A 144,179-nucleotide genomic window follows, 5' to 3' on the forward strand; every position below is an offset into this window, starting at 1 on the left:
CTTTCTTTTAAAAATACTGTTATTTAGCAAGGATGAATTAAAAGTGACAGTAAAGACATTAGTAATATATTTAAATTTTAAACAAAAGTTATTTTTAAAGTTTCTATTTCTCCTAAAAAAAAAAAACTCATTAAGCAGCACAACTGTTTTCAACATTGATAATAAATGTTTCTGGAGCATCAAATCTGTATAGGATCATGTGACACTGAAGACTGGAGTAATGATACTTATGTTCAAATAGAAAACAAAATAAAAATGTATTTAAAATTTCAAAAACAAATTCTACTGTATTTATGAAGTAGATATGTTTCCATTAATTAAATTAATTATAGGCCTATATGGTTTTTTTTTTTTTTTTATAAAAAAATTGTATACAGTATATGGCATCTTATAAAATATTTGCGGTCACATTCAAGAGGCCCAGCAAATCACAATTTGTCACGTATTGTGTAAAAATCAAAATCCATTATAACTTCTTGTAACCCCTCCACATGACATCACTCACCCCACAATGCTTTGAGGAACAGATGCCATGAATGGAGGGATGAGGAACCGATGGGCTCTGTGTTCCTGCCAGCGGCTCATGCAGCACTACTGCTAATAAATCTTTGCTGTTATGGAAAATCACAATCTCACAGCCAAGAACTTCTTATATCAGCAATCCACAGGCATGTTTGTGAAGGTTATTTCTGCTCTCACAGTACAGCACAGTTGTGTGTCAAGACTCATGGAAACATTGAGCAAAGCATCATATAAAATGACAGCTTGATAAGGCTGTTACATTTCTGAGCGTCACTCACTTATGGTATTATGCATTGAGGCTGTTTATGATGTCGAGAAAATACTTCTAATACGATTATAAACAATTAGTAAAGAGCTAAATAAAAATCTTTACAGGATTATGAAGATGATCATTTACAACTGGGAGATTTGGCATTAGTGTTTAAATGTACAAAAATGCAACTTCATAATTACAAATGTATCAAACGTGTATTTAAAATAAATTACTGTTCTTAAATATTTCATTAAATGTTAATAAATAAATAAATATAAATATATATATATATATATATATATATATATATATATATATATATTTTTTTTTTTTTTTTTTTTTTTTAAAGAAAAAACTGGAGTAGAAATTTAATCGTAAAGTTAATATAACTATAAAAACTTTACATTTACATTTAGTCATTTAGCAGATGCTTTTATCCAAAGCGACTTACAATTGAGGACAATGGAAGCAATCCAAATCAACAAAAGCGCAATGATATCCAAGTGCTATAACAAGTCTCAGTTAGCTTAACATAGTACACATAGCAAGTTTTTTTTTTTTTATTATATAAAAGACAGAATAGAAAAAGAATAGAGCAAGCTAGTGTTAGAGGCCTTTTTGCTTTTGTTAATTGTATAATAAATAAAAAGAAAACAAATAGATAGAATACATAAAGATTAGAAAAGCCAGTTATTTTTATTTTATTTTTTTGTTAAGAATAGAATTAGAATAGAGAGAGCTAGAGTTAGAGGGTCAAATAAAGATGGAAGAGATGTGTTTTTAGCCGATTCTTGAAGATGGCTAAGGACTCAGCTGCTGGGACTGAGTTAGGCAGGTCATTCCACGAGGAGGGGACATTTAATTTAAAATTCTGTGAAAGTGATTTTGTGCCTCTTTGGGATGGCACAATAAAGCGATGTTCACTTATAAACGTAAGCTTCTAGAGGGTACATAAGTCTAAAGTAATTAATTTATTTAAAGGGGTGCAGAGCCAGTGGTGGTTTTGTAGGCAAACATTAATGCCTTGAATTTTATGCGAGCAGCTATTGGTAGCCAGTGCAAATTGATAAACAGAGGTGTGACGTGCATTCTTTTTGTCTCATTAAAAATTAATCTTGCTATTGCGTTCTGGATTCATTGTAAAGGTTTGATAGAACTGGCTAGAAGACCTGCCAAGAGAGCATTGCAATAATCTTCTTAATGTTGAATAAAGCAAATCTGCAGGACCAGGCAGTTTTAGCAATGTGGTCTGAGAAAGTCAGCTGATCATCAATCATAACTCCAAGGTTTCTGGCTGTTTTTGAAGGAGTTATGGTTGATGTGCCTGACTGGATGGTGAAATTGTGATGAAACTATGGGTTTGCTGGGACCACAAGCAGTTCTGTCTTGGCAAAGTTGAGTTGAAGGTGATGGTCCTTCATCCAGCAAGAAATGTCTGTTAGACAAACTGAGATGCGAGCAGCTATTGTCAGATCATCAGGATGGAATGAGAGGTAGAGTTGAGTGTCATCAGCATAGCAGTGATATGAAAAGTCATGTTTCTGAATGACAGAACCTATAGTGATGTCATGTAGACAGAGAAGAGAAGCGGTCCAAGAACTGAGCCCTGAGGCACCCCAGTAGTTAGATGTTGCGACTTAGATACCTTACCTCTCCAAGATACCTCGAAGGACCTATCTGAGAGGTAAGACTCAAACCACTGGAGTGCGATTCCTGAGATGCCATTTGCCAATAGGGTTGACAGTAGGATCTGGTGGTTAACCGTGTCAAAAGCAGCGGACAGATCCAGCAAGATATTGAAGTATTGAAGATTTGGAATCCGCTCTTGCAAGTCTTAGGGCTTCAACAACTGAGAGCAAGGCAGTCTCGGTTGAATGTCCACTTCTGAAACCAGACTGGTTGCTGTCGAGGAGGTTGTTCTGTGTGAGAAAGGCAGAGACTTGTTTGAACACAACTCGTTCGAGTGTTTTAGAAATGAAAGGAAGAAGGGAAATCGGTCTGTAGTTCTCTAAAAGAGATGGGTTAAGGGTGGGTTTCTTAAGTATTGGGGTTATACGAGCCTGTTTAAATGCTGAGAGAAAAACACCAGTGTGAAGGGATGTGTTAATGATGTGAGTGAGTGCAAGTACAACTGCAGGAGAAATGGCTTGAAGGAGATGAGATGAGATGGAATAGGATCAAGTGGACAAGTAGTAGGATGATTAGAAAGGATGAGTTTGGAGACTTCTGCCTCAGAGAGCGAAGAGAAGGATGTGAACGAGTGTATGTTTGCTGGTAAGATGTTCTTGACAGATTGTGGTGTGGAAAATTGTGCACTGGTGGTTTTAATTTTATTAATGAAGAGCGTGGCAAAGTCATCAGCTGTTAGAGTTGATGAAGGAGGGGGAGGAGAAGGACAAAGAAGCGAGGAAAATGTTTTAAAGAGCATGCGAGAGTTAGACGAATTGTTAATTTTGTTATGATAACAAAATAACTTTGAGTGTAATTTAAGTATTTGTATAGAAATCAATTAATTTGAACCTTAAAGTAATGTGATACCAACTGACTCTCATGTCTATATTTTAAAGCATTAGTTGAGATTTTTTTCCCCTTGAGAAATTTTGCAATGTACTGAACCTGATATATATCCTAAATAATCGATATTGAATCAAATTAGAATCAAATCACAAGCTTGTGAATTGAAATTGAATCGAACCATGAAAATTGTCAATACCTAGCCTTATATTTTAGTGTATCATAAATGCTTGCCAGTATAGGCCTACATTCAAATTTCATGGACCCAATTATGAAATTACATATAAAGATACTTTATCCTACTTAGGTGGTTCAAAAAAAGCACTTTTTAAGCTAAACTAATTGCATTTAATATAAATCCGAACTATAATACATTCTCATTTAATTGCTAATTTATATATACTGTATATACAGTGTGTTTGTGTGTATTATATATGCAAGTGTGCAAAAACCTAAGTATATTCTTACATATTAAGCATATCACTTTATTAATTACTCTTTTTAAAAGTATGCTGAAGTGCATTTCATTTTTTACCAGGGCAGTGTTATTCCCTGTCATGCTTTCCAGCAGTAACATGCAAATGAGGCCCAATGCTCCACTTTGTGAAAGTAAAAAAGTTTAAAAAATGTAATTTAAAAAATATAAAAATTTTAGACCTGATACAAAATTGAGATGCATTGTCCACAACCAAGATCTCAGAACTTGCCCGCAAACCGATGAATTTGCTACAGTTTTGGGAGCATGTTTGTGTTGTCACCTGAATAACTTTAGCAAACCAGCTGCTAGAATGATACATTATACAAGGTCAAAACAACATCAACAAAAGAACAAAATGTCCACCCATGATTTAATTGTGGGGAACAGTAGCGTCACAGCACAGGCATGTTTAATCTTTTTAAACAGGCTGTGTTAAAAAAGCTCTTCGTGGAACTGTAGTGAATGTTAAATAAATCCTGGATAATCCTCATTTGCATTTCGTAATGTTCTATTTGAGATTCCGGCCCCTAAAGACACACGGTTAGTTCTCTTCAAAAGAAACATGTTCTGTTTACACAAACCACTTACAAACGAGTCCCTCAGGGAAAAGCAGATGACATGTTAACTTCCCCGGCCACAGGAAGACGTCACCATAATACAGTAACACTAGTACTACTAGTTATAGAACACAGCAGCTGTTAGTGTGTTTAAATCAGGGCATGTGAGAGCAGATGCCAAATGTAATCAGACATATTTGCAATTAGAAGGAGAATTCCTGATGAAGCAAGGAGAGCTAACTCTTGTGCTGTGAATCAAACTATAGGTGTTACAGAAAAATACAGTTTAACAAACAGCACCAGAGCATGTCTCCACTGACACCGTTTCACCTCCAGCTCTTCTGAGATTTACTGAAACTGTCACCTTTAAATTTCAAAAGTGTACAAAAGAGTCAAAACAATCAATTACTTTAATATGAAATAATTCAAAAAATGCAGATTGCAGAATGGTTTGATTTTTAAAATACTGTATATACAAAAAGAGAAAAGGTTCTTGTAAAATTGTATAAAACTATAATTCCTTTTAAAATAAGTAAAAAAAAAAAATTAATACACATGCTCATGAGAAGGCCCAAATAAAATATACTGTGTATTTATTTATTTATTTTTTGCCAAAATAGCACCTACTGTATGTTTTCACTTTTGGTGACTCTGAGAGCATCATCTTTACATTTTTTCAGTACTATTATGGAGCATTAAAGAAACTAGTGGTTACAGATTAATTAATTAATTATTATTATTTATTTATTTTTGCATAATTAAATATATATTTTACATGCTAACATTTGCCTTATTATTGATCCAGAAAATTAATAGAAACTAAATGGACAGTTGAACATATATCTGTCCATATATACATTGTGTATTAAAGGAATAGTTCGCCCCAAAATTAAAATTTGCTGAAAATGTACTCTCATGCCATCCAAGATGTAGATGAGTTTGTTTCTTCATGGGAACAGATCTGGAGAAAATTAGCATTACATAACTTGCTCACCAATGGATCCTCTGCAGTGAATGGGTGTCGTCAGAATGAGAGTCCAAACAGCTGATAAAAACATCACAATAATCCACACAACTCCAGTCCAGAAACAAAGAAACCAATCCATCAAGATGTTTTTAACTTCAAACGGCTGCTTCCAGCTAAAATACAAGTCCTTTATCCATAATATTGCTTTTTCCAGTGAAAAAGTCATCTCGTCTGAATCAGGAGAGAAATATGCACAAATCAAGCACTGTTTACAAAAAAAACAATGTTTGAAGTTAAAAACGTCTTGATGGATTTGTTTCTTATAAACACAAATCTTTTCACTTCAGAAGACATTAATTGATGGATTGGAGCCGAGTGGATTACTTGTGGATTCTGATGGCACCCATTCACTGCAGAGGATTCATTGGTGAAATTAAGTAATTACATTTTTTCCAGATCTGTACCAACCAAACTCACGTTGGAATTTTTTAGCAAATTTTAGTTGTTGGGTGAACCAACTGAACTATGGCATCCTGATTGTGTAAACATCGTGTTACCTGGTCATGAAAACTTTAAAAGCATTGATCTTGTAAATTTTTAAAAGATATTACCAAATCAAATGAACACGATAGCGATAGCCTATTACATTTTAATTTCAAGGTTTTCTGCTGAGTTCATGTGGGCCTGCTCACGAGCTTTAACAGACTGAAAACAAATAAAGCAAAACAGAAGCAAACAGATCAAAACTACACATCAGAACTTAAAGAATGACAAAGTTTGACTGGTTTGTCGGCACAAAAATTAGCTCTTTTTATCCAGTCATATGCTGTTGGGAAGATAATTAAAGATTTTGTTATTCCAAATCAGTTTTGCGTATGTTTTCCTTCTTTTATACATCTTGAGAGAAATCTTGAGAGCTAGCATCATTAAACAGCATTTGTTTATCCATACTATCTTCCCATTGTTCTACTGATATAAGAACATACAATCTTATATTAACTTAAAAGAACAATTTGGTCACGTGGCTGCTTCATTACTCTAGTTGAGTGTGAACTTCTACCTCTGTGGTTAAAAATACCGCATCTGCATTTGCAACTAGACCTTCATCCACGTCTACATCTACATGTGCTTGTGTGCCTGTCGTCCCTGCATTTTCATTGGTTCCAGCCTCGACAGGTATGACATCATCATAGTCCTCCTGTTTCTCTATCTCCACTTCATAGGTGTCCTGATCTGATGAAAACACAAAGGAAAAGGTCAGCACCATTTCCATAAAGGCACACACACACAGTGAGGTGTATATTTGAGTTATGTACCAAGAATGTTCTCGGGTCTCTTGGGAAGGACAGGGAGGTTGAGGTCATCATCATGGAGGGTCTGAGGAGAGATTCCATTGGCTTGTCCATCAATATCATCATATTCTGTCCCAGAAGAACCTCTCTTTCTATCATCTTCATCCTCCTCTCCTGTTTGAGAAACCAAACATAATTTATTCTTACATAAGTAGATTTATATGAATTTATTCATACACTCAAAAAAATGCTGGGTTAAATATAACCCAGCACTGGGTAAAATATGGATGAACCCAGTGATTGGGTTGTTTAGACCCAACAGTTGGGTTACTGCCCAGACGGTTGGGTTAAACATTTAACCCAATTGTTGGTTCAAAACAACCCAGCATGTGTTCCGTCCAATATTTACCCAGAGTGTACATTATATATTCATTTGTACTTTTTTTTTCTTGTAGAGTCTGAATGTGCCCTTTAAATTTAGTCAATGTCACTAATACTTATTTAACATGATATTTTAGTTGATCAAGCATAAAAAAGATCTTATCTTATAGTTTACTTTGTATAGTATTAGTGTAGTTTATTTATTTAGATGGACAAATGTGTAGGCAGGCAGGCGACAAACTAAAATGAACAGACTAAGTAAAAGATTGATTGATTGACATACATTGTGTTGAAATGAATGAAACTGACAATTAAAAATGACCTGCTATTATAAGCCTGATATTTGAAACTCTCACCTGACTTGTCCATGAGAGAATCCACATGCTCGTAGTCATCATCATCTAAAAACGATGCCTTTCCTTCAGACAAATCTGAAGAAATATATTTGCTTCAGTAAATATTTAATAATTAAAATACGAATAATTAAAAGAGTGAATGCCTTTGCTTTAAAACATTATTTACATATACATACATATAATCAATATATAGTTTATTGATTTTTATACATCTTCCTACATCCATCCATCTACAGTATCTATGTGTGTGTGTGAATGATTTTGTCTTTTGTCTTATTAGATACAAAATTAAAATAAATAAATAAATATTAATAATAACAACAATGACATTTTGCAATTAGGGAAGGCATTAGCTTATGTCTCGATATTCACAATGATCAAAGTAATAATTAAATTATACAATATACCTCTGTCCTCTGTATCCATCTTATCCATTTCATTCACATCAGGGTTCACGTATTTGCCATTTTTATTTCTGTAATGTCTTACTGTAAATACAGAAACTGGTAAAAAAGTACTGTATGCTTTCTATTAATTCTACTGGTTATTGTTTGATGTGCAGTGAGACAAGCAGTGGGAAACACTGCCACCAACAGTTTAAAAAGATGAAGGCCCTTCAAATATCACTGTTTAACTTCATGCAAAAATAATGCTTATCTGCAAATCAGAACAATGTCTTTCTGCTTGGTGCAAGTAATACTCACAGGCTAAAAGTAGGCGTTTCCGTTTTGTCCACATTAAAAACAAAATCAGCAACCCCAGCACGCCTCCTAACAGACCCAATATCAGACCCAATGAAGAATTACGTTGTTTTGGAGTATAACCTGCAGTTTTAATAAAACAGTTTCGCATGTTAGAATGTTTATTAACCTTTATTCCAGTAAACTCACAGCTATTTAACTTCAAGCAATAAAGCAAGCAGCGGGAAAACAAATCCCAAAACAATAAAATGATTTTCCAATACTAAAGTGTATGGCATCTGTGTTTTTTACCTTCACATTTGATTTCAGCAGGTCTGCATTCATCTTTTTGGAGATGCTGCACACACTGAGAAATGCTCTGGTGCATTTCTGGACAAATAATATTCAGCTTTATGTGCATGGCTATTTCCTGTTCATCCAGCAGTTGACTATTTTCGCATTTGAGCACATCACAAACCTTCTTAGCATCAGCTTTAGTCAGTTCTCCACAGACATATTCCCATTTCCCTTTATACCTGATCCCAAGCTTCCCACCACACTTCTCAGTGGTGCGGAATTCAACACCATCTGCAATACAAATGTAAGTTGAAAAAAAAAAAAAGCACAACTTAGATCTATTGTGTACATTTCACTAATCACTTATAGTTTAAAGTTTAAAAGCTTGCACATATCTGCAAAAAGTGAAGTAATACACAAGCATATTCCCTGGGGTGGGGGTGGGGGGATATGCTTGGGGTACTGTTTTGACAGTATTTTTGATAAAATAAAATACTCATTTTTTAGCCACAGTAACAGTCCTAATACAGCCCAGTATTATGTGTATGACTCACTTTGACAGTCCACAGAGAGGATGTTCTCACAGCTTTCAATTTTAGAGCCACACTGCCACACCGATGTCTCCATGCCTGAGCAGCTGAAATGCCAACAATTTTTTTTACCTGTTTTAGTGCTCAAGCCTCGGATGGCTTTACCACAGCCAAGGCTGTGACATAACTCTTGGGACATGTGATCATGCCACTGAGATGCACAAACATGATTCTTATCTATGAGCACCTCGCCTGTGCAATTGTCTGACAGCGTAATGGCTGGAGGTATACCTGAAGAGGAGTGAAATCAGACAATCAGATTCAGACATTTCTGTTCTGTAAGTCAAGGACTGCCCTTTGCACAATAAAAATTTAATTTAAGAACTGATTCCTGTTCATTTTAGTTCTTTGGCATGCCTACAGGATCTTGAATTGGAATGAGTGAACAGTAAATAAATAAAAATCTTGTTTCAGTCTGTTTTGAACACTTTGGGGTAAATTGGAGCACTCTGGGGAAATTCACGTTTTCTTCTATAATAGTTTATAATAATTTGTATTGTTTAATAAGTTATAGTTCCATAAATAAATGAATAAAAGTGTTTCTCCACCAGTGTCCATAAAAGTTAAAACTAGTTAAATTGAATATATATGTATGCATCTACTTGTGTCAGCAACACATGGGGAACACTCAGGTAAGTGGTAAATAACAGGCTTTATTAACAGAGGGTCAAGACGGATGGAGATGGTAAGTAAAACAGTTCAGTAATGGAACTTAGCTGAGGGAGTAACCAGAGTCTTATCTTTGTCTTTCAGATGGAGCAATAGGATCGTAGGAATCCTATTGTACAAAAGTACAACTGCACTGTGCTCACATTTAGCCTATGTGCATTAAATCACAAATAAAAAATTACATAGGCTATCATCTTGCGCCATATATTGTGATCTCGAATTGAAGAATATTTCAGTATACATGCATGCACAGTTTTGCAGCTTTAATCGCAATTTTGGTAATTTCATGACTTAACTGACGATGTATGCTTGTATAGTTTCGTGTGCGGGTTATTTATGATGAAGTTATATAGAGTGTGCGCTTCATTCGTGTACAGTTGAAGAGCATGCACTGTGAGCAGTAAAACCTCTGACAGAACAGGAAAGTTTGTTTTACTGACATAACATCTCATCAGACCGCAGTTCACCGTTGTTCTACTGAAGCTCATTTGGCACCTGTACCTGATGGCCATGTAAACATAGTCACAGAGTGCTAAGTGCTGGATTATAAAGGCCCACTGATGACAGGCAGGTGCAGTGATTGACGAACTGTGAGCAGGTGTGAACCAGGAGGGAGTCTGGGAAATGTAGTGTGCAGAGGTGACTGTGACAGGCATACAGATGCTGGTGAACTGGTAACAATTTGGATTGATAGTGAACACCAAGGCCACATCAACTATTGAGGTAAAGCGGAGAATTGCAATGGAAAAAGTCAACGAAGTCACTGGACAAGGTTTTTAAATAAGGACATCTCCCTGTCAATCAAGATTCGGCTTACGTAGTTTGATCTTTTACATAGTCACCTACGTTGGACGTTAAGGAAACAGGACAATCGAAAGATCAATGCATTTGAAATGTGGTGCTGGAGACTAATTTTATCAGTCCCATGGACCGCAAGAAGGACAAACAAATCAGTCTTAGAACATATCAAGCCTGAAATATCACTCGAATTTCAGATTACACAATTACAACTCGCTTACTTTGGTAACATCATATAAAAAGCATCAATCACTGGAAAAGGACATCATGCTTGGCCAGACACAGGGAACAAGGAAACGATGAAGGACAGCAACTTGATGGCTCGATACAATCACAGCAATGTCAACACGGACACTAGCTGAGATCAACCAACTTGAACAAGATCTATCTTCTAATACAGTGGTTTTCAAACTTGTTCCTGGGGGCCCACAGCTCTGCACATTTTGCATGTCTCCCTAATTTACACACCTGATTCAGATCACCAGCTCATTAGGAAAGAGCTCCATGAACTCAAATGAGTGTGTCAGATAAGGGAGACATGCAAAATGTGGAGAGCAGTAGTCCCGAGGAACAGGATTGAAAGCCACTGTTCTAATAGATCATTTATCCATCAAGTCTATCAATTTTGATATTCTGTTTTCATTTTAATTTGTTGTATTTTTGTCCTTTTTATTTGCGGTTTTAAAAAAAATAGCTAAAATAAAATATATATACACAGTATATATGCATAGATGTATTCATTAATTTATAACTGAACTGGGATTTAAAAGGCATTGTCAAACTGTCAGTTTTACTCAAATGTAAATTTAAAAATAAATTTTACTGGTCTAGAATGTATCATTGATGCTAAGAAAACACTCATCTCAACAATTAACAGATTATAACTGAGATTATAACCTACGGTCACACTGGATGTTTAACTGCTGAAGCTGGATGGGCTGATCTTGGCTCTCGCATTCCCACATGCTCTTTTTGCCTGAGCAATTATAGGTCTTATTCCACCACTCGGTAGTCTCTATGGGTATGTCTAGTGTGGAGTGTGATGTGTAGTTTCCACACTGTAGGTACTCGCACAGCTTTTGTCCTTCCTCTCGGCCCCATCCCTGCCCTCTGACAAGCTGTGGTGTTTTTCCTTCTTTACTCAGACCATATACTGGACCACTGCATTTACCTTCCATTTTATAGAGGAGCAAGCGTTCCCAATCTATTACATGAAAGGCAGAAATATCAAAGATCTTGTTTTGCATGTGCAGGAGCAAAGATCAAATGTCAGAGAAGAAACTATATCCTTGACCTAGTGAGACATGTCTGCACTTTTTTTTTTTTTTGAGTAAGAAGTATCATAAGTGATAATTACCTGTGCATTTCAAATACATTACAGTACATGAGCTTTTCAATGAAGCCTCACTGAGGTCACATTTGGAAACAGAGTTAGCTCGATTCAGACATTTAATACTTGATAGTCCTTGGATTTGGGACTGGTCATGAAAAGGCAAACTAAGATGATCAGTTCCCTGCAGATTGCCTCCACAATTCAGTTCCCTGCAGATCGTATTTTTAAGATCTTCATTTTTACTGTCTTGGCAGACAGGTGTCCATTGCCCTTTGTAAAACAATGACACTTTTCCAGCGCATTTGTCTCTCGGATCCTCCAGTCTAGCTTTGATGCTGTCTACGAAGAGTGTATCAAATAAATTGTTATTAAATGACGGTTTACATTGTGCTTAAAGGAAAGCTTCATCCAAAAATTAAAAATTGCTGAGAATTTAATCATCCTCAGGCCGTCCAAACTGTAGAGTTTGCTTCTTCATGGGAACAGATTTGGAGAAATTTAGCATTTCATCACTTGCTCACCAATGGATCCTCTGCAGTGAATGGGTGCTGTCAGAATGAGAGTCCAAACAGCTGACAATAATCCACAAGTACTCCACACAATTTCAGTGTTTGTCTCTAATGCATAATAACACTTTCTCCAGTGAAAATGTCCTCTCCCATCAAAATCAACAGAAATGTTTTGAACTGTTTTTGCTTGACAAGTGTTTAATCTGTGCATATTTCTCTGCTAATTCAGACAAGACAACTTTTTCACTGGAGAAAGCAATATTATAGGACAAATGACTCATATTTTAGCCATAGGCAATGGTTTGAATTTAAAAACATCTTAATGATGATTTGTTTCTCACAAACATGCAGCTTTTCACTTCACCAGATGTTAATTGATGGGCTGGAGTTCTGTAGATTATTGTGACGTTTTATCAGCTGATTGGTCTCTCATTCTGACTGCAACCATTCACTGCAGAGGATCCATTGGTGAGGAAGTGATGTAATGCTAAAATTCTCCAAAATTGTTCCCATGAAAAAAACTCATCTACATCTTAGATGGCATGAGGGTGAGTACATTTTCAGCAAATGTTCATTTTTGAGTGAACAATTCCTTTAAGAACCATTTTATTCCTGGGTTAGTCAACATTTCACACTTAACATTTGCCACACTGTTTAGTTTCAGGCGTCTAAGAGAAACTGTTGAATGTGTGTTGATGGCAAAATTTGGGTCCAAAATGTCTATTTAAGACAAACTGGAGGAATTCTTTTTGTTTTAATTTAAAATCAGGATTACTTACAAACCCAGGCTAAATTATGTGTAAAACAAGAAACAAAATAACACATTTTAAGCCTTAACAATTTTTAAGAGTGACAAGCCCAAAGTTCTGATGAATAAAGCAGGAGTTAACAAACTTTTGGTCATGAATAAAGCAACGGTATACATTACCTGTGCATATCACTTGGGCTGCAGTGTTGCAGTCGGAGTCTTTGTTGTGAATAAACCTGCACATACTCATATTTCGCATGTTTTCTGAGCAGTACACACTATAGAAGCTCACAGATAGATAATTTTTCTTAAGTGTTAACTGGCCCTGAAATGGTTCTCCGCAGCCCAGGTTCTCACAGATCATTTTGGAGTCTTCATTTGATCTCCAAGTGTCCGTGCAAATCCCGCCGCACTTGTCATCTATGCAGACTTCCACCATTCCCCAGCATTTTTCTGCAAGCGGGTTTCGAAGCGCCACACTCACTGATCCTACAAGTGGCATCAGAAAGAATACATGTGTAAGCCGCTTAAAATTAACCTAAAGCAGAGTTAAGAGGTTTTTAGCTTTATCTAATATTTTAACTGCATATCATTATTGTCCAATGTCCAAGCAGATGGCAGTAGTGGCGCTGCAGAGAGGTGAAGCCAATATAGTTTTTCAGTAACGAGAAGAGGAAAAAAACTTAACCGAACGGTAGTGAGCTGAGCTCTACACGAGGAAAGAACCACACGGAGTTAAATTTAAAACATAAGGTTTAGAGCTATTTTGCTAGTTTCTATTTAGAAATAATCTTTTATACGGTATCACTAGGGAAGAGGTGTTTTAGTACTGACAAGGATTTGTGCATTTTTCTGCTTGCCAAGTGTTCACCATGTGTGTTGCAAGCATGACTCAGGTTTTCTAAGTATTGCTTTTGCAAGATACTGTTTTCTTGGTGATACTATGATCTTGATATCTCAATATCTTGATGCGTATTTTTTGAGTAAAAAAAACAATTGGAGAGCAACTTGAGTCATATGAATCTGAGACGCTATGAGGTTACGATGTAATTAACTAGTAAAAGAGTTTACGTGCAGCGACTGAGAGAATGTTACCTGTTCAAATTATAAACTGCTGTACAATTATGAATATGGTTTTTTGAGTAATATTGTTTCCAGATCTGGTGAAGGAATTTGAAATGATTTTGATAAGGCAAGGCAAGTTTATTTATATAGCACATTTCATACACAGTAGTAATTGAAAGTGACTGTAAAAACTATTTAAACTGTTCGGGCACTGTTAGACCCCGGGAGAAGGCGATTAGTCACCAGAAGAGACGGACGGCAGTGCGTAAGTGTTTTAATACTTGTTCTTAGTTCTGTTGTTTAAATTAATTACTTGCTGCTAGGAAAGAATAGTTCGTTTCCTACCCATTTCTATTCTGCTTTTTCGTTGTGGTTTATATTTTTGATTGCACTTACTGGTCATTATAATAACTGCCCCTTTAGCTTAAACTCCTTTGCTGCACTTAAGTGCGAAGTGTTAGTTTCGATTTGAGCCATTGCCCTGCGATTGGCTGGTGGTTGTGCTAATTAAAAGCGGCCACAGCTTTTTTTCACTCTAGACTGTGTATTTGTTTGAGGTCTGTGCGCTGACGCGGAAGCGTCTGCGGAAGCGTTCAGCCGTCGTGTTCAGCCTCCTCGTGTGAAGACCGAGGAGTGTAAAGACCTGCGACTTTTTCCTGCGCGACTTTAACCGAGCTACACACTTAAGTATCTTTTTTTCCTTCCTCACACACTCTGCTTTCCTATCCTCTTTCCTTCTACCTCTATCATGTGTCTCCAAAACATTCCGGTTCTCTCTCAGCCACGCTCTAACATCACTCGCAGACGGCAACGTAATCCTGCTAACCTACGCCCTATCTCTACATCTTCCACTACACCTCTGGCTTTCTCTGTGGGTCTCTGGAATTGTCAGTCAGCCGTCAACAAAGCTGACTTCATTTCTGCCTTTTCTTTAAAATCCACTCTCAGCATCTTGGGCTTGACTGAGACCTGGATTCGTCCAGAAGACTCAGCAACCCCAGCTGCTCTCTCTACTAATTTCTCTTTCTCTCACACTTCGCGTCAAGTTGGCCGGGGTGGGGGTACTGGCCTGCTCGTTTCAAACAATTGGAAATACTCAACCCACTCTACCCTATGCAATTACAACTCATTTGAATGTCATGCCATTACTGTATCAGCTCTGATAAAACTCCAGATTGTGGTAATCTACCTTCCCCCTGGACAAATTCTAGCCACCTTCCTAGAGGAGCTGGACTGGTTGTTGTCCTCTTTCGTGGAGGATGGCACTCCACTCTTAGTCTTTGGTGATTTCAACATTCACCTAGACAAGCCTTATGCTACAGACTTCCACTCACTCGTAGCTTCATTTGATCTCAATCGCCTTACCACTACTAGCACGCACAAATCAGGCAACCAACTTGATTTAATTTACACACGCAATTGTACTGCAGATAACATTCTGGTACAACCGCTACATATCTCGGACCATTTCTTCATTACATTTACACTACATTCTGCTACCCGTGTGCCACCAACCCCCCCTACTGGTTACTTTTTCACTTTCTCCTTCCCATCTCTCCTCTGTAGTATCCTCCTCTCTTCCATCACCCACCCATTTCTCATCTCTGGATGTAAACGCAGCTACTGAAACTTTATGCTCTACCTTAACTTCTTGTCTAGACGACATTTGTCCTCTCTCCTCTAGGTCAGCTGCCCCTTCTAACCCCTGGTTATCTGATGTTCTTCGTGAACATCAGACTAAACTCAGAGCGGCAGAGAGAAAATGGCGCAAATCAAACAACCCGTTGGACCAGAGTAGGTATCAGTCTCTGCTCTCATCTTTCTCTGCTGATGTCCTCACTGCCAAATCCTCAGATTTCCACAACAAGATCAACAGTCCTCCAGACATGCGTAATCTCTTCAGAACATTTAATTCTCTCCTCTGTCCCCCTCCACCACCTCCCACCACTTCTATTACAGCTGATGACTTTGCAACTTTTTTTACAGACAAAACTAGATCGATCAGTGATCAGTTCTCACCTCCACGCACACAGGACCCCCAACCAACCACATCCACTGCTAGAACTCCCATCTTCTCCTTCTGTCCCCTGACGGAGGCTGAAGTATCCAAACTTCTCCTCTCCAACCATCCTACAACATGTCCTCTTGACCCAATCCCCTCACACCTTCTGCAAGCAATCTCTCCCACGCTCTTACTGGCACTCACACACATCATCAACACATCCCTCCTCACAGGCATCTTCCCCACTGCGTTCAAGCAGGCTCGGGTAACCCCACTGCTCAAAAAACCTACATTAAACACTTCTCTTATAGAAAACTATAGACCGGTCTCTCTCCTTCCATTCATCGCGAAAACACTTGAACATGTTGTCTTCAACCAGGTCTCATTTTTTCTTTCACAGAACAACAAACTGGACGCTAAACAGTCAGGTTTCAGGAGTGGCCATTCAACTGAGACTGCGCTTCTCTCGGTCACTGAAGCCCTGCGAATTTCAAAAGCCCATTCCAAATCATCAGTCCTCATTCTGCTGGATCTATCTGCCGCGTTTGACACTGTCAATCATCAGATACTCCTCTCCACTCTCTCATCACTGGGCATCGCTGGAATTCCACTCCGCTGGTTTGAATCCTATCTCACTGGTAGGTCTTTCAGGGTGGCCTGGGGAGGGGAGGTATCCAAAGCACATACACTACATCACTGGGTCCCATCATACAGGCACATGGATTCTCCTACCACTGCTATGCTGATGACACACAGCTCTATCTCTCCTTTCAACCAGATGATCCAACGGTAGCTGCAAGGATCTCAGGTTGCCTGGCGGACATCTCGGCATGGATGAAAGAACATCACCTTCAGCTCAACCTGGCAAAGACTGAGCTTCTTGTCTTTCCCGCCGCTCCAACTCTACAGCATTACATCACGATCCAGTTAGGTTCATCAACAATTACCCCATCAACTTCGGTCTTGGTGTAATCTTTGATGACCAGCTGACCTTCAAAGACCACATTGCAAAGACTGCTCGATCTTGCAGGTTTGCACTACACAACATCAGAAAGATCAGGCCCTTTCTGATGGAGCATGCTGCACAACTTCTTGTCCAGGCCCTTGTCATTTCTAGGCTGGACTACTGCAATGCTCTTCTGACTGGACTTCCATCAAACACAGTCAAACCTCTACAAATGATTCAGAATGTGGCAGCACGACTGGTCTTCAAGGAACCCAAAAGAGCCCATGTTACACCTCTCTTTATCTCATTGCATTGGCTATCTCATCTTTATCTCTTTATCTCATCCCTGTTGCTTGTGCACCTTTTCCTACCCAAATTCTTCCTTCCAGTCAACTTTGCATTTAATATGCTTTGATACAGCACTCTGTAAACAGCCACACCTTTCAGTAATGACCTTCTGTGACTTACCCTCTTTGTGGAGGGTGTCAATGTTCGTCTTCTGGATCATTGCCAAGTCAGCAGTCTTCCCCATTATTGTGGTTTCAAAGAACAAGAGATACCCAGAATTTATACTGTAGGGATGGTCATTTATTCAAACTCAAATGTAAATGTTCTAATATTTTGAGATACTGATTTTTGACTTTCATGAGCTGTAAGCTCTAATCATCAAAATTAAAAGAAATAAACATTTGAAATATATCAGTCTGTGTGTAATGAATGAATATAATATACAAGTTTCACTTTTTGAATGGAATTAGTGAAATAAATCAACTTTTTGATGATATTCTAATTATATGACCAGCACCTGTATATAAAAATTTATTTAAAATGAATTTAAAACACTTAAGAATAGAAAATGATTATACATAAAATACAGTGCAATTTGTTTGGACGTAGCACAGTGCTCATTCAACAAATGCTCAGCTAAACAGATGAGTTTTGAGTCTGGATTTAAATGTGGCTAATGTTTTAGCACATCTGATCTCATCTGGAAGCTGGTTCCAACTGCGGGCGGCATAATAGCTAAAAGCGAGCTCCCCTTGTTTTGTGTGAACCCTTGGTATTTCTAACCGACTCGATCTTAATGATCTGAGTGGTCTGTTAGGTTTATATTCGGTGAGCATATCTGCAATGTATTTAGGTCCTAGGCCATGAGGACCTGAGGACTGGTGTGATATGCTCAGATTTTCTGGTTCTAGTCAGAATCCTGGTAGCAGCGTTCTGGATGAGCTGCAGCTGTCTAATGGTCTTCTTTGGAAGGCCGGTGAGGAGACCATTACAATAATCCACCCTGCTGGTGATAAAGGCATGAACAAGTTTCTCCAAGTCTTGACTGGAAACAAAACATCTAATTCTAATTTGTGTTTTTGAGATGATAGTATGCTGATTTAGTTACTGCTTTGATATGACTACTAAAACTAAGGTCTGTCTCCAGAATCACCCCAAGATTTTTGACTTGATTTTTAGTTGTTTGACCCCTAGAGTCAAGGTATGCATTCACCTTGAGAACTATGGAATGATTTTCCGCACTATTTTCAAAAGCAATTGCAAATTGTATTTTCAATTGCGTTTTCCCCATGTGGGCGCATAAACTGTGACATAATCCAAATGCAATTGCAAATCTTGCATTACTGTTTGCATTTTCGCGAACGCACAGTGACTTCCACATTTCAAATGAAAAGGCAAAGTCAATTTGCAATTGTATTTCCCATGTCTTACGAGTTATGAGCCTGTCATATTTAAATAGCAATATTAATGACCACATTTGGTTTTTCACTTTCTCTGCGTCGCACAAATACCCAAATGCAGCGATTATCCCCTGCTAACAGCGGGAGCCAAAACGGTACGCACAATAGGTCAATATTCACTATTAACGAAATGCTTTACACCCGTCTCAACATCTCTCACTCCGATTGACACAAATGAGTAAACAGACAGTGCAATTCTACACTTATGGTTTCCTACAAATGTAGAAAATACAAAGGATTAGGCTACAACATCACTGAACTAAATTATACCCATATGCAAATCACATTTCTTATTAATATATATTTATTAACAATAAAGATTAAAAATAAGAAAGATGCACATTACAAATACGTCGTTGTAAATGTGACCCTGGATCACAAAACCAGTCTTAAGTCACTGAGGTATATTTCTAGCAATAGCCAAAAATACATTGTATGGTTCAAAATTATTGATTTTTATTTTATGCCAAAAATCATTAGGACATTAAGTAGGGATCATGTTCCACGAAGATATTTTGTAAATTTCCTACTGTAAATACATCAAAACCTTTGTATCTCTGCCAAATATTGTCCTATCCTAACAAACCATAAATCAATGATGTATAAATCTCAATTTTTAAAAAAAATTGACCCTTATGACTGGTTTTGTGGTACAGGGTCACAAATGAAAAACTGTGGTGAGTCGTGCAGCAGTAATAACATAACAAAAACATAAAATTTCAAGCAAAATGATCATATTTATTCAAGCATTTAACATTTATAAGTTTTATTAAATGTCAGTTCTGTCAGGACCACTATTGTCAAAAGATAGTTCCCCTATCAAAAGCTACTCTCAATGCTGCGCTGAAAGCGCTATGGGAAAACATTCTTTGTTCGACCGGTTGTGAAGCACGTGTGTCAAACACGCCAAGAATTGGCCTAAATAACCTCGGTTGGTGACGTCATGATCACATGCACCTGCGAGGTTATAAATAGACGTGACACGGAAACATCCTCAGGTTTCTTTGTCTTCAAGGACCGCATTGTGTGTGTGCGTGTGTTGTGTGAGAGAAAGGAAAAGAGAAGAAAAAAAAAAAAAAAAAGGATATATAATATATAAGATATATATATTAGTAAGATGGCAGAGTCTGTTAAGAGATGCGTGCCTCCGTGTCAGAGGCTCATCTTGGAGGACGATCCTCACAGATTCTGTTTTGAGTGTTTGGGGAAGAGCACGCTGCCCTCGGGCTCGAGGGAGAATGCGAGCACTGCAATGTTCTGCCTATCAAAGTGCTTCGCGCGCGGCTCGCTTTTTTCAAAGACGAGCGAGCCGCCGCTCCCTCTGGAAAATCCTGGGGGTCTCGTGTTGATCTGGCTGAGGCGCGTGAGACGGGTCCGCCCCTTTCTCTCGCGCTCTCGCCGGATCACGAGGTCCTCGCATCCGCTTCTGAAGCGGCGGCGCTTCTTCTGAACGGGCCGAGTTCTTCATCTCATGCTTCTGTGGAGATGGAGAGTGCCACCTCAGAGCGCTCCTCTCGCGATGATAAAGCGTATGAGGAGTTACTCGAGGTGGTAACTCGAGCAGTCGATCGTTTACAACTAGACTGGCCACAGGAGCACGAGACCCCCAAGCGCTCAAAATTAGATGACAGGTTTCTGTCAGGTGGTCGGGGGGAGGGGCCTCAGCGATGGTCTCTCCCCTTCTTTGGCGATCTCCATGATGAGCTAGTTCGGTCATGGAGTAAGCCCTATTCGTCCCGTGTCTTCGTGCCATCGACGTCGATTTATTCGACTATCGTGGATGCAAAGGCACGGGGCTACAGCATGATGCCCCAGGTGGAAGAGATGCTTGCGGGCTATCTCTCCCCTGGGACTTCATCCTCCCTGAAAAAGCCTATGCTCCCCACCAAGCCTTGTAGAATGACATCCTCGCTGGTGGGGAAAGCTTTTCAGGCAGCGGGTCAGGCTGGTGCTGCCCTGCACACCATGGCGGTTCTGCAGGCGTACCAGGCTGACCTGCTCAAAGACTTGAGCACAGGCGGCACCATCGATGAGGAGGCGTTTTCAGGGCTACAGGGTTCAGTTTACATATCGTCCTCAGCGTTTCAACGGCGTGGTCTCCACTTCCGTGAAACCGGAACGAGTGCATTTGTTGACACAGGAGTTGCAAACTCTGCTGGACAAAGGGGCCATAGAACGTGTTCCCCTGCCAGACAGACAGTCAGGCTATTACAGCCGGTATTTTCTTGTTCCCAAGAAAGATGGGGGGTTGCGTCCGATTTTAGATCTTCGCGGGTTGAACCGCTACCTCAGAACATACAAGTTCAAAATGCTGACAATCAAGTCTCACATCCAATCAGAGGATTGGTTTGTGACTATCGATCTAAAGGACGCTTATTTTCATATAGAAATATTGCCACAACACAGGAAGTTCCTGAGGTTCGCTTTCGGGGGCGAAGCCTACCAGTATCGGGTTCTTCCGTTCGGCCTAGCCTTGTCACCTCAAGACTTACACCAAATGCATGGATGCAGCTCTGGCTCCTCTCGACTCCAGGGCATCCGCATTTTAAACTACATAGACGACTGGCTGATTCTGGCTCAGTCTCAGGAGCTAGCGCTTCGACATCGGGATGTCGTCCTAGCACATCTCGAATCTCTGGGGTTGAGACTCAACGCCAAGAAAAGTGTTCTCTCTCCTGCTCAGAGGACAACGTATTTGGGGGTCGTATGGGATTCGATCACGATGCGGGCACAGCTGTCTCCTGCACACGTCGAATCCATTCTAAACGCCCTAAAGAACATCAAGCTAGGCCAAAAGATTACTGTTCATTACCTTCAGAGGGTTCTAGGTCTCATGGCAGCTACATCCACGGTGATACCCTTGGGTCTCCTGCACATGAGATCGTTTCAGTTGTGGCTCAGAGCCAGGGGATTTCATCCAAGGGCCAATCCCCAGAGGCAAATAAGGGTTACGCGCCAGGGCTTCGCACTTTCTATGTGGTTCAGACCCGGTTTCTGACTTTGGGTCCCACTCTAGGTCCGTGCTGTCGTCGCAAGATGCTAACGACAGACGCATCCCTCACGGGCTGGGGAGCGGTCTTAGATGGCCGTCCAGCCCAAGGGATCTGGAGAGGTCATCTTCTCGAATGGCACATCAATTGCCTCGAAATGAAGGCTGTATTTCTGGCCCTGAAATACTTCCTCCAGCAGTTAAGAGGCTACCATGTCCTAGTGCGGGTGGACAACACGGCGGTAGTCTCTTACATAAATCGTCAGGGTGGACTGCGGTCGCGCCGCTTGAACGAGCTAGCGCACCAGGTTCTGCTTTGGGCACAGGACAAGTTCCTGTCCCTCAGGGCGATTACATTCCCGGACATATGAATGTGGGAGCAGACTTGCTGTCCAGACAAGCTGTGATACACGGGGAATGGAAACTCCACCCCGAAGTAGTCAGTCAAATCTGGGAAAGATTTTACGAAGCAGAGGTGGACCTCTTTGCTTCACAGGAGACAGCACAATGTCCCCTCTACTTCTCTCTGACTCATCCAGCTCCCCTGGGTCTGGACGCGATGGCCCATGTGTGGCCCAGACTGCGTCTTTACGCATTTCCCCCGGTCGCTCTGCTCCCAGGAGTCCTGGCCAAGGTCCGTCAAGAGGGGTCTCGCCTCTTACTGATAGCGCCCCGTTGGCCGACAAGGATATGGTTCTCAGGTCTAATATCTCTCCTCGACGGCTCGCCGTTGGCGATTCAGTGAGGAGGGACCTTCTCTCTCAGGCACAGGGGACAATATTTCATCCCCGGCCCGAGCTCTGGAACCTTCATGTCTGGCCCCTGAGGGGGACCAACTGAGACATGCTGGCCTTCCAGCCGATGTAATAGAGACTATTCTGAGCGCTAGGGCTCCCTCCACTAGAAGAACTTATGCCAGTAAATGGCGTTTTCGAAAGTTGGTGTACGACACACCATGCAGACCCAGCTCACTGCCAGATTGTTTCAGTACTGGAGTTTCTGCAAGAGAAACTGTCCTCAGGAACATGTCCTAATACTCTCAGAACTTACGTGGCCGCCATCTCGGCTTGCCATGCTCTGATTGATGGGGTTTCGTTGGGGAAACACCCTCTAGTTGCCCGCTTCATTCGAGGAGCTAAGCGGTTGAGGCCGCCCGCTAGAGCGACAGTTCCTTCATGGGACCTAGCTATAGTGCTTGAGGGCTTAGTGGACACCCCTTTCGAACCACTAGAGTCAGCGCCTGTCAGGCTTCTGACCCTAAAGATGGTTTTTCTAACAGCTATTACTTCTCTGAAGAGAATTGGGGATTTGCAGGCTCTGTCAGTCTCGTCATCCTGCCTAGATTTTGCCCCTGGGCTGGTCAAAGCTATTTTGCATCCTCACCCTAGTTATCTTCCGAAGGTTCCATTCTCGACCATAAATCCGGTCGTTCTCGAAGCCTTCTGCCCTCCGCCGTTCACGACACCGGAGCAGGAGAAACTTCACTTACTGTGTCCAGTACGTGCTCTCCAGATTTACGTCCACCGCACTAGCCAGTGGCGTAAGTCGGAGCAGCTTTTCGTATGTTTTGGAGGCCGCAACCGGGCGGCTGCCACTTGACAGACTATGTCACATTGGGTGAGGATGCTATTGCCCTAGCCTATGAGGCGTGGTCAAGCTTCGCCTCTAGGTGTAAGGGCCCATTCAACCAGGGGGATTGCATCTTCAATGGCTTTGGCAAGAGGTGTCCCCTTGCAGCAAGTTTGTGATGCGGCAGGTTGGTCCTCTCCGCACACATTTGTTAGATTCTATAGTTTGGATGTTCATGTTACTCCGGGCTCGCATGTCCTTGAGTCGACATCCCAGAGTCGTGTCTGAGACCTCTTTCATGTTTGTGCCCACACACTACACAACGTTGGGGTCCAGACACTTCCAGTGCGGCGTGGGTATTCTCATTCCCATAGCGCTTTCAGCACAGCATCGAGAGTAGCTTTTGATAGGGGAACGTCCCGGGTTACTTGACTGTAACCCTGTTCCCCAGCGGAACGAGATGCTGCGCCTCAATGCCGCACTGTAGTCGTGCCTGGACGTCCTTTCAGACAAAGGTATAACCTGAGGATGTTTCCGTGTCACGTCTATTTATAACCTCGCAGGTGCATGTGATCATGACGTCACCAACCGAGTTTATTTAGGCCAATTCTTGGCGTGTTTGACACACGTGCTTCACAACCGGTCGAACAAAGAATGTTTTCCCATAGCGCTTTCAGCGCAGCATCTCGTTCCCGCTTTTTCGGGGAACAGGGTTACAGTCAAGTAACCCGGGACGATACTTAGCATAAAGTTTTGGTTTGGCGGTATGGTTCTGTTCTGTGCAAAAACTCCCTGCCCATCCATGCAGCATGTCATGAATGAGCAGGGAGAGCAACAATAATAACCTCCCTAGGGTAAACGGAACAGAACAAAGCAGATATCATTAATGTACTTAATGATATTTAAGTGTATTTAAGAGTATTTAAGTCTGATTCAGCAAGGAATATCAGAAAGACAAGTCCTGACTGTGCAAAAGGAGGAGTTGGGGATGGAGGAGGGTGATTTGCTCCTGAGCAAGCGGAAAAAGCTGCTGATTGATACGGAATAGAGCTTACATAGGAATGCTGCGATAGGTGTTGTATTCCAATAGGTAGATATGATCAGCTGAGAATCAGCTGATGCAAGCTTGACTCACGTGACCTGCCAGAACTAACGCTTCATTTCTGTCAGGACCACTATTGTCAAAAGATTGATATTTAGCATAAAGTTTTGGTTTGGCGGTATGGTTCTGTTCTGTGCAAAAACTCCCTGCCCATCCATGCAGCCTGTCATGAATGAGCAGGGAGAGCAACAATAACAGGTTAAATATTAGCTTCTTGCTTTTGCAAATTTACCAAGTACCAGTACTTGCAGTACAACCAATAGCTTAAAGAAACAAGCAGGTCTAGCAACAAACATGATACTGAGCACTAGATAAGCCCTAAAAGCAAGCAAAATCCCAATACCCTAACAGCTTTAAAGCGAAGGCCTTCTGAAATAGCGTAGACTGTGGCAGCATGCCCTTTAAGAAGAAGAGAAGCAGCGAAGGGGTACTCTTCTTTAATCAGCAGCTGAGAAGAGCAGCATGCCCCTTTAATGCAGTACAGCATATGGTCAATACCCGACGTTTAGGCAACAGTATGTTGCCCTTATCCAGATAATCGTTAGCATTAATAACCTTTGGTAGAAAAATCTACATACTGCCCATTAAGTATCAAGCACGTTACAGGTACACTGATTAAAAGCAACAGCATATCAAATAGAAAAAAATAGGATAAGTTTAATGAAACAGAATTCCCAATACTAGATGAGTCTTAAGCAGCAAACCTGTTTCATATCAGACAGCCTTAAACAACATATTAAAAACAAGCCTCGCTGTGGTAAATTTACTGGGTAATGTTACCAGCGTGACAAAATATATCCAATGAGCCTAAAGTAACAGCATGCCTAGCAAACAAACATTTTACTGAACAACTGCCTTAACAAGCCAAAAGCACATCTCGTGTAAAGTGTTGTTGATGCAGTCACATTAGCACGACTTCAGAATGAATTGCGGGCATTGCAAGCAAAGATCTATGTCAATGATATATCGTTATGAGAAGCAGTGCTTGCTCAGGTCACTTCCGAGTCTATCCGCTTATATCAATCGCAGCGAATTCGCGTTCAAGTTCACAACTTGTTGAATCTGGTGAGAACTCTGTGGGAAACGAACCCCTGAAAATTCCTGATTGAAGGCTTTCCCATAGAGATGGAATTCGCCGTCTGATTTGCTCCTGAGCAAGCGGGAAAAGCTGCTGATTGATACGGAATAGAGCTTATATAGGAATGCCGCGATAGGTGTTGTATTATGAGAATCAGCTGATGCAAGCTTGACTCACGTGACCTGCCAGAACTAACGCTTACACTTCATTAATGAACTGCATAAATTATAGCGATCACGAAGGTCCTCTGTCCCAAACGCGTACTGTAAGATTTAGTTGATACAGTATCAACTCCCAGTCAGTAGTTCTATACTGCCACCTGCTGGCGCAGTTGAGTAACTTGGAGAACAAGTTTTGTTATGTTGAATCCGTGAGAAAAATAAGTCATGATAACTACAAAACAACTTTTGTTATGTCGAAATCACGAGAAAACAAGAAGGGGAAAAAAATGCATGGCCGCTTAGAACTTCCGTAGTAATAGAGAGCACATCACCTGCCTCAAGATCTTTTACTGTTTGCACTCAGATTGAGGCACATAAACAAACAGACAGTGCAAATATGCACGTATTTACCTATTTGCCACCTATATCTTATTCCTATCTCATAATAGAGCACCTGCCTCAAGATCTCTCAGGCTGTTTACACTCCAATTGATGCACATAAGAAAACAGAAAATGCTGCTACTCCTGCTCTGCCTGCCCTAGATGAGTCTTCACACAGAACATGCCACAGCCAAAGTAAATTCATAATAAAAATCATGTGCATCAATCGCAGTCTCGGGTGGCTGTACACAGTGAGAGATCTTGAGACTTGCACGACTGGCAAGTTTGATTGGCAAGTTGTTTTTTGTTTGTTTGTTTTTTTCAAAATATTGAGGCAGCTAGAAAGGAATAAAATGTACTGTAATAAGTGTAGAATTGCACTGTCTGTTTACTCATTTGTCAATCGGAGTGAGAGAAGCAGTGAGAGATGTTGAGACAGGTGTAAAGCGTTTCGTTAATCGTGAATGTTGACCTATTGTGTGTACCATTGTGGCTGCCGCTGTTAGCAGGGGATAATCGCTGCATTTGGGGTGAAAAGACAGAATTAGGTATTGTGCCAAGAAGATTGTCTGTTTGTTCACACAGGCACGAACTGATTGACAGCTGTATTTAGCGGAGCCTTCACCGATTACCTCCATTAATCAGAGAGGGGTCTGGCTGCAGACCGTGGGAGAGTGGAGCTCCACTCTCGAACAGGAAATACGTCACCTCAAAAGGATGAATAAACACGATGGAATAGTTTTATCCTATAAAGAGTGCTTTTGGGGTTTTACTTCTCAGATGACCACCCTGACTACTGTAGCTGGGATTACTTTATGGACGATGGAGGTCTTGGTACAGACAAAGAGTGAAGTGTGTAGTGTGTGTGTATGTGCATGTGAATGTGAGCGCGCAATGTGTCTTTACTGTAACAATTACAGTTACTTGCAGTTCATGTGTTTTCAATATAGTGTAAGATGTTTTCTGTTTTTTTTTTTTTTTTTATACTCTAACAATTAAAACTTAAATTGTGGAAATTATTCATTATTTTACTGTGGTTGATTTGTATATGTTGTTATTAAAATACAAATAATGTTTCATTTAATGTTCACTGATAAATATCACAAACATAGTGTTTACTTTCTAAAATGTATGGAATGTTACATTGGTAGTTGACATGTATAGTTAACAAACGAACATGAACAAAAGGCAGAGGCCCTCAAAATGTGTATTTTAAACCTACTGCTATGTTTTAATGTCTGTAGTGCAAATTGCTGGGGGGAAAAAAATAAAAGACAGCGCTGTCGTGTCATAAACCGTAAAAGCTTAGTTAATAATAATAATAATAATAATAATTATTATTATTATTATTATTAACGCCAAGGTAAAAATACCAAAGATAAAAGTACAGAAAATATCAACATTGCTTACAAAGAGGTGACTATGCAAAGCACCATTTATATATGATTATATAGCAATTAATAAATATTACAAAACAAAAGCTTTAACAAAATAAATGAAAAAGATGAAGTTTTAAAAGTTTGTCTGGACCAACATGGCGGCCGCGTCGCTAGTGTAAGTGATTTTCACAGGAAATCTTGCTCGGACCAACATGGCCGACGCATCGCTCGTGGAGGTGACGTATTTCCGCTCTTTTCCCTATGTCTGCAGCCAGACCCTCTTGATTAATCAAAGCGTTCAGCACTGTCCTCTGTGAGTGACGTCACTTCCCAATACAAACACGCCCCCTAGTATAGTCCTGCCCCCTCACAATGATTGACAGCTTTCCGTATAGACGTCAGAAATTCAAATGCAAAAGGAATTGCGATTTCATTTGAGTTTTGGCAGGTTACATGCACGACGCAGAGAAAGTGAAAAACCAAATGTGGTAATTAATATTGCTATTTAAATATGACAGGCTCATAACTTGTAAGACATGGGAAATACAATTGCAAATGGACTTTGCCTTTTCATTTGAAATGTGGCAGTCACTGTGCGTTCGCGGAAGCGAAAATGCAAACGGTAATGCAAGATTTTTGCATTTGGATTATGTCATAATTTATGCGCCCACATGTGGAAAACACAATTCAAAATACAATTTGCAATTGCTTTTGAAAATAGTCCGGAAAATCATTCCATAGAGAACTTCATCTTTGTTTCCAAATGCAATGACTTCAGTTTTCTCCTGGCACATCCAACTGTTAATTTTATCAATGCATTGGCAGAGGGAGTCAATGGGGCTATAGTCATTTGGAGATAAGGCTAAGTAAATCTGGGTATCATCAGCATAGCTGTCATAGGCAATTTGGTTCTTTCTCATTATTTGACTTAAGCCCAATTTATACTTCTGCGTCGGACCTACGCCGTAGCCTCTACGCCGTAAGCTGTGCGTCGGTTTTGATTTACAGTATACTTCTGCGTCGTCGTCCGCGTCGTTAAAACTACAAAAAGGAGACAACAACGGAACAGGAGAAGATGGCATTCTTTCAATCTCCACAAGGACGTGTACCACGGCAGATCAACATTGTTTGTCGCGGACAACTACTGATGTATATAATGCGATGTAATATAATAAATAAGACACTTGTTCTTTGCTTTGTTTTATTTTAAATAAGAGGGTGTAACATTAAACTATATTACAGTGATCATAAACGCACACAAAACTCAAGTACATACGGAGGGAGGAGTTCTAGCAGACCAATCACAGCGCTTGCGTTCCGCGTAGAATTGACGCTCTGTTAGATTTTTGAAGAGGTGCACGTCAGGTACGGCGTAGGCTATGGCGTAGGCCTGTGCATCTCTGTGTAGGCTACGGTGTAGGTTCGACGCAGAAGTATAAATTGGGCTTTTAGTGGGAGCATATACAGGCTAAACAAGAGCGGTGCAAGAATTGAGCCTTGTGGGACTCCGCATGTCATGGACGTCCACTTAGACTTATGCTCTCCTATATTCACATAATAACCTCTCGCTTCTAAGTATGACCTGAACCATTCGAGTACTATCCCAGAAAGCCCGACCCAGTTTTCCAGTCTCTCTAGAAGTATGTTATGATCGACAGTGTCAAACGCAGCACTAAGATCTAGTACCAGCACTGATATTTTGCCAGAATCAGAATTAAAGCAAATATAATTTATTATCTTAATGAGTGCTTTCTCTGTGCTATGATGTACTCGGAAACAGATTGAAAACTGTCCAGGTATCCATTTGAGTTTAAGTAATTGTTCAGCTGATTATAAACTACCTTTGTAGAAGATTTGATATTGGTCTATAGTTGCTCAACATGGTGTTATCAAGATTGCACTTTTTCAGAAGGGCTTAACAACTGCAGATTTCAGGGAGTTTGGAAACGTCCCAGAAAGAAGTGAGGCATTCACCACTTCTTAGAGATGTGCTTCTAAACAGTTAAGCACACTTTTGAAAAAAAGATGTGGGAAGTGTGTCAAGATAGCAGGTTGATGATTTAAGGTGCTGTACTATTTCCTCCAAAATTTTGCTATCAATTGCTTCAAAAACAGACATAGTCACTTCTTTTTGAAATTGCGGTCAAATCTGTGTGACCTCTGCATGACTAGAAGCATGTGCCAATCTCCTTTCTGATATTACTGATCTTCTCAGTAAGGAAGGAAGCAAACTCATTGCATTTGCTGTCGGAGAGTATTTCACTGGGAATCTGACTTGGGGGGTTTGTCAGTCTCTCAACAGTAGCAAAAAGAGTGCGAGTGTTGTTTAAGTTACTGTTTATAAGGTTTGAGAAGAAGGTCTGTCTAGCTGTGGCTAGCTCCACATTGAAAGCATGAAGGCTGTCTTTATAGATGCTATAGTGAATTTCGAGTTTCGTCTTTGGCCACATCCGCGCAGCTTTTCTGCATTGTCTTTTCATACTCTGAACTGCTGTTAATTTTCTCCAAGATGATTTTTGTCTTTTTGCTGACCTTTACTGGAACAATATCATCAATAACATTCTTAACTTTTGAGTTAAATGAATCCAGGAGACGATCAACAGAGTCTGCAGAAATGCTTGGTGTTAAAGATATAGCCTTCATAAATAGCGCACTAGTGTTCTCATTAATGCATCTTCTTCTGACAGAGACAGATCTAGATTCAGTGGTAACAGAAATCAATATATCAAAGAAAATACAGAAGTGATCAGATAGTGTTACATCCTTAATAACAATGGATGAAATGTTCAGACCTCTACTGATGAGTAAATCTAGAGTGTGTCCACAATTGTGTGTGGGTCCATGCACATGCTGAATCAGGTCAAAAGAGTAAATGAATGTTACCCTGTTATGCAGGTTGTTTTTTTTGTATGCATGATTTGATACGGCCATTGGATTCACCGCCATTGGACAGACGGAAGCACGGCGAAAGAGCAGAGTGTGCAAGGAGTCTTTATCAGCAGGAACTGTTCCATTCGATGTGTCTTCATTTCATCTCACAGATAAGCGCTGGAGATCTCATCACACTTTAAAAAACACACTACCCAGGTAGAACATTTTATTTCATTTTTTTTTTTTAGAGCTCTGATTCTATTTTTGAAAGGTTCATTTGATTTTTCTTCTTCCATTTTTTTCCCCTAAATACACTGACACTGATTGGACTAGAAAGACACTGGATTTTACAACTGAAGGAAAAAATATTGGATTTAGATTTCCGATTTGAAAGGACATTCCAACATTGGACATTGGTTCTATACTAAAAGGACATTTACATTTTACATTTAGCAGACGCTTTTATCCAAAGCAACTTACATTGCATTCAAGTTACAGTTTTTACCTGCTCTTGCTTTCCCTGGGAATCAAACCCATGATCCTGGCGTTGCTAGCGCTATGCTCTACTATTTGAGCTACAGGAAAGCTGATTTGAGCTACAGGACATTGATTTCTGAGTTACAAATGGATATTGTGTTTCTAACTAAATACATTGTAATGGAAGAAAAAAGTCATTCTTGGTTTATGGTTTATTGATAAATAAATGCCGGCTAAATAAATATATATATTTTGAGTTAAGTGAATTAAACCTCGTTCAGACTGTCAGCCCAAATCCGATTTTTGTGCAAATCCGATCATATTTAGATAGTCTGAATGGCAACGAACTACATGAAATCCGATTTGTACAAAAACATACTAAACATCTTTGCAGAAACAAGCTTGTGTCATTGCGAAGTGCAAGTCAAGTGGCAAAACACAATATACTGCTAGTACACCGTACTTCTTTGAGTCTTGAAAGTAGGGGAGATGGCAGCACGGAATTAAGCCGCATTCCAGCTTCCTGCGTTTCTGCCGCTGCCTCAAAAGATGAATTAATTAATTAATTAATCCAGCGCAGTGCAACGGCAACAGGTTGTCATGTCATGAGACAACATCTGTATTTTCATACTTTATTGATTGTTTTTAGCATAGGCATAATAGCACAACGGCACTGCCATAGAAACCAACGCACATTCCGTGAAACGAAAGGGTGCTTATGGACACACAAATCAGATATGAACAGTTGCGATACGCTGTGTGGACAGTCAGTTATTCAAATCAGATTCCATCCGGATATGCACAAAATCGGATTTGGGCTGACAGTCTGAACGAGGCTTTAGTGCTTGGATACTTGCATTTCATCACTCCTCCTTGGAAAAACATTCCTAGGCACTTGCACCTAATTATAGCTTCATTGTAGTGCGAAATGCGCAGCACTGTCAAAGCTACACTGTCTTGCAGAGAATAATAACAAGTTTGCAGAAATTGCATACCAAGTTAAAAACAATGAGGTTTTGTGGTGCATGTACTTTACCTAAACATTTGACATTGGCATGTGTGGTGTTTTGCTCATTTTCAAAGGAGTCCAGAGATCCACAATGCATCACCTGGCATAAGTTACTGGCTTTTTGCTTGTTCTCTTCTTTTGGTTCTGCAGGCAGCCAGCTGGTCTCACCATCAAACCGTTCGATGCGCACTCTTCCCTGGCAGGGCACATCACCTTCAAAGAACATAAGTTCTTCCTCTGAAAATGAAAATGAAGGATTTGTGGTTACTGATTGTGCAGAGTAATCGGTGACATCTTAGACATATTTATTTAATAAACAAAAATAAAAATTATTGGGATCTTGCAAAGCATGTTAAAAATGATGTAAATAAAATAAGTGTAGTGTTACAAAAATCAATATTGGTATTATATCACATTACTAATTAATTGGAACAATTAAGAATTTATAAAGAAGTTTCTTATGCTTACCAATGCTGTGTTTATTATAAAAATACAGTAAAACAGTAATATTGTGAAATATTTAATTATTAATAATGGTTCTTATTATTATCAATGTTGAAAACTATTTTTTGTTGTTGTTTTAGTTTCAGTTTTTGCTGCTTTTTGTGATACTTTTTTCAGGACTCTTTGATGAATAGAAAGTAAAATAAACAGCATTTTTAAATCTAAATCTTTTGTAAGATTAACAATGTTTTTATTGTCACGTTTCATCAGTTTGTGTGCTTGATAAATAAAAGCATTCATTTCTTTTTCTTTTTTTTTTGCATTTATTAATTTATTTTTTGAATGGTTAGTATATCACAGTTTCCAGAGGCATTTCCAGAAGTGTTTCCAGATATTAAGCAGCACAACTATTTTAAACATTTAAAATATGAACAAATGTTTCTTGAGCAGCAAATCATCATATTAGAATGATGTCTCAAGGATCCCGTGACACTGAAGACTGGAGTAACGATGCTGAAAATTCAGCTTACTTACTTTTGCAGATGATTTCTATGCTATTCTTCTTTTGAATTAGTGGCCTCAAAGGAGTTTTTCCAAAACACTCATGGAGCTTTGCTGAAGAGCTTTTACAATTGAAATCCCACGAAGATTCCAGTTGCTGCTGTTTTCCTTCGACGAAAAGTTCTCTAGTTATTTGAGTAGGTGCACCACAATTGAGATGTTGACACACCACATCTGAATTTATAGGGCTCTGGTCAGAGCCAATGGACCTCCATGAGCCCCACCATTGCACCTCTACACGTCCAGAACAGTTACCCAGACCATCCCTCAAACGTAGATTCAAGCTGTCTGCCATATAAAGTATAAAAATAAAACATCATATTTCATTGGAATGATATAGATTGTATCAGTTATTGGTGATTTTGGTTGTTTACCTGGATGTTCTGAGTTTGTTATAATTAGTTAAAGCCGTCTTAGTTACCTGAACATTTAACTTTGGTTCCCGTGCATTGTTTTGTTTTTCGTTTGTCATGAATTGCCAGACAATGCCACAGAGACCCCTCATTGCCCTGGCAGACAACGTTACTCAGCAAACCATTATAAATAAGGGAGCCCTTTTGCACGTGAACCACCTCACCACAGCCAAACTCTTGACAAACCACCACACCCTTCTTATGGGACAGAGTCGAATCACTGTAGCACACTCCAAATTCATCGCCATTTACATCAATGGAAATGTCTCCAAAACACTTTGTTGCAAAGTTGCGGAGTTTCACGCTGTCTGTGAACACAGCAAATGTAATTGTTATAATGCCAAATAAACAAACAAATGAAAAAAAGGACAAAATTATAATACATTCTAATAAAATATTTGCAGTTATTAATAAAACTTTTGTAAGACAAGAACAAATAATGAGCAAAAACTTAGAGACTTTATTTATACATATTATATTGTATATTTTTCATTTTTGGCTCATTTCTACCACTGTGTTTTGCACTTGTTGCAAAATAAGAAAATTGGACAAAACAATAATACATATCATTTATAATAATATTAATAATGATTTAAAAATAAAGTTGAGTTGTTGTCTTTACTATCTATATAAAAAATAATAATTCGATTTTGTGTGACATTTATTAAAAGGTTGAATATTCTTTAATAAAGTTTGTTAAATAGACTATTATTAAATTTCAACACACATTAAACATATTAATTTAACTTGAGATGAAACAATGCAATTTATTAACACGCAGCCATTGTACAAAAACTCAGTTTGTATTCATGCAACATTTATTTTTTAATAATTACAAATGTATTAATAAAGGAAATCTATTAATAATGATTAATATTTATATTTATTGCTATAATATTATTCAAAGCAGCATCACCTGAGCACGTCAGTCTGTTAGTTCCATTAGCGTTTGTGAAATTTCCGGTGGAACCACAGTTCAGTTCCGTACAGAGGACTTCAGGACTCATCCCATCTGTCTGCTTAAGATTCCATGAGTTGTTTTCAAAACTGTACTCTTCCACCAACCCAGAGCAAGCATTGCTGCCATCTCGTAGACCTAACCTCTTATAATCTGTGCAATACAAGTATTTCTGTGTAAATGTCCCTTTACCTCTCACTTGACACAAACCTTGGAAATACTGGGAGACTATATAGAAAATGTAAAGCTTTTACAGAAGTATTGCATCACCCAGAAGGGGTTTCATCACCATTTCATTTACTCCACAAAAATGCATTTATGGACTGATATATAATGTTGCTATGGACGAATATTACAATATTAGAATGCTACAACTGACCAATCAGAGCAAAGTACTCCATAGAGCTGTTTAATAATAGTATACACTCACTGCTGCAGACCACACTGGCTCGCTCCTGGCAGTCTGACCTCTCCATACATTGCCAAGTGAAGCTCTCATTGCCAACACAATTAAGCAATACATTATGTTTGCTCAGTTGTCTTTTGAACATTCCAGGCTTGGGGATGTAATGATGATCTCCACAACCAAGCTCCTGACATATCTTGCTTGCTATGCTTTTATCTGGCAACACAAAGACAATTTTGCTAGTATTTTGACAGTGTCAGCTATCACTGTGAATACTGAAGCTCGTCTTAAATAATAATAGTTTACAAATTACATAAAAATGTGAAGAAACTATTATTGAAATCAAAATTATTGATTTTTTATATATATATATATATATATACAAACAATGGGCCTCATTCATGAAACTTGCGTAAATATAAAAAATAGTAAATTGATTTGCGCATAAAACAGACCCTCCAGAAAACTCTTCATAAACTTCAGATTTGATAGTTAAAAATGTGTATGTTAATGAACTCCAATCATTCGTAAATATGGCACTCGTGCATGCTCATTCACAATTAGCATAATCCCCGCTTATGAACTACAGCTACGCAAATTGCAGTGTCATCAGTTTGCCAAAAAGAACACAGAAAGTTTTATGCATCACTTACACGTGGTAGGGAGCAGTACATTTATTTCGTACCAACTTACATTTTGAAAATACAAACATTTTCAAGTTGACTTAACTTAAAAAAATTGAGGAAACCCGTTGCCTTAAAATTATTAAGTATATAATATATATATATATATTTTTTAAAGTTAAGTGAACTTGACAATTCACTTAATTAATTTTTTTAATTATCATTTACTTAAAAATTGTAAGGCAACAGGTTTCCTCTATTTTTTTTTAAGTTAAGTCAACTTATCACTTTTTACAGTGTGAATTCGAAAGTTTACGTCAGAACGGCGTTACAAACAATATACACAAATATTTGTTCTGCTCGAGTTTCAGGAATGAGGCCCAATGTGTGTGTGCGTGTGTGTGTGTGTGCAAGCATATATATATATATATATATATATATATATATATATACACTGTGTGCAGAATTATTAGGCAAGTTGATATTATGGTCATATTTTTTTACCAAGAAAATTTTACCAATTCCAAACCACATCAATCTTAATAACTACTATTGATTTTGTATTTAATCATTTCTAAGTTATATATAATTATCCATGAAGGCTGAAAGTCAAAAACTCCTTATTTCAGGTGTGCTGAATTATTAGGCAGGTTTTCTTTTACAGATAAAATGAGCCAAAAAAGAGATTGAACTCAAAGTAAAAAAAAAAAATAAATAAATAAAATGCCCATGAGAAGGATGCAATACTAATTCAATAATAGAATTAGCAAAGTTAAGGCATGATCATTGAGCAGCTAAATGCTCATTGGGTCAGCAGGGTCAGAAAAAACAGGTGGAGAAGAAAAGACACGTTAACTGCAAAAGAATGAAGAATTAAGGTGAAGAATTAGCTGTGAAACCATCAGGAATCATTTAGTCTCCAGCGCCACCATTTTCCAGAACTGCAACCTTCCTGGAGTCTCCAGAAGTGCAATGTGTCAGGTTCTCAGAGACTTAATATGAATAACATGCTGAAGTGTTGTGAAATACATGAAGACTGATTTTGTATAGGCTTTATGGACAGATAAGTTGAGAGTGACTCTCGAATGACCAGCATCACGTCCTCTTGTACCACTGTTTGAAGAATTTATCTTTCAGAATCTGGCAGTAAGTTTTAGGAGCTTATTTTTATTCCATCTCCTATCCTAAAAAGTTTGTCTTGCAGAGATTGACTAAAATGAGCTCCTAAAACTTACTGGCAGATTCTGGAAGATAAATTCCTGACACATTGCACTTCTGGAGGGTTGCAGTTCTGGAAAATGGTGGCGCTGGAGACTAAATGATTCCTGATGGTTTCACAGCTAATTCTTCACCTTAATTCTTCATTCTTTTGCAGTTAACGTGTCTTTTCTTCTCCACCTGTTTTTTCTGACCCTGCTGACCCAATGAGCATTTAGCTGCTCAATGATCATGCCTTAACTTTGCTAATTCTATTATTGAAATAGTATTGTATCCTTCTCATGGGCATTTTATTTTTTTTATTTTTTTTTTACTTTGAGTTCAATCTCTTTTTTGGCTCATTTTATCTGTAAATGAAAACCTGCCTAATAATTCAGCACACCTGAAATAAGGAGTTTTTGACTTTCAGCCTTCATGGACAATTATATATAACTTAGAAATTATTAAATACAAAATCAATAGTAGTTATTAAGATTGATGTGGTTTGGAATTGGTTTCAGTTAGCCCAGCACAGTACACGTAGCTAGGGTTATTTTTATTTTTATTTATTTATTTTTAAATAGATAGGTAAGTGTTAGTATTAGTTGGTCAGGTGCTGGCGAAAAAGATGCGTCTTTAGATGTTTCTTGAAAATGGATAAAGATTCAGCTGTTCGAATTGTGATTGGGAGGTCATTCCACCAGCTGGGCACAGTCCAGGAAACAAATATATATATATATATATATATAAAAATGTGTGCACATATATATATATATATATATATATATATATATATATACTGGACAATTCACATAATAATATTATAATGTTTTTGACAAATCCTAGGCTTATGGAAGTGCAATATCAGTCCTCTATGAAGTATTGGCATAACTGTCTTTTTTAATGTGTACTGTTTCGGTTTGTATTGTATGTTTCTTGCTAATGGACCTTGAGTCTGGAAATAAAGTTGAATTAATTATTCCACTAAATGACCAGCTGATTAAAAGTCATAGCAAAAATGGCTCAGAAAAGTGTTGCTAGTTCTAGAGTACCATTAATTTTTATTAATTTATTAACACTTGAACACATTATTTCTAATAGAATACCGTATGTAACATTGTAGAAAACATATCACCTTATCAATCTGGATATTTGGCCATTTGTATTAATGTAACATTTAGTAATTAATAATTACAAATTTTACATGAATATATAAATATATATTAATAATCATTAATATTTATATATTTTAAAATATTATTGGGTTTTAAAAAAAGATACACTGCTCAAAATGTAGTCAGAAAAGTTTGGATGCTTGGAAAAAAATTCTGTGAACTTGAGGAAAACCGATCATTTGAAAAGTCATTGTTTTTTTCTGATGCCATAACATTGAGACATTATTTTTCTCATATTTTATATGGTATATAATGACTTTAAAGAATATTCTTGTTTTTGTCCACTTACCCCAGTTATCATTACAGACCCCAATGATGCCGTTGGGTGTTGAGAACTCCACCACACCAGCACATCTATCATGCAGTCCATTCAGATTCAAACCCAGTGTAACGTTTCCTACGGTGAAAAGCTTGGCATCAACAATGTGTATTGATTCACATCTGGACACTAAAGATGACCTTAATACAAATATAAAACGTTATTTTTTCCCACAGTTAAAGGAATATTACCTACCAGAGCACTGAACAGCAACAAAGCTCAAATCACTTCTGCAGTTTGCAATATGTGCTCCAACAACTGGGCATTTCCAAAGGCTCTCTTCTTTAGATGTGCATTCCACTTGATCCTTCCAATATTGTTGGGGCAGAGGTGGATCTCTGTAGAAGGTCCTTTCTATACCAGAGTCTATATGATTCCCACACCCTATTGCTCTACACACAACCTCTCCATTTTCTTTTTTCCACCCGTAATGACACACCAAGCCCCACTGCTCATTACCTCCATGACTGTGGTACACTTCCATTCGGCCTATACAGGGGTTCTTGGATCCACGTAAAGTCACATTGAGACCTGCAAAATAAATTAATTAAATGAAAAACTACATAAAAAATAAATAAAGACAAAAAAACATCCAATGACATACAAAGAGTACAGATGTTATATTTATAAATTAAAAGACATAATATAATATTATGAGGGTCAAGGTGCCTCTTTTAACCTTATATGGTCAGTGGAAAAATGTGGCTCTGCATTCTGAGAACAGATGAGCCACATACTCTGCAGAAACTCTGCTGCGGTCGTTTATCTGCTTGTGGTTTTCAGCTCTGAAACTCTGGCAAGTTGCATGTTTATGCAGATTCTGAGATAAACCCCCTTCACATACGCATGAGTAAGTTAACCACGGGTATAACCGTGCCTTTCCACACAGGGTTATGAAGAACATACGCTTGACACACAAACCACAGCGTGATCTTGGTTTTGGTCTTTTCATGTCTAGAACGTTAATTAAAAATTAATGCACTGATCATCTACATCAGAAAATGGACTCATTACTCATGTAATGCGTTTTAATATGCATAAATATTTATATATTCTTACCATTTTCATTCCACCAGGTAGATTAAACACATCAGTAAATATTATATCATAAAGATGCATTATCATGTACTAATATATATTAATCACTGTAGCTGTTTTCATTCAGAATGAATGCAAATGGCTTTGATTTTGCAGTATTAAATTTGTAAATTTATACGGTAACACTTTACAATAAGGTTCATTAGTTCACATTAGTTAATTACATTAGTTAACATGAACTAGGAATGAACAATACTTCTACAGCATTTATTAATCTTAGTTCATGTTAATTTCAGCATTTACTAATGCATTATTAAAATCACGAGTTGTGCTTGTTAACATTAGTTAATGCACTGTGAACTAACAATGAACAACTCTATTTTTATTAACTAACATTAACAAAGATTAATAAATAGTGTAATAAATGTATTGTTCATATTAGTTCAAATATTAAAGGGATAGTTCACCCAAAAATGAAAATTCTGTCATCATTTACTCACCCTCAAGTAGTTCCAAACCTGTATTAATTTCTTTGTTCTGCTGAACACAAAGGAAGATATTCTGAAGAATGTGGGAAACAGAGCAGTTCTGGGGCACCACTGACTTCCATAGTATTTTTTTTTCCTACTATGGAAGTCAATGGTACCCCAAAACAGGCTGGTTACAAACTTTCTTCAAAATATCTTACTTTGTGTTCGGGCAGAAAAAAGAAATTCATACAGGTTTGGAACTACTTGAGGGTGAGTAAATGATGACAGAATTTTCATTTTTGAGTGAACTATCCCTTTAACTAATGTTAACAAATGACACCTTACTGTAAAGTGCTACCATTTATACTTAGAGGAGACAAGGAAAAAAGAAAAGATGAACGATGTATTTATATGCTATAGTATGTGCATGTATAACCAAAATTAGTTTTATACAGTTTCTTATTTATTTATTAGCAAATGAATTATAAATTAAGATGTAGACATATTTCAAGATACTACAAATAATCAAGTTTTTATTTATTTATTCATTCATTCATTCATTTGTTCATTCATTTCATTCGTTTCTTTTCAAATTGAACGCATTCAAATTGTTCTCAAGTATTTGATAGTAGAAGCACTCTAGTTAGATAATCAAATAGCTAAATAAATAAGTGTGCATGGTCATACACAAAAAATGCACTGAAACTAAATTTTTTAACAGCACCTGAAGTTTATCATAATAAATAATAAAATGATTCAAAATCATTATTTTCGTTACAAAGGTATTGTCAATGCATAGAATTGATAATACTTAAAATTAATAACATACAATAAACATACATAAAATTAATAACGCAAATACACAGACACATTAATAAGGAGAATGAAGTTTTACAGCTAATTCTCTGTATGCAATATACAGCATCAAAGGTGATTCAAATAACTAAAGCATTTTTTCTGATCAGTAAGCACATTTTAATGATGATTTTTGGCACGTTTTACTAGCTATAGATGAATCATTAAAAGAATAAAAGGTATACAGTAAAAGTATAGTGTAGTGTATTTGATTTCCTCCAAATAAAGTTACAATGTTAAAATGTTAAAACAAGGGATAGTTATATTATTGACTAATTGGCCATTTTATCACATTGATTATGCCATAGCTGGTCATATTTATTTATTTATTTATTTATGGTTCCTTTGATACACAAGATGCTGTTTTGAACATCTTAAATCAAGCTGGAGAACATCATCATCATCATCATCATCATCACGTTTTAAATAATATCAGCTTCATCTGCCTTCACATATTAATCTTTCCTCTTTATAATTCATAGGGTTTTTGGGGTTGACAATATAAATTAATTAATGATACATAATGAAAAATGTTGCAATGAATTACAAAATAATGCAAAATATAAGCATTTTCATTAGCTGTCTCAGACTACTTTTGGTCTCACATTAAACACACATATGCCAAATAAATGAATTCCATCTAATGCCCGATTAACAGCAGAATGGAACACAATGCATGCAGAGTAAACAGGGTCAGAATATGGAATTTGTTTTAATTATTAAATACAATTTCACTTGCCTTGAATAGCTGATATTTGCAAATACAGGAGCAGGAACCACATGATTGCAGAGAGGAGGACGGAGGAGAAGGACAGGGCAAACGTTGTAGCTGCTTTTAAGGGCTCTGTGATGTTACATCATTTTTTTTTTCCAACATCCTGTTCACTTTCTTCATCTGAGATCATTCATCCGCATTTCACTTGATAAAAATTAGCTTTGTGTTTAATTTAAGCAATTATTTATTGATAATCTTGTCCTCCAGATTCAAGGTGAGAAACTACAGGCAAAAACAGTTTTTTCATACATCTGTCAATTTGAGACTAGTAAAAAGAAAACATCCAAAATACAGTTTTAAGTGTTTCTTTCATAGCACTTTATCTATTTGCATCTTTGGAATTCAGTTATAATGCATACATACACCAAACATTACAGTTTTATTCCTATTTGTATCCTGGAGATTTCTGCCGAGAGTTTGTTCATATATAATTTGCCTGATTTTATACAACGTTTTATTCCTATAAAAAGAGAGAGAGAGAGAAAATGTATTTTACTTATTTATTATTATTAAAAATATTATTATTTTCCTGGTTTCCAGTATTTTCTGATTTATTGAGTGATAAAAAGAGATATCTAAAATACCCTTTGTAGAAGCATTTGACTCTAATAAGTCAACAAAATCAAACATGAATTTTGAACCTGGCTTCATCCACAATGTTTAGATTTTTGTTATAGAAATGTATACAATTATTAGGACTACATATTTAAAGCCTCATTTGGATACCTAAACATAACATTTCAGAAAACTTTTTGCAATTCTTAATGTAATCAATCAACTGGGGAAGTATATTTATTAGTTACTTTTTTATCCTATTCACCTGAAGTGTCTCGCCTAAAAAATAAATAAATGCATAATTGGCACTGGTTCTCATGTGTACAAGTTTACATACGTGTGGATAATTTTAATCTTTTGGGTGAACTTTTGGGTTAACATAATGAGGCATCCTGTTCACTTGCGCTCGTGCTACAATTGCTGTAGGCTATCTGCGGCTAGAGGTCAGTGTTGCGTAAACATTTCAAGCCCATCACAGGCCATAGGACTCATTCATAGCAAGCGTACGAAACATGAAGAAAACCAGTGATTATTTTGTACTATTTTAGTGTATTTATATTCTTGCAAGCAGTCTTGAGAGAAAAGGAGAAGCAAAAACGCGAGAGAGGAAAGATGTACAGAGAGACTCTGAGATGTGGCTTCTCTCTGTAGATGCTGATCTGTGGGTTGTTCATTAGAGCTTAAGATGAAACGATAATTAATTATCTTAAACGTTTCTCAAAATTTCTCAAAATGTAGAGGAAAAAAGGAAAAGATAATCTTGTGACATAAAACCTAAAGAGATAGTTCACCCCAAATTAAAATTTAGCAGACTCACTCTCATGGTCCAAACATGCACGACGACTTCTTTCTGTGGAAGATGTTTTGAAAAATGTTTTTGCAAATGAACGCTAAACGTTTCTCTTCCCGCCACATTCAGTCTACATGAATCAGGTAAATATAGCATTTTCAATTCAGAAAGGCCACATTTTTTAGTAGTTTACGTCAATAGTATTTTAATATTTCCATCATAGACAGTAATCAAATATTAAATGTTTTGCCACGTTTAACTTACCTAGTTAAAAGCGTCTAGAGAATTCGCGCTCTGCTGCTGAGTCGACTCCAAAAGAGTCGATTCCTCGACTCTGAGTAGCTTGTCGAGTCGACTCCGAAATCGCAGATGTCTTCACTGATTCTCACATCTTTATATAGTGTCTGGCAATTGAGTGCAGTATATCAGCAAAGAATGAACAACATTAAGTGGACTCGTTTGCAGTGCTGTCCGTGAGCGGTGCAGAAGCAGCAGCACGGGCTCATTGTGCACTGATTCGCGGCTGTTTGAAACGGGCCGTGCACGCGTGCGTCGGATAGCTGGAGTTGTTAAAGAAACGACTTTTCCCCATACTTTTATCCTATGTGATGGTTACTTTAGAAATAAATAACAGTCATAGTAAATTTAGTTTGTAATTATACATGCTTCTGTGACAGCTTTGTAGTTTAATCGATGCTTTGCTATGTTATGTTTAATGCAATACAATTTGGATTTCCATGGTTAATCTAGGCTATTTGTGTTCAGTCATTAACCTTAAATCATTAAAAACTAACACAATAAACAAGAATAAACAAATCAATAAGTTTGCATTCGTATACATTTACTCATTTACTAACTGCTTGTTTTCTAAAAGAAAGAAAAAACACTAACACTAGCTTTTTTAATCTTTTTGTATTATATCTATTTGTTTTCTTTTTATTTATTATACAACTAACAAAAACAAAAAAGGCCTCTAACAGCTTGCTCTATTCTTTTTCTATTTGATCTGTTTTCTTTTTATTTAGGCTATTATATAGGCTAATAAAAATACAAAATAATAATAAAAAAAAACGTGTAGGCCTACTGCCTTAAGCTAACAGAGGTTTGTTATAGCACTTGCATATCATTGCTCTTTTGTTGATTTTGATTGCTTCCATTGTCCTCATTTGTAAGTCGCTTTTATCTCTGCTAAATGACTAAGTGTAAATGTATTTTTAATATCAGTGCTGTTTAAGACAATAGCGCCATCCCTTGACCATTATAATGTGACAAATTCATAGCTCATTTAAAGGTAATGTCACCGCTAAATTAGAGTAATTTGGACAGTCACGCTAAATAGAGTCGAAGAGTCGATTCCATCGACTCCTATGGTGGGAGTCGGGAGTCGGAGTCGACTCCGAAAAACCTGGAAACCGAACACCCCTATGCTGCTGTGAACAGTGAACCCCGCCTACTTTGATTTGATTAGTCATCTCAATCATTTTAACGTTGATGAGCGCTGTTAGACCGCTGAGGCAGAGCAACCTAAAAATGTAACTTTTAAACCATTTTGTCATCCTAACAACAAACAGAAAGCTAGCTGTGGTGCAAGAATTTCGAATACTGTCTGTTAGGGACATTACTGGCCATTGACACGATTGGCCATTTCTAATGGACCCTTTTCACATTTACGGGTTTCTCAGAAGCGGAAGTTGTCATAGCTGGGTAAACTTGTACTGTGGTGAATGGGAGACTATTCTCATATATTTGATTCTGCCACTGTTGTACATTCTTTTAGTTAAAAAGACATTATTTTTTTTATTATGATAATACTAAAAATAAACCCTGGAACATACTATTAATTTTTTTCCTTTTATATGGTACATTTTTCATTCACAAACAAAAATTTTGCAAATAGTTACCCATCCTATCTCCTTTTTAAAATTGAATTAAACTCACTTCTAAAATCTCTTCATCTTATAAAGAATAAAAAAACCCTAAGATTCCTGAAATATTATACAGAGGTATTTAAAGAAAATCCTTGTATTTAGATGCTTTCCTTGTGTACGATTGTTTGTATATCTTTGCAATGTCATTGTAATGTCATTCACATCTGATGGTTTTATTTCTTTTCTTTTTTTTTGTAACAATTTTTATTTTATTATTAATGTGTCTGTGTGTGTGTTTTTCATTTATGTTTAATTTATAACTATTGGTCATTATTTCTTTGGATTTGTATGTGATCCCTTGGCTATGTTCTTCTTGTACTGTCTGTTCAAGCATTAATACATTTTTTTAAATAAAATTAAAAATCATTAAAAAAAATTTTTTAAAAGTAAATGTGAGACTACTTAAAATATAATTTTCGCATTCCCATTTGCTCAAATAGCCTAGCAAAAGAAAAAGAAGAAAAAAAAATTATAGTGTTTTTACGACTTAAAAAAAATAGAGAGAGATTGATAGCGCCAGTCAGAGGAGAGAACTAGGCCTATATCAAATTTACCGTCAATTTTCACAGTAACGTTAGCTATGTTTTTCTTCTTTTTGCTACATTGCTTTTTTGGCAATTTGATGCAAAGGCAATAAAATGCAAAGTATTTGTTAATATGTACATACATTTAAAAAAAATAAATTATGAAAATAAAAAAAAAATTCTGATGACCATTGAAATGTATCACTTTTTCCTGCTAGGACTTATTTAATCATTTTGTCCATTTAAATCCTGCCCCTGCAAAGTCACATTCATCTGCCTCAGTGTTTGAGTGTAATGCATACATCTCAAAATCCAATCAGCAACTGATGCAAAGAACCAAGTCCCCACTCTTCATTTTTCTTTTCAAGTAATCCATTACACTCGGATGTACATCACAATACGGAAGAAAAGATCTTTTGATACTTGTTTCAGCACAACTTTTAAGTCAACATAAAAACAGCTTCCATTTCCTAACCACATTTCATTCATTAATTCCCAGAAGCCCCGCCCTACATATTTTTAGCATTCTATTCCTCTCTGAAATGTCACATTTTAGAAGTTAAATGGGTTTTAAATGCAATTTCATGTTGACTTAACAGTAAATCATTGGCTGCAGTGTGGGTAATTACGCTCAGCTAAATTATTATGATTTAATGGAAAATTCTCACATTATGCAAATTGATAGCCAATTACACAGTGCTCCCTCAGGAGAAAACCAGAAAACAATTAGCCATGAGACTTTTAAGTGAACATCTGAACCATCGCGTTGAAGATTAGCACTATAAAATATCAGATGGTGTCCGCAAATCTGAAGAAAACACCATAAAACATTGACATTCAGACATTTTTGGGGCCAATGTTGACACTCAATAATGACACATTTCAAACAAAACAACTGATGCGTATGTTTAGATGTGATTGAGAGCCGACACACACCATGTTTTCTGAGTTCTGTTCACTTTATTTGTGGAATAGACTTTACACCTCTGTGCTTTTGATATCTAACTCTTTAATCTCCTACCGGGAGCCGTTTCATCCAACGCCCCCTGCCGAAAATGAGCAGGTGCCTGACCAATTACTAAATTTACCACTTCACACTGCTTTATGAAGCTGGAGAGAGAGAGAGAAAGAGAGAGAGAGAGAGAGAGAAACAGAAAGAAACAAAACAAACGTAAAAATAACTTAGAAACAATGCTTGTAAACAGAGTAACAAATATATTTTCATCACAGTCAAGTGCAAATTTGCATTCCTCCTTTTTTGCACTAATTTCCATATATAATTGTCTCTTTCACTTCTGTTCTGTAGTAAAAAATAATTACACTATTATTGCCTGTCTCATTGCTGCTTATGATTTTTAAATAAACATTAACAGATGAGCTTTAAAACAAATTAGAGAAATGCTTCACTGGACCGTTACATAGCCGTGTTCGATGCATAAGCTATTGTATAAAAATAGCTAGCTAAGTTTTAAAGGTTACACTTAATTACCAAGCCAAATGAAAAATAAGTTGAAGTGACTCTAATTACTGCAGTAAAACTCGATGACAGTGGTAAACGCCCTCCATTTGCTTTAAAATGCTATAGAAACCTTTCATTTTCCCATGGGAGAAAACACATAAAAATACCTACAACGGTATCCATGCATATCTGTGATCAAATAACACAAGTCCTTCCCAGTCACCCATCACACACACACACACACACACACACACACACACACACACTCACGCACACACTCACACTCACTCATCACCGACCTCAGATTTTTGCAAAGAACATGCCTGAAGGTTTTTTTTTAATGATTATCGTTCTTTTTTTCTAATGTGCACATCTGGTGCAACACGTTTGATCATTAATACTCTGTAAATATCGTCTTTTTTCATCAATGTCAAGAAAGAAAACAGGACAAACGAAACGGAGGTAAAAGAAGTACCATGCAAAAGTATGTGAGAGTAGCATGTTGGCGGCTCCATTCTCTGCCATGGTGTCTACTATACAACAACATGCATGTTTGGGTCAGAAATCTCCTCGTCTTTTTTTGTGGGGTTTTGAAGATGCATGTGATCTAAAGAGGTATGATACAAATATTGATACATATACACCACCTGCTTTATCTCGGCCCTTGTATTTTTCCCTGCAAAGATCTACGGGTTCGATATATCGATGTACTTTGCGATAATTTCCGCCTTTTGTAATCTCTCCTGCAACTGTATTACGCAGTGGACGTATAGGCATAATTCCTGCTTGTTGAAACATTGCATATCTTTAAAAGTAAAAGGCCTTCTGTGCCACTACAACTGCTGATTATTGTAAAATGCGGTTGAGTTCGTCTTTTCAATTTCCCCCAAACGCGCACCGTCAGTCTTGCGTGAATTGTCCGGGGTCACAAAAAGCACATCAGCTCATGCGAGTCCACGTCAAATTGTCGATTTTGGAATGAAGCAGATTCGTTACGAGATGCACTTAGTCTTTTCTGTGGCGTTTGCGATCTTTCCTGGGAGAAGCCCCCATCACTTCCTTTCCGTTGTGCAGCTGGGGGATGCTTGTGTGCTTGTGGCGGTTATAAGGAGGAGATCTTCACTGTCTCATGGGTGAAGGAAGTAGAGCGAGAGTTGCGTAAGATTCCGGGAATGGCAGGAGAGGGCGGCAGACTCTCGTCAGGGGTGTTGGCGGGTGGGGTGGGTATACTGATTATAGCCGCAGTGAAATCCCGATCCTCACAGTTTAGCTTCAGGTCTTCTGTCCGGGCGTTGAGACTGGAGCGGCTGTTTGGATGCACACACACGCATGCACGCACACACGCACGCACGCACGCATGCGCACGCACACACACGCATTCACAGAACACATTCACAAGAAAAAAAGTTAGTTTAGATGAAATATAGATGGGATATATAGTTACAGAAGTTATTGTTCAACCACAAGTTTTGTTGTAGTCATATACATGAAAAGTTTAGAAAAATTACTAAAAAGTAAGCAGTGATATTAGTCTAACAAGCTTGTGTATAATTTTTAAAGTTTTATATAAAAAGTAAAGTTTTAATTTTATCATGTTTTAGAAATCTTAAGAAAAATGTCAAGAAATATTATTATTAATGTCATAAGAAAGGGATTAACTATTTTGTTTAAAACATGAATTCAAAACAAATGTCATATTTATCACTGTATGAATAAATATGGGAATAAAACATTTATTTATAATTATTTAAAATATATAATTATGAATTTGTTACGTATAAATTATTATATATTCAATTATTATGCATTTATATAATTTCCCTCAAATTATATATAAATTATATATAATATATTTTTACTACTTTATAATTGTGTGTGTATTATACATTTTATGAAATAATTACATATTTCAAATTAGAATGACTTCTAATTATAAATGATTAAAATCATAATAATTATTGAATTATTTGTAATTTATTATATAATATTAATTTATATGATATTTTTAATTATATTTACTAATTGCACGTAAAGTAACAATTGTAGGTATACATTATGGCAGTATTAGTAAAAATATATATTTTGTCAAGATAAATAGGAAAAAATGAAATAATGATTTAATTATGAAATAGTAAACAACTAAATTATATATACAATTTTATTTTTATTATTTCATAATCTAAATGATTATATATTTATTCCATAACTATGCATTTAAATAATTCACTATTACATTATATAAAGGATAAATCACTATAAATTATTGTAAGTATAAATTACGCTAGCGTTAGCAAAAACATAATTGTCTGGACTGGTTCATTTCTAAATTCTATGTTCTATTACAGTAATGAAAACTTTTTTTCTAATTGTAATAATGCAAAAAGCCATAATGGCTCTAATAATACCTTTCCTTTTCTTCATGTGAATAAATCATCAGGGTCTGTGTGATGCCGTACCTTTGGGGTCCAGCAGAGGTTTTGTGCACTTGCAGAGTGTCCAGCTCCTGTACGCTGCCCCGGCTGACGGATACGGTGGAGTTGGCGAGGCGGATGGCTTTTCTCTTAGCCCTGCGGGGGCAGCAGGACGTCGACACCCCCTGATGGCTGGAGATGGAAGTGCTGCGGCTGGTGCGATAGCCCACCGACTCAGTCATACACATCTCACTGAATGTCAGCTCGTCTGTGAACTCATGATTCTGTTGGAAATACAGGAGGAAATGCTTCATTTAGGATATTTTGAACAAGAAATGTGTCATAATTTGTGTCCAGTAACAGACTGAGCTGTACTTACTGTTGTCTTTTCCAGACAATGCAGCAGGTGATGGTGTTGGTGCTCAAAGGAAGATCTGTTCTTCAGACACAGAGCACTGTCACTGTCTCGATCCTGAGAGATAAAAACACCACAAGAGTTTATTTAGGACGATCCATAAAAACCATGTCTTTAGATACCTGCAACTTACCTTAAAACATCAATCTAAAGTGGACACAAATCTATTTAAAGAGACCACAACTATTTACAGCCTTCAGAGGATGTTAACATCAGCATGACTTCAGGTTTATTTTTGTTAAAGAACAAAAGTTCACTAAACATTTTGTTCACTGTCATCTCCAATGTAGAATGGCTGGATATGGTATATATAGAGAGAGAGAGAGAGAGAGAGAGAGAGAGAGAGAGAGTGTGTGTGTATAACCTACAGAAATATTGCTATCGATTAATTCCACAAAACAATTTTGTCCTCAGAGCAAAGTTCAACCTTTTGGTTAAAATTTGGCCTTATTATTATGAACTCTTGTTATTGTTATTATGGACTCTTATGGGAATTAGTTATAACTCCCATTGTGGTCAATTTTTACCCAAATAATTAAAATAAATAAAATATAATACTGTATTTTCTATAATAATAATAATAATAATAATAATTTCTGTATAAATATAAATGTCCAAAACATGTTTTATATATATATATATAGAGAGAGAGAGAGAGAGAGAGAGAGAGAGAATACACTATTTTATTTACATACGAAGGCAAGTATTATAATAAGAATTAACAATAAAACGTTGATAAAAAAACGTAAGCGCACACACAAGTGAGCACACTCCCACTCCTATTTGTAAATATTAAGCCGCAAAACGTCTATTTAAATATGACTTCTGTGTGTCTCTGTGTTAATGTATGGCGCAGACGCGCGGGTTTGTTTACTCATACAGAAGACCGCGTGACGCTTGCGGCGATATTAACGTCTGTCGTCTCACTAAATGAGGACGTAAATACATGAACAACATCTCCAGAACTGCTCTGAGAGTCACTTCATGAGCATTCGAGCGTTTCATTTGAGAAAAACTATCCTCACGGCAACCCGTCAAAATAAAAGTTCGGTTTCACTTGAAGACATTGGGCAGAACGTAATAGGCTACTACTACTAAAACTATTAAAACCTTATCTTTAAGGAATAATCATACAATGTCTTCAATGTTATTATCAATATTAAATTCTTGATGACTGCTAGTTGTTTACTACTAGTAGTGAACTTATTCTGATCTACTTGGCAGAATTCAAATGAGCCATTTTAATCTAGATTAATTCCAAGATTACAGTGAGATTAATCTAGATTAAAAAAATTTATCTATGCCCACCACTAATATATATATATATATATATATATATATATATATATATATATATACACACACACAATTATAGTATTATAGTATTCTATTTAAATATGTATATGAACATTTGACAGAAAGCTCTAGTAATATTCTAAGTTTATTTACTGTCTTTTTTATCTGTAAATTGGCAATTTGAAATACAGATATAACTGTAAATTTCCAATCTGAGTGTTTTTTTTTTTAAGTAGATGTCAAACAACCATACAATATCATTGAGAAAAAAGTTGCCATTTTTCTATAACTACAGTAAAAAAAAATACAGACCAAATGTGTACATGAAAGACTGCTAAATATGATCCAAAACAGTCAGCAATGTAGTGAGTAGGCAGTGACCATGTTGTGTGACTTTGGCATGCTGGGAGATTCAAGTTCTGTTCCTGCCAAACTTGTTGCTATGATACATTTCAGAATGTGAGCTGCTGTTCTGTGTACTTTTATCCCATAATTACTGGAAAAACACATTATTTAACTGCTCTGAACACTGCACTGGCTCACTGAGGGTTAAAAGCGTCATTGCCCTCATGTCACCTGTGATTTGACCTTGCTTCACCACACAACTACCTCTCGAGACAGACCGCTGTCCCTGATGCCACGTGCACGTATCCAGTAACCTCTTTAACCTCTGGTTGTAAAACGATCACACTCGAGGATGTCGTGTCCTGAAGAACAAGTCTCTCAAGAAAACATCAGTCCCAGCGTCTCTCTTTTATGCCTCCCGATACCATCTGCCCCCCGAGCTCTTTGTAGCTCAAGTCAAGGTGGTTTATCGCCATTCTGGCCGCCGTCTAGATGCAGCCCATCTCAGGCTTTTAAAGCAGCCGATCTTATCGAGAAAACAGAGGACGGGCCGTTCGGAGTGGCTCTGACAGCCAGGAAGGAGCAAGGACGGCTCTGTCCGCCATGCAGGAAATGCTCCGTCAGCCGAAACCAAGGATGACTGAGGGATTCGGGGCAGATAAGATCACCAATAACTGGACCTAAGCACAATTAGGTTTGTTTTTGCTAAACTAAAAGTCTTAAGTAGATTGGCATGACGTAGGACGTGAGTGGGAGCAAAAAGCAATTCCTCTTCTCAGATGGAAAAACTTAAACGTCTCAATCCTTTTGTGGCCTAACAGAACTGAGACAACCAGGAACATAATACAAAGCATTTCACTCCCATATAATTCAACACGGGAACTACATTTAAAAATGCCCCAAAGCGCAAGTGTGTGAGCAAACAAATTCTACAGAGCTGTTTCAATAAAGGATCCACTACGTTATCTTGACTCGCAACAATGCGATACGTCCTTCGGTGCGGCGCGAAATGAGAAAATTAAAGAACCTCAATTTGTCTTATTCTATTTCCTGTTTGACCGAGGAACCCAAAGTGAATTTCTCTGCCACCCAATCGCAGGTACGCCAGCAATAAATCCCAAATAAATACATTTCAGTCAAATCCACAGGCAGCAATACTCTCTTCCTGAACACTCCATCAGGAGAAGAGATTTGCCTCCCTGCGGAGGAACCTCAGAGGGTATTAAACCATCAATCACTGACAATTCCATTGTTAAAAAAGCGCTGATAGGGACGTCACATTAACGACACAATTTTCTCAGTGGAGACAAGAGATACAGCCATTGGATGACAGAACAACCCGTGATTAGCATCTATGCAGACTGTACCGGTGTAAAAAAAAACAAACAAACCTATGCATCAAAGTGATGCAGGATTCTAAAAGCTCCAAGGTTAGATAAGATCAAAAAATCTAGCAGGTCACTCACTGGCTTTTGTAAATCATAACACAAACTTTTAAAAAAGATGCTTTTAATGATGATGACAATGTAGGAATTTTTCTTGGAGGCTTGTTTGTACATAAGTGGTTGTTTAGTAGTTAAAGCTGCAGTCAGTAACTTTTGGCGCTCTAGCGGTTAATAAACAGAACTGCATGCGTGTTGCAGAAGAACATTGTAGCCGGAGCTACTTCTCTCTGTTTATGTTTATGTGGAATCACGCAGGTACTGGGCTATTCCGCAGCGGTACCTACCCGAACCAGTCTAAATAGTCCGAATATAAACACTTATTAAAGGTGTACCGTAGTGATTCAGGACAAGCCAAAAATACGGTTTGGAAAATGGATTCATGGTGTACTCGCTTATTATATAAATTTGGTATATTTTGAACACAAAAAAGTTACGGACTGCAGCTTTAAAGTCTGATGAGTTACCTAAATACAGGATTAAGTTTAATACTTTTTACTATTTAAAATGTATTACTATTATTATTAAAGAAAATAATATACTATATTTAGTGGTGCTTACTAATGCAAGTACAATTATGATGACTAAAAATACTAAAATAATCATAATAAATTGTAATTATTATTATTATTATTATAGAATAATATACAGCATTATGTTTAGTGGTGATTACTAAGGCAAGTATAATTTACTTAAAACAATTAAACTATTATTATTGTTGTTGTTGTAATTACTACTATATGTAATGTATTAATAATTTTATATAAATTATTGTTATTATTATTAAGCACAACTAAATAAAATACTGTATTTTGCATAAGTTATTTCGATCTATAATTTTATTTTAAATTCCTTTGAACATTTCAGTCAATACATTATTATTATTATTATTATTAAAGAAATTATTGTACTATATTTAGTGGCGCTTACTAATGCAAGTACAATTATGAAAAATACTAAAATAATCATAATAAATTGTACTGTAATTGTATTATTATTATTACAGAATAATATACAGCATTATATTTAGTGGTGATTACTAATGCAAGTATAGTTTATTTCAAATAATTAAATTATTATTATTATTGTTGTTGTTTTGTTGTTATTACTATAATATTATATATGTATTTATTAATAATTTTATCTTAATTATTGTTAATAATAATAATTATTATTATTATTATCATTATTAAGAACAACTAAATAAAATACTGTATTTAGCATGAAGAGTTATTTTGACCTAAAATTTTATTTTAAATTAATTTGAACATTTCAGTCAATACATTATTATTATTATTATTGTTGTTGTTGTCGCTAACCTAAGGCAATACTAAGCTTACTAAGGCAATTATAATTGATCATTTATAAGAGGTAAATTATACATAAATCACATAAACATTTCCTAATGATCTTTCATTAAAGGTCAAGACTCGCAAAGTCTCTTGAGTGCTGAATAACATTGTGCAGAGACAAAAGTAAGACCTAAGTAGAAATTCAAAGCCAGAACAGGCTGAAGAGTTGAAAAAAGCCTTCATCTGGTTTATAAATAGCACTGCAGGCCTGTTAGTAATGGGTTTATAGATCCACGCTGAAAAAAATACCCCCTCACTCGGGGATTGTAAATATTGGATTATTGTGGGTTTCACAACCTGAGAAGATTCCGGAGAACTCTACCTGCCGCATTAGTAAAGACGCGAATTGAATCTCTCTCTCACTTTGAATACAGCTACTTTTCCTGCGTGGTGAAGATGGATTTCAACAGTGGGGAAAGGTGTGTTGATGGAATAGAGCTCTGCTTTAATCCCTGCAGATATGATCTGATAAACTAACAGGCCACGAGTCTGTGGCAGATACGATTTCAAAACCGACACACCACAGCACACTTCAAAAAATCCTGCAAGCTGTAAATCCTGCTTTCAAGAAACAGAAGAACATAAAATAAGTTATCTAGCTTAGTTATCTTACAGCAGTGGTCAACATTCACTTTCATTTTATGGAAAAGAAGTTTGGACAATAAAGTCATACACATTTGGAACAAATTGAGGGAGAGTGACAGAACTTTATTTTTTGGGTGAACTATCCCTTTAAACTTGAAATAAATTGATTATGAATAGGTGTTAAGTAAGTAAAATAGTACTTTTTATGTTAAACTTGTTTTATTTGGTTTTACTTACTAAGGCAACACCATTATTGTGCATACTTGAACAAACCCCAACAAATGCTCATTAAACAAAAAAAAAAAAAAAAAATTCTTAAAGGAATAGTTCACCCAAAAATGAAAATTTGATGTTTATCTGCTTACCCCTAGGGCATCCAAGACGTAGGTGACTTTAATTGTTTCTTCAGTAGAACACAAACGAAGACGACAATACATTGATGACAATACATTGCAGCTCGTGACGATACATTGATGCCCTAAGACACGAAACGACCGGTTTGTGCGAGAAACTGAACAGTATTTATATATTTTTTTACCTCTGATACACCGCAATGTCCAACCATCCTGAGCTCATCCACAACATCCGGCGTGTGACGCGTCAACGGCTCTGGAACATAGAGATATACGTAGATCCTTACGTATCGCGGCTCATAGAAACCGTCGCTAATGAGGAATCTATGTATATATATCTATGTGCCAGAGCAGGTTGACGCGTCACGCACCGGGTGTTGTGACAGTCGGACATTGAGGTTTATCAGAGGTAAAAAATGATATAAATACTGTTCAGGTTTTCTCACAAACCGATCTTTTCTTGTCTTAGGACATCAATGTATCATCACGAGCCGCAAGGTTTAATTTGAATTTGTCTGTACATGTGTTTTTTTTTTCTCCCAAAGATTGTGTGCCCATTGATGGGCATTATATGACTGACAGACTGCAACGGTTTGAGTTAAAAATCTTTGTTTGTGTTCTACTGAAGAAACAAAGTCAACTACATCTTGGATGCCCTGGGGGTAAGCAGATAAACATCAAATTTTCATTTTTGGGTGAACTATCCCTTTAAACCAAGATAAAGATAAGATTTTCTTAAAACAAGAAAAAGTATCTGTGAATGAGGTAAGAAAAGAAGATATTGTTTTCCCTTTGAATTTTGTTTATTCTTCCCCATTTTTTTTTTTTTTTACCCCATTTGCAGATTTTTTTCCTTTTATTTTAAGCATAAATTAACTTAATTTTTCAGAGAACAAAATTGAATATGTTACGTTACTTAAATATATCTTCATTTAAGAATGTTTAAATATTTGTACTGGAAAACAAGATAAAATACTAAGTATGAAAAGACTTTTGCAGTGCTACTACAAAGTTTGCATGAAATGATAAATGATAAAACATAAAATCCCTCTCACTTCCACTAAATGACTCGAGCCAGTAAACAGCCACGTAGAAACCAGCCTAACAACACCCTAGCAACAACCCAGAACACCTTAGCAACCACCCACAACAACTTAGGATCATGCTGTCATGTCTGCATGATCAATCACCCTATTTTCTTCAGAAAGCATAATCATCAGGTTTGCTTTTATTCTTTCTTAGTCTTTAAGTAACTTTGAATTTATGTTAAACAAATGGGAAAATCCATACGCTGTTATTTACACTGTATATCTTCATTTTCTGCCCTTAACCGTGAAGTAGGCTCTATATTCAGAATGTATTACAAGACCAACACGATCAACGATAAGCGCAGTAAACACACCCCGGAGCAAGAGGAACTGCAACGAGTGCAATAATTACATAAAACCACAGAGAGACACAGATATTTAAACAAGTTTGTTTTCCCTGGGATGGCAATTACTGCAGAATAATGATAACCAGGGCTTCCTCATAAAGGCAGTGATTGGAAAAGGGCAAGAGATTGTTTCTATTGGAATAAACATTCTACTTAATAACACTTATTGCAGAGGAGAAAATGCTATTTGAGAATTTTAAGGGGATAGTTCACCCCAAAATGAAAATTCTGCCATCATTTACTCAAACTCACATCATTCTAAACCTGTAAGACTTTTCTTTTGTGGAACATAAAAGAAGACATTTTGAAGAATGTTTCAGTTTTCATTGACTTCCATTGTAAAATACTATGGAATGGGAATTAAATTTGTTTGGTTACCAACATTCTTCAAAATATCATGATTTTTGTTCAGCAGAAGAAAGAAATGCATACAGGAACATAAAAGAAGATATTTTGAAGAATGTTGATGATTAAACTTTTGCGGTTCCTACTTACTTCCATTGTATGGACAAAAAATACAATGGAAGTCAATGGGAACCGAAAATGTTTAGTTATCAGCATTCTTCAAAATATCCTTTTTTGTGTTCAGCAGAATATAGTATTCAGGAGAAGAAAGAAATGCATTCAGGAACCCATAAGAAGACATTTTGAAGAATGTTGAACTAAATAGTTTCCATTCCCACTGACGTGAAAGGGAACCAAAACTGTTTGATGATCAACATTCTTCAAAATATCCCCTTCTGTATTTAGCAGAAGAAAAAAATAAATACGTACATACAGAAATACATACAGATATTCTCAAGAATGCTGGTGACTAAACAGTTTCGGTTGCCATTGACTTTCATTGTATGGACAAAAATACTATGGAAGTCAATGGGAACCAAAACTGTTACCAACATTCTGCAAAATATCTTCTTTTGTGTTCAGCAGAAGAAAATAAATGCATACATGAAGATATTTTGCAGAATGTTGGTAACAGTTTTGATTCACTGCATGGAAGTCAATGGGAACTGAAACGGTTATCCAACTTTCTTCAAAATGAATTCTTTTGTGTTCAGCAGAAGAAAGAAAGTCATAAAGTTCTCTCAATGACAGGAGGGTAGGTAACTGATGACAGAATTTTCATTTTCTCGTAGTGTACCCACATGCTGGAAGGAGAAAGAAAACCCGTTGAAATACTTTGCAAACTGCTGAATCATACAGTGATAAATGACTTTATGAGGTAAAGCGCCAAATAAAACGACCCAGGAAGGAGAATCAGGTCAAAACTACATTTTCCTAGATCTCCAATTCTTATAGGCCTACAGATGGTGTAGTTACGGCATCTACCAGCAGGAGGCTAACCGAACCGTGCTAACCTGAACCTGACCCCTTGAAAAAAAGCCGCCCGGGGGTTTTTACCAAGATGAGCGTCAAGTGAACCGACTCGCCTTAAAGGGTCTTTGTAATTACTGCTGTGCATCCCACCTGTCCGGCATCACCTGCCTTCCATTCCCTGTTGTTAATTGCTATTTCCTCACAGCAAGGACGTGGCACCCAGGGCACGGCCCTCAAACCACGTTTAGCTGACTCTGAATGTCAGCAGCCATATGAAAAAGCTGTTATTACAAGGCACTTGTGGGACTGACGCATTCTCAGAGGCCAAATGACTGACCTTTACACATACTGTAACGCTGTTTGATGAGATCGGAAAGACCGTATGATCGTTAATATCTCAGAAATCTGTTCTGTGCTTAGCAGCACGCTGGCAGCCGAATAATATACTGTACTTTTTACGAGCTGGTGTGCTACACTTTAATGACCCTTCATGTCATGCTGTGAATATGAATACTTTGATGCTGGAGCTGAGATTCTCTTGTTGCTGGGTTCCACTGTGATTTAATGTGTTGTATTAAACTTTTATAGTTTTATGCTTTTAAAAGCTGAGGAATTAGATTTCTGTTGCAGTTCTGAGCTGTGAAAGTTTCGCATTATTAATGGTCAAAGACATTTTGATTAATATTTTAAAGATGGCCGACCTTTGGCAATTTTTAAACAGAATTACCCTCATGCTTTTCCAAATCTGGGGTAACATATATTAATGCTGTCAAACGATTAATCACGATAAATCGCGATTAATCACATCTAAAATAAAAGTTTTTGTTTACATAATATAGGTATGTGTACTGTGTTTATTTAGTATGTATATGTAAATACACACATATTCAGTATATATTTTGAAAATATTTACTTGTATATACATGTATATATTTATATTATTATATTTTATAATATATAAAAATATATTTAATATATAAACATAAAATATTTTTTCTTAAATATATACATGCATGTGTTTGTACTTATATATACATAAATATACACAGTACACACTCATATATTCTGTAAACAAAAACTTTTATTTTGGATGCGATTAATCGCGAATAATCGTTTGACAGCACTAATATATATATATATATATAATATTTTTTATATATCAACGTGAGGGTGTGTAAACAATGATAGTATCTGAAATCTGTGAATTTAGTTTTTTTAAGCAGTTTTGTTGCATTCTGTTTAATTTTTTAATTGTGTCAATGTGACCTCTGGCAAATTTTAAAGAGACTGTTCTCCCAAAAAAAATTTTTAATTTATCCTTTTGTCCCTCCAAACCTATATGACTATGAAAAAGAGAGAGAAAATTTGGAGTGCATCAACACAGGACCCCATTGACTTTCACTGTATGGACAAAAAAAAAACATTTTTCAAAATATCTTCTTTTGTGTTCCACAGAAATTCAGAATTGTCATCTTCGGGTGAATTGGTGAAAATGTATGTATTCAAGACAAAAAAACTTCAACTTGGCCAGTAATGAAAATTAATATACACAAATGCTGTTCTAAACCTGCATGACATTTTTTTGAGTGTAGAACACATACACAAAAAATTTTTTTTGAAGAACTTTGGGTCACACACACACACACACACACACACACACACACAAATCTTCATTCGTGTTCCACAGAAAGAAAGAAAGTCAGGTTTAGATCAACATGAGGGTGAGTAAATAATGACAAAATTATCATCTTCAGGTGAACTATCCCTTAGAGTGTCTATTGAGCAAAATGTACGTATTTAAGATGAAAAACATCACAAGCTTGGCCAGTAATGTGCATGAATTGTTGTGAGATTTTTCATTCTTAAATTTGCTGTCAAGCGAGATGCCCCTGTTAGCCTCTAAACAGAAAAGCATCTTATTATGGAAGATCCAATATCAAACATTTCTGCTGGAGAATCATTGCAGCATCTATTACACTCTATGTAAGCAGACACAATACTAACTGTAGTTGTGAGAACACTTAACGATTCCTTTTCAACAATACGACTTCCCAGAATACACACAAATATTACCATCTGTAGCTCCCTAGACTCATACAGTCAGATGTTTAATGTCTGTGCTAAAAGATTCCCTTTATGCTACAAAACTCTTTGTTTCTTTTAAAGATTTGATGTCAGGCAAACATTGTCAAATCCTTGACTAGTTCTTCTTGGATGTGTTCAGTGAGGCAGCCTGGGAGATTGATACAGACTATATTGTTCTTCAGATCATTTCAATATATAGTTCACAGCAAAAGCAAAGTTCTGTCATCATTTACTCACCCTCATATTGTACCAAATTTGTATGACTTTCTTACAAGGAACATAAAAAGAGACATTCAGAAGAATTGTAACTAGAAATGGGTGCTTGCGAGCTCCCAAAAGGACAAAAAGCACCATAAAAGTAATCAGTAATCCAATGATTTGTGTGCTATACACTGTAAAAAGTGATAAGTTGACTTAACTTAAAAAAATTGAGGAAACCCGTTGCCTTAAAATGATTAAGTAAATAATATATATTTTTTAAAAGTTACGTGACAATTTACTTAACTTAGTTTTTTTATTATAATTTACTTAAAAATTTTAAGGCAATGGGTTTCCTCAATTTTTTTAAGTCAAGTCAACTTATCACTTTTTACAGTGTAATAAAAGTCTTCAAGTTATAGGATAACCTTGTGTTGGGAACAGACTGAAACGTTATTCAATTTTTGTCTGTTTATTTTACAAGCTTGCTTTGATGAAAATAATGCACAACAGATTTTTAATTAATTTTTTATTTTTATTTTAGGGCATGTATATGGTCTAATTATTTAGCAACGATGCATTAAATTAATCAAAAGTGACATTTATAATGTTACAGAAGATTTCAGTTTCAAATAAATGCTCTTTCGAACTTTCCATTCATCAAAAATATCAAGCATCACAACTGTGATCAACATTAATAATAATAATAAATGTTTCTTGAGCTTCAAATCCACATATTAGAATGATTTCTGAAGGATAATGTGACACTGAAGACTGGAGTAATGATGCTGAAAAACCAGGTTGGCATCACAGGAATAAATTAGATTTTAAAATACATTCAAATAGAAAAGAGTTATTTTAAATCGTAATAATATTTTACAATATTGCTGTCATTTTCCTGTATTTTTGATCAAATAAATGCAGCATAAGTGAGCATTTGCAAGCATTAGAGACTTTCAGAAGCATTAAAAAATCTTACCGACCCAAGCTTTTGAATGATAGTGTGCATGAATTCTGCATACACACAAATGAGATTTAAGAAGTTAAATTGACTTAATTTTTACGGGTAGAATGGACTACTTTTACTGTGTTTTTGGCCTCTTTGGAGCATGACAGCTCCTGATCACTGCTGTCATAGCGGTCTGGAGCAACATGGGGGTGAGTACATAACATGTTTTTAGACTACTCATGAAAAAATCTCACCTGAAATCCTACTTCTTCTTTGAATTGTAGGAAGGCATTGGTGGTTCCCTTCTTGGCCAAGCGAATCCTGGCAAGTCGGACTTTCTGTAAAACAGAGGAGAATTTATCTGAATCGATCGTGTCAGCACTTGTTTTACACACAACTGCAGCGACTCAGTACTACTCAGCGAGTAGTAATGATGCCAGTGAGATTGTTTAGTTACATCCAGTGTTGGGCTAGTTACTCAAAGAATGTAATATATTACTCATTACTAGTTATTCCTTTCAAAAGTAGTATTTTTTACTTTAGTTATTACTTTCTGGCAACAGTAATTAGTTACACTAGTTACATTACTTTTTCTTCACGCCCCACAGAAGTTGTAACTGTGTATCTTCCACATAAAAGAAGTTATTACAAACACTCAATAGTGACTGATAGTGACATTCAAGTAGAAGTGTTGTATTAATCTCATTACTTGTCAAGTGTAGCTTGAAGCTAATTGTAATTTCTCCGTTACCCATATACAATTATATTTCATTATGTATTTTATCAAGTCACATAAGTTTGTAAGAAACTGTTTAATTTTCCAAAAAAGGTTTTTAATTATAGTAACATAATGTACCATGTGCTGATCAGAGGGATGTGGGTGGGATGTAATGCCAGAGTAAAGTAAAGCCACAATTTACACAACAGCATTCAGATCATCTTTTTTCTTGACAAAATCAATATAATGCAATATTTCTATCTGCTGAATGTAAGCTTTTCCATATTCCAAGTTTGCCTGCTGCACTGGGGACATCACATGCATGTGCAAGTCCTGAAAATTATGAAAATAAATCTAGGAATTATTGGATTGTTGGATTTTAAATCAGCGGGGTTGAGGCATCAAAAGTAACTAAGTAACTAAGCTGCTTTATGGATGGTAACTGTAATATTATTACTGATATCTTATTAGTAATTAGTTACACTACTAGTTACTGCAAAAAAGTTATATTATTACAGTAACTAAGTTACTAGTAACTTACTGCCCAACACTGGTTACATCATGGTTTGTTTAATGCTATTTTTGGCCTTTTGGCTACTTAACTGCAAAGACAACAGAGAGAAGGGATACTTAAAGACGTAATTCACCCCAAAATGAAAATTCTGTTATAATTTACTCATCATCAAGTTGTTCCACCTGTACGAGTTTCTTTCTACTTTCAAGCACAAAAGAAGTTATTTCGAAGAATGTTGGTAACCAAACAGTTGATGGTAGCTTTTGACTTCCATAGTAAAAAAGTCGATGGCTACCATTAACTATAGTTACCAACATTCTTCAAAATATCTTCTTTTGTGTTCAGTAGAAGAAAGAAACTACTACAGGTTTGGAACAATTTGAGGATGAGTGAATGATGACAGAATTTTAAATTTTTGGGTGAACTATCCCTTTAAACTCACCATAGTTCAATGCATCAAAACACAGGCCCTGACAACATGATTTCTTTTAAACCAGATAATATTTAGCAGGCAATCCATGGTCTTAATCAGTGACAAATGGAAATATATATATTTTTTCATTTATTTATTTGGATGAGATAAAGTAGAACAGATTAGCAAGCTGTGTTTCTAGACTTTTGCAAATATGCTTCTTTTTTTTCTTTTGGCAATATATATATATCTATATATAGTATAAATACAAATGAAATATTTAATGTGTAAAAATATTCTGAAAATATTTTATCCAAAATGTTTAATTGATTTTTTTACACACACAGAGAGAGAGAGAGAGAGAGAGAGAGAGAGAGCTAACCCCTTTTAAATGAATGAAAAAAAAAATATTGACTAAACTAAATAACTAAAATTTTTCTTGGACAAAAACATTTGACAAAGTTTCTTAACCCTAAAACTCAATCATAAAATTAAAAAAGTTAACTGGTTAAAATAAAGCATCCAATCAACAGAGGTGGAAAGAGTAGGAAAATATTTTACTCAAGTAAAACCATTACATTAATGAACATGGTACATTAATTTTACTTAAGTACAAGTAAAAGTACCAGTCTAAAAATCTACTCAAGTAAAAGTAAAAAGTAGCTCATTTAAAATTTACTCTGAGTTACATTTTAACAGTGGGAGGGACGCAAAAATGGGATAGGCCAAGGGTGTCAAACACAGCCCTACACAGTATAGATATAACCCTAATTAAACACATCTGATCCAGCTAATCTAATCATTTAGGCTTATTTGAAAACTACATGGTATGGGTGTTGGAGCAGGGTTGGAACTAAACTCTGCAGGGCTGCGGCCCTCCAGGAACTGAGTTTGAAACCCCTGGGATAGGCCTATAAATCTCAAACTAGTTGTTTTTAATTAAAGGAATCAGTTATTTAGAATAATAAGACATTTGGGCTGTTACCAGGAAATGAAATCAATGTCAACAAAATTCATCTTTGCAATGCAGAGGAAACACAGAAGCTTCATCTGAAGTGGCATTTAGATGTATTTACACACTGTTTAATGCAGGACATGAATGCATTTAACCTGCAGTTACAAATGCAGAAATAATGTTTTGATATAAGACATAAAATGTTGAATACTCATTTGAAATAATAAATAAAAAAATAAAAAGATAATTTAAATGTGAAATTAAAACCGCCAGTAGGTGTCACCAAATCACTGTTAATAAGTGAGTCATTGAGATTGAACCGAATCATTTAAACAGTTGATTCATTCAGGAACGAAATAGAGCAAAAACAGGCAATACGGTGTCTAAAAGGCAAGTCTGTTAATTAAATTCTTGTTTATTGAACTGTTGTAAAAAATAAAAATCTATGTAATCATGCTGAGTTTTGGAGAAAAAACGGCACTCTTCGTGTGATGTTGATTTACTATATGAAATGATATAAATATACATTTTCTGCCCCTATATCTTCAATTTTGTGATCATTTTAAATGCATTTTAACAGACTGAACGCACTCTAAATGCACGCGCACACTAGTCTAATCTACTAGACTTCACGGCACTCTGTAGGAGAGTTTTGTTTGGTTTTTGCCTAAATACTGATTATTTCAGATCGCACATAATCGATTTAAAACAACAATTACGATATTATCGCAGACGATATATATCGCACACCCTGCACCACTGTCTTTTTGGCTAATTTGTGCAAAACCTTTTTGCTAAACTGCCAAAGCTTCATTTTAACCACCAATGCAATGATGCAAGTATTTACTTTTTACTGTCGAGATTTTATAAGCTGCTAGTTTGGTCTCCCTGGGCAAACACAGTTTAATAGAGCATAAACATGGCCAGGGGTTCATTTCATTTCCTTCGAGTTCAACTTCAGCCGAATACGACGGGGTTTGGTTTTGAGTTCTGTCTTGTCCGTCTGCATCTTTCTTCTGATTTTAGCCAGTTTGTTCTCCTGTCCATTATTTACTGCAGTAGTTTCCAGGGAGCGATTTTATTTATTTATATATATATATATATATATTTTTTTTTTTTTTTTTACTCAGTAATTAATGTGTTTTAAAATGTTGTGAAGTACAATACTTCAAACTAAATATACTTAAGTAAAAGTAAAATTACAGATTTGAAAAATTACTTCAAAAAGTAGAAGTACACAAAAAAGCTACTCAATTACAGTAACGTGAGTTAATGTAATTCGTTACTTTTCACCTCTGCCAATCAAGTTATTCTTGATTTGGCATAACATCCAACTCTATCATATAATAGAAAAACTTATTCCGCAAAGACTTATTTGTGTAACTAGTTTTTAAAACCAGAAGAATATCCAGAACAAATCTAGACTGGGATGAAGCGGTTCTGTAGTACCTGCTGGGCTCGCATCTTGTCCGCTCTCTGGTTCTGATGGTAGATTCGGCTGAAGTTGGACACGATGACGGGTACAGGAAGGGCGATAACCAGCACGCCACTGAGAGAGCAGATAGAGCCGAAGATCTTTCCGGCAATGGTGTTTGGAACCATGTCTCCATACCTGCAACAAACACCAACGTCAATCAAACACTTAACAACTCTATGTGTGTGTGTGAGTACAAGAGAATGACAAATTGTGTGAATATGATTACGCTTATTTAATGACCAATGCTTGCTCAGAATCTATTTTGCAGTCGCATTTAATGTAATTGTGTAAATTAGTTTGGAAAAGTGCATGCATATTTCAATTAGCAAGGCTCTAAAGCTCATCTCTGAGCCCCACGGGGCTCTAAAAGACCCCTAACACAACCCATTACCCATGTTTAATAGCAGAATATACCATCATAGAATTGCAGAATGCTATTAAGGTGATGTGCTTCTCATAAACACTCACACACACCTCAGCACTGCAGCAGCCATAAACACCGCTGTCCTCCTACACACCGCAAGAGGGTTAACTAATTTACAGGGCTGGTCATGGTTAAGATGTAACTCATAAATCTCTGAGTGGAAACACTATAGGTATGTTTGGAATGGCATAGTATGATATTACGCATATGATATTTTACAGTACGCATATTGTGCACATGCATTCTATATGCATGCAATTCCTGGATGGCATTTGCAAAGGTATACAGTTTACAATGAGAGCACACTGTGAAATACTATATCCCACAATGCAATGCACTCAGTTCGACTGTGCATTTCAAACAACTGTGATTTTTTATTTTTACATTCTTGTCTATTATTTGATCTGTTTGCTAACACAAAATTGGATTAAAATCCACTAGCTCATTTATAACTACCTACTAGCATATTCATACTATTATTAATATGCCATATAAAGAGAATACAAGTAAATGCACTTAAATAATATATTTATAAAAGTTATATTGGTCAATGACAAATAGAAAATTGAACGAATAAAGAGTTTAAATTGAACATAATACATTAGAACATTAACATTATTTTTTTGTTTATATATACATATACAAGTAATATAATAATATTTTAGTAAATATTATTTACTTAAATTATTTACTAAAATATTACAAATAATATTTTTAATGGGAAAAGTTTATTATGAAAAATATACATTAAATTATTTTATCTAAATATTTTAAATGGTTATTATTTACTAAATAAATCTGAACCAAGCATTTCACTTAATGACTTAAAATTAATGACTAGACTAAATTATTTCTTAGACATACATGCATAAATAACAAGGTGTCTCATTTTCAGGATGTGCTACAAATGAAAATTAAAAACCCTAACCTTAAAAATAAATCCTACTGCTTCACACACACTATTAAAACACTGCATCATTTTTTTCCAAAATAAATTGTTCATTACTTTCTGAAATAAATTTAAGCCAGCTCTTTTTTTAAATGACTTATAATTAAACCACCTAATTTTTCTTCGATCAAAAAAGGGGTCTCATTTTTGATAATATAGTAAAGATTTAACAAGTTAAAATCAAATCAAGTCATTCAATAAATACTCATTCTGGACTAAGTAAGTTCTGAAAGCTACTGTATTTTTCATAGCAGGTGCATCAATCTTTTTTATAACTCAAACAAGCAAGAAAAATATGCAAAAAATGCAGCCCATTACACCAGTAACACCCATAACTGCATATAGTTTTTGGATGGTGAGGCATGAAACAGACAAAGCACAATTATTCACAGACAGCAACACTTTTGAAATATCATTTTCTGATGTTTCTGAAAGGTTCCTGGTGCGATAAACATTTCTCTGAGGTGCACTCTGCATTTTGGATAAGTCACTGACAACACAACAAAAGAGAAAGAGAGAGAGAGAGAGAACGCAATCATCATACGGCACATTCATATTCACATCATGTCCCATCCCTTCACAGGAGACCGATCTGCAGGTGGCGTAAATTAAACCAATATTTGTTTTTACAGCAGTGTTGATGTTCTGCACTTATATCCTGTCTACAGCATCACCAGACCGAAACTGTCTGAACACTTTCCTTCAATAATACGGACAGTATATTCAAATTAAAACTCGGATACATTTTTCTGGAGTAGTGACATAAATAAGACTTTTATCCAAAGTGACTTGCACTATATTGCATTTAAACTATACATTTTATTAGTTCAAGTACTCCCTGGGAATCAAACCCATGACCTTGATGTTGCTATAGCACCATGATCTACCGTTTGAGCTACAGAAATACTATATAAGCCACTCAAGGCTGTGCATTATAGAAATTTGACAACAGTTAACATGTGTGGTCAGCAGAATCAGGTACAATTATGAATATAAGAACGGATTCCCTTCCATTTAATGAGTGGGAATTTAAACTGGCCACACAAACTAGATTTGAATGACAGGAAAAAGAGTTTACTGAATTGCAATTCAAATAAATTTAAAAGTTTTTTAAATTTATTTGAATTAAACACAGGTTTGTCAGTAAAACAAATTATCTACAGTATTATAAAAAAAATACAAAGCCACAAAAGGGACAAGGTGATGGGTAAGAAATATGAGATGTAAGGATTTTTTTTTTTTTTTTTTGCATTTCCCTGAGTTTCTTGGGAAAAAATATATATGATTTAAATTTAAATTTAAATTCAAATATATATTTTTCCTCCCATCTTATTATTATTTTTTTCTATCTTCATGTCTCTTTAAGGGCTCTGTATAAATATGCTAAATTATAAATTAATAATTAATAAATAAATAAAAATTATAAATTAAATAAAATTTGAATCTTTACTAATTATACTTATTTATTGCTTAAAAACATTTTTCTCACTCATAAATCTCATTCATGCTTTTGTTGAATTCAAAAATGGCCAAATATGTCACGTCACCAAATACAATGCATCCCATTAAAAAAAAAATTATCCATTTTTGTTGCATGAACCAAAATATTTCTTTTAGTGTTTCACAGAAGTAGTAAAATAAAGATTTTTTTGAGTGAATGCAAAATTACTCGGGGAATGCAAAATATTAGCAAAGGCACTAAAACTTTTTCCTCTCTTTAAAATTTGTAATTTTTTTTATCACCATCTATTATAATATATCTATCATATTATCCATTTAAATATAATAAAATAAATAAATAATGTTAATAAATATGAATTTACATTCATTTTTTATTTAAAATAAATTAGTAATTATGTTTATTTATAGATAACATTTTTCTCTCTCATAAATCCTTTTGCTGCACAAACAAAGCATCTCCAAGACCCAAAATGTCCTTTAGTGCTTTACAGAAGAAGGATAGTAAAGGTTTCTTAAAGTTTCTTGGAGGAATGCGAAACATTTATGAAAATAATTGAAATACATGTTTTTCCATCCTTGTATTATATTTTTTTCCATCACCACGTCTTGTTAGGCACTGCATTTAGATATACTAAATAATACATGAATTATTAATTTAAAAAATGATAACAAAGAACCTTTATTTAATTACTAAACAAATGAATAATTAAAATGTGAAATTCAAATGACTAATTATGTTTATTTATTACTTAGAGAAACATAAACATTTCTCTCACACTTGTGTTAAATTCAAAAGTAGCCAAAAGACATCTCGTGTATCTTTTGTTGCATAAACCAAGGAATTCCAAGACCAAAACATTTCCTTCACAGAAGAACAAAAATACTGGAGTCAAACGACATGAGTCAATAAATCATGGCAGAATTTTCATTTGTTATCCCTTTAAGTGCTATTACAGACCAAAAAAAACCATCTCCCCTCTAAACAGCAGTAATCATATGCCATATCCATGTGAACATGTTCTTTACTGTCTCTCCAGAGATCAAGAACAAGAAACCATCTCCTCAGAAAGCCTCCAGTAAAAGCAGTCACATCCAGGCCTGTCACATAAATCAGACCGGGGCTCTCTGTTATGTTTTACTGACACATCTGACTGATACGAGATTTCTCATAAGAGCCTGATCAGACGAGAGACTCAAACACACACTCTCTACCCACAAACTCTTTCCAGCATCCCTCGTTTGTCAGGGCCTCAGGACACACCGCGCTCCTGGGACTAATCCACATCGGCCCCCTAATCTTGTTTCCAACTGGTAAACGTCCAAATTTTGGCATTGGCAGATGGCCCCAGGTGCACAAGGAGGGCAAGAAGCAGATACAGATTTGTACGATGACAATGCCTATTATCTCTCCAATGGTTCTTCGTTTTCTTGATCTCTGAACATTCATTCTGTTGTTTACTATTGTTATTCAGCTATAAAGCAGAGATCAGCAGTTGGTGAGGAGGAAGAAAAAAACAAAAAACATTCGCAAGAGCAAAAGCCTCATTACCTACATGAGGCGGATACTGATAACTTTGAAACATGAAACCGTAAAACTGCTACATAAACATTCAAAGTTGCTCCGAAAAGGACAGGTAATGTAACAGGGCAGCGTCATATGTTTTTTTACTACGCAGCATAAATTCATGCATATCATTCAGGCATTATCCAGAAGAGCTCACTATCCCTTTAATTTTCCCATAATAGAAAGTCTTAGACAGACGTCCCCTGGGCAAGAACGAGGCTGCCTGGCCTAGATGCCGGTCTGGAAAGGGGTCAAGGAGGTTTGCCAGAAGTTCACGGAGAACATTGAGCAGAAACGGGACGGAAGATTAAATGGCGACAGCATGGAAAAGATCAGAGTGAAAACAGCAAACAGTTGTTTTCACTACTGCTGATGCTGAGTTTTTCCTCCCCTCCTGAGGCGCCAGCGCTGGGACGTCACCGCTTACACACACTCTCTCTCTCTCTCTCTCTCTCTCTCGCGGAAATCTTGCTGGAGATAAAAAGGACGATTAGGTACAGAAGGACAGAATTTAGAGAGCCCAAAATACAGCTTCCTCAAACATGTCTATTTTTGCCCTGCGAATCTGATACAATCCTGTTTCCCTGGCCTTGAAACATGACATCACTTTAAACTCAGCAAAACTCGGCTATGAATAGCAGCGGTTGTGCGATCACAATTAGGAGCGCGTCATCCTAAAGTCCTTCACAGCATGACGAGTACACCATCACGTAACACACAAGGGCATACTTCATGCATGCTATTTAAAAAAACATGTTTTTTTAACACATTTTTAAACACTTTATTGGCATCGAAAGTTCCATAAAGTACCTTTAACATCCATGGAACCTTTCCATTGGACAAAAGGTTCTTATAGTTTAAAAAAAAAGGATCTTTAGATTATTAAAATGTTCTTTAGAATTTGGTACCAACTGTTCACTGAAAGGCTCCTTCTGGTACCCAAAAATGGTTCTTCTAATCTACATTCTTAAACATACATTGACGGTTCCATGAAGAACATTTACCATCCATGGAACCTTACCACTGGGGAAAAAAAAAAAAGTTATTTGGATTATTAAAATGTTCTTTACACTAAGAAAAAATGGTTCTTTTAATAACTGTTAATTTAAAGGTTCTTTGTGGAATCCATAAATGGTTATTCTACACTCTTAAAGATAAAGGTTCTTTATTGGCATTGATGGTTCCATGAAGAACCCTTAACATCCAAGGAACCTTTCCATTGACAAAAGGTTCTTAGAGTGGGGAAAAAAAAAAAAGGTTCTTCAGTGGTACAGCTGTGAAACCCCCCTTTGGACGCTTTATTTTTAAGAGCTTATGTCATCATGCTGAAGGTGTGCTTAATAATTCAAACTGCTTAAAAAGAAAAAAATAGTACCTCTCTCTCTCTATATATATATATATATATATATATATACAGTCGAAATCAACAAAAGAGCAATGATATGCAAGTGCTATAACAAGTCTCAGTTAGCTTAGCGCAGTACACGTAGCAAGGTGTTTTAAAAAAAATTTAATTATATAATAAATAAAAAGAAAACAGATAGAATAGAAAAAGAACAGAGCAAGAATAGAGCAAGCTAGTGTTAGAGGTCTTTTGCTTTATAATATATATATATATATACATATATATATACTGTATATATATATATATATATATATATATATATATATATATGTATATATATATATATATATATATATATATATATATATATATATATATATATATATATATATAATTAATAAATAAAATACATAAATACATAAATATATATATATATATATATATATATATATATACACACACACACACAACATGATATGTTAAATATGCAGTATGTAAAAGCTGCTATATTCTACATGGAGCAGTTAATTTTATGTTATTGGACACTGGACTAGATGTCGTATCCATGACAACTACCAGTGCATAAAGCAAGCAAAAAATGTTGAGCATCTTTAAACCAACGATGTCTAATGTTGTTCAATGTCCATGACAACATCTGTTGTCCAAGTAAAAAAAAAAAAAAAAAATTCACAAGGGGGTTTTACTCATGTATATTCAGTGCTCCAAATGTAGTATAGGCTACTACATTCCAAATGTAGTATATATTCAAGCAAACAAAACATTTGCACGCTATGCACAGTATACATACTGCAGAATGGTAGAATGCTACTCTGAACAAGCACAAACATATACCTGACCAGCAGTGGAAGGTCAAGGGTTAACCGGTGAACGGGAGGTTTTCATCTACTGGTGGAAATCGAGGAGGCTCGAGCACAGATTACATGTGGAAACACCGCTTCATGGATGTCGGCCGCGCCATTTCGTGTTTTTTTTTTACATTTCACTAGCCACCAATCTCCGTCTTTTTTTAAAACTCTCATCTAGCAAGTGTGTGTCCGCACACAAGTCTCAATACAAATACACACCTCTGATTGCATTTACAGCTGTGCTACTGATGGAATCAATGTTCTGACAGTATGCAAATTCTATGACAGCAGACATCTAAAGCTTCAAACTCAAGCGAGGCTAACAGTGGACATGTCAATGTTGCGTTTTCTATTTAATACTTAATTGAAGTGTCAGCTATTGTTAAGTACATAGCAAAAAGTATAACATTGAATAGATTAAAAATGGGGGGGTGGGGGTGCAGAGCTCATCATACAACACCAACCAAGAAGGTCTATAATAAATGGAGAGTTTTCCACATTTCCATCTCAATGGCTTGCACATGCAGTCAAGTATCTGATTTGAATTTTGCTGTCATTGCACAAGAGTTTTCCCCACATACAGGTAACTGGGAAAAATATAAGTGTGTGTTAAAATTTTAAGACTCTCCAAAACACTAACATTATATATGTATATATGAAGAGTTCGGATGCAAAAGCCTCTAAGCGCCATTTGAAATTTTCATATATATATATATATATATATATGTATGCTTGTGTGTGTGTGTGTATGAATGTGCGCATCCTGATTTGAACTAAAAAAATATTAATAATAATCGGAATGCATAGCTATATTTTGAATGTCAATAAATATACATCTTTGTTCCCACACTATTTATTTTAAAGTCTTTTTCCAGGGAATACACTAAATAATAATAATAATAATAATATTCTAAATTCTACTTTACAGCTAAACATAATAAAAAAATAAAATAGCATTCACAAGTTTGGGGTTGTCTTACACTGATGCTCAACAAAGACTGGATGTATTTGAAAAATACAGATATGTTTTTATGATATATTTTTTTCTGTGATGCCAAATCTGAATTTTCAGCATCATTACTTCAGATTTCAGAGTCACAAGATCCTTCAGAAATCATTCTAATATGCTGATTTGGTGCTCAAGAAACTTTTTTTTATTATTATCAGTGTTGAAAACAGTTATGCAGCTTTATATTTTTGTGAAAACCATTGTGAAAACAATTTAGCAAAAACCAGGATTCTTTCATTAAAGTAAAAAAATATATATATGTATATATATATAAATCTTTTGTAACAGTTTAAATGTCTTTACTGTCATAAATGCTTCTTAATGCACTCTTGCTGAATAAAAGTATTAATTTCTTTATAAAAAGAAAAAGAAAAACAACAACAACGTATTTTTAAACCGTATTGTGTATTTGCTATAAAAATGTTACTTAGAAAAAAAAAGAATTTTATCCTGAAAATTTCCAGGTTTTTCTTAACCACTGGAACCCATTCTTATAGATTTCAGTTAAGTCTTACAAGCACAAGAAGTCAACTTTAACGCATCTTTGATGTTTTGATTCCCTAGGCAATACATAAACATCAAGTAATGAATATGGTGGCAACCGCACAACAAGTTTTGCTCAGCAAGATAACGCCCGTGTTGACAAAGCACAGACCATGTTAGCCTGACACGAACATTTTAAATGTACATAAAATATTCATGAGGAGTCCGCCTACAATTACAAACTCAGCGCTTGCAGGATGTGCGTGTACCGTAAACTCTGAAACACTCTCTGATTAAACATAACACTTCATTTAGTTCACTTCACGACTGAATACATCAGCTGTCGGGCCTGACAGCTAAACAGAGCAAAACAGAAATGAATGTGTTTTGACTCGGCCAACGATTACGCCTGACAGTCCCGATTATCGAGCACAAGTCTTCCGCAGCTGACACGCTCTCGCTAAGCGACTGACGTGTCCAAAATTGCCACTTGACATGCCAAATGTTCCCCGTTCAAAAGCCAATCTCTCAAATCCTTCCCTCTCAGATTTAATCACATTTAAGTAATTACTGATTCAATTATGAATGGGCAACTGTCAGCGCATGCTGAAAATTAAATGAGGTGTTGAAGTTTCCACACAGTGTGCTAATATCATTAATCATCTCTGCTTAGCAACACCTGGTCACCGTGAGCATGCTAAACGCTCATAGAGCCCGTGTATCATTCACTGCTGGGACAGATCGCCATTACCTTTAGATAAACCTGAGATGACCGAGTGTTCTGCTCTAGATCATGTAGCTATTGTCTGTATGATTATTTAAGCCGTGTAACTGCATCGGTACATACATTTCGGAGAAAAGAAATGATATTTTGGGAACCCAGTCTAGAGTTAGAACCAGTCGAGGATATTGACTGGATTACTGCATCATGAATAATGAATATTATGTAAACACATACACTGCTATTCAAAAACGTGGACTACCTTAATTAGGATTTATCTTATTATCTAAATCTTATTTATAACAATTTCAACTTTATTTCTCATAATTGGGACTTTACGTATCACAATTGCAACTTAAATCTCACACAACGGGACTTCATATCTCACAATCCCAAAATTAATTTTATTGCTCTTAACTGGAATTTTATCTCTCACAATCACAATTTTATCTCATAATGTGACTTATCAACTCGCAATATGACTTTATATCTCAAAATTGCAGATTTCTCATTGTGACTTAATAACTTGCAATTGCACTATTATCTCACATAATATTACTTTATAACTCAATATGACTTTTAATCTCACAATTTTAACTTAAGTTCTCATAATTGTCTTTTTATGCCATGATTTTGCCATTATATGACATAATTACAACTTAATCTCACATTGTGTGACTTTATAATTTATGTCAATTTAAAACTTAATAAACTTCATTGCACTTAACTGGGACTTACATCTCATAAAGATTGAAATCTTATTTCTTGTGACTTTATAGCTCATAAATCACAACTTTATCTCATGTAATGTGACTTTATAACTGACAATGAGTTTATATCTAATTAATATCTGGTTTAATTATTAACTATTTTATATTTAAAAACTTAATCTTACAATTAACTTTAATGGTGTTACTTGGAACTTCATATCTTAAATTTGAGAAGTATATCGAAATCGTATTTCTCTTAATTGTAGCATTGTATCTCTCAATAACGATTTTATCTCATAATTGTGACATTAAATCCTAAAACTTTTCCTTCATATCTCACGGTTTTGATTTGAGTCTCACACAATGTGACTTTATAACTCACAATACGACTTCATCTCTCACAAACATAACTATTTCATATTGTAAAACTCACAAAAAACAAACAAACTCACAACTAAGACATATATAAATCTTAACTCACAATATGTCTTTAAATCTCATAAATTAAAATATAAATATAAACCTCTCTCTTTTTCTTTTTTACTCCGAGGTGGAAACAGCTTCCATACCTGTATGCCGGCCACTTGTTAGCTGTTTTTACTTACTTATCCAGTCCAACTTATCCATTTCACAAATGCTGAGTTGCAGTGCTCATGGGGCCATTTTCCTTTCCAAAACAAATTGCAACTAAAGACAGGTTCATTGAAATTCACACATAGGCAGATTTAAATTTGTCCACAAAACTGGCAGAAGCATGGGTATAAGCTTTTCTTAAGACCACAAGAAACCTCAATTTAGTCAAGCATGTCCCAAATTATGTCAGGTAGTGCAACCTAAGAAGTACAATACAGCTGGTCTATGTGGGTTAACCTCACAATTGTAATGTCCTGGAGGCGCACTGACTCCAACATTGTAATTCTTCGTAGTAATGATGGGGTGGGTGTTCTGGGTCTCTGATAGTGTCTTGATGATCATTCTGGAACTGTTTCTGGCTGAGTGCATTCGGCTGTGCCAAGCGTGATTTATTTCTTCCCACAGAATACAGAGAAATCCAAGCGATTATGTCCACGTATCTCACATTCGGCTTCAGATTTACAAGTTTGTGCCCAGCGTCATGCTGATGCAAGCTGAATGAGAACATTAAACTAGAATAATGGCAAACATCCACTTGCTTCAATGTTCACACGTGTATATGCTGTTACGCTTGTTTCCGAAAGTGGACTTAAACAGAACACAATAGAGCACGGGCTGAAAATCAATTGCCTGGAGGGATTGGTTGTGTTAAAAAAAATTGTTTTTAAAAGTATCTATCCACACTGTAAAAAAAAAAACTTAAAATTTTAAGGCAACCAGCTCCAGCAGATTTTTGAGTTTTCTCAACTTATTTTTGTGGGAGATTCTCAAAAATTTGTTACAAGTTGAGAAAACTCAAAAATCTGCTGAAGCTGGTTGCCTTAAAATGTTAAGTTGGCTCAACTTTTTTTTTTTTTTTTCTTTTTTTTTTTTTTATACAGTGTATCTATTTATCTATAAATAATAATATAAAATAAAATATAAAAATATAAATGATGAATAAAAGTTAAAAAAGTACTGAATTTATTAAAAATAGAAAACGTTTTTAACAATATACTCCACTGTTCAAAAGTTTGGGGTCAATATGTTTTGTTTTTTCTGAAAGAAATTTTAACTTTTATTCAGCAAGGATATGTTAAACTGATAAAAATGTATAGTAAAGACTTTTTAACTTTTTATTCATCAAAGAATCCTGAAAAACATAACATGTTCAGAAAAATATTAAGCAGCACAACTGTTTCCAACATTAATGATAAATCAGAATATTAGAACAATTTCTGAATGAGACTGGAGAAATCACTGATGAAAAATCATCTTTGCCACCACAGGAATAAATTAAAGTATATTCAAATAGAAAACCATTATTGTAATGTGTCATAATATTTCACAATATTACTGTTTTTACTGTACAGCATTTTGATCAAATAAATGTAGCCTTGATGCACAAGAGACACTTCTTTAAAAAATATTAAAAATCGTACTGATCCCAAACTTTTGAACGGTAGTTTATACATATATATATATATATATATATATATATATATATATATATATATAAACTGTGTATTAAGATATATTTTATATATATCATTAATTTTTTAAAATCAGTTTTCCTGGAAGAGTAATGCTTTCATCTGATAAAAGCTAAATTTGTCAGTGGTTAGAAGTACACTAGCACTTAGAGATAGCAATAGATTGCAAAAAGATAGCAAGAGTTTAATCTTATGGGGTCTTTAAGACTTTCAACTGCACATTTTGACTTTTTACAGTGTACCTGGTGGGCCAGAGCTGCAGCTATAGAGACAATAAAACCCTGACCCCAACATAAAAGCACATAATTTAGTGCTCACTGTCAGTCTACAGCTTTAAAAGCAACCATATCTCTTCCGAGAGACAACTAACCTTTCCAAATACACCAGCTCAACAGCAGCAACACCCGGACAAATATCATCTCTGCAGTAATAGGTTGTGTTTTGCTCTGTGCAGGAGGAAGACCTTTGTATTTGTATCTGAAGGAAAAGTCAAGTAATTCTCGAAAGCAAGATCCCCAGATAATAACAAACAGGTACAAAAGCATTCAAAGGGAAACACCGTCATTTCTTGACCGATTGGGGCATAACTTGACTATCTAAAACAAATCAGCCTCTGTCTCTCGTATTCATGAAAAAAACAGTCCCAATCTAAAGAAGACAAAGACAGTCAATGGCAATTCATTAATGGGAGATCTAAATCGCTTCCATTTCTAAAGTAATTGATTGAAAGGACCAGAAGAACTTCATGCAGATTCCAAAAAAAAGTCAAGTGAGTCCAAAACTGGCCCAAGAGAAGTAAAAAGAGCCAACCACCAAGACAATACATTTCTGGATGCTAGATTTGGCTCAGGTGCATCAATGAAGTCGATGGTATTTTTTGTCCCGGTTTTCTAGTCCACTAGACATTATAAATTTGATCTCTTACAAATAGACTTGTTCACCATTCATAACTGAATTGTTAATGCCTTGATTCCATTTTGAGGCGGCAAACAGGAAGCATAATTCTAAAACATTTAACTAGATAAGAAAATTTTATCAAGATAAACACTGATTGCTGGCTTGACAAAGAATTATTTTTTAATTTTTGAAAAAAAAAGAAAAAAAAAAGTGTAAAACATTGAAGTTTGAAGGTTTACTGACAACAATAGAATAATAGAACGAATCATACGGAACAAACGGATGATAGATAGATAGATAGATAGATAGATAGATAGATAGATAGATAGATAGATAGATAGATAGATAGATAGATAGATAGATAGATAGATAGATAGATAGATAGATAGATAGATAGATAGATAGATAGATAGATAGATGGTTTATAGACTTATAGAACAATAGATAGACAGAACGATAGCTAGAATAATAGAACGATAGATAGAACGATAGACAGAACGATAGAAGGATAGATAGAATAATAGAATGATAGAACGATAGAAGGATAGATAGAATGATAGACAGACAGACAGACAGACAGACAGACAGACAGACAGACAGACAGACAGATAGATAGATAGATAGATAGATAGATAGATAGATAGATAGATAGATAGATAGATAGATAGATAGATAGATAGATAGATAGATAGATAGATAGATGATTTATAGACTTATAGAACGATAGATAGAACGATAGAATGATAGATAGAACGATAGAACGATAGAACGATAGATAGATAGATAGATAGATAGATAGATAGATAGATAGATAGATAGATAGATAGATAGATAGATAGATAGATAGATAGATAGATAGATAGATAGATAGATAGATAGATAGATAGATAGATAGATAGATGGTTTATAGACTAATAGAATTATAGATAGACAGAACGATAGATAGAATAATAGAACGATAGAGGATAGACAGAATGATAGAAGCATAGATAGAATAATAGAATGATAGAACGATAGATAGATAGATAGATAGAGCGATAGATAGATAGACAGACAGACAGACAGACAGACAGACAGATAGACAGATAGATAGATAGATAGATAGATAGATAGATAGATAGATAGATAGATAGATAGATAGATAGATAGATAGATAGATAGATGCTTTATAGACAGATGAAATAATAGAACAATAGATAGACTTATAGACATAGAACGATAGATAAAGTATAAAGTCATAAAGCATAGAAAAAATGAAGTATGATTTACGTCTGCAGCACAAACGGCGCAGGACAGAAGTACACAGAAGTTAAATTCTCAGGTTCAGAGCTTTCTTCAGTATATGAGCAATAGTGATGCCTGCATTAACATTTTCTGCATCCTACATTTGTTGATAGAACACCAAAGTACAATTTGTAGCACCAGATTAAATCCATCTGGTAAAAACACCCACGATTACTTTAACACCAAAAGTGTGAATGCGCAATATGTGCAGAATACAAGAACAAAATATGCTGATTATATAAATATGATATTTAGAGGCAGCATCACTGGTAAAAAGACTCTCTTAAGCACATGATTATTTCGCACTTTCATTTGCAATTTTGGCTCTGGAAGAAAGGAAACCAAACACTGGATTACACCAGTCGAGTGTGACGGGAAAAACACCCTCGAGGAGATTACATTAAACCAATCCGTTTTTCTCTGCATGCTTCAGGTTTAGTTCTCTTGCTTTGCTGGTGTGAAAAGCCACTGTTAACATTCAATTAGCCAGCTACACAGCGCTGTTCGACAAGGCTGAGCGCGATGAGCCAAGAGTTTGGGGTCAGATGTCATCCCTATTGGACTGAGAGCTATATTTATCATCCACCCTCCTAGACCACGCAGCCTTGGCAAGTAAGCCTCATGTTTCTTGTCTACCGCACAAATCATTCATTTGTGCCATTTCACAACATCTTCAATACAGTAAGATACCAAACATCAGAAGAGAAACGCACACAAAATATCCAGCTTTGATCAACAGGAATGTCTCAGTGGCATTTGCAAATCCATATTTGTTGAAATACCCACTCAGATATGTCAGACGATCCCTAATCGATTAAACTATGATGAGTTGGTAACGGTTTAGATGAGTGGTTATGCTTCAGAACCAAGACTTTACATTTTATGCAGTTCAAAGGTCAGTAACATTTTTCAGTTTTTTGGGGTTTTTTTGAAGAAATTTATATTTTCATTTAGCAAAGATGCTGAATAATCCATCCATTCATGGATTAAATGGCTCAAATTGATCAAAAAAAAAAAAAAGTGACAGTAAAAACATTTATAATGCAATAAAAGATTTCCATTTGTAAATAAAGCTGAACTTTCTATTCATCCAAAAATTCTGAAAAATGAATCACATAAATATTCAGCAGTGTTTTCAACATAAATAATAATAATAAATGTTATGCTAAAACATTTGCTCCTAAAAATAAATAAATAATATAACTATATTATTATTATTATTATTATTATTAAAAATAATTACATAAACACTACCATTTAAAAGTTTAGGATCAGTAAGATTTTTAAAGAAGTTTCTTATGCTAACGGCTGCATTTATTTGATTAAAAAAATACAGTAAAAACACTAATATTGTGAAATATTATTATTACAATTAAAAATAATAGGTTTCTATTTTAATATACTTTGAAATGTTTTATGTTGGAATGTTGGAAACAGTTGTGCTGCTTTTTCTTTTCTTTTTTTTAATACTTTGATGAATAAAAAGTTTAAAAGAGCAGCATTTATTCAAAATAGAAATCTTTTCTAACCACATAAGTCTTTACTATTACTTTTTCTCAATTTAAAATATCCTTGCTGAATAAAAATATTAATTTATTTCAAAAAAAGAAAGAAAAACAACAAACAGCACTTTCCAACATTGCTAATTAATCACTAAATTAATTCATTAATTATTAGAATTTGAAGGATCACGAGACACTGCTGACTAGAGTAACTTCCGACAAACAATCAGATTCACGATACAGTAGGCGAATATAGTCTGATGACGTACTGTATCTTCTGAGAAGTGTGCAATCAGTGGAGATTTCTCTATCTTATAAAGCCACTAATGAACACTAATGTACACTATAGTAAAGTGTTATATTTCTATAGCTATAAAACTGCTTGCAATCCCAACCTCTGGTATCTTTACCAAGGAGAATAGATGAGTAAATACAGAGCTTTGCTAGTGTGAATGTTACCTGTAGGACTACTGACATCTGGGAAGAACTCTTTCTGCTTAGAGATACTGGCAGGCAGAGGAATATGAAGCTCCCTTATCTAATAAGGCGAAAGTGATATGCACTAGAGATATGCATTATTGCCGGAACTGTGTGAGGTGTAACAATCCGCCCATGAGCCAAATGATAAGCAGAAGAAGGAAGTTCTCCCTGGTTTTACATATTATGAGATTGAAGGGGATTGTTGAAATCTCATTTTAATAGAGCGCATAAAAGCCGAGGAAGAACTTTAACATATTACTGGCGAGGTTTTGCATGAGCAGAGCTAAAGAAACTTACAATGGGTGAACAGGAAACACTCCAAGATGATCATTGTGATTCATAGACATCTATTTAGAGCATATGTTGGCGGTTGGGCCTGCAAAACAGTCTATTGGAGGTCATATGTTCAAAACTCCCATGAGTGCATGGAATGAGCTAATTGGCATATAGTGACACAGTTAAAGTATCTCTTAATGAATGGCAGCTTACTTTACATTATAGACAGTTTACAAAAAAATCTGCTCCTATAGAACTGGTTATATTTGTGGTGTGGAAACATATGTTGTCTTACCTATTCATTCTTTAGCTACCATTAAAGGTGCACTAAATATTTTTGTTCATGTTTCTGCTGATTCTTATTCATCTTCCTAAACAATTAATGCACGGCAATAAAGTTTTAATTAGTCTTATTCAACTATTTTTCATAGACAAATGTACTTTGTCTCACAGCACTGGCAGATTTTTTCACTTGTTTTAAATTTGTTTATTAAAACAAATGAAAATTCTGCCAGTGCAGTAAAACAAAGGAAGAGTTCAGATAACTCTGTTTTTAACCATTTTCAAAAATCAAGTTTTTTCATTGTGCATTCCAATTAATCTCAATCAAACTGTTGTTGTTGTTGTTGTTTTTCTGTGTGTTTGTTTTTTCTGATTAGGTTAAAAAATAACTTTAAAAAAACTACAGCTGACTAACACAATAAAACACAATAAAAATACGATTTTTGAAAATTAAAAAAAAAAACGGATTATCTGTTTTTGCAAATAAACTCTTCAAACATAGACACAATCTCTGAAAACAAGTTTTAACATTTTACACAGTGTTGTTTCAAGTAAATCTTGTTTTAAGGGTTTTAGATATTTTATGGTGTACATTGGTCTTAAAACTTGGGTGCAGAATCACCGAAAAAAATAAAATAAAATAAAATAAAATTAAAATAAAATAAAATAAAATAAAATAAAATAAAATAAAATAAAATAAAATAAAATAAAATAAAATAAAATAAAATAAAATAAAATAAAATAAAATAAAATAAAATAAAATAAAATAAAATAAAATTAAATTAAATTAAATTAAAATGTCCAATGTGAGCCTCTCTGTGATTTCCTGGTCTGCAATAATAAAGCTGTTTTAAACTACACACAACAATAATTTAGGCATGTAAACCTGAAAAATGTGTTGAGATAAACACATTATATAAACATGTATATGAGACAACCAGAACAACAACTGACTCCGTGTTATTGAATTATTGAAAATGAATGCACACCAGAGCTGTAACGCCCACTCCATTTTGCATCATGGCCACATTAGTATCTCAAGTGCACATTAATTTTCAATAATTCAATGTACTATCTTCAACTACCATTCAAATATTTGTCAAAAGTACTATAAATGCACAATTGTCTAAACAGTCTCAAAATGCATTCTCCTACATTTTTGAAATGCTTTTACTAATATTTAACTGAAAAAAAATGTGGCGTCTATCCTCAAAGGAAAAGAAATCAACTGTAAACAGGCAGCGGCATTCAATAAATCTAGCCTGGCTTGTCCAGCTGTCTTGAAGCAGAAAACCGTGTAGATGACAAGGCATAATGGAGTCTCTACCTGTGCTTTACCAGTAATCACTCCACAAAAATCCCTTCCACCTCATAACAGCTCGGATGAATTTTCTTTGTGCACCACTAATCATGAATAATGGATGACACGATGCAGAATGCTGAACCATATTTGTGTGGCTTTTAGCCTTGCCCTTCACCGTACCCCTGTTTCAGGAGGGGAAAATGCAACCCAAGACGATGCCGACTGTTTGGCTAACAGCCCGGAGCGGACGGCTGCAGCGCCGCTGTCGGACGTCTCCGACAAGCTATTCAGAGCAAAGGTCAATTTACATACGTTACAAAGAACAACACGCCACACGCAACATGATGCTAAGGTTGATTTAATGTTTCATTTACACGTCACGTTAGACATTTAGCCACCTGACGGGCGCAACGGGGCTATCAGATGTAATGCAGATGATACCAGATGGGCCTCTGCACTGGTGTCAAAGTGGATTCAGTAGCAATGCACATTTTTATATTGAAAACAATGCATCTACACTCTCTCAGAAATAAAGGTACAAAAGCTGTCACTGGGGCGGTACCTTTTCAAAAGGTACATGTTTGTACCTAAAGGGTCCATTTTGGTATCTTAAAGGTATATTAGTACTTAAAGTGTACATATTTTAACCTAATAGGTACAAAAGTGTACCTTTTGAAAAGGTCCCGCACCAGTGACAGTTTTTGTACCTTTATTTCTGAGAGTGCAATAGTGTTTGTTTTAAAGGGACAGACCAATCAAAAATACAAAATCTATAATCATTTGCTCACCCAAATGTCTACATCAAACCTGTATGACTTTCTTAAGACATTTTGAAGAATGGTAAGAACCAAACAACACTGGAGTCTATTCACAAAATGTTACATGGAAGAAAGTAAGTCATGCAGAGTTGGAAAAGTATTACTTTACACTAGTTTTCATTACTTTGTAATTATTTAGAAGTACTTTTGTGATTTATTGCGATGTTTGCATTGACAAGCAATTTTTATGTTCAATAAAACACCACAGTTGCATGAAGGGGGGTTTGGACACTTTTTGGACATTAAAAAGTCCATCAAGTACTGTAAAATTTGATTTCCTTCCACTAATCTTCCACTTCCACTTTAGTTTTTTACTTTCTGAGATATGTCATGTCAAAATAGAATAATAGGAATAAAGTTTGTGATGATCACATACATTTTGTGTGACAGGGTTAACTAAAGCTAAATCCATAAAAATTGAAATAAAATAAATAAATAACAGAATTAAAAACTACATAAAAAACATTTTATTTCAGCTAGTTGTCAGTGCAGCATTTCCCATTTTTATTTAGTTTAACTTGACACTAAAATGGTACTAAAATAACTAAAACTGAAATAAAAATTATATATATATATATATATATATATATATATATATATATAAAATGAAAAAACTAGTGTGTTCAAATGATTAATCGCAATTAATCACATCCAAAATAAAGGTTTTGGTTACATAATATATGTGTACTGTGTTTATTTATTATGTACAGTATATGTAAATACACACAAATACAGTATATATTTTGAAAATATTTACATGTATATATTTATATTATATTTTATATTATATATAAATATATTTAATATATAAACATAACATATTTTTCTTAAATATATACATGCATGTGTTTGTATTTATATATACATAATAAATATACACAGTACACACTCATATATTATGTAAAACAAAAACTTTTATTTTGGATGTGATTAATCACGATTAATCATTTGACAGCACAAGAAAAAACTCAAATGAAAAAATATATATATATAAAAAAAAACCAATTCAAAATACTTGTATCTGAATAACACTAAATGACACTGTCTGGTGTTGTCCCATAATTGATCCCAGTCATCTTTTTTTAAAACCCATAAATGTTCTCTATAAAATTTAAGCTATGGAAATGAGTATCTTCACTATTTTTAGCATTATAAGCCATTATGTACGTCATTGATGTAGGAATTCTTTTAAAGTACCTTCAGGGTGTAAAGAGTTCAGACAGGACAAAACTATACATCAATGTCAAAACCGCGCTAGTGCCTGTAATGGCCAACAATCAGCCATCAGGACAAACCTTGGAATCCATCACTAAGAGCAAAACACAAAGTGAAAGATATACGGATTACCGGATCACAGCAAAATTCTAAAAATCCTGAAAATTCCAGTCACATCCTCAAAGTTCTGCCATTCTTGTATAGTCTGGGAAGTTTACCAACACACCATTTCTTATGGTTCGTTATTTAACAGCATACTAACCCTATAAAACCATACTGTATCATATTTGATAAGTGAATTTCTAATGCCTCTAAATTATCAACATGATCAAAACTGTGCTGAACAAATTGTTGTGCATAATCTTCTACACTCCTTTTGTCATTTGATTGATAGCTTGCATATTGTTAATGTTCAAGATGAACATTTTCTGGACTGAAGTTAACTTTATTATCCATACATCCTTTCTTTTTCTTTTTTTAAAAAAAAACGTGTTCAAATGCATGTATCAAACATGACAAGAGCTTTTTATGGTTTATTTGTTCATCTCTCGATCATCATTGTATTGTATTTTGCTCCTCACTATTAAAACTACAGAGCTTTGATTATATAACTAAGCATTTAAATATCTTCATCTTACTAAGACATATACTGATATTAATATGCATTTTATTAAAGGTGACATATCATGAAAATCTGACTTTTTCCGTGTTTAAGTGTAATAAGACATGAAAGAGAATTAGTTTAGTACTCACATGCCATGTGGCAGCCACTTTCTGTGTGTGTGGTTTTAAAGTTTAAACAAATATGGTTTAATACGCACGAGTTCAATGCAATAGACAACAATCAAAACCAAACAGATGTTTTTATAGCAGAGTATCTGAGGAACAGCTGTAAAGGAATAGCCCTATTCTGGAGAAGGGGTCAGGGAGTAGCTGCTCATTTGCATTTAAAGAGACATGCACGAAAACAGCGTATTTCTGTTTCAAAATGATATAATAAATTATCTGTGCGCTATTTTGAGCTGAAACTTCACAGCCACATTCTGGGGACACCTGAGACTTATATTTCATATTGTAAAAAGAGGCATAATAGCTCTCCTTTAAAGTAGTTGGCTATACTGTGGTTGATTTATATAAGCTTTGAGAATTTAATCTTAATAGTTTTGAGTTTCTTGTCCTAGTCTATTTGTCATCCCTTGGATCTCTTCAGTCCATCCCTGAGATTGTAATAATTCAGCTGTGAGGGGTGTTTGCCCTGAACATTCTGTCCACTTTCTGTCTCTCCGATGGACTAGGAAGTGTCCCCTGGCTGTGACTGACCTCTGTCTGTCGATAAAAGACAACTAAATGGCAGTATGTGGAGACAAGAGCTCAAGTCATTATCTGAGCTCAATCAGGCCCGGAAGCCATCACACCTACCACAGAGGACAGCAGAGAAAGAGCGCTGGAGAGCGGCAACGACGGAGAGAAATGATTGCAGACTGTTGCGAGAAACAAAGGCGGAGTGAACGAAACAAGGAAATAAATCCTGAAGAGAAATTGCAGGTGATTAGAATGGCAACCCCAACATTTTGTATATAAAAAAGTGAATGCTGCCTGCCAACACTGGGGAAAAAACTTTTCTTAATCAATATTTGTGTTGTTTTCCAAAAACAAAACAAAAAATGTAAAAAACAGGACATCCTTAAAAAGAACAAATATATTTTATACAATTTTAAGACTTGATTTCAGAGAATATATCATATTAATTAAGTTTAAATATCTATGAATCTTCATTTCTTTCCCCATGTCTAATTGTTTCTAGTGCTAACCTACCAAAAATATTCACTCATTTTTTTATGCAAAACAAATCTTACATAATTTTGCATTCCAAATAAATTGGTCTTTGATGTTCCAATATGTTTTACTGGAAAACAAGAAAATAATTCCAATTTTTAAAAATATAAATGAACAGAAAAAAAGCATTGGGTGAGTCATGCATTCAAAGTTTGAGAAAGAATAATAATGACCACTACTTAGCCGGCATTAAGCAGAAGAATAAAATCTTCTCAAAGTTTTCCCTTATGAATGAACTAATGGGCATGGACGGATCAGATGAGGGAGATTGTGGATCAGAGGAAGGAAGAGTGGAAAATAAGCTGATGTTCAAAAGTGCTTCAGCGATCGTGCTAATAGCAAGGATAGGCCAGTAAAGAGAAAGTCAGAGGTGCCAGTACACAGCTGCCTGTCTGATGCATCTCTAGTCCTCTGGGCGACGCTCATGTGATCGGAGCAAAGCAGCCAAACGCTTCAATACTTCAGGAGAAAGTGTTTTTAGTACCAAGTACCAAAGCCCCACCATGGATTTACTGCAGATGATACAATGGTAATACCATGGCTTTTGCACACTACTGTATGACAAAGGTAATACCAGATTCTTTTTAAAGCAAACTTGGTAGTACCACGGTATACAGTATGAAAATGATAATCATACAGTTCAGCGGTGAGTGGAGAAGCACATATGTCACTAATCAAACCGTGCACTCTGATCTGTTTTATTTTTGCATCTGGTAATGTTGCTTTAAAAGCTGCTCCCCAAGATGTATTTCTGCTATATTTACGCTATATTTACAAATGGCAGTATGGCAAGAGAAGCAATTATATGCCACTTCACCACAGTTTTCCCCACCCATTATATGGATTGAAATCCTAATGTCCAATTAACAACCACATCTCCTGCCCACCCGCCAAACAACTTCAATAGGACTTAATAAGCTATCAACAAAATCGTATGTTTATATTCATTAAAACAGATCATGTCAATGCAGCTGTGCTGAAAAGTATATTTGAAATGCATCATCAGAAATATATAATAAAATAAATTAATTTTGAAATGTATCTGCATAACATTTTAAGTGACTTGAGTTAAAAAATAAAAACAAAAAAGAATAAATAAAAAAATGAAAAACACAAACATTTACTAATTATTACAATAATAATAATAATAATAGAAAAAAAAGAAAAAAAAAAGGATTATATATCCTTTGAAATGTAATGTCCTGGTCCAAAACCTCAGGGTTCAAAACCAACAGTCACCCAGAGCAAGAACATTTTGGCTTTGGTGTATAAATAAAAGCTGGCCATTAACTTTATTAGGAACTCAAATATATGCAAAGGCGGCAAAAAGTCCAATGTCACAGGGACAAAAACTAGTTCCAAAGCCATGAAGAAATATTCATGGCCAGTAAAATTTCACAATTTATTTGCAATTAGTCGGTTTGGCAAAATGTTCATGTGTAGCGACTATGCCAGTGTGTTGCCGTTCTTTTTCTGCAAATATTTTCTGAAACAAGGAAGGTCAAATGCATTGTGAAGCTCATTTGTTATAAAGACACTGAGATAGAAAGTCAATACAACAACGACAGCGAGGTTACAACAGAACAACATACTCACAGACAACCAATCTGGAAAAACGTACAGTTTGGCTCCAGATATCAACAAATTACAGCTACATTGTTTCACCAGAGAGCTTGAGACAGGAAGGAGATGTGGACACGGCTATAAGGAGATGTCAGAATCTGAAAAACAGGATTTTGACTGGTTTCCGTGCATCATGTGATCAGGCAGATTAGACTCCGGCTGAGACGACTGCAGCAGAGAGAGGCGTCAAACGTGCCTGAGAAAGTGAGAAACGATAATTCTGCTCTGAAACCTAATCTCTTCACAGGGAGAACAGCAGAAATTAAAGCTATTTATAGACACTGGGTTTATTTAGCTCCTTCTGTGGCCACAACATCAATACACCATCAGGGAATAAGTCAGATCAGCAGAAAACAACTGGAGAATCACCCAAGGGGTCATTATTTTTGGATTCTGTGTGCATTAAATAGTAACTTACTATAAAAGCTTTCGGGCCAGATTCAGTCTCCTGTTTCTGATCTCTGCTCGCGGTCCACCTATTGAGACATTTGACAGAGCACAAATTAGGATCCATCTGCCGTTTCACATTCTTTCCTTTTTTTTATCAAAGCTTTGAAGCTAAACAAACAGAACTAATCATAGGCTTGACTTCTAGCAGACCTCCATAAATGGAAAGCTGACGCTGATGCTGCCAGTGTGCTGAAAGGCCTCGTCCGCAAGATATATATGCGGCATCCACAGGTTAAATGGACCACCCGCTCGCAAATATCGTCAGTGTAGAAAACAGAGAGTACAAAGCTGTGGTTTTTTCCTGTACAGAAAAAAGGCCTCAGGAACAGGAGAAAAGTGCTCTTCGATAAAAGCAGGATTTTATTATGCAATCTACAAACATCAAGTCTGTGATTTAAAACTACTAGGTTATGAGATATGGAAATATGGAGACATAGTAAAAAATAAATGATATAGTATAAATGATATAGTGAAAATCGAAACTTGCATACTACTTCTGGGATGCAGCATACTTTTAGTGTTATTTTAGCATAATTAAGATTAACATAATATTTTAAATGTTTACATTTTCCATTTTCATTTGAAATTGAAAGTTTTATCATTTTGTTTTGTGTCTATATAGCTTTTATTCATTTTTATTTCATTTTTATTTTGGTTATTTTAGTAGACCTACATCAGTCAGAAAATCAATGAGAAATGTTGCCTTGGTAAGTTTTTCCTTTTTTTTAATTTTTTTATTTGAGTTAATGTTTATTTTATTTCAAGTGACGAAAATGCTTTTTTATGGCTTTAGTATATTTAGTTAACTGTAATAACCCTGCACACTATCAGGCATCATGGTAGTGTTCCTGACATAAACAGCATTTCATCTGACATCTCAGCTGCATCCAAAATCGCATAATTCCCTACTACTGCATATAGTAGGTGAAAACAGTACATCACAAAAGTATTATGTCCCCAGATGACCTACTGCTACCCATGAGATTCTGAAGTGCATACTATAGATATAGATATATAGATAGGCCATGGGAGAGTATGTGTGTCAGTGAAATGATGCAACTGATTATGATAGGTCACATGATAATGACAACAAAGCGATTGTAGCATGTCCGGATTATATTTACACTGCACACATTCATACTATATAGTACATAGTTTTTTACCAGTCGTATAGTAATTACTTATCCAAAATAAGTATATACTTAAGAAAATATGTGATTTCAGACTCAGCCCCAATTTAAGCCGAGGCAGCAATGAAAATTTATCCAACTATACACGTGTTATTGTGCCTTCAGATGAGCAACATCCTATCTCAAGAAACTGAAATTTCGTTGGAATTAAAGGCACCAATGAAATGTCGACAGTAAGACTGGGAACAAGTATTAGGAAAGTAAATAGGGTCCGTACTGATTTCATGTTGACAAAAGACAGATGAAGTATTGAACAATTCTTCCAAAATGTAACAAAGCCAGCCAAGCTGAAAAGACTCCAAACCCTGCAGTTTCAGTTTAATAGATGGAAATGCATTCCCTATTCCGTCATCAGACCATCAGACCTCCATCCATCTGTAATATAAGAATGGACATAAATTTAATTGAGTGAAAAAGTGTCCTTTTATTGAAGATTTGGCCAGAGAAATGCTGAACTAAAAGGAGCTTGAACTCTTAGAGAGAGACAAAAGCCAAAGTAACCAAGCATTTGAGGAAATTTTGTGAAAAGACTATTTCGAATATATATGATACAACTTTATTAACTGCATTTGTCTGTTATCAACGGCTCAAGCCTAGGTTAAAATAACGTTACTAGGTTTAAAATAATGTTTTGGAATTAGCAACGGAGGCGTTGGATGAGATGTGGAAGAAATAATCCTACTCACAATAGCGATTTAAGTAGAAAAACCGGACGAATGCCTTGAAATATATCATCTGATCGATGTCTTGAAGTGTGGCAACCGTAGTATAAGCGGAATAATTGACTTCAGTCCGATAAATTATTAGAAAAATAATGCACACCCGAGGTGTAACGAGTCAATTATTCCTCACACACACACACATATATATATATATACACACACACACATTAGGGGTGTCAACGTTAACTCGTTAACGCATGCGATTAATATAACAATTTTAACTTTGATAAGGTTTGACAGTTTGACATGAGGGTACAGCACCAGTGTTGCCAGGGTAATGGCACAAGTGGGCTATTTTGAAAATACAGTAACGGGAAAAATTACAGAGCCTTGGTTTGCTTTTTTTTGGGTACTTTTATAATGTACCACGGCTGCCCAATGTGTATATAGACACCTTTTACTAATGTGTATTATACTTGGAATGTATCCCTGGCAACTTAAGAACAGAGAGGCGGTTATAACATCACAAACAACGTGAGTTTCAGCAGAGCATAACGTACATGTTAAGGCTTTTACACAGCAGAAATAAACATGACAACAGCCACTATATATTATGTAAGATAATAAACACATGATTACGATAGGATATTTGTATGTGATTTTCTTGAGTTGAATGTGTACATCTGAAATGCTAATTTGTTTAGCGATATAAAAGGCTATAAATAGCATATTTTAAAACAACAGTAAACGACCAAATTCCACATGTGATCGTAAAAGGAAGTTATTACAAACACTCGATGGTAGTTTGAAGTGAGTTCTGAGTAAAAGTGTACTATTAATCTCATAAATTGTCTTATGAAGCATGATGCTAATATTAGCTCTAATGAAAATGTGTTGTTGTATTTATTTAGAAATACTTTTGATAATAGTTGGGTAATGTATACTGGGATTGAAGCGATGTGGCTTGGTAAACATTTTATTGCCAGTATAAAGGCTGATAATGGCTGAATAAAAACAAAAGAATAATGATAAAAGAATAATAAGGATTATGTCTCATACCTGGCGGAAGTGTGAAAGGTTCTGTTTCCGTAAACTAGTTTGTCATGCATTTCTTTATTTCAACACATTTACAGGTAAATCCTAGTATTGTAAATTTGTGATTAATCATGATTAATCACAGTCCATGACTGTGATTAACGTGATTAAATCGTTTAATCGATTGACAGCACTAATATACATCTACAGTATATACATCTACAGTATATATATATATATATATATATATATATATATATACATATACATACATATACATATACATATACATAGTCCTCCCCTACTAGTACTTTACATATTAACTACAGAAAACGTTGCTTAGAAATGATAAGACCGAAATGATCAATGAGTTCAACAACACACTGAAATCGCACATTTGAACAGTGGCTTCACAGAAACTCATCAAATGCAAAGCTGCCTTTTGGCTTTTAGCATTACCTCATCAAGAACGCACAATATTTTGTAATGACTTATTAATGAGACGTACATAAAAATTGGGAAATCATGTTCCTCCTTCAGCCCCTGATAGTTGATTGTTTACACCACCTGCCCAATAAAAAACCGCACAAACCCAAGATCAGCTACGGCATCTGTATGATCCATATGCTGTACTTGAGTCTAATCTCAGTGCTTCAGTTTATGAGCCAAGAGCTCAAACAGGAGAAAAGTATCAAAGTTTCATATCCAAAGTTTAATTTCTGGAAATCTGTTTCCAGTTCTGGCATAGATTACACAGTAATCTAGTCCACATTTACCTTTAAATTTACATAGTTTGTGGAGTGCACACTAACTAAATCTGTTTCTACTTGAACATACTTATATAACACAAAGCTTTCTCATTTATGGAAACCACATAAAAAATGATGTCACAGTCAATGTTCATCAATTCGTATTCAGGAACTCCTTTAAGAGATTGTTCTACAGGGGTTCCTCAGGGGTCAACCCTAGGGCCCTTACTCTTTAGTTTGTATTTGAATGATTTTCCAAATATTTGTCCTGATGTACATATACAAGATGACACTGTGATTTATTTACACAACAAAACAAAAAAACAAAAACAGGTGGCACAAAAAGTATCCATTGCAATTATGAAAATTTTTGATTGGTTTACTCAGTGCTGCTGCTTAACATTAAATGTTCGGAAAAGTGCCTGTATGTATTTTAAAATTAAAAGGAGGAGGAGGTCCAACCAGATATATTAGTTAATGGTGAAAAATTACAAATTGTACCAGATTTTAAATATCTTGGAGTTATTTTAGATTCTCATTTAACATTTGAAAAACATGTTCGAAAAATAGTCTGTGCAGTGACACCTCAACGTAGAAATTTTTAATTTTTTACGAAGTCAACTTTCAATAGAAGCTTCGAGAGTCTTTTTGAATTCTTTGATCTTTTCTCATTTTCCTTATTGTATTACTTCATGGTCACAAGCAGGAAAATCTACTCTTAGACCTTTATATTCTTTGTATAAACGTGCTTTAAAAGTATTTGTCAAGAAACCCAACAGATATCACCACTGTTTAATTATCAATAAGTATTTTTTTTTTTTTTTACTTTTGACAATTTTGTTGTGTTTTACAATTGTTGTTTAGTGTACAAAATTGTTAATAACCTTGCACCTTGACCCTTGAAAGAATTTGTTTTCTCTTGTACTGAAAATATAAGACAAACTAGAGCCTCATCAAGAGGTGATTGTGCAGCGAATTTTAGAGTTACTGATTTTGCTTGCTCAGCTTTTTTCTGTAAGAGCTGTTAATCACTGGAATAATTTACCAATTAATATTGGACAGTGTTCCACCTTAGTACAGTTTAAGCTACAATTGAAAATATGGTTAAAGATGAGTCAGGTGTGTGACCATTGAATATGTCTGTATCTTGAATGGCTATATAACTTTGGTGAGTTGTAAATTTTTATACATTTTTGAAGGGTGATGTTTTGTAGTATTTATAGGGAAATTGTGTAGAAATTTGGAAAGTAAATTTAGCTCTGTAGCTAATTCTGGCTGTCTATTGTCCCTGTCAAATAATGAATTAAATAAATAAATAAACCTGATTATTTGTCACATGTAAAGAGTTGAATTGAACTGATTCAATTAATCCAATTATATGCACATGCCTTAAAGTCTTGTTTACACAAAACTATTGAAAAAAAAAAACACTTTTCATTTAACACACATGGATCATTTGTGACAACATGCCCCAGTAGTAAAGTATGTTGTCACACTCTATGGGGTAAGTCGTCACAATTTAGCATTATAAAACAGCAAAAATGTAATAAGGTTTTAAAAGGTAAAAATATAAACTGCCAAAAAAAAAAAAATTAAAACCAGAATTTAACTATTAAAAGTTAGGTTTAAGTGGTTTTGTTCAAAAGCTTTAAAGCTTTGAAATGATGCATCTCCCAACCCTGGCAATTGGGATGTAGATTAGTTTGTTTCTTTGTGAGAACAAATTTGGAGAAATTTTGCATTATATCACTTGCTCAACAATGGAATTAAATCTGCAGTGCATGGGTGCCATTACAATGAGACCCAAACAGCTTATAAAAAATCACAATAATCCACAAGTAATCTACAAGCAGTGTGTATGTAATAAACAAAACCGTCAGTAACACTTTTTAACTTCAAACCCAAATCCTGGATGCCTTGAGAGAGAGTAAGTTTTTAGCAAATGTTCATTTTTGGGTGAACTATTCCCTTGAGGTTTAGAGGCAGTAAATAAAAAGAAATTTATATCTGGGGAAAAATGCTTAAATTGGTACAAAAATGTACAATACAGCTGTTTTCAGACATAGAAAGCTACAATGGGACCTAAAGAGAGCATACCTGTATAAGCCAAAATGAAAAAGCTGTTGTGTCGGTGCATGGATCAGTCAGGTTTCTTCCAGCTCACACGTTGGTTATGTGCAAACAGTCAAGCGTATGCATCAACGCTTTAAATTAAAGCTGCAATGGCTGGGCAAGATCACAGGAACAAAGTCCAGCCCAGTCATACAAGCGCTCAAAATAAGAAAGGTTGCACGGCTGCCATTCATCATGATTACTGTCAGATAGAGCTGAGGCTGTAAATGACAGTCTTTTCCAATCATGCAGAAAGGTGATAATGGTCTCTGGGATGAGGGGAAATGGCAGGGACTTAATTTGACTCCACATTGGAAGTTGTAGAAACGTCTAATTAGAGATCTGTGGACTGCACACATGCGACCAGAGCTCAATGTGCCTGTTAGACTCAGCTAAGTATTATTAGCATGTTAGACCTCTGAAAATTAACAGTTTAAACTCAGATAATGCATGTTCCTACGCAAAGAATAAGAAAAAAAAAAAAAAAGTCAGGATGTCTGCTCTTTCTGGAACACAATGAGAGCTCTTGGGATAGAATGATAAAGTGCAACCCGTTTTAAAGCTGATGAAGTGAACATGTAGAAGCACTTTGTCTCTTTTCTAATACCCTGTAGCTCATGAGACCTAAATATAGCAAATATATAAATGTCTCAAGGTATATTTAATTCATAACACATTGTTGCATAATCAGGTCAACACTAATAACTTTGTCCCCGAAATTATGGATGTTGGTGTTATGATATAGAGGAGACCTGGTCTGGTTGTCACACTTTTTACTCTAGTGAATATTCCTCAGTGTGAGTGGGGTAATTTTTCAATGTCTTTTAAAAAAAAAAAATTTAACTACAAAAAGTTATTTCTGGTTAAATTTACAGTTCATCTGATACACAGATTTTATTTCTTCACTCAGTGGGGTAAATTGTCATTAAACAGCCTGTTGTAAAGTTTTCAGCAAAATCAAATAATAAAATAATTATAAAACAAAACTTTAAAAATGTCATGATCAGTAAGTTTTCATCATGTTTTTCCATTACTTCAACTAATCAAATCAATTCAATCATTTCAATTTCATTCTTTAGGTTATACATGATTTAACTAGATTTTTTCTCAGTCTGATATAATTTAAGTTGAAATGCAGCAGCTGAACTTAAAAATTTAAGGCAGCAGCTGAACTTGAGTTTTTAAGTTAAAGGTGTTCAACAGCAAACTTAAAAACGGTGAATCAGCAAAAATATTAAATTTACTAAAATATCAAAATCTTTTGGTCAGCAGAAATGTAATAATTCAAATTACAACACATAAAAGATAAACGCGTACTTGCCCAAACATATTCTTTATAAAAAGGGCCTTTCCTGAGAAGGCCCATGTGACAACTAGCCCTGTACTGTATAAAACAAAACAAAAAATAATAATATTTTCTGGCGTCTTATAAAATTATACTGTTTTCTACCATTACATGTTATTGAAATGCCCAAACGTACATTAAAAACCATATTAAAATCAATGTAAAGGTGCCTTTCTTATAGGTGACTTTGAGCCCTGAGTTTTTCCCTCCAGAACCGGACATGTTTAGTGGGCTATAAATCAAACCACAATGAACAATGAACAGTTCTCTAGATGATTAAAGTGATTAACTATCGGAGAGAAAATGAATGACTGTGTATATAAGCGCTAACTAGTTAATAATGAGAGAAAAAGTAGGAAACGGGAGGGGCAGATGAACATTGGGATTGCTAATAGACTAGACTAGACTGGACTTTATAAAAATGTATTATTGTAAAATAAAAATTAAATACTTAAATATAAAAATACTTTATTGGAATAGAATAGAATAGAATAGAATAGAATAGAATAGAATAGAATAGAATAGAATAGAATAGAATAGAATAGAATATTGCCAGACAACCAGGGTCTTAAAATGCCTTCCAAAATGTAATTTTTTTGGTCCTAAAAAATTGGCCCACATAAAGTGATAATTTTTTTCCAATCCAGCTCTTGACCTAAAATGAATTTGACATCCCCTATAAAAAGGACAATCCCCCTGGAGTAACCTGGGGTTAAGTGCCTTCCTCAAGGGCACAATGGTGATAATTCATGGGACGCTTCTTGCTCCCAGGAAATGAACAACTTTAAACATGAAACGTATAGGATTTTTGTTGTTGTTGTTGTTAAAACGTTAAAGGGATAGGTCACACAAAAATGAAAATTCTGTCATCATTTACCCTCGTGTCATTACAAACATGAAAAAATTAGTTGAAAAAATTATTTAAATTTGGGGGTGAACTATCCTTTTTAAGAGTTTAAAATCTTGAGTTTGCATTTAATTTCTGATTCAGAATGGAGTGATTCACTTGTGTCGTGATAATTCATGATGTGTGACAAAAACAATTTTCTACAGAAAAACACAGGAAGTCATCTGCATCTCTCAGTGAGGCAATTATCTGTCATATATTCTGTCAAGTGCTCTCACTTGAACCTCATGGTCGGGAAATTGTCACACCACATTTTCAAACCTGAGCATACAGGGTCGAAGCGGATACACACCTTCACACGGCGCACATGCAGCTCTCAGCGAATAAATGGATTTGTACTTTCAGGGTCCCACAGGTTTGCGTGCGGCACGGTGCAAGGACGATTGATTCCCTTCCAGCACATTTGAGCGCAAGAGCTTTCCTTCATGCAGATATGCTCAGTGATTCAAAGACATAACCTGAGGAACACTCACAGCTTGAAGATCTACAGAATCCTCACCTCACCAACAAATCATAAAAAAAAAAACCTACATTTTATTTATAAACATCTACATTCTAATTAGTATCTTTTACATATGAAATATGGCTCTCAATGTCTTGTGATCATTGCAGAACATAAGCATACAGTAAGGAACACTTCCTGTTTTTTTTTCTAAATTGGTCATATATTTATTTTTTATCACATTCATTTTTTAAATAATAATAAAAAACACAAAACTATTATTTAATCATTCATAATATTAAAAATTATTTGTTAAACTTCTGTTGTATTATTACTATTATTAATCATCATCGTCCTCATAATAATAATAATAATAATGTTTTAATACAGTTTTATTTTATTATTGTTATTAGATCTATTTTAAATTTAAATTAAATTTAGATCAAAACAAGTTATTTTTGCAGCTTAGTTTCAATAAATGCTCTAAATAAATGCTATGTTTTCTGAAAGTTCCTGTATTTCTACTGTAAAATATTTCATAGTACATCACATTTTTAAAACAATAACACTAACAATAAAACTAATATTTATTTAAGAAATAACTTAAATATTCATTTATTTTGTTATTATTTTTCTTATTATAAAATATTAATATGATTAATACATTTGTTTTTAATAGTAGTAGTGCTAGTGGTTTATTTATAAATTAAAATGGAAATAAAACCATTTAAAAAAACATAATTTTTTTTTTTTTCAGCTTGGTTTAAATAAATGCTCTTTTTTGACCAAAGAGGGATCTTTGATCGATGAAAGCTGTTTCCACTGAACCATATTTCAAAGTACATCAAACTCTTTTATCATCTCAAAATAATTAAGGTAAATTTGATTATTCATGATATGACCCCTTTTAGTGAAAGTTTGTCATTAGTAATACATATCTGTCAGCACAATGACACATTAAGTCCTGCTTGGAAGGTAAGTAGCTCATTAAGAACCAAACATGACAACAGATTCAATGATGCACATGCAAAGTGCTATCAAAGCAACAACATTCTGCACTAGCTGCTTCCACAGTGCCTGCACTTCAGTCTAGTGCCGCAGTCTTCCCTTTCTCTCAGGCTCCTGTGGGAAAGGTGTGGACCTCGCCGAGAGGCACAAGCAAGAGAGGAAATGATGTCAGCTTTGTCATTTTTCTCCACAAAGGCGGTAAATGGGTCAGGCTCATGCACACAGAAGGACCACAGCCAGGGGCCACCTGACTGAGCAACTACGATTATTTTTGGATAGGAGGGAGGTGTAAGTTGGCCAAATCATGTCAGGAGCGCTGGAGAATGGGAGGGTGCGTTTTTGCAACGGCACCATGGAGATGAATTGTGCACAGAGCTATCGTTACTTACGAACACTTTTATTAAGCAATGCCTCTCAGTATGACAGTTTGAATGGTTTATATACTTGTGATGATTAATCTGGGTCACTGTAACCATAACCAACCTCCACATTCATAGATGTGTCTGATGAGAATTACATGCATGGGAAAAAAAGATAATCATCTTGTAAAATCAAAGAGGTGGATTTCCTGACCGTGAGTTAACCTTCTGAATGATGTGTTAGCTATAAATCTATGACTTGCAAAATTCTCCATCATCCCTTGTCCTTCATAAAACATGTGAAAGGCAATGGGAACCTCTATTTAAGCTTTCATTCAATCCCAGTATTGCAACACAAAGCTAGTTCTGATGGAAGTGCCTCATGGCTCTGTCCTGGGCCCGCTATTATTATCACTGTCAAATGGATTTAAAATATCTCCCTCTTCCTGACCACTGACCCTTATCCTATGATTTACTAAACTACAAGGATAATAAATGCTAAGCATTTGTGTCATCACCTCTGCTGTCTCCACACAATAAATACGATATTTACATGTGACCTTTTGACATTTAATTTTCTGTTCTCATAGGCAAAGTAAAATCAGACCTCTAAATTTCATTGAATCATTATTCCTTATGCTGCAAAATTGTTTACCATTTTAAATATCTGAATGAAATGACAAATAATCAATCAAGGGATACTGCTGAGAGGCTTTTTCACTCTAATCCATCATACGGCACCATATGACTCTCTAGACCTCAACAAATCCCTTTATCTGCATGCCAATCCAGGTGTGATCTCTTTTCCCTGTAAGATTATGAATTGCCTGTTATTGTCTGGACTCTGAGAGCTGTCAGGAAGCCAGCATGAGTGTGAACTACAGCGTTCAATACAAGTTCTTTAAGGTTTGTTCAGACAGGCAGAAAAAAACAAATCATCTTTGGAGTGTCTAACTCAAAATCTGATTGGTCTGAAGAGAGAGATAAATAAATAAATAACAATATAAATAAATAATTCAAAAGTTGTTGTAATCATCATCATAAAACTTTTTGGAGTTTTTGTATTAAATCTGATTAGTTTTAAGATAAAAAAAAAACAGCCTAATTACTAAATATTAATGAAAAATACAAATATTAACACAATAGAATTAATATATAAAATATATAACATATACACACACACACACACACACATATATATATATATATATATATATATATATATATATATATATATATATATACATATACAGTGGGGCAAAAAAGTATTTAGTCAGCCACCAATTGTGCAAGTTCTCCAACTTAAAAAGATGAGAGGCCTGTAATTTTCATCATAGGTATACCTCAACTATGAGAGACAAAATGAGAAAAAAATCCAGAAAATCACATTGTAGGATTTTAAAGAATTAATTGGTAAATTCCTCGGTAAAATAAGTATTTGGTCACCTACAAACAAGCAAGATTTCTGGCTCTCACAGACCTGTAACTTCTTCTTTAAGAGGCTCCTCTGTCCTCCACTCGTTACCTGTATTAATGGCATCTGTTTGAACTCGTTATCAGTATAAAAGACACCTGTCCACAACCTCAAACAGTCCAACTCCAAACTCCACCATGGCCAAGACCAAAGAGCTGTCAAAGGACACCAGAAACAAAATTGTAGACCTGCACCAGGCTGGGAAGACTGAATCTGCAATAGGTAAGCAGCTTGGTGTGAAGAAATCAACTGTGGGAGCAATTATTAGAAAATGGAAGACATACAAGACCACTGATAATCTCCCTCGATCTGGGGCTCCACGCAAGATCTCACCCGTGGGGTCAAAATGATCACAAGAACTGTGAGCAAAATCCCAGAACCACACGGGGGACCTAGTGAATGACCTGCAGAGAGCTGGGACCAAAGTAACAAAGGCCTCAAATCCTGCAGTGCCAGACGTGTCCCCCTGCTTAAACCAGTACATGTCCGGGCCCGTCTGAAGTTTGCTAGAGAGCATTTGGATGATCCAGAAGAGGATTGGGAGAATGTCATATGGTCAGATGAAACCAAAATAGAACTTTTGGTAAAAACTCAACTTGTCGTGTTTGGAGGAGAAAGAATGCTGAGTTGCATCCAAAGAACACCATACCTACTGTGAAGCATGGGGGTGGAAACATCATGCTTTGGGGCTGTTTTTCTGCAAAGGGACCAGGACGACTGATCCGTGTAAACGAAAGAATGAATGGGGCCATGTATGGTGAGATTTTAGGTGAAAACCTCCTTCCATCAGCAAGGGCATTGAAGATGAAACGTGGCTGGGTCTTTCAGCATGACAATGATCCCAAACACACCGCCTGGCAACGAAGGAGTGGCTTCAGAAGAAGCATTTCAAGGTCCTGGAGTGGCCTAGACAGTCTCCAGATCTCAACCCCATCGAAAATCTTTGGAGGGAGTTAAAAGTCCGTGTTGCCCAGCGACAGCCCCAAAACATTACTGCTCTAGAGGAGATCTGCATGGAGGAATGGGCCAAAATACCAGCAACAGTGTGTGAAAACCTTGTGAATTTGTCATTGCCAACAAAGGGTATATAACAAAGTATTGAGATGAAATTTTGTTATTGACCAAATACTTATTTTCCACCATAATTTGCAAATAAATTCTTTAAAAATCCTACAATGTGATTTTCTGGATTTTTTTTTCCTCATTTTGTCTCTCATAGTTGAGGTATACCTATGATGAAAATTACAGGCCTCTCTCATCTTTTTAAGTGGGAGAACTTGCACAATTGGTGGCTGACTAAATACTTTTTTGCCCCACTGTATATATATTTTATATATATATATATACTGTATATAAAGAAATTATAAAATAAAAAAAAAATACATATTAACTATACTGAATGTAATTGACTGAAAATGACAGTGAAGTTCTAAAGATCAGATTTGATGACTAAATTGGATTGGCAGAATGAAAAATGCCTTAGAGTCTATGAATCACAGACAAACAGCATAAAATGACATAAGAAATTGCAAAAAATATGTCAAGATGGGTGGCTAGAAAACAGATGGATTTGGTGACTTACTCAATTGAGCATTTGTTTGCTTTTGCAAATATACAAACTGTTATATTTACAGCCATGCAGCCAAACAACTATCCAGAAACCACACACATCACACAAAGACTGTGCCATTAAAAGCTGACAGTATCTAACCTTGATCACTTCTTCAGCACTACCTGGAAATGTGGTGGAATTGGCAGAACATTTGAGACACTGCTTGTGCTTTTAAGAGCAATCTCTACAAGTCAGACAGCCTGAGACACCTGACAGGCACACCATAATTACAGATGGAAAGACCACAGACAGCTGATGATATTGGTTTTACTCCAGATCAGAGGAGTTCAAATTCATTTGCAGGGAGGAAGTTGGTTTGCTTTGATTAAGTAGCAGAATAAATTTACTTAAACATCCATCACTATGTGACATCGCACTAAATTATAAAACACACAATGTGCCAGCTGTCAACGAAAAGGTCAAAAGACTTATCTCTGGAGGAATTGAGTTAAAGGTAGAGCTCAGCCAAAAATGAAAATTCTACCATCATTTACTCATCCTCACACCGATTTTTCTGCAAAACACAAAAGCGGATGTTAAACAAAATACCGAAAGTAAAAGAAGAAGAATACTGTCAAAAAAGAAGGAACCCAAATGATGACATTCAAATCTTCCCCTCCGCTGAAATTCTCAAATCACTTTTGCATTTTTGCATATTCAACACACAACATGTGAAAATCAGTGAAGTCTGGCATCATTGACATCAATTCTGATACAACACGTCTGGATGTTCCATATTTGTTAATTATTCAGATCTTTAAATATAAACAAAAGTGAATGATATTAAAGAAAAATCATGCCGTTTTGGAACATGAGGGTAAAAAAACTCCCTCTAGTCAATAATTTTATCCCTTAAAAATCATCTTTGATAATCAAAATGACACATTTAAATGTTTTTTCCAATGAAAATAATTTCTTCATGTCTTAAAATGGCTTGAACGTAACTCTACACATATACAAGTATAGAATGATCTATGAACATGCAAATTAATCCCCTCCTCCACTCAACCGCACCAGCTTATGCTATGTTCCGTTTACCTCAGAAGTCGGATGGAGCACAGTCAACCAAGTGGACTGTGCTCCAGTAAAGAAGTCAGAAAACCAAGATGGACGCATCCATTGTTAGCATCGTTACCAGTCGATTAAAAAAAAAAAACAACAACATAAAAAGTGGTATTTTGCACAGATAATGCCATAGAGTTTATTGAGTCACAGACAAATGTAAGTGCTAATAAACAATACCACTGTTTACTCTTCTGTTGATGCACTGAGCAGCCATATTGGATTCTAAAGTTGGAGCGTTTGAGATCCTCCAAGATTCCAAATCGGAACTCCGACTTGGGAAGGTGTTCCAGTTAAAAGTTCCTTCTGGGAACTCGGAATTTCCAACTTCTGAGTACAAATGGAACGCAGCATTAGACCTGCTCCATTTTCACTCAGTTAGCAGAAGTAGGCGCTGTAGTAAACACAACACAATGGTAGTGGCAATTGCAGATTAATGGTTATCGTTGTGTCATTCGTTACAGTTTTGAGAATGAATCCCTGAGTGAATGTATTCAAATTCTGAATGGATTATAGCCTAGAAAGCGTACAAAGAGCGCTCTCCTTATAAAAGCTGTCACTCGTCTTAGTTCATCGCAGTCTCATTCTGTTATAATCAGTGAAGCTCTACACTGCACAATGAATCTCTTATTTACATTGTGTCTACAACTTGTTTGTTATAATGAGAGGATCCGCGAGTGCAGAACTCAACACTTGAGCAAAACTCCAGCGATCTGAGCGGTGAGTGGATTCTGACTAACTTAAACACCTCTGATTGGCTGTTGCGTTCAAAAATTAAGAGACATGTCTGTGATTGGCTATAGCAATCAACTCTGCAAAAACCGTAAAGCCCCGTTCTGTATGTTGATGTGATTGGTTACAAACAGAAAACAGAGGCAATTTCAACTGCATTTTTGAGACTTTTGAGTTCTAAGGAGAAAATACTTGGCAAGGTTGACTGATGAATTTGCACATGGTTTGTGTTTAAACATTAAAAACACCAGATAGACATGTAACCAACATTAAAAACTTGATATTCACCACAAGGGGTCTTTACTGCTACAATGCTAGAATGACATGAATGACTGGGTGCTACTGTGTGGTTGCTAAGGTGTTCTGTATGTTTTTAGTGTGTTGAGGTTGCTAAGCTGTTTTTTGGTTTTCTTTGTGCGTGTTTTTTTATGCGGTTGATAAGGTGTTTTGGATGTTTTTTATTATTATTATTATGCAGCTGTTAAGCTGTTCTGGGAGTTTTAGTGTGTTGCTGTGTGGTATCTAAGGTGTTCTGGATGGTTGCTAGGGTATGGTATGTTCATGATTCACACTCAGAAAAGCATCTGACCCATTATGTGAAAACGAGTAGAAATCAGAAATCCTTCATTGAACTGCACCATAGCCACACCTGAATTCAATCTGTTCTCAGCCGGCATTATCTCTTATGCCACAGTCAAATCCCCCAGCCAATCACGGCCGACCTTTACACGCCAAAAAAAAAGCATGTGGTTCCCGCTGCCTCCAGCACGAGATGAATTATGTGAACTGAACCAAAACCAGAACCACATTACATCACTAATACATAATTCTGACAGGTCATCAGTCTGAGGAGAAAAAAATAAATAATAAAATAAGAGGCCCAATCCCATCACGCAGCCTGACAGCTTCAATGAAGTGATAAGTTGAGTAGTTTCTGTCACAGACATTAGCGCTTAACACGGCTGCTGTGAGGTCTCTTGGGTCTTGCATTGTTCAAGGACGACACTTTTCCCACAAGACACTTATATAAGCCAACAGCAGATGGTGAGTGTGGACTCTAGAGAGGGACGCTGACGCTCTGGGACAACAAGTTTTGTCCTCTTGTAAAGGGACAGATTAATGTTACAACCCGATTGGAAAGATTTTGAATAGCCCATCACATCTGTTATTGATAAATGATAAAACGAGCAAAGAACAGTTAACAGAAATGTCCCATATGAAAATTATCCATGGTTTTACAACAAATAAACCCCCCAAAAAACATGGTTACTGTAATTAAACCACGGTAACCACAAATAAACCATGGTTTTGCTACACTAACCATAGTTTAACCATGGTATTTGTGGTAAAACTGTGGTTATACTAATCAATACACCAAAAAAAAAATGGTTACTACACTTTTACTACAATAAAACAATGGTTAATTTTTGTAAGGGGTGCTGTGGTTGTACCATGGTAATGTGTAGGACTGGATCTCATTTGAGAACCAATTAATCTTTAAATATTTCTTTGGATTACACAGATTGTATTTCCTATATTTTATTAAAAAATAAAACATGCAATTCCACATCTTCCCTAATATGCTCTTTGAAAGCTATAAGAAAACAAATGTAAATGTTTAAACTTTAAATGTACTATACATTCTGTGCAAAAAAGAGTCAGCGCTGCAGTGCAGTTCACTGTGCACATGTTAGGACATAAGAGCTGCTCGCCCACAGGGACCCAGGTTTAAGTTTGACCTGGGTCATGTCCCAATCCCATTCACCTTCTCTCACCCTATTTTCCTATTTTGTCTACACTCCACTTTCCTTAAAATGAAAGGCAAATAGGCTGAAAGGCCAAAAATAAATATTATATATAGTAACTAATCTCAATATAAGCAAGACAGTTAATTAATTAATTAAAATAACATTGACTTGGAATGACAAGAAAAGGATCTATCTATCCATCCATCTGTCTGCCTAGATATCTTCAATCTATCCATCAATCCATCCATCATTTAATCTATAAACATTCAATTTTCAACTGTTTTGAATAAAAAAATAAAATAAACTTAAGGCCAACATTCAATTCATTTGTCTCAACTCTTAATTAAAAAACGACAGTCACCTTATATTAATTCCTTTGAATTTCAATTAATTCTAATTCTACTTCCCAAATTCGTGTCAAATTCAAATTGCAATTCTGCATTATGTTTGCCAACTAAATTTACATTTCCTCTTCACTTCTGCACATTTTTAACTCAAAGCAGTCAAGGTAACTCCTTCTGCCAAGATCACCTCGTTTTCGAGCAGCTTCTGTAATGTCTTACATTGGGCTACTGTATCCTGCTTTCTCCTAGGTTGTATTAAATAATAACTTAGAAGGTGCATTAAACATTTAACACAGTATCCAAATGGAAAAAAGCAGACATCTTAATTCAGCAGCTCCTGCTCCAAATGCTGCCCTGTCAAGGTCAAAGAAGAGGAAGCATAAAGTTGGATATTAAGTCATGGTAATGTGAATTCCACTCGGCTGCCGCCACAGACCGACCAATCGAATCTTGCACTCACTGAGCGTCTCTAAAGAGTCTTTGCTTGCTCCTTTGATCTGCGCACATGCATTTCTTTCTGCACAGTAAGGCTAAAGCAGAGTGTTTATCCGGCTCTCTCCAGAGAAAACATGACCAGTCAACCCAACCCAGAATAAAACATTAATGCATCAGGTGATCTCTGTACTGCATCTTCAGGAACACCCACAAATATATTCATTTATTCAATTCAGACATTCATTAACATGCACGCCGAAGCATGCAACCTGATGGAGTTATTTGCCTTTTCATTGCCCGGGATTTCCAAACCACAGAAGTGCATAATTATATTTGGAAAATATGATTATAGGGTTTATAATGCCATACTTCTTGTCGCTCTGTTTTTCATGCATATTAACATATAAATGCAAACAAAGTACTGAATTTGAAAACTGAACATTACTTTTGCTGTTCCAACATGACTGCTTCCAGAATCCAGATTTGATTTTCTTTGGAGACTATACAACGGTCACATAGCCGGGTCTATGTAAAAGTAATTAGTTTGAGGTTGAAATGTCACTGATTAGGTTTTAAAGTTGCTGGATGGCGTCACAGACTTATTATCCAGACACAAACTTGCTTTACATCATTATTCACTTCAAATCTTTCCTTCCGCTGCAGCTCTCAAATCTCATTTGCATTTCCGCATATTCAAACATGCCGGCCACAGTGATTTGACAAAAAGTTTTAGAACAACATGAAGATGAAAAGTTTTTGTTTTTTTTCATTTTAAAAAGGAAATGCAATTGAAATCGGAAAAAAAAAAAAAAACTTTTCCGAAGAAAAAAAATCCTAAAGAAAAATAAATAAAAATAAATAAATAGGCCTAAAGAAAAAAATTCCTCAAGCAAAACTGTCTTAGGCATACTAGAAAGTTCCAAAGCCTGCCTGTCTTTTTTACAGACAAAGTGAGTGGCACTTGCCTAAACAAACTCTTTGCCTGTATTATCATTCGCCTGGAGAAAAATTGTAAAATTGAATCATAATACCAAACCATTCTTCAACAAACCACACAATTTTAACCATCACACATGACAAATATGTGACACAGGTTAAATAATTTGTTAAAATCAGCTCTAACTATGAGCAATAGCAACAGTGATTATTCCTACTAATAATAAGCGCATTATAGATGGCTTCAAACTGTAATAGTCTGCATCACTGCATACAGATAGACTGAAACCATAATACTGTTAGATCAAACATCTGAACCTCTAACATTAATGAGAACCATCTGTTTGGGAGCTGCTCTTCATGAAGTGGGCAAATCTAATAATATAATACAGATTATACATTTAGGCGCAAGAGATCATATTATACACACAGTTCAATATGTACACAATTTTATATAAAATATGTAGACTTCTAGATAGCAATAACTCTGCTCAGATATGGCTATCATTGTTTTACCAAATATGAATGTATAAAGTGTGCATGTCATTTGATGAAAAACTGCTGAAAACCTGATAGCGGGTAATATATATGTGTGTGTGAGATGATCATGTAAACAGGATGATGTATTGCTTGAGAGTGTTAATACGCAGCTCCTGACATTTGCACGATAAGCTCAGATATTATGAGTAATATGGTGCTAGTTCCTACATTTGCATAATCCACGGGAAGATTGTCATTAACACTAATGTGAATCTGATATCTAAACCTGTCCACTATTGTTACAGACCATCATCATTCGCCCACTGCCTGAGAGCAACTGAAATGTAGTTGCACCAAATTCACAATAATGCTATGCATCAAAGTATCCAACGTATACTGGCTGCAACTAAAAATAGTATGCATATGCCATATGCAGTATGCAACAATATACACTACAAATATGAGTTTGGGCCATAACTCCCAAGTCACTATGATACAAAGTGCAACCGTGACTAACAATGTTTTTAGCAGCTTCGGTTTTCAGACAGATTTTTTTCAATACATTTTCTCCATAGGCATTCTGGAAAACTCTTTAATAAAGAATAAAAAGTCATGAATCGATCCGAAGGTGTGACTCATAAGATTACAAACTTACATAATTACATAATTACATAATTTTGATATTTCATTGATTTTAATATTAGTCGCTGGCTGGAATTCTATATAACAAAATAGATTTTTATTGTTTTATATGATGCATAGATAGAATATAGGTCGCACATTAGAAGTCTTCACCTGGAATTTAGCAATTAAATAAATTTTTTTAAATACAAAATTTACATTTTACATGTGCTCTAACCTCATTGGCTCAACCAGTGGCATTAGTGTTCAGGGAAATCTGTTTGAAAACAAATAAAATGAATAGATATTGCTGCCAGTTTATTCATAACACTTGAAATGGAAGGTCAAATCGAGCACATTACATTGTGGGATATATTATTTCACAGTGTGCTATGGTTATATACCACGCTTTTTGCCAAACATAGTAGCTCATTCAGGAATTCCATGCATACAGAAAACTAGCACACTTTGTGCAGTTTACTTACTACATACTGAAAAAAATTGTAGTATTGTATGGTAATAATACGACATTAGGAACACAGCCTACATGTGCTATAATCTGCATCACAATACTGTTCAACATCTGAATTATTTTCATTGCATCTGTGTGGGTGTTTTCTACCCAACAACAACATGGAAAAAAAGAAACCATATTGAGATATTTTGCAAAACTGCCAAACGTTTCAGGCATAAAATGACTACGCTTCATCTATCCTCCTCATCCTCTGCTCTGGAGCGCAGTGACACAGCGTTCCACTCTTCATCTATCACTCTGAGGGATTAAACTGTATCATTGAACAAGAGAAAACTGGACTCTGTCATTTCTGCTTCCCTAAAGTCTGACAGCAAACCAATGGCGAGAGACGTGGCTGAAGACTATTGTGCAGAAACAGCGCATCACTCATTCACAGCTCAGTTTATGAGCAAATGACTCACTACAGAGAACTATAAGAGAGGTTTCAGGGCATAACTGGGGGAATCAAAGGCACATATACTGGTTTTGTAGCCTGGGGTGATTTAAGTTTCTCTAACCTTGTAAATTTGCATTTTTTAACATATAGACGGGCGTCTTACCTAAATAGAAGTAAGAAGAATAAACTCACCCTGTTACTAGAACCATTATTTTTTATTTTCTAAATGTAAAAATAAAATAAAAAATAAAAATTATTTGTATTTATTTTGTTTATTTAATATTTATAAATAATAATAAAAACATAATTATATATATATATATATATATATATATATATATACATACATACATACATACACACACACATATATATATATATATATATATATATATATATAAAATTTGCTTAAAATATATAATAATAATATTGCTTTTATTGATTCAAGACATCTTAATTAACAAAAAACTGCAGTACTAAACCCGAATGCTGGTAAGCAAATCAGTGTTTGATCAATCTTTAAAAAAAAATATATATATAGTTTACACAGTAGCTATAACTTTAAGTCATAACCCCGTTCATATTCAAACTTATTCTTCACTGCAAAAGTTTCATTTGAACTATACAAGAACACTGTCAGCATCATAAATGAGCAATGAAGCTGTAAGTGGTTTGGATCACATGGGAATTTTCTAGAAAGTTCTTAATGGCCCTCATCTACTCCTTCCTTAGCTTTTTAAATGCTACCATGGAACCAGTTTCACTGCAGTCCAAACAAACGCCAGTCGACAGTCATAAAAAACCTCTCCGCATATAGAAAACCAATCTGTCGCATATCCAAAACATCACAAGCTGCAGATAAAAAGGGAATGGACTTACCCAAGTGTTGTCATGGTGACTATGGTGTACCAAAAGGAGGCTGGGATGCTGGTGAAGTTGGTTCCCTTGGTGCCTTTCTCGGCGTAGAACATGACGGTGGCAAATATGATGATGGCCATGGTCAGGGAAAACAGGAGGAAGCCCAACTCAGAAGCGCAGCTCTTCAGGGTATAACCCAGGATCCGCAGGCCCTGAGAGTGACGCGAGAACTTGAAGATCCGGAAGACACGGAACACCCTCAACGTGACAAACGCACCACTCACGTCCTCGTTCTCAGGCATGACCAGGCCGATGTAGTAGGGCATGATGGCGACGACGTCAATGACACTCATGACCGAGCGCATGAACTTACAGCGGCTGGGCGCAGCGAAAAGCCTCATGAGGTACTCGAACGTGAAGATGAGGACGCAGGCCGTGTCCATGCAGAAAAACGCCAGCGAGTACTTCTCGCCACATGGCAAGTCTTTCTTGCTGCCTTTGGGGGGTCGGCAGGGGACAGTTTCCACCACGTTCGCTATGACCGAGACGGCGATGAAGAAACCCGTGACATAGTAGAAAACGAGAGCCATGGTGCTCGTGTGGGGGTTTTCAAAGGCGCGCCACAAGCGTTCCCGAGATGTGCTGTGCGGCGGAAGAGGAGTATCCGTCGCCATCTCGGCCTCCGTGTCCTCGGCCAAACGTTCCTGGTTCTCTTTCTTGCGATCCCTGTACTCTTCCATGCAGCAGTCGCCGATAATGTCCGGCACGATGCCGTAAAACGCCAGCTCCTCGTCGAAGGCCTGAATGCACTCCTGCCTCGGGTAGTGAAGTTTGCCGGTTCGGTAGAAGTTCAAAATGTGGCGAAACATCTCCGGGTCCCTGTCGAAGAAATACTCCTGAGTGTCCTCGTTGTAGAAAAACTCCTTTTCCGAGCTGCCCAGCAGAGTGTCGGGATAGCGGTCCAGCGTGTTCTTCCATGTCTGGAAGCGGAGCCCGCTCACGTTTACGAACAGGATCTCGTCGTTGCGACTCTTTTTGTCCACCGGCGGTTTGGGCATGGTTTTCTTGGCCAGAGGAAGCCACCCGACGGCCGCTGCCCTGGCAAACGGAAGCCATGTTGCCACTCCGGCAGCCATGTTTAATTTGGTGTCTAAGCGTTGTTAATGAATCAAATACGCCAATGGGGAGAACGCCAGTCAGTCCTGAGAAGCTTTTCTGCACCTTTTTGGACCAGAAAGAGTCTTTCCAAACTAATCATCCGAGCTGAGGATCTCAGACTAGTTCCTCACTGTGTCTGTACATTTAATAAGCTAGGAAGGAATCCTGTGAGGTAAATGGAAGTAGACGAATGTTTTCATTATCTGCTACAAAAAAATTGGGGCTGTCAGAGTGTCAAAGCCATTTGAATCTCAGGACCTCCATATATCAAAAACGATTCTGAAATGACCCATTAAAATTCATCAGCTCAAGTCTTTTGTTTGCAGATTGTGGTTGTTCAAAGAATCAGTTCAGCCATTTAAAGGGTTAACCCTCTTGGCCATCTCTTGCAGGCTCTGCCGGAGAATACTGATTTGTTGCTGTGCTGTGCCGTTTCAAATTTTTATTAGTCTGTGATGAGGCTTTCTGAAGTTAGCAAGAAGACTATTTCTCCTCTAGTGCGGCCATTCTTTCATTTGAAGGTGTTCTCCCTCCTTTTTATGCTATTTCAAGACTCTTGCCTTTAATTTTTCTTTTCTCTCTTCAAGCTTCAAGTGGCTGCTCAATCTCACAAGAGGCTGAGAAGATTTTCAAATGGAGATCTCAGAACCGCAGCCACCTGGACTCCAAGTATGGCCGTTCCTTCATGCACCTGTCATGAAACAACACAACAAATCAGATGACATCTCAAAGCAACACGGGACAGCTACTTTCACCAACTTGTTTTACGTCAGAGACTGTTAAAATAAACAAGCCTCACAGTCTGTTTATAAGAGCTCTCGCACGCTAGTCATTCACACTTTGTGCTACACAGAAAACATGTGCCATTACATTTTACATATATAAAATAGGACACACAGAAATACATTCATAAATTGCTTATAAATATATACTACTTTATAAATAATAAAAATACTTTGCATAGAGAACTATCATTTTTCAATGCATATGCTACTATTTTGCACAAGTAAATGTTCAGGTTCACAACAATCAATATTCAACGTATAAAGTCAATCAGTAATGTATTTCCCCACTTCTAAGCTAATGCAACTTCCTGTTGCATCTAAATGTCTCAGTATGAAGAACCTCCCTAATCCAGAATCAGATTTTAAAACCAACACAAACTTTTTAGGGTATCATCACATAACCACACGGCTGCCCTTAAGGGTCCTGTCGGAGGACAGGTGACCCAGCCCAGTCCCGACATAATGCATACAACACATACTCCCACAATCAAAAATCAATAACGCATTACTCTACACCTCCTGCACCATGCGCAAGAACATGCACGTAGAAGACGAACAGTAAATTCTGGTTTTACTTTAGCACTAATGCAGCTCTAGAGCAAAACACATTAACCAACTTATTCTTCCTTTTTTCGTCAGACGAGAGTGTAAAATGCAAATGTGGGTGCTTCTAAATTTCCTTAAATGCACATCCCTAAAGTGACTCCCAAAATCAATGAGAGCCGTAAATAAAACAACATAAAAAAGTCAAGCAAGTTGCCAGCAGTAACGATAAGTAATGATTTATCTTTAAAGACTTATTACCTCCGAGACAGACGAGAGGAGGAAGAGTTCAATGTGACGGAAAGCTGATGAAAGAAAGAAAAAGGAAAGAAAGAGCAATCTTTCTGCAGCAGTCCTGGCATCTCGCATGCAGCTTGTGAAGGAGCGACCGTAACGCCTAGTCCTCCTTGCCTCTCTCTCCTCTCCTCCGCTGCTCTGTTGCATTCGTGCGCTGCCTTTCTCTCTCTCTTTTACTCTCATTTGCTTGCTCAACCTCCCCACCCTCTTTTTCTCTCTCTCACTCTCTCTCTCTACACTTATACACATCCATTTAAAGCTTAATATCTCTTGCAAATGCATCCTGCCCTACAATGGGTCATAGAGAACGAGGCAATAGCTCAGGTTTCACACAACCTGACAATACTAGATCACACAGTCTTCTTGTGCCCTTTGTTGCAGCTTACTGCATTCAGACACATCGCATCCTCTCCTCTTTCAACAGATCGTTTCATGTTGCTCCACCTCTCTCGGCAGTGGGAGCAGCACGAGAATTTAATTCTTATTTCAGTTTCCTCAATTGCTTCCGAGCACAGTGCCATCACACTTCTGAAAGGTGGAGGAGGTATTAAAATCATTGACTAAAATGAGAAGGCTCTGGAAGATGCTTTGGGAGGTTTACATTAATGATATACAACACTGTCCAATTTCATTTCAGCAATATTGGGAATGTCTTGTTTGGGTATCATAAAATTGTATTATATACAGTAGATTATCAGTCAAAAGTGTGGACACACTTTATTGAATTTGTGTTACATCTTTTGACGTAAAGCAATGGTTCTCAAACAGGAGGCCCGGGCTCACTAGGGGGCCTCAGTAAACACCCAAGGGGGCCTTAAGATGAGTTAAAATAATTAAAACTATGATAAAACAAGTAAGCAGACACAACTAAATATCAAGATTTTAAATCACTTTGCAACAATTGTCTGTTTGTTTATTTGGAAAAGTCAAAGCAATCTTAAAAACTTTTCTTTCTTTTTTTTTTTGGCCAAGCTCTAAAATAATTTAGCAGGTAAAAATTATTATGAGTAAACATACACATATAATTTATGAGTAAACATATACACACATACATACTGTGTATACATACAGTACACACACACACACACACATATATACTGTATATATATATATATATATATATATGAGAGAGAGAAAAAAAGACTTTTCAATGTATGTATATATATATATATATATTTATTTTTTTCAGTCTGTTTCTCATGAGTTTGGTGCTCACTCTACACATAGTGTGACTCATTAAATATAACTACAAAATAAAATAATTAATAATAGTTATAATAGTATTGCATTTTATTTGTTTTGTATGTTTAAATAAAATAATAAGCAAAATAATACATAGAGTGTTATAACACTATTATATTTTTGGTAACACTTTACAATAAGGTTCATTAGTTAACATGAACTAATAATGAACTGCGCTTATACAGCGTTTATTAATCTTTATTAATGTTAATTTCAACATTTAATAATACATTATTAAAATCTTGTTAACATTAGGTAATGCACTGTGAACTAACATGAACTAACAATGAACATCTGTATTTTTATTAACTAACGTTAGCGAAGATTAGTAAATACAGTAACAAATGTATTGCTCATGGTTAGTTCATGTTAGTTAATACATTAACTAATGTTTAAATAATGAACCTTATTGTAAAGTGTTACCATATTTTTAAATAAAAAGTATTAAATAAGTCAAAAAGGTTGAAACCCACCGATCTAAAAGCTTCTTAAATGCTTTACATTTATTTATGATGAGAGATAAATTGTTCCTAAAAATATCTTTCTTTGCAAAACTAAAATTCAAATTGTTAAGATTAGCGAAGAAAAAGTGTGCCATATACATACAGTATCAAAGCATCCCATCATTCACAGCATGAAGCTGACTGATGAAAGTTTAGGCTGTGCAGAGCTGGAATTTAGACAAAGAAAGAGTTTCCGTTGGTATAATGTTTTTTAGGGGGTCATTACATAATTTCTCATACTTCCATTTGTATAATTTCATAGTTGACTTGATATTATTCTAAAATGTAAAAATGGAAACGTTAATATTAATGAACGAGGAGGTGTGTCCAAACCTGTCATTGGTAGTTTATAATCATCCATCAGCCATCTTGATCTCTAGACATCAGTATCGGCATAATCCATTGAAAACCCATATCAGCTGACCACTAGTTTACATTCTTTAGTCTACATACTGTATTATTCATGAGGACAAAGGCTGAATTCAGCAGCCTGACACTCATTCATGTAGCATTTATAACAACTGCGCTTTCCATTCCTGTCTTGCGGATGCAACACACATGTGACTGGGGTATTCGATGGCTTGTTGTGCTCCACCTAAAATAGAGGGATTTGATTGCATTGGTATTTATGTCTGTCCTGTTTACCCTGTGGAATTAACCATTTAATGTAATAGCATACTGTACACATATGCACGTAAACATTGTCTGGTTTCAATTATAGAGCAGGCATTAAATTTCTCAGCGAAGTGTCACGTTAGGGACAGATTGAAGGGATGTGCAATTCCATTTGGAGCCACTAGTGGCACAAAAATTACACACATCAACTCCATGGCAAATTTATAGTGTCTTTTGGCATGTTGATCCTTTCGATCAAGCCTCACTTTAAAATGAAACACTCTCTTGGCCGCCTCCAAAGCCTACTTGAGCAAAGAAACAGTTGCTACTGTAATTCCCAGTGATAGCATCTGTTATGAGGATTGAACTAAAGGAGTTTTCAGGGCGGAACGATTGATTCTGTGGAAATATTGCAGTTTCGATATATACGGAGTGGAAAAAACAGGCAGTCTCACATAAGAGGAACTCCAGCACACTGGAATAGAGTGAAGTAAGCCAAGACGATGGCAGAATTGATTTCTGGATGCTCAAATCAATGGATGTGTTACAGCTGGAGTCTTCAAAGGAATCATGGGAGCAAAACAGGTCAACAATGCAAGAGGTTAGTTTAAAAATAAAGAGAACAAAGCTGTGTTAGTGTTATCATGCATCTAGTTTCAAGCGGTCTTATTTAAAGTAAAGTAAATAACTGCAAAATATGCTATTTACTTTAACGTAGATATTTTTCAGATGTAGAGCTGCACATTGGGCCCCATCGGAAAGAGATTATTACAGAATACAGTAAATGATGAAACTTTGCTTCACATAGAGAACAGAAGAGTGGTAGTGCATGGAGTAAAAGAGCAGATCAGCACAAAAACATCAATAATTCACTGATTTTACAAAGATCCTCTGTGTGATAAAAGCAATGAGGTGGAAACAGAAGAAAGGTGGAAAAGAAAAGGAAAAAAATGACAAACAGGACCTCAGGGTTGTTTGTATTTTACGGAGTAGATTTTAATTTCCACTTCCTGTCAGTCTCATGGGACATCTCCGAAAAAGGAGATCATGCGTTCACTGCCTTCAACACACTGTCATATTAATGAATGACAATGTTATATTAATTGGGCTTGTTTTGTATATTTATCTAATTATCCAGTTTCTCTGTGTTTACAGTCCCACCCTGACAGATTCTCAAAGTTAGAGGAGTAGTTCAAACAAAAATGAAACTCTGTCATCAAATAGTCACCATCATGTCGTCCCAAACCGATATGACTTTCTGTCTCACAGGTAGAACATTTCAGGCAAAAATTAAAAGATTAAAAAAAGCACACCATCAATGCCAAAAAGTGGTCCAAATGACTCTTGCGCTAAAGTCTTTGGAATGATCTGTCGGTAAATAAGAACCATTTATGTCTTTATTCATTGAAAATATAATCTCAAATCTCATATATATTCAAACTAAAAGCACAAATGCACATGCTTAGTCCTTTTTGAAGCTAGACAGGTTGGGCTCACTGCGTCTTACTTCAAAATTTATTTTTACATGTTCCACATATGACATCAAATATATCAAATCGAGACTTCTTTGCAATGAGGATATTTACTTCTTTATAACAGAAACAACAAAAACAACATTGAGTCACTTGCTCCACACAGAGAAATGAATTATTGTTGAAGAGGCTGGAATTACAGTGAGAGCCGTTGCGTCATGCTTCTGGAGTCTTTCTATGAATGATTGAAGAAGATGGGGAAAAAGCTTTCCTGCAGGTCTCTGCACTTTACTGCAATACTTCACTCCACAATGGAGGCCAAAATACTGTAAGACGCTAAAAATGTGCTCTAAATGTACCTGAATGCAACTGAAATCAAAACTATAAATATGATTGAGTATACAGTTATATTTATATATCTCTCTGAGACCCACTGCATAGCAAGATACTTTTTTAAAGCAATTAAACAATACCCATTTTTCGATAACTATGGCTTAAAAACTCCACATAACAACAGTTCACACTCTGAAATGTATCATAGCAGAGGGAAAGCTTTTATAGAGGTGCAGTGCTGTGTTGTAAATATGCATTTTCATACCTTATAGGTCAGTGAGGTGCAGGAATAGTTCAGGAACGTCAGACTTTAGAGAGTAGCAGTTGAATGCATCCATTTCAGCCTCCTGCTGTAGCTGGGAAGGTTCCGTAAGAAGGTCTAAACCAAGAAAATCAAAGCATATGCAATTAAATATTTAATTATAACAGTGATGACCTTTTGTAACCTTCTAAAATTCACCCCTAAAAGAAATATGCATAAACATTATGATTTTTAAAACCAGTGACTTCCTAAAATGTTTCAGTGCATAATCACTGTAAGAAAGTGCTGCAAAATGCTAAATAATAAGGTATAATAACACAATATATATATATAATTCATCTGTTAAATATATTTAAAATATAGATGTGTGAGTAGCTGTTGCACAATGCAAAAAACTATACATACACACACAATATTATACTATATGTTATATATAATATAACAATTTAAATTTATATATATATATATATATATATATATATATACATACACACACACACACACACACTATAAACTATAAAACTAACTATAATATATTTATAACCTAAAAATTTATACAATATATTTGGATCTGTCTGTATGATACAACCCGAATTCCGGAAATGTTGAGATGTTTTTTCAATTTGAATAAAATGAAAACTAAAAGAATTTCAAATCACATGAGCCAATATTTTATTCACAGTATAATACATAACATTCACATAAATGTTTAAACTGAGAAATTTTAAAATTTTTTGCACAAAATGAGCTCATTTCAAATTTGATGCCTGCTACAGGTCTCAAAATAATTGGGACGGGGACATGTTTACCATGGTGTAGCATCTCCTCTTCTTTTCAAAACAGTTTGAAGACATCTGGACATCGAGGCTATGAGTTTCTGGAGTTTTGGTGTTGGAGTTTGGTGCCATTCTTGCCTGATATAGGTGTCCAGCTGCTGAAGAGTTCATGGTCATCTTTGATGTATTTTTTGTTTAATGATGTGCCAAATGTTCTCTATCGGTGAAAGATTTTGACTGCAGGCAGGCCAATTCAGCACCCGGACTCTTCTACTACGAAGCCATGCTGTTGTAATAGCTGCAGTATGTGGTTTTGCATTGTCCTGCTGAAATAAACAAGGCCTTCCCTGAAATAGACGTCTTCTGGAGGGGAGCATATGTTGCTCTAAAACCTTTATATACCTTTCAGCATTCATGGTGCCTTCCAAAACATGCACTTATGCACCCCCAATACCATCAGAGATGCCGGCTTTTGAACTGAACGCTGATAACACGCTGGAATGTCTCCCTCCTCTTTGGCCCGGAGGACATGGCGTCCATGATTTCCAACAAGAATGTCAAATTTGGACTCGTCTGACCATAGAACACTTTTCCACTTTGAAAAAGTCAATTTTAAATGAGCCTTGGCCCAGAGGACACGAAGGCGCTTCTGGACCGTGATCATATATGGCTTCCTTTTTGTATGATAGAGCTTTACTTGGCATCTGCAGATGGCACGGCGGATTGTGTTTACCGACAGTGGTTTCTGGAAGTATTCCTGGGCCCATTTAGTAATGTCAATGGCAGAATCATGCCGATGAGTGATGCAGTGTCGTCTGAGGGCCCGAAGACCACAGGCATCCAAGAAAGGTATTCGGCCTTGTCCATTATGTACAGAGATTTCTCTAAATCTTTTGATGATGTTATGCACTGTAGATGATGAGATTTGCAAAGCCTTTGCAATTTGATGTTGAGGAATGTTGTTTTTAATGTATTCCACAATCTTTTTACGCACTTTTTTACAGATTGGAGAGCCTGTGCCCATTTTTACTTCTGAGAGACTCTGCCTCTCTAAGACATACCTTTTATAGCTAATCATGTTACAGACCTGATGTCAATTAACTTAATTAGTTGCTAGATGTTCTCCCAGCTGAATCTTTTCAAAATGTCTTGCTTTTTCAGCCCTTTGTTGCCCCCGTGCCAAGGTTTTTGAGACCGGTAGCAGGCATCAAATTTGAAATGAGCTCATTTAGTGGATAAAAGTGTAAAATTTCACCGTTTAAACATTTTTTATGTTCTCTATTTTCTATCGTGAATAAAATATTGGCTCATGTGATTTGAAAGTCTTTTAGTTTTCATTTTATTCAAATTTTAAAAAACATCCCAACATTTCCGGAATTCAGGTTGTAAATATAGATTTAATATAAGTGTTTTTTTGTGTGTGTGATACAATAGTTTAATCTGTCATATTATTTATTACATTTAATTGTATAAATAATTTAGGGACATTGTTTATTTTTGTAACATTCTTCGCAAATAATAAAGAATATTTCAATTAATATTCTAAATTAAAAACATTATTCATATATTCAGATTTAATTCAGATATTCAGTAAATTTAGCCATTTTAAAGTGCCTTTTTTTTAACAGGTGAAACAACTATTGCACACACCACATTACTATTAGTGAACTCTACTACACCATCATCCATATCACTAATGGATGTGCACAAGTACGACATATTACACAGGTAAGGTTATAAGGTTGAGCAAAATTGTTCTTTGGGAAGCAAATACTCTGCTCCACTTCTCAAATCCAGTTTACTGTCCATGATATATTTCTGTGGCATTCAGAGCATCAGTGCAGATACTATTGAAAAATGTAATGTGAAAGCTCGCAACTCAGAAAGGGTAAAAATTCTGCCAACTTACCAGTTAAAAGCCCTGAATATGGGATCGGGAATGTGGTCGAGATAGCATTTGACAGCACACTTAAAATTCAGAGCACAGCCTTCTAAATCTACTAGTCCTCTGGGAAGACAACCAGCACAACACTGGATCCATTTATGCGACAACTGCAGAAGTCTACCACTAATACACATTCAACCCTCACCCTATAAAAGCCAGACTGTCCTCACCGTTGCCAAGATAAATATTAGTAACAGAAACGAGAAGAAGCACCAGTACAAAACACAGCTTAAAGAATACCAGTGAAGTGTGTTGGTTAGTGGAGCGTCTTTTAAAACAAGGTACAGTTGTATTTGACTATGTATTTGTCATTCTGAGCTGGTGCTGCATAGCAAGTAGATTATTCAGAAGCCCACAGCAAAAATCATTTTCCACAGCAATTGAATCATTATTGAAAATATTGTGTCCACTTTTATAAATAGTCTGCAAAATATTCTCACATTAGCGGATATTTTTATGACTTCAACACAAGGATTCAAACTAAATGTTGAATGAGCATCTAATTTTGGTTCAAGTTGTCAGATTGAGTAAAACTACAAAAGTTGTGTCCAAAACCAGATAAATGCTGGATCCAATGTTTGCATCACACACCGTTTACTAAGACGGTTTCATAGATCTGAATAAAAATGTGACCTAATAAAATGGCATGTGATAGAGCAGTAATTTATGTATAATTGTCTTTTTTTCAACTTATCAAAAACATCTAATATATTTATAGCCTATAAATATATTACATTATGACAAACTTTGTTTTTATTTTTTCATGTATGACTCATCAAAAATATCTAATATACAGTATTTATAGCATATAAATATGACATATTTTAGATTCCTCAGTATGACAAACATTTGTACCATTTTCCAGATTTTTATGTTTTATCTTTTTGTTTTGTTTTATAGCTCTTTTTATTTATTGCAAATATTTGTATAAATACTAAAAGAATAAAAATGTGACTGAATTAAACAGCATGTGATAGAGTGGTTAAAAGCAGTAAACTTATGCATAAATGTAATTTGTTTTGACTGAGTCATAAGTCATTAAATACTTGCTTGGTTCTTGCTAAACTTGAATTTCTTCAGTATCATCAGAAGTAATATTAGGAAGCTGTTGCATTAATGCTGCCTTCACGTGCTATTGGAATTATCGTAAATACAAGTTTCCTAATCGGAAATTGGACGTGAACGGCCTCTCAAGTCGTATATTTACTACTGGGAAATTCTGAAATAATTTTTGAACATGGTGGAGGGGACAACCACTGCTGCTGTCAATGCTGTTCTCACATCCCTACTACATCCCTTTGTCTTGTTTCTAAAGTACTGTATTTATAGGCTAGATATGAACGATCATGCGAAGCATATTGTATGTTTTATAAGCAGTGAAATAAGCATGTATTTGACCGAAATTCCAGAATTGTCAGCAAACTGCATGTATAGCGCGGTGAATGTTTATATGATTGTCAACCAATGGGATGCTACATTTTATTCTTTCCGACATTAAAGCACTTGAATACAACAAGCTCGTAATCACGACTTCATAAGTGGGAAATAGGACATTTCTGATAGCACATGAAGGCAGCATTTATATGTTTCAGAACAAAAATAACTATAAACCCACAACAACTATTATACCACATACAATGTTATGTAAATAGAATTAGTATTGATGATCCGTGTACTAAAACAGAGATACAAATCCGAGTTTGACCGGCAGTATAAATTTAGGCACAAATACAATGGATGTGCATCTTGAATAAAAGTTTAATCTCTCCTGCAATGCCGCTGGAGAGTTTCTCTCTGCCCTCCAAAACAATCTAATTGATGGATGTGTGTAGTCCACACTTTTATGCAGATAAAAAGCACCAGGCCTGCTGCTGATGTTATTACAGGGACTGTTATCGTGTGCTGTGAATGAGCGATGGGCGGCACTGAGGACTCTGGGAGCAGGGGAACACATAAACTTTCGCTTGCATGTCACATTTTTACCTCCCTGAAGGGACTCTTCATTCGAGGGCCGCCTCTTTACACAAGCACTGTTTGCTTGTCACAGGAAGCTTTGCTAAAGCACAGAGCATGATTACGTATTAACACCTACAAAATTTACCATAGTTACCACAGTTCCATAAAACCTGTACTGTATTTTCATATATTCTAGGCAATATAGAATAAAATCTATTTTTAATCCGCATATTTTTGTGTATACTACCAGTCAAAAGTTTGGAATAATTAAGATTTTTTAATGTTGAGCATAATTTTTGCAGGATCACATGTAGGGATGTAACGATGAGGGTGGGGGCTGGGGGGTTATATGAATTCATCTCTGACTTAAGAAAAGTTTATATGGTAGGCTATTTACTTTTCATCTTGCCTCTGTATAATGCATATTAAAGTAGCGTTTAAGATCAGCGCTGCTTTATTTACAGCGGTAACCAAAGAAACACTGTATCACTGCTGTTCCATAAGCGCCACCTGCTGTCAGAGAGTGAATTTGCGTTATTCTCATTCTGCGGCTTTTATTTTCTTACAGATGTTTTATGTAGCATAATTTCACAAAGCTAAAATAAAACCTCTTTTTTTTTTTTTTTTTGCTTCAGATTTAGAAATTATAGAGTCTAGATCAAATCAAAAACTGCTCATGCTACATGTGTGCAGCTTCTTTGTTTTGGATCATAATTAAAATGCAGTGGTTGCCTCTAATTAAAAATGGAAAGAGCCAGTTTGTTTATATTTATATTCATGTCTTAAATCTCACTTTGTTAAAAAAAAAAAAAAAAGTGATGACAAATTTGTATTGTGAAATCATTATTGTGAATCTGAAAATACCACTTTGATCACAGGAATAAATTACATTTTAAAATATATTAAAGTAGAAAATTGCTATTTTATTTAACTTGTAATTTATTTAATTTCACAATATTACTACTTTTACAATAGTTTGGATCAAATAAATGAAGCTTTGGTGAGCAAAGGAGACTTCTTTCAGAAACATCAGTCATTGTAATTATTCAGAAGTTTTTAATGGTAGTTTATGCAGCACAGGGTGGGGTGCAAAATATGCAAAATTCAATATTTACTGTATTATCAGAGGATCTGAAAAAAAAAAAAAAAACAGGCATCAATAGCTTTATGCTGGCTGATACCTCATAATAGAAACAAAGCATAATAAGCTAACATTCTGGGATGTTGGGGTATTTTACAGATTGTTGTGCAGATAAGCTCCCTGCCTAATAACATTTGACAGCAATATTTCCGTTGTTAATGGCAAAGCAATGGAAAGTGCTTTGAGTGCAACTCAACTTTGAGTACAACCACCAAAGAGAATTCAAATAAAACTGTAAAGTAAACCTCCAGAAACACATTATCTTCAGAGAAAAACAAGGCATTATGGTCCTTCGCATTTATTCTTAGTATACAGACTAAGTTGCTAAAGATGTTGGTTCTAGTTGCCATGGTTCAGATCTTTCTAAGAGAACAAGGGTTATTTCTTCTCCAGTGATTCAGATGTTTTTATAATGATGTACATTAGCAGGTTTAAAAACACACACACTCCTCCATACTGATTCCAGTGAAAAATCACTCTGCTTTCCCATCAACCCCATCTCTTTCTCATGCAAAGGAGTGTTTCCCTCATTCAAGTTCTCCTCTCTTGACTCATCAACTTGATTAGATTTCAATTACGCCACCCTCAACCCTGTTTCCAGGATGGACCGAAAGCTAGCGAGAGGAAACCCTGCTGAGTCGAGTATTGACTGAGAGATAGAGAGGGAGAGAGAGAGATAGCTGAATATAAAGGAAAGAAACAGGACACATTATTTATTCATGATGACTCTATAATGATTTCTATTACCCCATAGATTGCCTTCTTTTAATGGCCACTCTCGTTTACCCTCTCTATATTTCTCCTCCGTCATTTTTATTCACTACAGCAAAACGTCAATGCGGCAACAGCGGACACTGGTGGAGTTTGAGAGCGCAGTATCATACAGTATGAGCATGAGGTCTGGTCCATATCGCAGCTTATTCTGACTATCAAATGCCCAATAAGACAGAAAGTGGGAACAGTTCTAATAAATTTAGGATTCGGTAAATCTGACATAGGATGTAAAAACTTAGCATATACAGTAGTAGGTAGTCATAGATATACTATGAAAATTGTATTGACCAATCAGAGGTTGCGACCGACTGATTTGAAGAACATACTGTATCTTTTATAGCTGGATTCACAGTGAAATTATGGATGGATGGATGGATGGATGGATGGATGGAACGATAGAACGATGGATGGACAGAACGATAGAACGATGGATGGATGGATGGATGGAATGATAGGCCGACAGAACGATGGATGGATGGATGGATGGATGGGGACGGGACGGGACGGGACGGGACGGACAGACAGATAATGTAATGTTTTTCTTTAAAAATATTATTTTCTCCTCTCATCTAAATTCACACTTGTTTATTAACTGATATATTTAAAACTCGGAATTTGGAACTCCTTTAAACTCAAACTGAGTGACTCATTATCAATTATTTTTTAATTAATTGTCCTAAAAGCCTGACTCACCCACATTACTCGAATCAATTGTGTGAATTAATGTCTTCTGGCCTTTTCTAAAGATATGAAATGTAAATCAGAAATCATTTATGCATAAATACAATCATATTACTATAAGCAGTTCCAAATAAATAACTGCAGTAATATAATCAATGCCACTGCCTATAAAAAATTACAAACAAGAAATGCATCACAGCACTTTCAAAACAATCATATTTTCTCAATTTAAAACGTATGTGTGTGTGTGTGTGTGTGTGTGTGTAAACAAAAATCTTGGGGAACAAAACATAAGGCCAAATTCCCTCCACTGGCCCTTGTCAATCATGGCTTCCCAATAATCCCCGTCCACTTGATTGGCTCTATGACTCTCTCTCCTCTCCACCTGTAGCTGGTGTGTGGTGAGCGCACTGGCGCCGTTGTCCTGTGGCTGCCGTCGCATCATCCAAGTGGTTGCTTCACACTGGTGGTGGTTGAGGAGAGACCCCCCCACATGATTGGAAAGCGCTTTGGGTGTATTGCAATACAAAATAAAGCGCTATATAAATGCCTCATTCATTCATTCAAAATGTACATTACGCCATTTAGTTCTTAACAGTGAGTGAGAAAGTGAATAAAACATATGACAACATCAAACCATAAAGAGTTAAACAAGGCCTTGCCAAACCGAGCAAGCATCTACCCACATTCCAGAGCCATTAACTGAAAAATAATCATTTTGAAATCTGCAGAAAAACCTTCTGTTTGAGAAAGCCAGCTTTTTAGGCTGTTAGTGGGCAACAGATAAAAACAGCCACTTCTATCTGCGAGATGAACTACTCTAAGGGCTCCACAGACGATAAAGCTAATTCAGCTGCATGACATCAGCCAGTAAGGAAGTTTCAAGCCCAATTACTTGATTGTTTCTGACAACTGTTTACCAAAAGCTCTGGATATTTATGGAGGGTTCTTCTTTAAGCACGCATATAAAGATGGCAGTTCTTTAAACAGGTCATAGACCTTTTGGATCGTCCAGAACCTTCCATTGATGCAATTAGATGCAACAATGCATGCAGGAAAATCTGTGCACATATTCATAGCGCCATTGGAAACTGGGTCAAGTATTGATGTGGCTCACATATCAGCTACTTTGATTGTATAAATGGCTTAGTAATCTGAGAGCGGTTACTGGTCAAGCCATGATTTGTTTTGGAATAATGTCTTAGACATGCCTATTATATGAATGTCAGTGGGGTTGAAGCATCCAGTTGCGCATCAGTAGCATGATCTGATCCATCCATCCATCTGACTGAAAGAGGAATCACGAGCTTTATTTGTTTGCACTGGACATTTTGTCTAAGTGCAACATCAACTTTATCAGGACGGCACGATGTTGCATGAAAAGGCGGATCTGGTGGTGAAATCAATATGAACCCCATTCAGGGCTGTTCGCTGACCCCTCGTCAGCACCGATCCCGTATCTCTTTCATTATCATGTCTGGCTGTGGCATGTCAACCTTTCTTAAGCCTCGAGTAGATGATAGATAATGGATGAAGCCACGGACAGAGTGTGCCGCCACTGCCACAGCGCAATTTAATCTTCCACGGATGCTGCTCGATGCAAAAAGGGTTTGATTTATTTGAATCTGGTCAAAGGGCTCTTCACTGTAGCACTGCACCGAGACATGCAGTGTGACCTGAAAAAGGAAATACTGAAGCGTCACTAAATGGAAATGCAAAAATAATGACCGTTTGCATAAGATCCGAACACTCACATGGTCTGATTTCGGTTGCACAAAGAGATTCCTGTCTCCTCATCACCTTTAAGAGAAAAGACATGCATTATTCCTAATACAAGTAACAAAAGCCATTTCATGAGTACGTCATTTCAACCACTTTCATAGTAGGTCTTTTAGCTTTTGTCTTTTTTGAAGCCGTCGTCATGAAAAACTAATTGTATGGCAAGAGCAATGCATATATATGGCATAAAAAATTAGAATGACATAAGGGTAAGTAAATAATGACAGAATTTGCATTTTGGAGTGAATTTTCCATTTAAATTAAATAAAGAGAAGGTAAAATGTAACTTGTGCATGGCGAAAAAAATAATCACACTTTTAATAGCATTTTGCATTTTTGCCTTATTTTCCAATTAAAATATCTAAATATTCTTTAAAAAGATACATTCAGATATATTTGAGAAGCAATGTTATTTATAACTGAGTTACTGTTATAGCTTTTAATAATATTTTGAATTCATTTTCTTTTTAATAGTTGTTTTTGTAATTTTATTTCTTAAATGCCCAAATCATTCTTTTTAAGTTTTACTTCAGTTTTAGTTATTTTAGTGCTTCAAGTTTAAAAAATTATACCTTGGCAACTAGCTGAAATAAGTAAAAAAAAATTATATTTTACTTTTATTTCAGTTGACATTTAATTCAATTAAATTGATTATTTTTATGTTTTTAGTTTCAATTTTAGTGAACAATAATAAGCCTTGTTAACTAAAACTAAAGCTAAAACTATTAAAAAACATTTTAGTTAACTGAAAAAGCTGTAATAAAATAATATTTTTTATTTTATAAAAACATTAGAAATGTTGCTTTGGAAACTAAAATCTTTATTTTAAATGACTTTAAAATTAAAATAAGAGCTAATTCAAAATATTAATTAATACAATAACAGTATCTAAATAATACTACAATAATATTTTTGAGAAGCAACATAAGACTTTAAGCACTATACTTGCTTTCAGACCTGCAACTTGAGCATAAGTGCCTTGTATCTTATTGCACTAGCAGGTTTTTTTCCACTTGTTTTAACTTGTTTATATGTAAAACAAGTGCAAAAATCTGCCAGTGCAGTAAGACAAAATAAACTTGCATTAAAGGTACATTCTCTAAAAACAAATCTTAACATCTTTTGCATTTTGTTACAAGGATATTTTAGTTATTTAAACTGTAATCAAAAAGTCAAAAAAGCCTAATCAAAAACATATTAAGAAGCTATTTTTGCAATGTAGGCGGTATTTGTAAAATAGTTACAGTCACAGTATTGCTCTGCACCCGAACAAAGCACTGTTTGCTTTAAAGGTAAAGAGAGCCTGGTTGCTCTGGCCTGACAGTATTATGTTTAACCGAGGACTTCTAGGCATCGAACCGACTCTTGATGGAGAATTTAATGGACTGTCACCATCAATAGAAGCTCTGCACCAGTGCATCATGGGCCACGGTTTTACAAGCACCTAGAGTGGCTAATGAATTGGACAGGGTGAACATCCCACATGTAGAGGAGAAGTGAAGAGGGCACTTCTGCGTGGTAAAATTGACCATCGAGTCGAATTAGTCATCCCGTACGGACTCTAAAACACTTGTCATTAAGTTATAAAGGCTGTCGTTCACGCTTAAGCAGCAGGGCCTCCGAAGTCCGAAATTAACCCCCGGTGAAAGTCCCATCCGAACGTGTATACAGTTCCAACGAGCGGGCTCAAGTGACGGATCGATACCCCAAACAAACAGATAATCTCTGGCCACTTCTGAGATGACGAGCCAAGAGCTGAAATTCCATCCCGCCATGAGGCCCTCCTTCCTTCACAAAGCACTGTAAAGAGAACGAAATACATTCAACAGCATCCTTACAGCAGCATCTACAAGCAAGCAAGCTAACCGCTGGCACACAAAAGCCAGGATTAGGAGATGCTGCAAATACTGACACCTCCAGAGCTGCTGACGGAGCGTGTGGGTTTGGGCTTCGGAGATTAAGCCGAATCAGATTGTCGCTATTCATTTTGGACGGTGAGTGTGCGGGCAGCCTTTTGTCTCAGCGGCCCGTTTCAAACCGACAGGCTGCGGTTTTAAAATCCACACAACAGCCACACACACAAAACGCCATCTGGATCACGGAGGAAACAGGAAAAGTTTCAACAAACATGTTCAGAAATGTGGTCTGTTGTATTTTGACTGAATAGGTTGTGTGTGTGAGATATTTTTTATAACGTTATATAAACGTTATTTTGAAGCTGTATTCAGAGCAACGTTTTGACCCATACAACCTGATGTATTATAGTCGGAAAATGTAATGTTTTGAAATGGAACAGTTTATTCAACCTATTGAATCATATTTGATACACCAAGCTTTTAAGGCACATACTGTATATAGTAGAATATGGAAAATGTAGTCAGAGGCCCAAACAGAGCAAAAATATGCAATTTGATGCAGATGCTGGTTTTTATATGGACAGAAGAGAGGATTAAATTGTGATATCTTGTAATGTAAACCAATGAGGTCTTTATAGCAGTATAGCAAACTAATATAAAATGCATATAAATATCAGTTGTCACCCTATAGCTCCCAATAATATATCTTAGTAAGATGATATTTAAATTCTTTTGTGTGTGTGTGTGTGTGTATACAGTCATGGCCAAAAATATCGTCACCCTTGGTAAATATGATCAACAGCGGCCGTGAAAATGAATATGCATTGTTAATCCTTTTGATCTTTTATTTAAAAAATTCACAAAAATCTAACCTTTCATTGGATAATGAGAATTTAAAATGGGTGGAAATATCATTATGAAATAAATGTTTTTCTCTTATACACATTGGCCACAATTTACGGCACCCAAATTCAATACTTGAAACCTCCATTTGCCAGTTTAACAGCTCTAAATGTTCTCCTATAATGCCTGATGAGGTTAGAAAACACCTGACAAGAGATCAGAGACCATTCCTTCATCCAGAATCACTCCAGACCCTTTAGATTCACAGCTCCATGTTGGTGCTTCTCTTCAGTTCACCCCACTCATTTTCTATAGGGTTCAGGTCAGAGGACTGGAATGGCTTGGTTTTGTGTTTAGTGACCCATTTTTGTGTTGTTTTTGAGGTTTGTGTTTGGATTATTGTACGGTTGGAAGATCCAAACATGGCCCATTATAATATTTCTAACAGAGTCAGTCACTTATTGATTTTTTATCTGTTGGTATTTGATAGAATCCATGATGCCGTGTATCTAAACAAGATGTCCAGGACCTCCAGCAGAAATATAGGCCCACAACATCAAAAATACAGCAGTATATTTCATTGTACACATGGGGTACACTGTAAAAAGTGATAAGTTGACTTAACTTAAAAAAATTGAGGAAACCCGTTGCCTTAAAATGATTAAGTACATAATAATAAAAAAAAAAAAAGTTAAGTGAACTTGACAATTCAATTAACTTGTTTTTATCTCAATAAATTATAATGTTGTGGAAAAGTTCATTTATTTCAGTAATTCAACTCAAATTGTGAAACTCGTGTATTAAATAAATTCAATGCACACAGACTGAAGTAGTTTAAGTCTTTGGTTCTTTTAATTGTGATGATTTTGGCTCACATTTAACAAAAACCCACCAATTCACTATCTCAACAAATTAGAATACTTCATAAGACCAATAAAAACTTTTTTTAGTGAATTGTTGGCCTTCTGGAAAGTATGTTCATTTACTGTATATGTACTCAATACTTGGTAGGGGCTCCTTTTGCTTTAATTACTGCCTCAATTCGGCGTGGCATGGAGGTGATCAGTTTGTGGCACTGCTGAGGTGGTACGGAAGCCCAGGTTTCTTTGACAGTGGCCTTCAGCTCATCTGCATTTTTTGGTCTCTTGTTTCTCATTTTCCTCTTGACAATAGACCATAGATTCTCTATGGGGTTCAGGTCTGGTGAGTTTGCTGGCCAGTCAAGCACACCAACACCATGGTCATTTAACCAACTTTTGGTGCTTTTGGCAGTGTGGGCAGGTGCCAAATCCTGCTGGAAAATGAAATCAGCATCTTTAAAAAGCTGGTCAGCAGAAGGAAGCATGAAGTGCTCCAAAATGTCTTGGTAAACGGGTGCAGTGACTTTGGTTTTCAAAAAACACAATGGACCAAAACCAGCAGATGACATTGAACCCCAAATCATCACAGACTGTGGAAACTTAACACTGGACTTCAAGCAACTTGGGCTATGAGCTTCTCCACCCTTCCTCCAGACTCTAGGACCTTGGTTTCCAAATGAAATACAAAACTTGCTCTCATCTGAAAAGAGGACTTTGGACCACTGGGCAACAGTCCAGTTCTTCTTCTCCTTAGCCCAGGTAAGACGCCTCTGACGTTGTCTGTGGTTCAGGAGTGGCTTAACAAGAGGAATACGACAACTGTAGCCTGTATTCCTTGACACGTCTGTGTGTGGTGGTACTTGATGCCTTGACCCCATATAAATATTTGTATTTAATTTTCATGATTTTGCTGAAATATTACTCAGAGATTTACCCATACCATTGAAAGTTAAGTAAAATCCCACATCTGACTTTGAAAGGAAAGCAGTATAAGATAAACCTATGATTTACATAAAACGAACTTTGAACCTTTACCTTATTGGCTTTTATGCACAAGAAAAGGTTTAATTCATTACCACTATCTGTGTGTGACTGTTAAGGCTGTCTTTATATCAAATCTCGGAGAAAAAGCCTCTCGCTATCTCTCCTGGACTAACGCATAGGATCAGTTGCACAAAAATGGGGCTGTTTCAGGATAGATTTTGTCTTCTTTCTCGATTTAGACTCAGATAAATGGTTCTCTAGGAACAGATTTAAACCTACAGTACCTCAATTTATCCAATCTCAATTAAGAGGATCTTCCTTTTCCTGTGTCCTATCACACTGCTGCAATGACATGCTGTGTCCCATCCGGCAGATTTTCTTACACACTGACGTTCAGATGAGGAGAATCAATACATCCTTTTACAGCTTTACACTACACCTGCCAGAGCACAAAGACAAAAGAGGAAAGCACAGGAAACAAAATCACTGCTGGAACAAAACTCATTTGTAGGACATCCCTGACGGAGGTTTACCAAAATTCCAAATGTGGGAAGAGTTCAGCCGAAAATGTGATTTTATTTTACACATTTTTATTTCATGTCATTTCATGTCAATTTATGTAACCTAGTGTTATTTCAAACATACAAAATAACACAAAATAAGCTATTTTAAAAACTGTTCATGCTGCTTACTCATAGGTCAAAGTAAATGGATGGACTTAGGATGACGATAAAAAAAGCACCATGAATATAGCCTGTAGGACTCAGGCACTACATTTCAAGGTTTCTGAAACAATATAAAAACTGAAATTGATAGAATAAAAATGTAATTAAATTAAACTTAATATAAATTGATATCAATTACATTTAAAAAAAAAAGAAAGAAATGCATAAAAATTCAATTCAATTGCAAGTAAAAATGCCCAAATTCAAAGCATAAAAGTTCAATTAAATTCAATTACAAGTAAAAAGACCAAAATTTAAAGCATAAAAATGTAATTTAAAAAAAGTCGAATTCAAAGCATAAAATAAGTCATTTAAATAACTAAAAACTCATTTTAATTAATTTAATTTTTAAATAAGTTATTTTATGCTTTGAATTTCTGCCTTTAAGTCTTTTTAACAATTTAATTTTCATTTATTTTAATACATTAAAGAAACTGAAATTCAAAGCAGAAAAATTAAATACAAAATAAAAATAAAAAATTAAGCTGAAATTCAAAGCATAAAATAATTAAATGTAAAAAATGTAATTAAAATGACAAATTCAAAGTATAAAAATTGATTCAATTCTGTTCAACTCGATTCAGTTCAATTCAAATTAAGATGTCCAAAATTCAAAACATACAAATTTAATTCAATCAAGCAAAAAAAGCATAAAAATAAGTCATTTAATTCAATCAAAATTAAAGTAAAATACATTTAAAACACTGCAATTTAAATAAAATAACTAAAATTAAAATGACATTAAATATATGAATAAATTAAAAGCATAATTAAATTAAATTAAAGTAAAATATTGTTTTGCCATGGTAATTTGAATACCACAATACCAGTGAAACTACGGTGTGGCGAAACATGAAAAGTTGGCCGATGACATTTGGCTATTTCATGGTTTCAGATGAAGTGAAATATAGTATACAAGTGGTATAGACTCTTTTTGTTGTTCTTCTGTTGTGCCTTTTGTCATTTTTGGAGCTTGACAAACTCAGTCCTCATTTACTTTCACTATGGAAAAGAGCACCACAACATCCTGTTTAACATCTCTTTGAATTTTCCACAGAAACTAAATCACCAGGATGAGTAAATAATGACAGAATCTTCATTTTCAGATGAACTATCCCTTCAGCTTCCTGTTCTCCACAACATCACACTAGGGTTTTTTTCACTACTCACAGTCTCATTAAAAAATGATGCAGGCGTAATTATGAACCTCTGGCAAACATGTTTAGCACGACTCCGAGAGGGAAATGAACTACAGTAGATAATGAACGTCTGGAAGGGAGCTGATCTCAGACCGTCCGGGAAAAGACTAACATGCACTGTGTAGTTTAATACTTTAATGGGAGCGCAGAGATGAGATGCAGACATGGTCCTCTCGTACAGATGTCCCATGTTGTTAGCTTCCTTTGTAAGGCTGAGAGGAGAAGCTATTTATAGACGGCAGCAAAAAGGAATCAAGAAACTAGTAAATTTTTAAAACTAGTGACTCAAGACTCCAATCTCTCAGGCCTCTCTCACCTTTCCTTGCTTCTGCTCTTTCTCTCCCATCTCGGTTATGTCTGTCCAAAGGAGACCGGAGACGCTTCGAATCAGACACGTTTTAAAATAGCATCAGGGTTACGTCACGTCCACACGGTGGAGAACATCACCTCCTAAAGTTCAGACAGTAAGTGTTCTGGATTTAAACATACAACAAGTGTCAAACGGTTAGGTCACAGTTCGAATCATCATTTACTTACCGTCATGTTGTAAATACGTATGGGGTTATTTTTTTCACTGCAACTCAAAAGCAGATTCTTTTCTTTCTTTCATTTTTTTTTTTTTTTTTTTTTTTAGAATTGTTTGGTCTTTTTTTAGCTTGCTAGACAGAATTGCTGAATATTACTTCATAAAATGAAGAAATCAGGCACTATATTTCAAGGTTTCGTAAAAGCAAAAATAAAATAAAATAAAATTATATAAAATCTGAAAAATCTATAAATCAAAGTATATATGTGTGTGTGTGTGTGTGTGTGTGTGTGTGTGTGTGTGTGTGTGTGTGTGTGTGTGTGTGAAAAATTTAATTAAAATTAAAAAGACAGAAATTCAAATCATAAAAATTCAATTCAATTAAACTTAAGACGACCAAAAATCAAAGCATGAAAATGAAATTAAAAAGTGACTGAAATTTAAAGCATGAAAATTTCTATTCAAATCTTGGTATATGAACTACTGCTCTATAGGAAAAATATTATTAATAAATAATGATTAATAAATATATTAAACATACATAAATAAAATACATTTTAAATCTGTATTATATGCACTAATATTCAAAAGTTTGAGGTTAGTAAAAAATTTTGGAAGAATTTAAATTGATCAGAAGTGATAGCAAAGACATTTACATTATTATTATTATTATTAAAAATCTATTTCAAATAAATGCTGCTTAACTCTTACACTGATTAAAAAATAAGAAGAAATGTTTCTTGAGCGGCAAATCATCATATTAGAATGATTTCTGAATGATCATGTGACATTGCTTTGCATCACAGGAATAAATTAAATTTTTAAATATTTTCAAATAGAGGAAAGATATTTTAACTTCTAATAATATTTCACAATATTACTTCTTTTTATTGTATGGTCAATCAAATAAATGCAGCCTTGATGAGCATAATTCATTTTAAAAAATATGTACAAACCCCAGTTTATTGAACAGTAGTGTATAAACATGTTTCCGCAGAAAAAAATAAATAATTAAATGCTGTTTGGAATGACATGATTTATATTCAAAGTGAACTGTTCCTTTAAGGAAGTCAAGCCCTGTTCAAGCTCAGTATTAGGTGAAGGATATTAGATCACAACTGACATTACAGTCTTCATGTTACAGTGTATTCACATACGCAGTTACTCAATAACTCTAATTAACTACAAGGGCTTAATGTGTGGGAGATACCGGGGCTAGTCGTCTCACCACCAAATATATTTCAATCAGGAATCATATAACATTACATAGCGCATAATGAAAGACAACCATCATGAGGAAGATGTCAAAAACTAATGTTGAATCAAGTGACATTTTGTCACACTGGGACGTCCCGCTGTGACACGCTCTCCAGCAACAGCTTGTGACAGATCTGTCCACACATTTCAGCCTAACGCACGCACCAGCAGATCTTATCTGGCACAAACACGCATTTTTATTTTTTGCGCATTCAGTGTGAAAGTCAGGCTCCGTTCCACTCTGATGTCACGTTCAACATTTCTCATCTGTTGACAAGAAATAATTGAGTTATATTTCGTTGTGACAGGCTGAGGACAAGCGAATGATTGCCTCCATTTTTCTTCATCAATCCTTTGATACCGTCTGTTTGCGTTGTATTACACATCTGCTCATGGCCAAGAAGTGCTGAAGACATCAGACAAGACCTTGAAGATGAAGACTGTCATTTTGACCCACTATAGCAACATATCGCAAAAATAATTATTGTTTTCAGTAAATTTTTCTGAACACTTCCCTCTCTGGTTAGAAAAATAAATAAAATAAAATAATAATCAACATGCAATTAAAGTAAACATTTTAATAATGCTAGTAATAATAATAATAATAATAACAACAACAGATTTATTTTCAATATAGTAACCTACTACTAGTGAAAATGAAAATGACTGAAAATAATTAATAAAAAAATAAGGTTGCAAAAGGTGGAATGTTTACAGTAAATTTCAGAACATTACAGAAATTTTGGAAACTTTCCAGTATTTTTTGGAAAATTTTTGGAAAGTTTCCGGAAATTTCGAAAATGTTCCACCCCTTTGCACCCCTAATAAAAAATAATCAATCCAGTCACAGTATACATCCAGAAAGAAGGAAGGAAGGAAAGAAGGAAGAAAAGAAAAAGAAAGAAAAAGGTGTGTGTGTGTGTGTGTGTGTAAATATATATATATATATATATATATATATATATATATATATATATATATATATATATATATATATATATATATATATATATATATATATATATATATATATATATATATATATAAATTATATAAATTATAATTATTATATATTTTATAACTATATAATTATAAAATATACAGCTAAAATAAATTCATATAAAATATCAATAACAACAACAATAATAAATATTTATATTAAGTTACTTAACCAACTAAATGCAAAGAAAATTGAATGGAATTACAAAAAAATAAAGCATATGTAAATTTTCTATAGTACTACAACTGAATAACCCACATGGACAGATGCTAGATTTAATATATATATATATATATATATATATATATATATATATATATATATATACAGTATATGTTACTTGCATAAATTTCCAATAAGTTTGAGCCACTCTGGATCTGTATTTCTGTATATGCATTAATATTATTACAATTATTAATGTAGTCCCAAAGCAAATGGATTGAATGCACTCATTTTGCAAGTTTAAATTCATTGCATGTGATGCATTATTGCACTGTAATAGATTAAAATAAAAAAAGCAACAAAAATGCATTTTTGTGACTACAGAACACTGTGCAGTCAGAATCTCAGTTTTATATTACATAATATGTAGTTGGTCAAAGCGGTAATCAATGTAGCTAATATGCGTAAATGTCCTACTCACAGCAGAAATCTAAAAATAATTTCTTAGTCATGAAATATTAACCCTAGAGTGGCCACATGGGCAGTGGAACAGCGCAGCATGTGTGCGGGCGAGATGGTCAGGGACATTTGAGCTCACGCAGCACAATCATGAAAGAAGCACATCAGTCCTGCTCCACACGAGGGGAATCGCATACGCTGCAGGCCATTTCATTCATTCTCTGAGTTTCCTTTATGGAAACTGACTCCAAACGGCCAGCACTACAGTACAGTTCTCTGCTGCTGCTGCTGCTGCTGTTTATCATCAAATATGGATGAACAGACTTTTGTGAAGCTCATGTTGGTCAGACAGTCGCTCCATATGTCAGTCTGCTCTTTTTAAGGCAGGTACACAGCCAGGGGTTATTTTAAAGGGCCATATCATGAAAAAGGGTTTTGCTGCTTGTTTCTGAAATTCAAATACACAACGCAAAGCTAATACTCCAAGTCCGTTCAGAATAAAGGACCAAAAAAAAAATTAAAAAAGCCTTGGAGAATGAGAGGGTGAAATTAAAGTTCATTTATCAACAGATAGCAATACTTTAATAATTTAAGTAGTTTAATTGCAGCATGAAATCAAAATAACCATATTTACTTTCTAAAAAGAAATTCTTGCAGAACATGCAGAAAAACGAACAATTTGGAAAGAAAAAATATATATAATATAATACAGAAGCAAATCACTTGGACAGGAAAATGTAAGATAAAATTCTATATTTTTTCTATATTTTAATATATGAATTATAAGATACATATGTGCATGTACTATAATTATATATTTTATATAACAATTTTTGTTGAACTATTTTATATATAAATTATACACTCATAATTATTATATTATACAATTTTTATATATACAATGTTATTTTATTTTTAAAAATTTTATGTATATATATATATACACACACACACACACACACACACATATATATATATATACATACACACACACACACATATATATATATATATATATATATAACATACCACTTGGAAAGGAAAATGTTTTGAATTATAATAAGATAATTATATAATTTAAAATTATTATAACATTATTTATATTATATATTTTATAATATATACTGCAATTTTATAATATTATGTTATAATATATATATATTTAAAATTGAAATAATATTAACTAATAAGCAACTAGCAATATAGGCATTGTTTTAGGATACTGTTAATTAAGGCAGTTACAACAAAAGTGATGATATATTTGAAACAAAATGTTATCTTTGGCATACATGGAGAAACTCAAGAGAATAAACATGATCTTCAGCCTCCAAATCCTCTCAAAAATGTTTGAAATGCAGTTCATGGATAAAATCAAGTCACATCCTACATTTTTGCTTCATTGAATATCCTTTTCAGAAATATATCACATTATGGAAGTAAAACGTAGTTGTGAAAGCTGACTTGAAGGGTCAGAGTGGGTGGAAAACAGTCATGGAAAACTAAATTAGGACTGTTTTTGGTTTAAAAAAAAAAACCTTGACTGAGATAATAAGTGGCCTTCAGGAAAAAAATAAAAAGCTACAAATGTGTAAAACGTTCTTGGCAAGAGTTAGCCTATCAAAACCAGTAATATCAAGAATTACTCACAAGCTCTGAATGAGTGAAGCAGCAGCGAAGGACTGGGCTGTAATGAGAAATGAGATGAAGTTAGCTGATGGTGCATTGAAGGCCGTTATCTAAATCTTACATGGAGACTGTGTCTGCAGCAGTGTAATTATGAAAGTTTAACACCAGGCACCTCAGCATGCTGCCTTTAATTAAAAACAGATTTCAAAGGTTGTTGGAGTGTCAGTTCAATTAGCCTTAACATCTGAATTTGTTGATTTCTTTCACCAGCTGAACTCTGTTGAAACTTGAGTTCACCTTAAGACACTTTCATTCCCAGTGGTGGAGAAAAAAATAATACACACCAAAAGGACGTGAGAACTTCTCTTTATAAAAGTCCATTTTTCATTAACAGAACACACTCATTAGGTTTACTTCATATTCATAACCTTATGTTTAGGCAAAGTAATATAATGAGTCCAACAAGGAGTGTTTTGAACACTGGGGAAAACAGATGCGTTATTCCTATCAAAACGCAACATCAACAAAACAAAAAAAAACAGCAAACACAATGATCGTATGCTTGAGGGACACTAATTTATAAATGTTGTTGTTCTTTATTTACAATACAGCACAAAAACGGACTGCGGCACTTTCCATAAACAGAGCATAAAATAGGGTCTGAAACGTTTAAAAATATTTTGAACAATTGGTTGAAAGAATGTGCTTAAACTTCAGAAAGTATTGATCATCAACTCTGGAAGGTAAAGTTAAATTTTGCATGAAGTTTTATTTTCTATTCATATTATATTAGGTTTGCAACACTTAGCAAAAATGGTCAAAATCAGTGTTAGTTTTTATTTTTATATTTGTATTTTTTATTCCCTTTTCATTTTAGATTTTAAAATTTTAGTAATTTTGCTGCATTTTGTCATTTACCGTCAGTTTTAGATAGATAGATAGATAGATAGATAGATAGATAGATAGATAGATAGATAGATAGATAGATAGATAGATAGATAGATAGATAGATAGTATTTAACCAATTTTTTTATTTCAGTTTTAATTATTTTAGTACAATTATTTTAAGTTAAATGGAATTAAAATTAGAAATGCTGCCTTTGTATTTTATTTCACTTAAAACTTCTTTTAAGTAATAAAAATGTTTTTTATATCAAGTTCAAGTCCACCAACGTTAATCTGCTCCCCTGTCCGGTTGGTTTGTCGGACAAAATGGCAGATTCGCTATTATGATTGGTCAGATCGCATGTCAATCAAACTCCCAGCAAAGGGTCCATTCTTAAAGAAGAAAAAATCTGCTGGGGCAGTGAAGTGTGCATGTCCATTTCTTGTGTTTTGGTGCAGTGCCGGCCAACTGTTCTCTTACAAGACTCCAAGAAAACTGGGATCCGCAGCATTTCGCAATATTTACATAACCTGTTTAACTAGCCCCTGTTTGGCGCTCATATTCAATATTTCATGCGCCTCACCTCGAGTTAATCTTTAATGGTCTGTCCTACTTCAGCCTGAGTAAATTTTTTTTGTGTGTGTGTGTATCTGTCAAGGATATCAACACTGAGTCCCAATGCAGGGTCACAATCCAGGGTCATATCATCTGGGTTTTAAATATATCAGAGCGATACGACACCTAGAACCTTTCTAGAGGACGGAGGCAATGAGATCTGTTTGCTTTCTAACTATGGAAATGCGCAGGCAAAATATTTTGAGAACATTGGAGTACAGTACAACTCTTTCTGGACAGATTGAATGCTCTGATCAATATCCTCAAATGCAAATATAGAAACAGAAACTTGCAAGGAACGCAAAATGATTTCTGACAGCTTCATTTGTCCTTTGTTCCTTTCAATTTAGATGCTCGAAACTGCTTAACCTTGGTTTTACGCCTTTATTAACTCTAGGTTACGTCCATTTTTTCAACCCTAGATTAAGCAACACTAAATCTTTTGAAAGAAAGAAATATTTAACCAGTGTTTCAAGCAGTGTTGGGTAAAGTTACTTTAGAAAGTAATGCATTACCATATTTCTTAGTTACTCTCTTCTGGGCTGGGGTTGCTTGTTTGTTTTTACTATAAAAAGTTCTATTTTTGGCAAATGTAAAAAAAAAAAAAAAAGAAATACAGGTGCATCTCAAATTAGAATGTCGTGGAAAAGTTCATTTATTTCAGTAATTCAACTCAAATTGTGAAACTCGTGTATTAAATAAATTCAATGCACACAGACTGAAGTAGTTTAAGTCTTTGATTATTTTAATTGTGATGATTTTGGCTCACATTTAACAAAACCCCACCAATTCACTATCTCAACAAATTAGAATACTTCATAAGACCAATAATAATAATAAAAACATTTTTAGTGAATTGTTGGCCTTCTGGAAAGTATGTTCATTTACTGTATATGTACTCAATACTTGGCAGGGGCTCCTTTTGCTTTAATTACTGCCTCAATTCGGCGTGGCATGGAGGTGATCAGTTTGTGGCACTGCTGAGGTGGTACGGAAGCCCAGGTTTCTTTGACAGTGGCCTTCAGCTCATCTGCATTTTTGGTCTCTTGTTTCTCATTTTCCTCTTGACAATACCCATAGATTCTCTATGGGGTTCAGGTCTGGTGAGTTTGCTGGCCAGTCAAGCACACCAACACCATGGTCATTTAACCAACTTTTGGTGCTTTTGGCAGTGTGGGCAGGTGCCAAATCCTGCTGGAAAATGAAATCAGCATCTTTAAAAAGCTGGTCAGCAGAAGGAAGCATGAAGTGCTCCAAAATTTCTTGGTAAACGGGTGCAGTGACTTTGGTTTCAAAACACAATGGACCAACACCAGCAGATGACATTGCACCCCAAATCATCACAGACTGTGGAAACTTAACACTGGACTTCAAGCAACTTGGGCTATGAGCTTCTCCACCCTTCCTCCAGACTCTAGGACCTTGGTTTCCAAATGAAATACAAAACTTGCTCTCATCTGAAAAGAGGACTTTGGACCACTGGGCAACAGTCCAGTTCTTCTTCTCCTTAGCCCAGGTAAGACGCCTTTGACGTTGTCTGTGGTTCAGGAGAGGACAACTGTGGCCATATTCCTTGACATGTCTGTGTGTGGTGGCTCTTGATGCCTTGACCCCAGCCTCAGTCCATTCCTTGTGAAGTTCACCCAAATTCTTGAATCGATTTTGCTTGACAATCCTCATAAGGCTACGGTTCTCTCGGTTGGTTGTGCATTTTTTTCTTCCACACTTTTTCCTTCCACTCAACTTTCTGTTAACATGCTTGGATACAGCACTCAGTGAACAGCCAGCTTCTTTGGTAATGAATGTTTGTGGCTTACCCTCCTTGTGAAGGGTGTCAATGATTGTCTTCTGGACAACTGTCAGATCAGCAGTCTTCCCCATGATTGTGTAGCCTAGTGAACCAAACTGAGAGACCATTTTGAAGGCTCAGGAAACCTTTGCAGGTGTTTTGAGTTGATTAGCTGATTGGCATGTCACCATATTCTAATTTGTTGAGATAGTGAATTGGTGGGTTTTTGTTCCGAAGACGGACGGAGGTCTTACAGGTTTGGAAAGTCATGAGGGTGAGTAATTAATGACAGAATTTTTAGTTTTGGGTGAACTATCCCTTTAAAAATCTAACTGACCCTCAGAAGAAGGAGGGATTAGGAAGAGACAAGAAGTGTTTCATTGACTGTTGGAAAACCACTTACCAAAGGCATCATGGGGGCATTGGAATGGGTGTTTTCTCCAACACCCTTGGGAGTAATTCTCTGACCTTTTCCATCTGACAACCCTTGCATTCAATTTCTACAACTCTATTGTCAATACAAGGCTTCACGGCTAAATTACTGCAGCAAAAGACACAAAACCAGACAGCAGAGTTACAACAGTGATTTCGATCTTTCTAAGGCTTCGAATTTACAGCTACCCGACCTGCCATAGTCAAAAACAATAACCAGAAGCAAAGACAATTATGTGAAAGCAGCTCCAATCAATGCAGAATATCCCTAGTCACCTGTGATAAACACAGTCAAAATGTAGACCGACACAAGAAGCTGGAGCTCACAGGAGTGTTTTAACCGTGATGTAGTGTTATGTTCTGAGGTGTAGGTGTGTGGACTACAAATCGATGCTTTCATCATTTCACTTCAGATGCTGAACAGCCCCTCGGCCACATTAAATCTGCAACTTAAACTAAAGAGCAACCATTGAGATGAATCAGTCCTACTATTTTTCCATCCTGAATAATTTCTTTCTTTATTAGGTATTGATTTTTATCAGTCAATCCACTAACGCCTTGTTTAGTACCCATGAGTGTGCGTTTCAGCGATTTGACTTTTATCACATTTTATGCTATTAAATAAAATAAACACTTCATAATTGAGCTGAAGAGTACCGTTTTTGGCAGAGGAAGAGCTGTACCACATTTGCATTGATTTCGTAAGGGATAATCCAATGATAGCTTTACATTAAATGATTTTAATGCACCAAATGGTAGCAAAATAACCACCCAATGTGAAGTGGTTTATTTAAACCAGTTAGAAAATGACTCACATATTCACTGAAACTTCGCAAACTTATTACATCTACTTTTTAGCCACATATAAAATGATATTTATGTAATGCATTATAAAAGTATTCTCAATGCATTAGTTATGCACCTTATAATGTATAGCATGATCTCATAAATAACTGCAACCATAGACATAATACATTACAGTAAATATATTCATCATCGCTGCATCTCTAAAAATTTTAATGCATTAAAACACATGACTAACAAACCGTCAAATATTATAATGCAGTTTTACTTGTTACAATTATTTATTGAGAGATGTAATACATTACAATGTACATTATCAATACCTTTATTATGCATTATATATATATAAAAGCTTTAAGTAAAGTGTTACCAAAGATTAAAAGAAAATAAATAAATAAAAATCTTGTCAAATTCTGCTGTTCCTTTTATTATAATAATAATAGTTCAATTCCTCTCCAGTTTAATTGGTGGTTAGTCTAAATTGATCTGCTCAAATGTAGTTAAATACTGCTTTGACTGAAAAATATCATCATATAACATTTAATATTTTTATAATAGTATATTTTAAAAAATCCATTTTAATATTTTAAAATACATATATGGGAAAAACTTCAAATTTTCAATATAGGAAAATAAAATAATAATTTTGAACATTTTTAATATAGTGGAAGCCTGTTTACAAAAAATAAATAAATAACTAAAAGGTAATTTTGATAGATGACAGATTTTATAGATTATATTTATAAAATTTTTATAGGTATTTTAAAGATTAAAAAAAAAAAAAATTCTTACTTTGATAAGCTTCCATTAAATACAGTTTCATGAATATTTATGGTCAGTAAATTTTCTCCATTTACTCAGCATTGGCTGGTGTGGCAATGTTGTGTCCACCTCTGTAAATGAGAATATAATAAACTGAAACCCAATTTTAAAACCTTTCAAGTCTTCCTGGATTGTCTATTTAATGAGGCCTTTGGTCATTGTAAGGATGAAACCCAATGCAGAGCAGTGGAGCACTTCAGCATGTAGTGTTGATTAGGGATCACACTCACTGAACAGTGACGAAGACAAAGATGACAGCAGTATTTGAACGGCTCCAATTAAATGCTGCTCAATGATTCGTGTCATTTGTTTACACGGTTCTTACAGGCATCATTGATAGTGCGGTAAACACAGCTTGTGCTCAGAGGAGAGATTAACCAATCTATTATACAAACACTCAGTGAAAAAGAGGTACTCATGTGTATAGCCCACTGACCTGGGGAGGAACCAGCATTTACCGTTCCAAACCTGTATGACTTACTTCTGTGGAAAACAAAACAGGATAGTGAAAAAAAAAGTGTTTTCTTTGTCCATACAATGAAATTCAATGAGGTCCAAAGTTATTTTTGGATGCTGTTGACTGTCATTGAATAAAAGCATTGTTCTATAGATGTTTGTCTGTGTTCCACAGAAGAAAATGAGTCATATTGGTTTGGAACATGACAGTGAGTAAATAATAACAGAATTTTCATTTTTCACTTAACTATTAACTACATTCTTAAAAATAAAGTTTATTGGCATAGATGGTTCGGTAACACTTTACAATAAGGTGTCATTTGTTAACAGTTAATGTATTAACTAACATGAACAAACAATGAACAATGCATTTATTACACTATTTATTCATCTTTGTTAATGTTAGTTAATGAAAATACAGTTGTTCATTGTTTATTCATGTTAGTTCACAGTGAATTAACTAATGTTAAACACAACTTGTGATTTTAATAATGCATTAGTAAATGCTGAAATAAACTAAGATTAATAAATTATGTAGAAGTATTGTTCATTTTTAGTTCATGTTTACTAATGTTGTTAACTAATGAACCTTATTGTAAAGTGTTACCGAAGATTCCTTTAAGGTCTTTTAACATCCAATGAATCTTTTGATTGCACAAAAGGTTCTTTACATTATCATAATGTTCATGACACAAAGAAAAAATGTTTTTTTTAAGAATTGCTCACTGAAATGTTCTTCTTTGGCATCACTGTGAAAACCCCCTCTTGGAACCTTTATTTTTAATCAAATGTAATGCAATACTCTTAAATAAAACCAGTAAATTTCAAGAAAGGAAAAACCTTTGTGATGTATGATTTGCAATTCCTCTAGCTCAGCAGGTACAGCATGTCATTGCATCGCCACGGTCGTTGTTTTGATTCCCAGGGCACACCTGTGCTTATACAAAAATAGTATACAATAAAAAGCACCTGTCAAATGCATAAAATATACATTGTAAACAAAGCATAGAAACTCAAGACAGTGTTTTTCCAGCCATTCTTTATTATCACTGCAAGTTATGGAAGTCTGAACATGACATGAAATGCACATAAATAAATATTAGCCATAGAGATGTAGTGGGATATCGGACATTAATAATAGTATCTGCTTACATGTAGTTAGTGATGATTAAAAGATGATCTTAATTAAAGAAGAGCTTGTTTGGCAGATATTAGATTAGAAGACTAAAAGGCAAAAAAACGAAACAACTCTGAGCTTCAAAGGCAAACATCCTTCATTCTTTTGAGTGCACTCATCTAAGTGAATCGATTTGTCAGTTTCCTCAATTGTGGAAATGAAAGAATATCGTTTTCCTACTTCAGTATGGTATAAACGAAAGGAATATGGAAAAGCATTCCGTCAGGATTTCCTCAAGAAGCCAGAGACAGGGATTTGACAGGCATTTAACACACCATGCACGAACGTCACGCTCATGTGCCAAGAACATGGAAACAAACCGTTGTCGTAATAAAGCTTAAAGC

At 35.5% G+C, this 144,179-nt stretch overlaps 3 protein-coding genes and 1 long non-coding RNA gene across 7 annotated transcripts in view; all 4 read right to left on the bottom strand.

Annotated features, from left to right (window-relative positions):
- Positions 1–4,763: 4,763 nt before the first annotated feature.
- LOC131546113 (scavenger receptor cysteine-rich type 1 protein M160) lies at positions 4,764–42,669 on the bottom strand. 3 transcript variants are annotated; one of them, XM_058785447.1, is made up of 19 exons: positions 42,565–42,623; positions 42,328–42,360; positions 38,013–38,348; positions 37,788–37,895; positions 34,528–34,719; positions 34,056–34,250; positions 33,148–33,447; positions 32,700–33,014; positions 31,749–31,958; positions 13,125–13,433; positions 11,712–12,026; positions 11,256–11,558; positions 8,852–9,118; positions 8,313–8,588; positions 8,025–8,144; positions 7,728–7,808; positions 7,321–7,395; positions 6,608–6,757; positions 4,764–6,524 (listed from the first exon to the last, which is right to left on the bottom strand). In XM_058785447.1, exons 3-19 carry the CDS (start codon positions 38,299–38,301, stop codon positions 6,325–6,327), a joined length of 3,705 nt encoding a protein of 1,234 aa, XP_058641430.1. In that variant the 5' UTR covers positions 38,302–38,348; positions 42,328–42,360; positions 42,565–42,623; the 3' UTR covers positions 4,764–6,324. The 3 variants fall into 3 exon arrangements, 2 of the variants coding, with proteins under 2 accessions (XP_058641430.1, XP_058641429.1); XM_058785446.1 differs by lacking the exon at positions 42,328–42,360 and having other exon boundaries at positions 42,565–42,669; XR_009272605.1 differs by lacking the exons at positions 4,764–6,524; positions 6,608–6,757; positions 7,321–7,395; positions 42,328–42,360 and having other exon boundaries at positions 8,313–8,390; positions 8,479–8,588; positions 42,565–42,669.
- A 2,888-nt stretch (positions 42,670–45,557) lies between these two features.
- Positions 45,558–111,986, bottom strand: kcnd1 (potassium voltage-gated channel, Shal-related subfamily, member 1). The gene is made up of 7 exons (XM_058785448.1): positions 111,843–111,986; positions 109,117–110,944; positions 64,443–64,605; positions 60,649–60,732; positions 49,002–49,094; positions 48,668–48,906; positions 45,558–47,518 (listed from the first exon to the last, which is right to left on the bottom strand). The coding sequence occupies exons 2-7, from the start codon at positions 110,229–110,231 to the stop codon at positions 47,314–47,316; spliced, it is 1,899 nt and encodes a 632-aa protein (XP_058641431.1). The 5' UTR covers positions 110,232–110,944; positions 111,843–111,986; the 3' UTR covers positions 45,558–47,313.
- Positions 87,687–89,622, bottom strand: LOC131546116 (uncharacterized). Its single transcript, XR_009272606.1, has 4 exons — positions 89,481–89,622; positions 88,224–88,374; positions 88,042–88,099; positions 87,687–87,819 (listed from the first exon to the last, which is right to left on the bottom strand). It is a non-coding gene; the product is annotated as an uncharacterized LOC131546116 (long non-coding RNA).
- Positions 111,987–143,685: 31,699 nt separating the features above from the next.
- The window catches only part of gripap1 (GRIP1 associated protein 1), a 56,159-nt gene continuing 55,665 nt past the window's right edge, over positions 143,686–144,179 (bottom strand). For both annotated transcript variants that reach the window (XM_058784876.1, XM_058784875.1), the window contains one exon: positions 143,686–144,179. This exon is cut by the window's right edge and continues 1,442 nt beyond it. The gene's annotated coding sequence lies outside the window, so the exon portion shown is untranslated.

The sequence above is a fragment of the Onychostoma macrolepis genome, chromosome 08 (assembly GCF_012432095.1).
Source record: "Onychostoma macrolepis isolate SWU-2019 chromosome 08, ASM1243209v1, whole genome shotgun sequence".
Classification (NCBI taxonomy): Eukaryota; Metazoa; Chordata; class Actinopteri; order Cypriniformes; family Cyprinidae; genus Onychostoma; species Onychostoma macrolepis.

What these genes read in the sequence shown, in the direction of transcription:
- LOC131546113 (XM_058785446.1), bottom strand. Translation starts at nt 38,301, where the DNA reads ATGGAAGTGTACCACAGTCATGGAGGTAATGAGCAGTGGGGCTTGGTG. An exon ending in AGCCAGTGTGGTCTGCAGCA is followed by an intron (nt 34,251 to 34,527) that starts GTGAGTGTATAC and finishes TGTATTGCACAG; the next exon opens with ATTATAAGAGGTTAGGTCTA. An exon ending in AATGTATTTGAAATGCACAG is followed by an intron (nt 11,559 to 11,711) that starts GTAATTATCACT and finishes TTCATGTAATAG; the next exon opens with ATTGGGAACGCTTGCTCCTC.
- kcnd1 (XM_058785448.1), bottom strand. Translation starts at nt 110,231, where the DNA reads ATGGCTGCCGGAGTGGCAACATGGCTTCCGTTTGCCAGGGCAGCGGCC. An exon ending in GTCACCATGACAACACTTGG is followed by an intron (nt 64,606 to 109,116) that starts GTAAGTCCATTC and finishes TGTTTGTTGCAG; the next exon opens with GTATGGAGACATGGTTCCAA. An exon ending in ACAAGATGCGAGCCCAGCAG is followed by an intron (nt 60,733 to 64,442) that starts GTACTACAGAAC and finishes TCTGTTTTACAG; the next exon opens with AAAGTCCGACTTGCCAGGAT.